Below are 129,492 nucleotides of genomic sequence, written 5' to 3' on the forward strand. Positions count from 1 at the left end.
CAAATGTTCTCTCTCGTACCACAGGCCCAGCTAGGCACACGAAGGCAGCCATGCGTCTGTGGTACGCACAGGAGTCCTCATGCATGTACCTAACAAGAGTCCCGTGTGTGAGTATGTGTGCTTTAATGTACATTTCTGTATGTGCATATATATATATATATATATATATATATATATATATATATATGTGTGTGTGTGTATATGCATATGTATGTATATGCATGTGTGCCTCTGACGCAGCCCCCTTACTCGCTGCCCTCACCTGCACCTGCTCCCATGTGTGTACACCTGGACGGAGGCCTCCAATTACAAGGCAAAATAGGTTAAAGGTATCCTATTCAGAAGCACTGAAGGGGCCTAATTATAGGTGACTGTAAAAATCTAATTAGATGAGGACTCATTAGCTGCCAAACAAGGGAGGAGAACGCAGACCTGAAAAGACCTGAATGACAAATGCAGCCTCCCTGACAGGAGAGAGGGGCTTAAATACCCTTTGAGAAAACCAGGATAGGGTAGACAAGAAGGAGAGCAAGGCCCATAATCAGAGGAGGGGAATCCTGCAGACAAGTCTTCCCCTGCTTGTTCCTCCAGCACCTGCCCGGAGGCCATTCCACTTGCCTTCTAGTGCTGGTGCCTGAAGTAAGAGGAACTTGTGACTTGCATCCGCTCTCTCCTTCCTGCTGTCTGAGCTGCCTCTGGGCTCCCTCAGGAATCCCGGGTCCTTGGTCCCCTCCCACCTGTCTAAATCCATTCTGCGGGCTGCAAGCGTGCCTCGTGAAGATGGCTCACGTTCTAATCCTGACTCAGCCACTCCCTAGCTGTGTGACCTTTGTGAGCCACTTACACTAAATGAACCTGTTTCCTCCATTGCAAAATGGACTGATAACATCTATCTTCCAGAGTTGTGAACAAGCACAGAATTGTAAATGAGAAAGTGCTACGTAAACTGCAAGTTGCTACGTAATTATTAGCTACTATGGACCATATCGACTGGACCAGATTGGACGTTCCTGAAGGACAAGAATCATGTCTGAGTCATCTTTGCGTTCAGACTCCAGCTATGGGTATCTGATTGAATGGAATTGAGGAGTCATTATCAATGTGGGTTCATTAGCAGACCAGAACAAATACGTCCTCTCTGCCCTGGTGTGGACAAATGGACAGAACCACTGGCAATGGGATGGAGCTGTGGTGACTGCACTTGAATTCCAATATTTATTGAGCATTTATTGTGTAGCAGGCATCATCTTAAGAAGTTTACATGTATTTATTTATTTGATCCTCGCAATGTCCTTAAGAGGAAGCACCTTATCAGCATCATCCCCATTTTAAAGATGAAGAAATGGACTCTCAGATTTGGGAACTTACCCAAAGCTACGCAGCTGGTAATTAGGGGAGCAGGTCTTGAACCAAGGCAGTCTGGCTCCTCAGCCCACGCTCCTGAACAATGTAGAGTTTAGGTACCAGCTAGCATGGGAATTACATTTGGGCTTTGTGACCTTTTTGATGCCCTTGGATTATAGGTAACATTTCCTGAGTAATTATAATACACCAGGTACCATGTTAAGACTTTTAGATCTTATCTCCTTTAATCCTTCCAACAACCCTATAAGTGCTACTGTTTATTTTCTCGATTTTACAGGTGAAGAAACTGAGGCCCAGAGAGGTGAAACGAATTGCCCAAGATCACAGTAAGAGATGAAGGTACAGGTGTACCTCATTTTATTGCAATTGCAGCTGGTGTTTTTCTTTCTTTCTTTTTTTTTTTACAAACTGAAGGTTTGTGGCATCCCTGTGTCAAGCAAGTTTAACAGTGCCATTTTTCCAACAGCGTTTGCTCACTTTGTGTCTCTGTGTCACATTTTGGTAATTCTTGCAATATTTCAGACTTTTCCATTATTTATTTATTTATTTGGCTGCACCACACAGCTTGTGGGATCTTAGTTCCCCAACCAGGGATCGAACCTGTGGACTGTCAGGGAAGTCCTGAAACTTTTTCATTATTATTATATTTATTACGGTGATCCGTGATGAGTAATCTTTGAGGTTACTATTGCAAAAAGATTACGACTCACTGAAGACTCAGATGATGGTTAGCATTTAATAGCAATAACACATTTTTAAATTGAGGTACATACAGTGTTTTTTTAGATATAATGCTATTGCACACTTAATAGACTACAGTATGGTGTAAACATAACTTTTTAAAAAATTGAAGTATAGTTGATTTACAATATTGTATTAGTTCCAGGGGTACAGCATAGTGATTCAGTTATTTTTTTTCTGATTATATTCCATTATATGGTATTACAAGATATTGAATATTATTCCCTGTGTTATACAGTAAATCCATGTTGCTTATCCATTTTATGTATAGTGGCTTGTATCTGTTAATCCCATACTCCTAATTTGTCCCTCCCCCATCCCCTTTGGTAACCTTTGTTTTCTATGTCTGTGAGTCTGTTTTTGTTTTGTACATAGATTCATTTGTATTATTTTTTAGATTCCACATATAAGTGATATAATATAGTATTTGTCTGACTTACTTCACGAACTATAATATTCTGTAGGTATATCCATGATGCTGCAAGTGGCATTATTTCATTCTTCTTTATGGCTGAGTAATACTCCATTGTATAACTATGCCACATCTTTTTTATCCATTCATCTGTCGATGGACATTTAGATTGCTTCCATGTCATGGCTGTTGTAAATAGTGCTACTATGAACATTGGGGTGCATGTATGTTTTTGAATTAGAATTTTTGTTTTTTCTGGATGTATACCAAGGAGTGGGGTATACATATGGTATTGCTGGGTCATATGGTAGCTCTATTTTTAGTTTTTTCAGGAACCGCCATACGGTTTGTCATAATGGCTGCACCAATTTACATTCCCACCAACAATGTAGGAGGGTTCCCTTTTCTCCACATCCTCTCCAACATTTATTATTTGTAGACTTTTTGGTGATGGCTATTCTGACCAGTGTGAGGTGATACCTCATTGTAGTTTTGATTTGCATTTCTCTAATAATTAGTGGTGTTGAGCATCTTTTCATGTTCCTGTTGGCAATCTGTATCTTTGGAGAAATGTCTGTTTAGGTCCTCTGCCAATTTTTTTGATTGAGTTGTGTTTTTTCTGGATATTGTTTTATTAGCTTTTTGGATATTAACCCCTTGTTGGTCACATCACTTGCAAATATTTTCTCCCATTCTGTAGGTTGTCTTTTTGTTTTGTTGATAGTTTCCTTTCCTGTGCAAAAGCTTTCGGTTAGGTCCCATTTGTTTATTTTTGCTTTTATTTCTTTTGCCTTGAGAGACTGATTAAGAAAATATTGTTATGATTTGTCTGAGAATGTTTTGCCTATGTTCTCTTCTAGGAGTTTTATGGTGTCACGTCTTATATTTATTTATTTATTTTAAAAATAAATTTATTTATTTTATTTTATTATTTATTTTTGGCTGAGTTGGGTTTTCATTGCTGCACGCAGGTTTTCTCTAGTTGCGGTGAGTGGGGGCTACTCTATTGTGGTGAGTGGGCTTCTCATTGCGGTGGCTTCTCTTGTTGTGGAGCACGGGCTCTAGGTGCACGGGCTTCAGTAGTTGTGGCACACGGGCTCTAGAGCGCAGGCTCAGTAGTTGTGGCGCATGGACTCAGTTGCTCCACAGCATGTGGGATCTTCCCGGACCAGGGCTTGAACCCATGTCCCCTGCATTGGCAGGCGGATTCTTAACCACTGCACCACCAGGGAAGCCCTCATGTCTTATATTTAGATCTTTGAAACATTTTGAGTTTATTTTTGTAGATGGTGTGAGGGAATGTTCTAATTTCATTGATTTACATGTAGCTCTCCAGCTTTCCCAACACCACTTGGAGAGACTGTCTTTCCTCCATTGTACATTCTTGCCTCCTTTATCATAAACTGATTGATGATAGGTGCATGGGTTTGTTTCTGGGCTCTCTATTCTGTTCCATTGATCAATATGTCTGTTTTTGTGCAGGTACCATGCTGTTTCTTTGGTTTTATTTATTTATTTATTTATTCTTTAAAGAATCTTTTATTTATTTATTTATTTATTTATTTATTTATTTATTTATTTATTTATGGCTGTGTTGCGTCTTCGTTTCTGTGCGAGGGCTTTCTCTAGTTGTGGCAAGCGGAGGCCACTCTTCATCGCGGCGCGCGGGCCTCTCACTATCGCGGCCTCCCTTGTTGCGGAGGACAGGCTCCAGACGCGCAGGCTCAGTAGTTGTGGCTCACGGGCCTAGTTGCTCCGTGGCATGTGGGATCTTCCCAGACCAGGGCTCGAACCTGTGTCCCCTGCATTAGCAGGCAGATTCTCAACCACTTCGCCACCAGGGACGGCCCACCATGCTGATTTGATTACTGTAGCTTTGTAGTATAGTCTGAAGTCTGGAAGGGTTATACCTCCAGCTTTGTTCTTTTTTCCTCAGGATTGCTTTGACAATTCTAGGTCTTCTGTGGTTTTTTAAATCCCGTATAAATTTTAGTATTCTTTCTTCTAGTTCTGTGAAAAGGGTCATGGGTATTTTGATAGGGATTGCATTAAATCTGTAGATTGCTTTGGGTAGTATGGCCATTTTAACAGTATTAATTATTCCAATCCAAGAGCATAGGATATCTTTCCATTTCTTGGAATCATCTTCAATTTCTTTTATCAGTGTTTTACAGTTTTCATCATATAGGTCTTTCACCTCTTTGGTTAATAAACATAAGTTTTATATGTACTGGGAAACAAAAAATTCATGTGACTCACTTTATTGCAGTATTCTCTTTATTGCAGTGGTCTGGAACCAAACTCGCAATAGCTGAGGTGTGCCTGTAGAGTTAAAGTTGGAACTTTGTTAGTCAGACTCAGAGCCCACATCCTGAACCCCATGATATTTTGCAGTTACTTTGCAAAAACAGCCACCTCCTTTGTTGAAGCTGTAAGAGTGATTCTATGTGGTCTTGTTCTAAGAGGAGAGACGTCTGGTGGGGGAGGGGAGGACCATTATGGATGTAGAGAAGAGACTGAGCAGGTCATGGTGCATGAGGGCAGAAGGAGGGAGAGGGAAAAAGAAAGCTGGTGACAGTGACAGTGTGTCTTCTAAAAGCAAGATATCTTGTTAGTCTCTTTGGGGTGAAAAGATGATATAGGCCTCCAGAGTATTTGTGGCCTGGAGGTGGCACAAAACTAACTCTCAGATGATTAGGCTATAAAGCTTACATGTTGAAGAGAGGTGCTTTGGAGGTTCTTCATGAAGAGATATGCATATGGTGGAAGGAATCAGAAAGGATAAGGAGGTATTTGACCTGGGTCTTTTTTTTTGGTTGCGTGGCATGTGGGATCTTAGCTCCCCAATCAGGGATTGAACCCATGCCCCCTGCAGTGGAAGCGCAGAGTCTTAACCACTGGACTGCCAGGGAAGTCCCCTTGACCTGGGTCTTGAAGGGAGGAGAGGATATCAGTGAATGAAGAGAGCTGAGAGGGCCTTTCCAGAAACTACAGTTGTGATGCCTAAACTTTCCTTTTTGCAATGGTCCCACATTTGAAAGACTGTGCTATCAAAGTACAATAGATTTATTAAGTAATACGTTTTCCTATTTATAATTAAAGCAATAAAGCTGTTGATTAAAGCTCCTGATCATCACTTATTAGCCAACATTTATTCAACAAAACAGGTATTTAGCACCTTCTATGTGTATAGTGCTGTGCCTGGTACTTGAAATACATTGATAGATAAGAGACTGCCCTCCTTCAAGGGACTTTCTGAGATTTCTAGTTGAAACCAAAGAAACTAGACATCTCTGTCCCATACTATCTTGGGTACATCTGTTATTAGGCCTTTTGAAGTATTTGAAAAGAAAAATGATTACCATTTACTGAGAGACAGCAACCTGCCAGACACGCATTGGGCACTTTATATGTGTTTTTATTCATTTGTGTCTCCCCTCCACCTACACTCGAACGCAAGCTTCATGTTTTGTTCATTGCTGTGTCTCCAGTCTGACCGTGATGCCTGCCACATACTAAGTGCTCAACAAAAACTAGTCAAAGTGACCACATGAATTAACTCGAATCTCTCAACAATCCTGCAAGGTAGTGGTGATTTGTTTTCTTTCACTGCTGAGGAATCTAGGACTCAGAGAGACTGAATAAGTTGCTCAAGTTCACGCAACTCTCAGTGACAGGGCGGGGGCTTAAATCTTAGATCTGTCTGACTTTAAAAGTGCTCCTCTCATTCTATTCTTCTGCCAGCGAGGCCTGAAGACAGGGACACTAGGTTGGAAAACCCTGAGGTGAGAAACAAATATGCAAAAGAGGGTTGGAGCAGGGGGCGTGGCCTGGGCGCAGGGTCAGAAGAGGAGTGGAGATGAGGCTGCCTCACGTGTTGGGGTGGAAGGCCAGTGCGCTGGGCAGAGGACTTTGCCTGGATTGGGAAGGCACCGTCTAACGCAAATTCCCACTTGCTTGGAATTATGTTTTAGAAAGGTTAGCAGCAATGCATGGGGTGGTTTGGCTTTTAGAGAGATGGGAGATGAACAGGGTCATTAATTCACCCATTGAGGGAGAGGTAATCAGTAATTGAATGGAGGTGGTGGCAATAGGAATGGGAAGGAAGGATGATGTCAGGGCAGACTCAAATGCCCCAGTGAGGGCTCCAAGATAAAGCTCAGAGATGGATTTGCAGTGACAAGTGGGCGAGGCAGCTGGTATGAATGGTCTTCTCCCTCTTCCTAGAGTAACCTCCAGGTGGGCGGCAGCCTCTGTTTTAGGGCCACAGCTTTAAACAGTCATCTCGGCAGAGCCTATGGCTAGCCATTTCCTTCGCAAGTATTTATGGAGCTCTTAGCATGATCTGTTCACAGCCTCAGCATCAGCACTTTTTCGCACTTTGGGCTTAGGTCAATAACATGCATTAAGGCTGTACTACGGTAGAGTTTGGAGATACAATGAGAGCAGACATGTGGGACTCCATCAGGCTTCCTAGTTCAATCAGTACATAACATCTCCTTTCACTTTCTTCAACTGTAAAGTAGGGATAATAATTGCTCCCATCTTACAGGAGTGCTGTGAAGATTCAATGAGCTAACACAGGTTAAGCAAATAGAACGGTGCCTGACATGTACAGTAGTAAGTGATTAGTATTTGCTAATATGATGTGTAAGACAAAGTCCCTCCCCTCAAGGCCATCATCGTGTAACTGTATTCATCCAGTCCAGCAACATGCTGCAATAACAGATATATATACAAGGGACAGAAAGAGTTCTAAAGGGGAGTGATTTTTTTAAAAAAATTTTTATTTAAGTATAGTTGATTTACAATGTTGTGTTAGTTTCAGGTGTACAGCAAAGTGATTCAGTTATACCTACATATCTATTTTTTTCAGATTCTTTTCCCTTATAGCTTATTACAAAATATTGAGTATAGTTCCCTGTGCTATATAGTAGGTCCTTGTTGATTATCTATTTTATATATAGTAGTGTATATATGTTAACCCCAAACTTCTAATTTATCTCTCCCCCGCTTTCCCCTTTGGTTTTCTATGTCTGTGGGTCTATTTCTGTTTTGTACATAAGTTCATTTGTATCTTTTTTTTTAAGATTCCACATATAAGTGATATCATATGATATTTGTCTTTATCTGGCTTATTTCACTTAGTATGATAATCTCTAGGTTCATCCATTTTGCTGCAAGTGGAATTATTTCATCCTTTTTTATGGTTGAATAGTATTCCAGTGTGTGTGTGTGTGTGTGTGTGTGTGTGTGTGTATACCACATCTTTTTCTTTTTTTATTTTAAAGAAGGGAAGGAAACTACAGCTTTATTAAGATATAATTCGCATACCCTTTTTCTTTTTGGCTGTGCCGCGGGGCATGCGAGATCTTAATTCCCTGACCAGGGATTGAACCCGTGCCCCCTACAGTGGAAGTGAGGAGTTTTAACCACTGGACTGCTAGGGAAGTCCCCCACATCTTCTTTATCTAGTCATCTGTCGACGGACATTTAGGTTCCTTCCATGTCTTGGCTATTGTAAATAGTGCTGCAATGAATATTGGAGTGCATGTATCTTTTCGAATTATGGTTTTCTTTTTTTTTTTAATTACTATTATTATTATTTTTTTAAATTTTATTTATTTATTTATGGCTGTGTTGGGTCTTCGTTTCTGTGTGAGGGCTCTCTCTAGTTGTGGCAAGTGGGGGCCACTCTTCATCACAGTACGCGGGCCTCTCACCATCGCGGCCTCTCTTGTTGCAGAGCACAGGCTCCAGATGCGCAGGCTCAGCAATTGTGGCTCACGGGCCTAGTTGCTCCGCAGCATGTGGGATCTTCCCAGACCAGGGCTCGAACCTGTGTCCCCTGCATTGGCAGGCAGATTCTCAACCACTGCGCCACCAGGGAAGCCCTGAATTATGGTTTTCTCTGGATATATGCCCAGGAGTGGCATTGCAGGATCAAATGGTAACTCTATTTTTAGTTTTTTAAGGACTCTGCATACTGTTCTCCATAGTGGCTGTATCAATTTACATTCCCACCAACAGTGTAGGAGGGTTCCCCTTTCTCCACACCCCCTCCAGCGTTTATTATTTGTAGACTTTTTGATGATGGCCATTCTGACTGATGAGGTGATAACCTCATTCCAGTTTTGATTTGCATTTCTCTAATAATTAGCAATGTTGAGCATCTTTTCATGTGCTTTTTGACCATCTGTATGTCTTCTTTGGAGAAATGTCTATTTAAATCTTCTGCCCATTTTTGAATTGCGTTGTTTGGTTTTTTTTTGATATTGAACTGCATGAGCTGTTTGTATATTTTTTAAAATATTTATTTGTTTATTTTGGCTGTTAGTTGCAGCATGCAGGATCTTTTTTTTCTTAATTAATTAATTTATTTTTGGCTATGTTGGGTCTTCGTTGCTGCGCGCAGTCTTTCTTCAGTTGCATTGAGCCGGGGCTACTCTTCGTTGCGGTGCACGGGCTTCTCCTTGCGGTGGCTTCTCTTGTTGCGGAGCATGTGCTCTAGGCGCGCGGGCTTCAGTAGTTGTGGCACGCGGGCTCTAGAGCGCAGGCTCAGTAGTTGTGGCGCACGGGCCTAGTTGCTCTGCAGCATGTGGTATCTTCCCGGACCAGGGCTCTAAACCATGTCTCCTGCATTGGCAGGCAGATTCTTAACCACTGCACCACCAGGGAAGCCCTGTTCGTATATTTTTGAGATTAATTAAAGGAGAGTGATTCTTATGGATGCCTGTCTGTTGTTCAACCTCATCCCAACCACTGAAAGCCAAGCTCTCTTTATATCTCCCCAGACTCCTCAGCAATAAAATGATTATAACTCTTTCCAAGCTTCCATGACCCTAGGACTTCTCACAAATGTTCAGGAGTCAGAGCCCCCCATACAGTTTTGGAGTTGATCTTTATCCCCCTCCAGCTCAGCAGATCTGCAGATATTAAGTCCCGGGACAAATGAGATTGTGTTCCCTTTGGAGAGAAAAAAAGACAATCTTCACCTCTCCCTGGACACAGATATTCATTTGCCCGATCACCTGCAAAGCAGATGAGCCTCTGAGATGCCCTTTTTCTTGTTCACTTAGGGGTGAAAAATTACCAGCAAAAAACCAATTAGTATCTTCTACGAGCAAGTCCCAAGCCTTCTGGAGCCAATTCTTTTACTCCATCCTCTGCACATAAGCAGCATCTGCTTTGGGATCTGGTCCTAATTGAGTCCAACCTGTGCCGTTATCATGTGTTAATTGTAGCCCCAAGAGAGAAGAGGGAGGGAGGGAGGGTGGAAGGGAAGGGGCTCTCTCCTTCCTTTGTCTTCAGACTAGAAGAAGGCAATCAAGAAAGAGGGTGATTGGCCAGAGGGGCAGAGGTCAGAGATGGAAGAACTACCTAGACGCCTGAGTGGCTGATTTACATGTGATGAAAAAGAATAAAAACGATTCTTTTTTGAGCACTTATTATGCACCAGGCATTATTATTATTATTATTATTATTATTTGGCTTGCGGGATCTTAGTTCCCTGACCAGGGATCGAACCTGGGCCCCGGCAGTGAAAGCACTGAATCCTAACCACTGGACCGCCAGGGAATTCCCACCAAGCCGTATTCTAAATGCTATATATGGATTAACAGATTAACAGATTACCACAACAAGTCTCCAAGTTAGGTATTGTTATTAGTTCTCGTTTAAAAAAATGAGGAAAATGGGGGCACTAAAAAGTTAAGTATTTTCCCAAGGCCACGCCACTGAAATGAAGGGAAGCCAAGATTTGGGCCTTGACATTCCTGCCGCTGCCTCTGTGCTTGTACCCACTGTGCTGCACTGCTTCTCCCCTCCGCTGCCCCTTGGCTGCACTTGGAGAGCTGAGTCAGCGGCAACATCGGGGCAAAGACTCAAGTGCAGGTGCTGCCGCTGAGAATCACCAAGCCTGGGTCTCCGAAGTCTCCCAGTTATCTGCTGAGAGAGCCTGGATGAGCGTCAGGCAGCGGGTGGCCCCTGGATGTAGAGCTCTGACCTGGCTGCAGAGGGGAGGTACAGAGGAAAGAGACGCAGTGTGTGGGGACACCCGGTCTATTGGGGAAACAGGATATGCAACGGATTGAGATAAGCAAAGGCAAGTGAATACCTGCCATTTGGGCCACGGCCTGAAACCTAAAGCCCAGACTCCCTAGTAAAGCATGAGCGGTCCCTCGCCCTGTGGCCTCTGTCAACCTCCCAGCCTCAGGTGTTTGCCTTGGATGAAGACTGAGAAGAGGAAACCCCTCTCTCCTGTCACAGCTTCTTCTCATTTCCACCCTACTGGCAAAGCCCAGCATCCCCCTGACTGCAATAGAATTGCTTGGGTTCAAATCCAGATGCCAGGCTCCAATCCTATTTCTTAGAGCACAGGGCTGCATGTTCAAATGTCCTCGGGAAATAAGGGAGGTATAATCCAATAGTGAGTGAGTGGTGCTGCCCGCCTTAACCTGAAGAGCATGCATTTTGCATAATGGCTTTCAGGATAAAAACATTTAAAAAACACTGCTGAGTAGTGCAAGGCTCTTTGCTCCCCAGGAAGAGGAGTGATGCAAGTAGACCTAGAATTTCTCCTTTCCTGTGAATTCCTAATAGTAAGGAAGCAACACACTGTAAAGGCATGGATGGACTCCGCAGGCGGGTTACGTGATTTTGATCCCAGCTCTGCTATTTAGTGCCTCTGTGACCTTGGACAAGTTATATGCCTCCCTCTGCCTCAGTGTCTTCATCTGTAAGATGGGGAGAATGGTAGGACTCACCCACTTCATGAGAGCCGTTGTAGGAGTTAAATGAGTTACATGTAAAGTGCTTAGAACAGTGTCCCACACGCATTTAGAGCCATGTAAGTATTAACAATTATTATTTCTATAGTGCACATTTCACAAGTTCTGGATGCTGTGGACATGTAATGACAACCTACAGTTCTGTATGCAGCCTGACAGCAAGAAGGTAATCAAGAGTTACATTTGTCATGATATCTCTAACTTCGCAGGTTCCCTGGAGTTCACCATTATCTCACTACTTATTATTTTATGATTATTAATAATAAGTAATTAGTAATAGTATTATTTATTATACAATACAATGTTTAATAATAATAAAAGTAATTAAAAGTAATAATAGTAACAGATTACACATAGAGAGAGCTTTCTGTAAGTTGGGCACCATCCTATATGTGTTCTATATGTCATCTCAGTCTTCACATTAATTCTCTGTGACAAGGACTATTATTATCTCCATTTTACAGATAAGGTCCCTGAGGTTTAGAGAAGTTAACTAATTAATTCACTTTTAAAAAGCATAAAAAATGTGCTGCCTAGATTTAATATAATCCTATGTCAATATCTGTGAATATTATGGACAAGAAATTCTGGGGATAAGAACTATTCTTTTTTTTATTTGGCCTCACTGCGCGGCTTGCAGGATCTTAGCTCCCCAACCAGAGATTGAACCCAGGCCTAACCACTGGACTGCCAGGGAATTCCCAGAACTATTCCTTAAAAGGGAACCCTTCTAGTGCTTATTTCCAGGATTTCCAGGTAATGACCTGTTAGGCTGGGAGGAGACTGCAGGGAGTAAAAGGAAGCAGAGAAACTCAAGACTGAAGATGTACATCTTAAACTGTGCAAATGTGAAAGTGGGAAAATGTGCATAGCACTTGGCATTTTATTAAGTGCTTTCTGGTTGCACCGGATCCTTTTTGAAACAAGGCATTGTGTAGCTAAATAAATAGTGATGTCACATTCTTTTTCTTGAAGAGTCCCCTGCAACAACTGTGAGATCCTTATTTTATAAATGGGGAAACTGAGACTAGGAGGGGTTAGGTGACTTGCCTAAGTTCGGTGCAGAGCCAGGATTCAAACCTATGTCTTACAGATTTCCATCTAGCAGCCTTTCCTTACACTGTGCTGCCTAAGAGTTCGCAACACTGCTGGTGCAATCAAGCCACCATATTCATGACACTGTACTAAGTGCCATGGAGGAATCAGAGAGCATCTGGACTAGCCACTCCTTATGCTTCAAATGCAGAGGCAAGACACACGGGGAACTGAGTTAGTGGTAGAAGAAATGTCCCAAAGCAGTGTAATCGGAAATAAAGGGAAAGCAGTTCTCAGATGTCAAGGAAGAAGTCAGATTCTGTGCCTATAAAAGAGATTTGTGCACAAAGTATATGGAACATGCTGACCGACTAGAGGAAGCCAAAAGGGAGAGTGCCTGTGGCCCTGGTCAGCCCTCAACCCTGTCATCCAGCACCCAGCTGAACCCTCACGCACAGAATCCTTTATGGCCACAAAATGGCTCTTTTCCTTTCGAGTTGCGAGCGTGTTTCATCGTGGTTTTGATTGAGGACTGGAGAATTTACGCCCTGCAGCCCTTCTCCCCAGCATTCTCGTCACTTTAATTGGTTGAGCTGCCTAATTACCTAAATACTTCTGGCCGAGAAGCAGGATGGGGATGTTGAGGCTGGTGTGCCTCTCCCCTCCTCCTCCTCCCCCAGCTGGGCCATCCCCATCTCAATTCCAAAGGCCCAGCAGTTTCCATTGGAGTGTAGCAGCTCCATTTCCCTCCAGTATTAATAATTATGACATTAGAAGGGTGATCTGCTGCAATTCAGCCTTTCTGTTTGCAGGCTGGTGGCTGCATATCAATGGCATGATTAGGCAAATGAAATCAGATTGACGCTGTCGTGAAATATTCACATGGCCAGAATGCATATGCTTCAATCTCATTGTTCCCATTATTAAAGCCATTTTATAATCTCATAACATTTAGACTCACACTTTGCATTTCTAATTAACTTGAGGAGTGACTTCGCTGGGAATTAATTGCAACTTGTGCATTCTTATACACACAAACTCGCGGAGCAACAAACTCCGGTTGGCAATCATGCAGTTCACCCGCAGGATGGACCCTAGGCTGACTTCTGTTCTAAACCATCCTCTCTGTCAGTTGGGAAAAGTGGCTGGGGACATTGGTTTTCATTAAAATTTGGCTACAGATTGCATGCAGGAACAGTCTGATTGCCAGAGTCCCATTACCCTTTGGGGGGACTTGTGTCCACCTGAATAGCCTTTCACAAAGAAGAGGTTTGATGTGAGGCAGCGGTTTTCAGCCTTTTGGATTTCATGGATCAGTAATATCTTTATAGCAATAATAATAATAATGAAGGATTTGGGATATCTAAAAAGCTGTCATATCGAGCTATTATATTGCCTTTATTGAAAATTACTTCGGAATGAAGAATGTGGTGTATCTCTCACACTTTAGTTGGTTAGTTAGCATTTGAAAATCTCGAATCAAAAGTCCATACCCTTGAAGTGGCCGCTACAAGTGCTTTAATGATCTCTATCTCCTATTAACATCAGAGCTTTGTTAATGCGCACAATTGGTGTCAGAAATGGTTTTTTTTTTTTTACTGGTGAAATGAATGATGTTCAAGACATGTGGATTGGTTAGAAATATTGACGAGGCATTTTTCATGAATGAACTGCGTAGCCCGGTAGCCTACGCCCTTCAGAACAGTGCCTAGGCCCAGTATTTTGCCTGGTCTTATTTTGAGAAACTTATACAGGATCTGGCTGCCTGGCATTGATTAAAAAGTGATCTGGAAAAAAAAAAAATGGTTCTGAAGAACCTAGGGGCAGGACAGGAATAAAGACGTAGACTTAGAGAATGGACTTGAGGACACGGGAAGGGGGAAGGGTAAGCTGGGACGAAGTGAGAGAGTGGCATGGACATATATACACTACCACATGTAAAACAGATAGCAAGTGGGAAGCCGCCGCATAACACAGGGAGATCAGCTCGGTGCTTTGTGACCACCTAGAGGGGTGGGATAGGGAGGGTGGGAGGGAGACGCAAGAGGGAGGGGATATGGGGATATATGTATACGTATAGCTGATTCACTTTGTTATACAGCAGCAACTAACACAACAATGTAAAGCAATTATACTCCAATAAAGATGTTTTAAAAAAAAAAGTGATTTGAGTCTACTGTGAGTGAACCTTGCTTGCAAGATGCTTGATGGAGTGACTGATTCTCAGCTGGGGACAATTTTGCACCTCCTGCCCCCGACCAGGGCCTTTACAATGTCTGGAGATACTTTTGCTTGTCACAGTTGTGTGTGTGTTTTGTGGGGAGCCATTGGCATCTTGTGGGCATAGGCCAGAGGTGCTGCTAAACATCCTGCAGTGCACAGGACAGTCCCCGTCCCCAACAGGGAATGACCCGCCCCCAAACGGCAACAGTGCCCAGAAACCCTGGAAAGGGATAGAGCTTCAACTTCATTGAGCCCACAGAGCTGGCTGTAGGACTGTTTTTGTAGCTAATTGCTAACGTTTGCATGTGTGGCAGAATTTAGTCTGTGCCTCTCTTTCACTGTAATTTAGGACCTGCTGGTGAAGTTGGAGGGAAGTTACCAATGTCTGTCAAAAAGAACCTAATAGGGACTTCCCTGGTGGCGCAGTGGCTGGGAATCCGCCTGCCAGTGCAGGGGACACGGGTTCAAGCCCTGGTCCAGGAAGATCCCACATGCCGTGGAGCAACTGAGCCCGTGCGTCACAAATACTGAGCCTGTGCTCTAGAGCCCGCGAGCCACAACTACCGAGCACGCGTACCACAACTACTGAAGCCCGGGCACCTAGAGCCCGTGCTCCGCAACAAGAGAAGCCACCGCAATGAGAAGTCCGCGCACTGCAACGAAGAGTAGCCCCTGCTCGCCGCAACTAGAGAAGCCTGCTCACAGCAACGAAGACCCAACACAGCCAAAAATAAATAAATAAATTTATGAAAAAAAAAAAAAGAACCTAAAAATTGTGCAAGACCAAGCTGTCTTAGGTCAGTTTGACACAACAATGCAGAGTCTCGGGGTTTTTTTTTTTACTTTGGAAACTTTAAATTTTGTTAATTCCTGCCTTTAAAAAGAAACAACTACCATCCACTATCACCATCACATAGTAACTGAATAAAAATCTTTAATACCAAAGACATTTCTTCCCCCCCCCACCTTTTTTTTTTTTGGCTGCATTGGGTCTTCGTTGCTGTGCGCAGGCTTTCTCTAGTTGTGGTGAGCGGGGGCTACTCTTCGTTGCGGTGCGCGGGCTTCTCATTGCGGTGGCTTCTCTTATTGCCGAGCATGGGCTCTAGGCGCGTGGGCTTCAGTAGTTGCAGCACGCGGGCTCAGTAGTTGCGGTGTGCATGCTCTAGGGCATGTGGGCTTCAGTCGTTGTGGCATGCAGGCTCTAGAGCACAGGCTCAGTAGTTGTGGCGCATGGGCTTAGTTGCTCCATAGCATGTGGGATCTTCCCGGACCAGGGATTAAACTCGTGTCCCCTGCATTGGCAGGTGGATTCTTAACCACTGTACCACCAGGGAACACCCTTTAATACCAAAAACATTTAATAAGAATGATCCTTTAAGTAAAATATGTTCAGCTTTTTAAAAAACTAATTTTTTTCCCTCAACTCATTGCATTAGGATTTGCTCCAGTTTCCCCTCATACTGGCAAGAATGTGCCCAATTTAGAAGCAAATGTTGCTCTTTTTCTCTTTAAAGGGTATCTTGGATTCAAGGAGCAGCCTAGAAAAGGGAACATCTTTCCCAGAGAAGATTGAGAAAATCTTCAGGCAGCCAGGCCACTGGGACATCCTTCCTTCACAGGGCTGAAAATCCACAAATGGTACACCCCTCCCCCAAACAAAACAAAACAAAAACCAAGTAGCATGACTCCCATTCTACGGAGGAGAAAACACGCTTCAGCGACTTGTCCGAAGTCATGTGGCTAATATGTTCTCCAGTATCTGAGCCCAGATCTCCCTGCCTCTAAGATCTCAGAGAGGAAACATCTCTGCCAGGATGTGGCCTAAGGACTGTGAGTGTGTTTCCACTCAGCGTCTGATGGATCATAGGATTCAATGTTCTCTGGTGGATCACCTGGTCCAGAGATTCCCAATCTTAAACATGATAGATCCATGAACCTTTTAATTACATACTTTGATTTTTTCCAAGGAAAAATATTTAAAAAAAAAAAAACCCAAACCTGACACTACTAATACCATTTCAGCAAAGAAAGGATATTTTAATGCTAGGAGAATAGAAAGGAAATAATTCATTCCTTCATTCATTCAACAAATATTTATCAAGTGCCCATTACATACAGGTATTCTGGGTGTTGGTGAAAAAACAGAGAATGAGAATATCAAAGTCCTTGTCCTTTTGGATCTGACGTTGCAATAACAATCTCCGTTCTTTAAGTGAAATAAATTTAACTCTATGAAAGATTCTTCCAGTGTTCTTATTGTTCTCTTTTCATCTCAATTAGTAAAATCCTTGTGTGGCAGCACTGGTCCACAAACCAGCATTTGGGAATTCTGCATCGAATGCATTTGTCTGTTTCCAGGGATAGAGCCCTGAAGTTACCTCATATGGAAGAAAATCAGATCAAAATTTAGATGCTGTCTGGATTCTCACAGGGCTCAAATGGGAAATGGGGCATGGCCTTGTACACCACTGGGTGGCATGAGCCAGGTTTCCGTGAGTGCAACTTCTGACGCTTTGGTTTTATCGGTAAAGTGGCAATGTCCACCTCACTTTGCCTGCTTTTTCTACACCTTCACAGATAACTCTGGAAACCCTCCAAAGCATTCCAAGCACCTTTCCATCTCCCAGTTCATTGAAGCTCATTAACAGCCCTGGGAGGTTAAGTTCATTTCCCAAACAGGGAAATTGAGCCCCAGGAAGAGGTCACCTGGCAAGGCAGAGATGGCTTTAGGACCAATCCCGGCTCTTCCGCTTTTCATCCATGGATCTACTCATGGGACAAGTCAGAGTTATCTCTGTTCAGAATAGAAAAGGCCAGAAGCATCTCCAGGCCTCTGTACCAACAGCCTTGTTTGTTTCTTTCCCTCGATTGTTTGGGTTCTACCTCTTCCAAATCACCCTTCCCACTTTGCCTGAAGCAGTGACCTAGGAGTTCAGGGTAACGGGTTTGCATGGCTAGTATCTCTTACTTGCTGAGCTATCCAGCAGGCTTGGAAATGGCAATAAAATTACTCAAATACTGGGACAACCCTGGTGGCGCAGAGGATAAGACTCCACGCTCCCAATGCAGGGGGCCTGGGTTCAATCCCTGGTCAGGGAACTAGATCCCACATGCATGCCACAACTAAGGAGCTGGTGAGCCGCAACTAAGGAGCCCTCCTGCCGCAACTAAGACTCAGCGCAACCAAATAAACTTTTTTGTTTGTTTTTTGTGTTTTTTAAAAAAATATTTATTCATTTATTTGGCTGCATCGGGTCTTAGTTATGGCATGAGGGCTCTTTCATTGCAGCATGGGCTCTCTAGTTGTGGTGCACAGGCTCAGTAGTTGCAGCGCATGGGCTCCAGAACATGTGGGCTCTCTAGTTGTGGCGCGCAGGCTCTAGAGTGCACGGGCTTAGTTACCCCATGGCGAGTGGGATCTCAGTTCCCCAACCAGGGATTGAACCCGTGTCCCCTGCATTGGAAGGCAGATTCTTAATCACTGGACCACCAGGGAAGTCCCAGTAAATAAATATTAAAAAAAAACAACAGACTCAAACACTGAAAAAGTGTCCCTGAGAGAGGGCACAGTGAAGAGGTAGGAGCAAAGGGGGAGAAGCAGGCCTGAAAGTCTGAGGCTGGAAGGCTGTTCAAGGAGCTCCCCAGGCCACCAAAATCCTCAAGGTGGAAATGAGAAGGCCGGGATCCTTGCCAAGCTTGACAGTTGGAAAAAAAACACGGAGCTTCCCCTACTCTGTGTGAGCTTGGTTAGGTTTGCTTTAGAGAAAGGAAAGTCTGGCTGGGATCTTTAAGCAACATCCTGTCTCTCCTCTGGTCTCCAGGCAGGCCTGCGTTTGCACCAGTCCTGGTGAGTGCCATTGGACTGCACTCCCCTCCCTCCAGCCAGGGCTGTGCAAGCCCTCAGCCCTCCATCCAAACTCCTGCTCTTCCCAGCCACCTTCCACAGAAGCTTCCTTGGCTGATGAGAGTGTGGGCCTTCACAGGTCTAACCTTGTTAATGCTCATTCTACTTTCTTCTTTAACTATGGAATTCATTCTCAGTCACTGGTGCTATTGCCATGGAGAAGGGTGACTGGGTGACCGTACAAAACAGTGCCTGATACCAAGATCTTTCTGTTTGGTGCTGAGAAGTGTGAAGGAATTTTCTGAGGGAGATGCATCTCTTTTTATTTTGTTCTTTAGGCAAAGGCTAAAAATGAATTCGTGGTTCCTGAGCCCGTAACAACTGCAAACAAAATGAAGAATACCAGGAAGCATGGTTGGGATGGGAGCAACCTCCTTGGAATGAATGCTTGGCCATGGATGATCTTCAACATGCACGACCAAGAGGTGATTTTTTTTTGTAGAATATTTTATTATTTTTAATTGAAATATAACTGACATGTAACATTATATTAGTTCAGGTGTACAACATAATGATTCCATATTTGTATATATTGCAAAATGATCATCACAAGAGGTCTAGTTAACATCCATTAGCACACATAGTAACAAATTGTTTTTCTTGTGATGAGAACTTTTAAGATCTACTCTCTTAGCAACTTTCAAATATACAAAACAATGTTATTATCTATAGACACCATGCCGAAGAGGTCACCTTTTATATATAGCATTTATTATGCTATTTAATATATATGTCCAAACATGTGATGAGCTTAGTTTCTGCTGTCAATAAGTGTTGGATCAATTAGTTAATCAATGAGTGAATACAATATGTATTTCTATCCAGCATTATTCAGACCACATGTGGAATATTATGTTCAATTCAAGGCAGGCTCTGTTTTAAAGTTCAGAGGTCCATAGTGGTGAGAGGGCTAAAAAATGATGTGTTACAAGGAGCAGTGCAGGTTCTGGGAAAGAGAATACTCAGAGAAAACAGTAGAGCTTTGGAATTTTTGTTTGTTTGTTTAATATTGGAAAGGCTTCTCTGTAGCAGTGAGTTTTCTTCTATGTGATTCTGGTGGTCAGAACAGGGACCAGTAGTACAGGTGACATGGAAGTAAATTGAGTCTTCATAAGAGGGAGTCATCGAACTGTCTTGGATCTTCTAGGTGGGAGGCCTACTTTGGGTAGAGGTTGGACAAAATATCTGGTAATGCCCTTTCGTGTTATAAAATTATACTACATATATATATATATATGTGTGTGTAGCATATGGGTCTCCTCCTGTACCCAGACATAGGTTTTTGTTTGTTTATTTTTATGAACGGGTAAATGTAGGTAAGACCATTTATTCTCTGAAAGTACACTATTTAAAGGAATGTGAATATGGTCATACGTAGATATGCATGTAAAGACTCAGAAGCACATAACAGTGTTTCCTAATTTTTATTAAACACCACGTGCTGGACTCACTAACCACTTTCCACGCACTGTCTCATTTAAAGCTCCCAACCATCCTGTGAGGAGGTGGGACCATTTATTTATGTCCCCATTTTACAGATGGGACGAAGACTCTGAGAGGTCCCAGAAAACATAACCAAGGACACACAGCCAGGTAGACCTGGGTTGAACATCCAGGAGTGTCTGATGATCAGCCTCATAAAAGAGGATCTGTGATCTGTATTTAAACACAGACACACATTCTGAGACTGTGCATTTATTACAGAGACCACATACATACCTGCTGTTGTCCGATTTAGTCATTGGCTCATGGGACAGTGGGACTGCAGAGTGGGTGGTGTAGCTTCTCTTCTGAGTGATGGGCTCTCCCCGCCTCCTTCAGGATCTGCTTACCTCAACTTCAAGGAGCCCAAAGGCCCATGGCCGGGCTGGCCAGGCTGGGCCATGATGATGGTCTGGGGTTTCCCTGCCATGGCCCATTACAGAATAGAAATAACCTCAGGTTTCTTTAGTTGAAGCAAATGAAGCTTTCTGTGCCTTATTTCATTTTGGTTTTTGTGCGTTTTGTGTGCATATGTGCATATACACGTGGGTTCTTGTTTTTATTTTCCTAATGGACGAAGTTGGCATGGGAGAAGCTGAGCTCTCTGCAGCAGGCAGAAGCCTCCCAATGAATGAGGATGGTTAAATGAAAGGAGATGCTTTTCATAATTTGTCTCAAACAATCACTTAATGGGCGCAGGAAATTTCTGCGAAATGGGTGAATAGCATAGGTCCATTTTATCAGCCCCTTAATGAAGTAAAGCCCGCTGGCTTTTAAGACCCAGGCAGCAAACAAAAAGTGGTCTTTATCCTCACACACCAAATCTGTGCGTCAGTAAAGTGCAGGCCCTGACAGGAATTTCAATTATTTAATCAAAAAGAAAATGAAAGAGGTCTTAAGTGTTGTGATTCGAAGACAGCCTTTTCATAGACCAATCTAGTGTGTGCTCACATTGAATATGAAGCAAAATGGGAAGGAAATTAAGGCAGCTTCGGCTTAAATCATGTGATTGCAAATAGTAAATTAGTTTCTCGATGTTTTCATTTAAGTGTTTAAGTGGAAGGTTTTATTCCTAATGTAGTGTAGTGACACAGAAGAGAACCCTCGCCGACTCCAGCTTCGCCGTCCTCGTTTGGTGATGCATTTACGCTGGAGCGGGAGAGGGGGGAAGGGAGGCTAAGATGGAGAGGGAAGGGGAAGGGGGCCTCAGTCACGCTGAGATGCTTTTGTTTCAAATTGCTACCGAAGTAGCTTTCACAGCAAACTCATTAATCGAGCAGATGAGTAACGTCTGTTGAAAATGTACTAAGCGAAATGCATTTAATTTGGAAGGGAAATCAGGAACTGCATTAGTCAGAGCATTTAAATGGCAACATTATCCATTCGCCTGTTGTTTTGTTTGATGCGGGCTCGCTGAGTTTGTTCTCAAGGGACAAGGGTTGGTAAAACTGGTCGGCATTGAACTTCAGAGAAAACATGCCCCTCTGGCTTTCAAAGGCTTCTGGGTGGTTTTGCTGGGGCTCAAACGAGAGCCTGCTGTTGGGATGGGTGAGGATGTCACAGGAATCTCTCGGGGAACGTACTAATTGGGTTGGACTGAGTTGACCTCTGGCTGATGCAACAAGTAGCTGGAGGTCATCTCTTTGCAAATGAGCATCCCTTTGTGTTTGTAATTAGCTTTGATTATTTGGCTGGGGGCTTTCGGCGGTGCGGGAGATCAGGCTCTGGGTTCACTCCAGAGAACAACAGTGAGTGGACTTTTAATATCAAATTAGGCACTAGGGCTTGGCATCTCTGAGGGTTAGACTCGCCAGCGTCCCTCCTGCAGCCCACAGTGAGAGGAGTATGACAGTGAATGTGTCTTTAACTGGCACTGTCTTGGCTCTGCTAGGATTACTGACCCTCGTGTATGTTTCAGTTTCATTCATCCAAAGTCCCACCTCCTCCATGCAGTATTCCTTGCCTACCTCAGGCCAAGAGATCTTTTTTTTCTCTAGACTCCTAGAAAGCTTTTGGTCTATGTTTCTGTGATGCTTTCTGGACACTTGATACTGAGCATACACTAACTTACCATTGCCCAACTTTCTTTTTATGGTTGAATGGTATTTTTGCTCTTTCTTTTTATTATGGAAATTTTCAACAAATAGAAAAACAAAGAAAATAGTATAAGTAACTTCCATGTACTGATCACTAAATTTTAACAATTATTAACCTCTTGTCATATTTACTTCATCCCCCCCTGACCCAGCCCCTGCGATTTACTTACATTTCTCCATTATTCTAAAAGTATTTTTTATGATTGGTGCGTTCAAAGCAGGATCTAATCAAGGACCACACATAATGTTTGATTTTGTGTCTTAAGTCTCCAGTCCTCACTTTATTTTTATTTTCCTTGTGGCATTGCCTTTTTGAATGAAATGGGCAATTGTCCCATGGAATGCTGGATCTTCTGGATTTCTCTCACTGCTTCTATGCAGTATAGTTTAGCTTGCTTTTGTATCCTTCGTATTTTCTGTAACTTAAAGTTGGATCCAAGCCTGATTGGATCCAGGTTAAACATTTGGCAGGAATACTTTACAGGCGATGATGTGTGCTTCATGTAGCGTCACAACAAGGGCACGTGTAATGTCTGGTTGTCCCACCATTAGGGGTGCTAAGATCGATCACTGGGTTGAAATGTTGACGCCTGATGGCACTATATAAAGTTACATTTCCTTGTTCGTAAACAGCAAGTAATCTGAAGGGTATTACTTTGGTGCCATTAACAAAACCCAGTTTCCCTATTTCACAGCAAGTGAGAGCCAAGGATGTGCATTAGAGTTTCCTGTTTTCTGCACCACCTCGTAGGAAGAGATGTAGTAATATTAAAAAATACTGGTTGAAGGTATGAATGAACGAATGGATGGACACATGAGGTTCTGAGTGAATAAAGTGAAAAACTTAACATAACGAGAAATTCTGCAAACCCACCTGTGACTGATACGTTAGTTAAAGGGTTCAACACCTTTGGGGGTCACGAAACACTAACACTTCACTGGATGTGGAGAGCCTCAGGTTTTCTAGCCTCAGCTCTGCCAACAATTTGCTGTGTGACTTTGGGCAAATCACTTACCTTCTCTGGAATTTATTTGTACAACAAGGAATACAAAAAGGAAAAATCTCTTAAGGTTCTACCAGCCTTAGAATTCTAGGACTCTCAAAAACACAAAGAACTATTTGGACCAGGTGGTTGGAGGCTGCAGATCTGAACCCACTTGAATCTGCAAACCCCCATCCGCTTCCTGTGCTATAGGTTTGTGGTATTTAATAAGCAACCACCTTCCCCATAGCTTGTTATCTCATAACCAGCCATTCCAATTCCACTGCCACATAGGATCTCTGCCCCATTTGATATTGAATTGGAAAAGTGACCAGGGATTGACTGACTTTCATGCCATTTTGTAACCAATGGAAAACACTTGCTTCTTTCCTGAGCAAAGTAAAATCTTCCAGGCTTGATCGTCTGAGTGGCTATTTCACCTATGCACTTATTTATTTATTCACTTGTTCAGTCAGTCAATATTTGAGGCCTTACCATGTGCCAGACATTGAACTAGATAGATGCCTAGGGTATAACTGGTCCTCCTTACTGTAGAGTTTACAGTTGAGAGAGGGATACAAATGATTAAAGAGGAAGTTGCAATGTAGTGAGAAAACTATGATGATGTCAGAAGTGTGTGGTAGCACACGGGCAGGGCACTTAATACCCCTGGGGGCATTAGGGAAGGCTTCCGGCAGGAAGTGATTTGTTTTAGCTGAAAACTGTATAGGAGTAAAAGCCAGCGCTGGAGTGAGAGATGGCAAGGGCAGTAAATGTTCCTGGCAGAGAGGGTAGCATAACATACTGCCAAAGGCTTTTAAGCATGGAATAACAATCAGATTTGTACTTTTGAATCATCACATTGGCTAGTGAAGAAAAGATTGGAGGGAGTGACAAAAGAGGGACACAGAGACCATTAGCATTTAAGATCATGCCGTTACCATGAGGTTTGAAAGTCTTAAAAGCAGATCATGTTGTATTTATATTTGTAACTTCTAAGCTACTACTATCATGCCTGACATCCATAGAAAGTGACTAATAAATATTTGTTGAATGAATGTTAACTGAATGGCTGAATGGACTTACATCTGGAAACACCGATAACTTACCTTCTGGACTTTCTAGTATCTTTCTTCTAATTCTTCACGCATAGGGATTTGAGATAAAAATTTCCTAAAATGTTATCATTCACAGTTAGAGCTCTGCTCAGAAAACCTTCATTGGCCCCTACCCTCACCCCACTGGGCTCCAAATTGAGAACAAAGTCTTCTATCTTGCAAAGCACTCATTAATAAGCCCCTAACCACATTTCCAAATACTACTCAGAGTCTCTACTCTAGTTATGCTAATCACAGTATCCTGCAAATACGCTCTGTGCTATCCCACCTGTGAGTGCTTGTACGTGCCCTTCTCCTTTGCTGGAACAGTTTCATCATCTCCACGCCACCTGACCAATCCTGGATGGTCCAGCTCCAGTCCTGTGTCTTGCATGAAGCCTTCACTCATGCATTATATTTGATAGATGATTTAAATAACATTTTATAGAAATTACAGCAATAATAGTGGTTGATTTATTTAAATTATAAGTCAAAATGAGGTTTAGTGGAAACAGCCCAGTCTTTGAACCCGTGCAAGCCTGGGTTTGAATACCTCTTCTGCCATTTACCAGACGCCTGGTCTTGTAAGTCCTCTCTCTGAGCTTCAGTTTCTTGAAATATAAAACTAAGCTAATTATCTTTACTTTGCTGTATAAATTGGAGAGAATATATTAAAGCATGTAATACAATGCCAATCACAGAGTAAATGCTAGAAGCTATTATCCTTAATAATAATCAACATTTTCATCCTGCTTGACAGTTTTGAAAGATCTTTTGCATATTTTCCTCATAAAATAGTCCTACAATAGTCCTCTGAGGTAGGTAACATTATCTCCACTTTGCAGATAGAGTAACTAAGGCTTTCAAGGGTTAAGTGACCTAGTAAACACAAGAGTATTATCCTTAGATCAGTTGCATGAGAATCACCTGGGGCTCTCTGATGTGCTACAGAAAAAAGTATAGACTGATACTATCTTTATGGGGTACAATTTGGCAAAGCCAGTGAGAATTACAAACTTGATCCAGCAATTTATCATCTAAGAATTCCTATAGACATACTTGCCTATGTGCAAAATAATATATGTGTATGGTTATTTATTGCAGCATTGTTTGTAATAGCAAAAGATTGGAAACATCCTAAATATCTTATTATCATCGAAGGGGACTAGTTAAATAAAATCATGGTCGTCCATAAATGTTATAATGTGCAACCAAAAAAAAAGTTAAGTAGAAAAACCAAAATGCAAAAGAATTTGTATAAAAAGAGAAAGGATGTGTGTATGTGAGAGGAAAAAAATATATATATTACATGATATTTATATTTCACTTATACATTTATTTATTTATTCACAATATATATTATGTATTGGGTGGCTGGAAGAGTGGGATGGGAAAATTTTTCACTTTGTAACTTTTATGATTTTTCACTTTGCATTATTTGAATATATTTCCAATAGAAAAAAATGATACGTAATCTAGTTGGAAAAACAGAACCTGACCATAAAAAGAGATAAAACATATCAATGTAGTATTTAGCCTATTCCAAAAGCTCAGTGAGTAGAATATCTGCTAATTCCATGATGATTAAATACTGTGGACAGGAGTGGGTTTTCTGAGGGAAAAGGGTATGAACTGGATCTAGATTTGGAAAGAAATTATCTACGTAGATGGGAGGTGATAAGGATGATCCTTCCCTAAAGAAGACAGATGAAAGCAATTTTTAATAATCAAGTTTTGTGAGGCTAAGACCTCAGAGTGCAAAGTGGAGGCTCTGTTTTAGTTTAGTTTTGAAGAGATTTCCCTACATTTGCCAGTCCATATTTCTTCCCCCCCCAAAAATCACATGGTATTTTTTAAAAAAGCACATGGTATTACAACACCATCTTGAGGGGCTGCCCACATTCCAGCCAATAAGGAGGGCTCTGGTAACCTGCACTAAATTGTTCTCTTACCTGGTAACTGTCAAATAATACTGCAGTCAATTATAGAAATATTTTCGTGTCAATTTGGGGGGATTCCAATACTGGAAAATATTAAAGACACAGAAGATAAAATTAAATCCGTGGCCTAAAAGTGGAGGCAAGATATATACGTATGAGAAAAAGCCTTCAAATGCACACTCACATTTTTATAAGGTACATGTTCAGTAAATGTTTGCAGATGTAAACTGAATAAATCACAGAGCTCTTGGCTTCACTGTCTCCCAATATAATTTTCTCCCCTAGTTACAATTGAGCCTGCATCATCTCAGTGATGAAAATATTTTGCTAATTAAGTAAAATGCACAGAGAATCTCTTGGTTGGTTGTTTGTTTTGCATGTTTTTAGTTTCATGTGTTGAGGTGTGTGTGTATTTCAAGAGGAAATAAGGCTTACACTTCTCTGAAATTTCTTTGTTCCCTGCACTTCTCTACCCTATCTCTCCAAACCACCTCACAGGGAGCCTAGCCAAGGTAAGGTACCTGGTAGACACTCAGTAAGTAGTCTTTGTATGATTGGTTCTCCCCACCCTCCACCAGAGGAAAATAGACCTGATGTGGATATCATTTTCTAATTTAATGTTTCGAACCCTGTCTGGGGGAAAGTAGGAACATGAATAGCGCAGCCATCCAATAAGAAGGTGTCATCTTTCTTAAAATCATCTTCAAGGTATCTTCTAGAGCTAAATAGCTATTCCCCATTTGTATCCAGGAGACCACTCCCTCATAGCTCGTAGTCATCACCACCTTCCCAATACATTCTCTTTTTTTTCTTGACAAGAAACTCTTTCTAGGATTATATAAGCCTGCTTTTGTGTAGCGACACGGTGTTGGATTCATTATTCACATGTCCGTGGTAGCCCTAGGGTTCCAGTATTGATCATTTGGCCTTGCTTTTATCACCACCAGCATCACCACTACCACCATCTCCATCACCACCTCCATCAGCACTACCGTCACCATAACCACCACCACTTCCACTATCACCACCATCGTCACCAGTAGCAGGGCCACTTATTAAGCATTAGCTGTGTGCCAGGCACTGAGCAAAATGCATTACCTTTTAAAAATTGAGGTACAGGAATTCCCTGGCAGTCCTGTGGTTAGGACTTGGCGTTTTCACTGCTAGGGCCCCAGTTCCATCCCTGGTCGGTGAACTAAAATCCCACAAGCCACACGCAGCAGCGCAGCCTAAATAAATAAATAAATAAAATTGAGACATAATTGACATGTATCCATTACCTTAAATTCTCTCCAAAACTACCCTATGAGATGCAAATATTGTCCCCATTTTACAATTGAGGACAATAGAGCTTAGAGGGATTAAACAAAATTTCCACGGCCATACAGCTAGTATGCAGCAGTGATGGAGCCAGATTTCTAATCTCAGTCTGTTTGACTCTAAACCCTGTTCTATTTTCAACTGGTTATGTATACTGCCCTCATCATCTTGAAGTGTATATATATGTGTGTGTGTGTGTGTGTGTGTGTGTGTGTGTGTGTTCATATTCCAAAGTTAAAACTTTAAAACATCCTTTCTGGTTCTAGTTATTACAGATCATGGTATGAATTTATAAATCCTCCAATGAGAAGAATTGGGGAGATTGTTCTCTTAAATCAAGGGCGATAGTTTCAAGTTCCATTCCAGATGAGAAATAAGCAGCATCTATTATTGCTTTAGTTGTCTATTTTTCAAAGATAATGTGGTTGGAATGAACAGAGTATGGACACTGGGGTCAGATAAACCTGAGTTCAAATCCTAGCGTACAAAGCTGAATGATCTTGAGCTCCTGACTCTACCTAAGTGATCTTCTGTTTCTTTGTATGTAATAAGGAAGAGTTGTGATACTCAAGTGAGAAGGCAGAGCAACATATATGATGTATAATATAAATGCAAGAAATTCACCTCATTATCCATAGTGCCATCATTGAAATTGTTAAAAAACATTCTTCAAAGACATTCCTTAAGTGATTAAATCGATATTATTCTTAATTTATGGATGAGAGTGAGGTGTGTGATCAACTTTGAAATCACGTATAGTTTATATGAAAATAAAGACTTGCAGAACTTTTACTAAGGAATAAAAGTTTCATGTCCCTTATAGGCAAATATCAATTAAAAACAACTATGTACTAATTTGGGTCCAGTAACTTATGGAGAAAAGCTAAAATCATAATAAAAATAATGTAGTGAATTTTGATTTGAACATTTTGGGGTTGAAGTAAAATAATTCTTTTTTCTTTTATATTTTAATTTTAAAATGACTTTTGAATAAATATTATATTCATATGATTCTTACTCAAAAGATACAAAAGGGCATTTAGGGAAAAACCTGCTTCCCGTCAAGTCCCCAGGACTTCAGTCCCTAAAGGCAACTAATGCTATGAGTTTCTTTTGTATCTTTCCAGAGGTATATATAGAATATGTAATCAAATTTGTGTAGTTTCCCCTATCCTTCCCCCTTTAAAACAAATGTTAGCATACTTTGCTCTTTTCACTTAAAAATACATCCTAGAGTTCCTTTTGTTCTGGGTTTGTGTAATTTAGCCATGATGTGCAAATCATATCTGTTGGATAAATTACGATGTGCATTTGTAATTTTGATATATAGTACCAAATTGTTCTCAATAGAGATTGTACAAATTTGCATTCTTTGCATCAATATATGAGAGTGATTCTTTCCCCCACAGCTTTGCCAACAGAGTGGGCAATTAGATTTAAAAACTGTTTTATTTGACCGGTTAATGATGTCTCAGTGTAATCTTTTATTAGTCTTATTTTTAGTATTATTGTTAGCATCTTTTAAAATGGTTAACAGACATTTATTTATATTTTCTTTTTGGTGAACTCTTTCAATCCTTTGCCCATTTTTAAATTGTACTCCTGATTTTTTTTTTATTGATTTGTAGGAACTTTTAAAATTTATTTATTTATGTTTGACTGTGTTGGGTCTTCGTTTCTGTGCAAGGGCTTTCTCTAGTTGAGGCAAGCAGGGGCCACTCTTCATCGCGGTGCGCGGGCCTCTCACTATTGCGGCCTCTCTTGTTGCGGAGCACAGGCTCCAGACGTGCAGGCTCAGTAGTTGTGGCGCACCTGCTTAGTTGCTCCGCGGCATGTGGGATCTTCCCGGACCAGGGCTCGAACCCGTGTGCCCTGCATTGGCAGGCGAATTCTCAACCACTGCGCCACCAGGGAAGCCTGGAACTTTTTATATATAAGTAATTATCCTTGTGTCTGGGATATGAGTTGCAAATACTTTCTCCCAGTTTATTGTTTGTCTTTTTCCTTTGCTTATGATAACTTTTGCCATGCAGAATTTTTAAAAATTAGTTAATTTTTTAATCAATGTTTTCTTCTCTGACTTCCAGGTTTTTATGTTATACACAGATTATCTACCATCTTGGTCACTGTAAGACAAATTCAATATTATTCTCTTATAGTGACAACATTTGTACCTCCCATTTTTTTGGTCCACTAACTTGATTGCATTACCAATGAGAGTTTACAAATAAATATCAATCTGTTTCATGAACAGTATTCTCAAACAAAATATAAACGGTCCAGCATTTTAACAAAACATACCAAATATTTAGTTCCATGTACATAGTCCTTTTGGGAAATGTTTACAAATTTCTATACCCAATAATAGAGTTTGAAAGGGTCTTACAATCTCTAACATTAGAAATTCACATTGTATTATGGTAGCAACTCATGAACCTTTATTTTTAAAACTATGCATTACTAATTTTGTATTGTTTAAAGTACATTGTGCTAGTAGGTGCTAAATTTAAAATCTGACATAGAATTTGAATGGTTTGGAATGGGAGAAAAGAATACTTAAAAGGCATTTTGTTAGCTTATTGGGTTTTTTCCTCTGGTAATATACTTGGCTACTCTTCTGGGGACTCAGTGAGGAAATGGTGGAATACTAATAAGAAACCTATTCAAACCTCATTCTTATTCTACTATATGCCTCTTAGAGTATTAAGAAATGATGGGTAATCTCTCGTATTTCAAACCTTTAATTTCAGGGGGTTTTTTTCTGTCACTTTTTGAAGCATGTTTTGAATTGAGATGCCAAAGGCAGCATAGAAAACTTCAAGAAAGAAATAAAATGAAAGTTTTAAACTCTTCAGACTGACCTTGTCCTGAATGAGCAAACTGGATAGAGTTAGTCTTCCTTATGTTAGGAATACTGTGATTTGAATACCCTGTCCTTGAATGTGTTCTCATAGAATTCACATCCTAATTTTCAGTGTGAAAGCATTATTTGAAGATGCATTTGCGGGAAGCATTCAGTGACTCCTGTTCTTTTTCTAGGCATGTCATCCACTTTGGTAGTGCTTAAAATAAAGTACTCAGATAGAAGGTAAGTTGAAACAGACAACAAGCAATATAATACAAAATGTTATGAGTAAAGTGTGTTACTCAGATCCTTCTAAAATACATTTCTCCCTTTATTTTGAAGGCCACGGTATAGGCACCTTGGCTAATGGAATCAGTCTCTTCCTTTGATCATCAATAGGGTTATCTTTTCGGGAAACTAAGTCCCAGCTCAGATGACAGTTTTAGATGAGGCTGACGTGAAAGAGAGAAGGACTGTTTAATTATCAGCTCCCTGAAAAACATGTATTTTCTCTCTTTAAATTAATAATTCTTCATCTGAAACCATAAATAGGAGCTCGATCAGGTCTTGTGGGTTGGGTGGTGGAAAATTTATTTGATCCTTAACTTTTGCTCAGAGCAGTGAACGGGATCTGATTTTACGCGTCTGCCTGGCATACGGTTATAGCCTGCTGGCTCCGGGTGATCAATTTCAGTCAAATGAGAATGAAAAATAAATGTAATGTGAGTACATTTATTTAATCTCCTAAGGCTTGGAGAAAGCTTGCGAAGACGGGTAGTGAGTACCCTGGAAGATAGTAGATGCTCAGTGAATGTTCACAATAATAGAATATAGTGGGTAGATGAAGGGCAAGTATTGAGAATGTGCTAGGCTGGCTTCAGCAACTGCTTTCCATTTTTAAAAAATTTACTTATTTATTTTTGGCTGCGTTGGGTCTTCTTGCTGCACGTGGGCTTTCTCTAGTTGCGGTGAGCGGGGGCTACTCTTCATTGCAGTGTGCATGCTTCTCATTGCGGTGGCTTCTCTTGTTGCGGAGCACGGGCTCTAGGTGTGTGGGCTCAGTAGTTGTGGCTCGTGGGCTCTAGGCGCGGGGGCTCAGTAGTTGTGGCTCACGGGCTCTAGAGCGCAGGCTGAGCAGTTGTGGCACATGGGCTTAGTTGCTCCGCAGCATGTGGGATCTTCCCGGACCAGGGCTCAAACCCGTGTCCCCTGCATTGGCAGTTGGATTCTTAACCACTGTGCCACCAGGAAAGTCCCTGCTTTCCATTTTCTATGTGTGTCTACCTACATTGGAAAAGGGTAAAAGGAATTATGGCAATTTACTAGACACGTGCTGTCCAATAGGTAACCATTTGCCATATGTGGTTATTGAGTGCTTGAAATGTGGCTAGTCAGAACTCCTGAACTGAGATGTGCAGTAAGTGTAAAATACACAGTGGATTTTGAAGATTTAGTATAAAAACAGGAATGCAAAAAAAAACCTCAATGATACTTATATTGATTATATGTTGAATAATAATATTTTTGATATATTGGGGTTAAGTGAAATACATTACTATTTCACCTGTTTCTTCCTACTTTTTAAATGTGACTAGTAGAAAAATTTAAATAACTTATGTGGCTCGCTTTATATTTTTATTAGACATCGTTGGTCTAGACTTTAGAGATAATCTAGGCAATGAAATATTTCTGCTTTTAAGTGGCAAACTGTTTGCAAGCTATATAAAAATATGACATTTACTCCTTACCTGGGCTGGCGGGAGTGGAGGGAACAGGGAGGCCTGTTGGCTCTGGAATGCCTCTTCCTTTTACCCTAAGACTTACCCGAATTGAATCTCAAGACGGGGCTGGGCACCTTGGGGGCCTCCTTCACCCCACCGGGGAAGAAGGATGGGCCAGGCCAGAGCGCCAGCATCATAGAGAAACTTGCCAGCTTTCTTCACCTCGCGATTTCCCCGAGGGTCTGGGCCGTAAGTCTTAGAGGAATGTGAGGCCGGGACCCGAAAGGAACTTCTCCAGGACAAGCCCCGCGTGCACAGCCTGCCCCTTGCGCTGTGCTCAGGCCCCATAGCCCCCTTGGCGAGCCCAGCTGGGATTATCTGAGTGCGCTGGGATAAGGGGGTCTCCTTAATGGACAAGGGTGGCGACCGAGGAATCCCTGTCCCTGCGCCACTTCCGATTCCCCTGTTCCTGCCTCCGCGCCCCCAGGGGCCTGCATTGGTGCGGACGGCGGGTCGTACTCTCTCAGCCACGGAGCTTGGTTTCCCAGCATCGCTGAAAGCGGAGAGGGAAGGAAAACTCCCGCAGTCCTGGAAGTCCTTCCACTTCCCAGAGCTGTCCAGTTTCTCCCTCCGTCGCTCACTTCCTAGGTTCCCACTGGGGCGGAGGCGGAGGCTGGAGAGCCGGACTCCCAAGGGAAAGTCTCCCTCGGCAGCGCTGGGCTCTTGGGCAGGCGGGTCCCGGCATGAGCAGAAGTAGAGAAAGGGGAGCGTGGGCAGTCGGCCCCTCCTCCCGCGCGTCTTGGCCAGCGAGCAGGGCCTGGGGAGATAGCCTTAGCTTTGGGGGACAGCGGTGAATGTGAAATAAAAGTACATGAAATAAGGGGGAGGGTAAGGACTGAGCAGGCTGTCTACCCCGCCCCTTCCCTTCCCTCCTCGGATCCCTCGAACACTCCGGGAGACGTGTAAGAATGAATTCTGAGAAAGGGTTTGCAGTGCCTTGGCTCCAAGGTAACTGCTACCCAAAGGCATTTTTTACTGCCCCTGGTCCCAAGGGACATTCAGTAATCTTGTCATTTCTGTTTCTGAGGCAGAAGTTAGTCCCTGCCCCCAGAGTGAAGCTAAAATCCCACCCCCAAGGCTGGGTGCAAATCTGTGCTCGGTCTGCGTAGGGATGCAGTGTAAGCGCGCGCCGGCTCGGGAAGGCTCTTTACAGAGGTTACTTCTGGTTGTAAACCCGCCACGCCCTCAACAGCCTCTAATCCTTTAGGGTCTTAGGAGACGGGATGCCTCGGTTTCCACTCACAGGAAAGAGTAAGCGCTCTCTGGCAGCAGGGTGGATGTGGGTTAAGTGTGGACAGTCCCCTCTTCACGAGTCTCCTTGGTCTTCCTTTGGTCCTGCGGGAGATGACTGGACCAGGGCTAAGGACCAAGCAACGACTCCTGGAAGTCTATGTTCCCTCTCCGTGGCCACCTGCTCTCCGGTCTTCAGTTCTTACAATTATAAACTTTAAAAAGATCACATTTCACACTCCAGGACAAAGAGTTCTGACTTCGTTTAGAGGCTTACTTGCCAAGAGCTTATTTTAAAGTTATTTCCCCCTTCTTCCTCCTTCTTCTCACTCCCCTCGTCCGTTTACCGTTTACCAGTTCATCCGGATGGAATACGACGCTCCCACTTCTTGGAGCTCTGTAGTTTGGGGCCTAATTGATTCTGGTAATTAATTTGTTCTACCTGCTAGATCAGATGGAAATCCTACCCGTGCGCCCAAGGATTAGCACTTGGCTTCCTAACACCTCCTCTAATTATCTAATAGCATGGGTTGTGAGGACTCAGTCTCTATTAAAACACTTTTACTATTAGCAGTGGTGATTGGAATTGTGATGATGACTAGATTTCAACAAATTAGAGCTTAAAAATGGGGAGATGGAAGAGAAGTGGCTTCTTTTAATTTCCCTGAGTTTAACATCAATAATTAGAGCAATTTTCAGAGATGCGAGCTGAAATTACCCCTGCTGTGCTGTAGATGATCACCTTAATTTTAGCAAATTGGCTCCAGGGAAATAAATGTGACAGATTTAAAAAAAGACAAACATTAAAAAACAGAAGATTGGGAGGGAGGAAAATGAAAAGAAAGGCTGCAAAAGGGAATGGGAAACAGAAACACAGTACAATTATTTGGGGGGGGGCGCTAGGGCTGAAAGGGATAGTATAGCAGAAATAGCAGCCCATGTGAGCGGAATGAGGAGAAAGTAATGGAAATTTGACAGGAGGTGGAGGCTGGCATTTAAGAGGTAGTTCTGGACATATTTACACAGATCGAATTACTTGACTAATGTAGGTATAACTTTCCTCACACCACCCTCTAAAACTGAGGTAAAGAATGTTACGATCATCATCAACATTTTATTTATCTACCTCGACAATCCAGTCATCCCTCAGTCATCAACTTCAGTTGGGTCTAGCAGATATGGACTCTCTCCTCACTTCTCCTCTTCCCCCTCTGCTGTCATTTCTCTAAAGTTTTAAAGCCCAGGCCCCAGTGCTGAAATAAGTGCTTTATTCCTGTTGCTTCGGGGCCCTTTAAATGCCTCCTGCTCTCTAAAGAGGAGTTTGTCTGAGGGTAGAGACTTTATCTCTTTCGTTTTCTTTAAAAACGGCCGGGAGCTGGGCAGCTCCTGCCGTGGCGGGCAGAAACTGAGGTCGAGAAACCTGGTAGGAGCAAGAACCAGGCCCTCTCGGCTCCACTCTCCCCGGGCCTGGCCGGTCGTATTCAGCACCGCGGACAGCTCCCCGCCCCGCCCCGCGCCCACCGCACCCTCCCCTCTGCCTCTGGCAGCCTTGCCATTGGCTCTCCCGGCTCCCCTCTCCAAGCTGCCAATTCTCCTACACATAGACCCAACCTACCCAAGAGCTTATCTTCTCGCCTCTCCAGCGCCGGGGGTAGCCCAGGCCGAGGAGAGAGCATCAGGGATCCGAGCCTCGAGGGTGGCTGGCTCTCGACCAGGCGTGCTGAGACGCTGCCTGCTTCCTACTCGTCGTCCCCGGCCCTAGCCCTGTGGCAGGCGCTCGGTTCAAGATGAATCTCAACTTCACCTCCCCTCTACACCCGGCGTCATCTCAGAGGCCCACGTCCTTCTTCATCGAGGACATCCTGCTACACAAGCCCAAGCCGCTAAGGGAGGTGGCCTCTGACCACTTCACCAGCTCTCTGGCCTCCCGGGTGCCTCTGCTAGACTATGGCTACCCCCTCATGCCCACACCCACCCTCCTGGCTCCTCACCCCCATCACCCTCTACATAAGGGAGACCACCACCACCCTTATTTCCTCACCACCTCGGGTAAGTAGCAGGGGTCTCAAGGTATGGGGAAAGAGAGAGAGCACGTCTTCCAGCATAGACCCTAAGCCTGTGACGGAGGATAGGAAAGGCCAGAGCTGGCTGGGCCTGGCTTGGCTGGGCCTCCTTCCCTAAGTGACAGTGGAAGGTTGGGGATATGGCTGAGAACACAGGGAGCTCCCTTGAGGCATGCCAATCCAGGGTAGTAACTCGTGGTCACTCCTCACTTTTTATAATGGAGGAAACGTGCCGAGCCAAGAAGTAGCTGTAGATTTTGGCGATATTCTTGATGGGCAGTGTTCAGTTTCCTTTCTCTTGGTCTTCCTGGCCACTTTGGTCCATCTCTCAGTCCCCATCCCTACCTCTCCCACTCTGAGGGAGACCCCTGACTATCCCACCCCACGGAAAGGAACTCAACTTTCCAGCCCAGAAGCTCAAAAGGCTCCAGTGGGGCCAGCTCTCTCCTCCCAGGCGCTGAGCATTTGCAGATAGACACTGCAGGGGTTTGGAAGTGAAGGAGGGTTTTGGGATATTCTGAGGACTGAAGGTTTGGGCTGGCCCGAATAAGGGAGAAAAGGTAAGAAAAAAAGAGGGAGAAGACGCGACTGCTCATTACCCCTCTTTACTCCCAACATCTAGCATTTAATTCACAATCTTGGGCTGGGCTGCCCTCCTTGGCCCCTGTTGCTGATATCTCTGGAGCCCAGAGCCAAAGTATTTTGATTTCCCAGACATGGCAAAGAGCGGGGACCAGCAAAGTCTGGTTGGGACCGGGAGATGCGGGGAAATACCCAGGTTTTTCTTGTGCCTCTCTCTGAAAGGCCACATTCACGCTTTCTTTTCCGGCATCTTCATTACAGACAGAATAGAATAATTCGTTGAGTCCAGATGCAGAGCGCAGTCGGAAAAACAACCCTAGTCGGGGTGGGGGCTGGACAGACGTGAGCCAGTTTGTGAAATGTGGGCGCTGGAATCCACGACAAATGCTAAAGCGTTTGTGAAGCGGTAAAACCCAGACTTCGGGGCACTGGGTTGGAGGGGCAATTGTAAAGCCTGCGTCCAAGTCCGCCTCTCTGCTTTGGCTTCACCGCCGGCCAGAGACAATCTCTTCTGCGCTGCACCCATGTCCCCGGCAAATAGTAGTGGCCAAAGCCAGAGATACCGGAACTACTAGTTTTCTGTTTTTGCTGTTCCCCCCCTGGGATCAGCCGATATTGATGTATGCGGCGGTTGGTCCGCTTGGTGCGTCTCAGACATGGTAAAGCTTGCGAAGGTCAGGAAAGACACGAGAAGTCTCCCGCGGCCCGGGAAAAGCGCTCCAATCCTTCTGCGTGGGGTTGGAGGGAAAGAATGAGAGCTAGATTAGAGAGCGGGGTCCCCAGCGCGACCCCGAGACTGATAGGAAACGTGCGAGGCGGCAATTACCCTTCCGTTCTCGCTCAGGAGCTTCGCCGCACGTGGGAGTGTTGGCCTGTTCCCTTCGGCCGCAGGCGGGAGAATGGAGGCGGCTCAGGGAGGAGAACGGTGTTTTTTAGTGAGGTTGGGAAGCAGGATCACATTCACACTTCTGTCAGCCCCAGGACATCGCTGATGGTCGTCAGGGGTCTGGAAGATTGGGGGGAGGGGGGATGGTGGGGAGGAAGATAGCTGCTGGACCCTCCGACGTTTGCAAGAAAACTTCGGGAGGCGCGGCCGAGGATTCTCCGGAAGTTTCTCCAAGAAGACAGTATTTAAGGCCTCCGGATCTATTTTATAATTTTCTTTTCCGTTTTATTTACTGTTTATTGTTTGTGTGTGTGTAGATGGCCTTTCTGATAAAGATCTCCAAGCGCTATTCTTGTGATTTATTCCCCCTGCCCTGCGATTCCTGGGAGAAGCCCTGGAGAAGCTGTGGGGCGAGGCGGGGGCCGGCGGGGGCACGAGGTGGTGCGGGTGCCGGGGACGAGGGTGGGGAGTGGAGCGGGGGTCGCCCGGGGAGGTCGGGCTCTGCCCACTTGACCGCTCTTCTCTCCGCAGGGGTGCCTGTCCCGGCGCTGTTCCCGCACTCCCAGCACCCAGAGCTGCCGGGGAAGCACTGCCGCCGCCGCAAAGCTCGCACGGTTTTCTCGGACTCGCAGCTCTCCGGCCTGGAGAAGAGATTCGAGATCCAGCGCTACCTGTCTACGCCCGAGCGGGTGGAGCTGGCCACGGCCCTCAGCCTGTCCGAGACGCAGGTGGGCCGGAGGAGGGGGAGGCCCCATCTCCGCTCGCTCCTCTCCCCCCCGACTCCTAACGCCTCTGGACCGGCCGCGGAGTTCTTGAGTTCAACGACCCCGCTGCCCTTTTTTCTAGGCTGCTCCGAAGACCCGTAGTAAAAGTACCGACACCTCCCATCTCTTGTCGGCTCACCGAAGCAAAATCTCTCGAGCGGGTTCTGGACACGGAGGAAAAACCCCTCGAGTGATTCTGATGATCACTCCCCGCTCGAGAACTATCATTTGTGTGCCTCCCCACCCATTTCTGAGCAGGGCAGTAACCCGGGTCAGACGTAAATCGGTAAGAGATAAGAGGGTTCTTGACCCGAGAGAAGCCCACACAAGGTTTTTTTTTTTCTTCTTTAACCTCTCTCACAGCCGCGAGTCTTCATAGCCACCCCTCCCCAGCACACACACACGCACACGCACACACACACGCACACACACGCACACACACACACTAATATAAGCCTCCTTTCTATTGCCCTGTCCTGAGTGGAAGAACTGTTTTCATCTTCTTCCAAATGCTATTCACCTGCAACCTCAAAATACCTCGCTCCACTCCCTTTCCTATTCTCTGTACCTGGAAACCCAACTTGCTGTGAAATCATAGCCGTGCCAGGCCCCAGTGATTTTCTCTCTGATGAGAAGCAGCAAGTCTGCTTCTCATCTTGCTGTCCAGCAGTCTTGCTGGACCAGGTGTTTAGATGTCACAGTCAGAGGAACGTATTCTGAACGGAAAGGAAACTTATCCATGCAACACTTACTATTAGATATTCTAATTAATAGCAGGATTAGTAGTATTTACTAAACACACCATTTTGAGCCTCATCGTTATTGCAGGACAAGTACTTCTGAGAGCTAGGATGCTTGATTCTCATTCAAGCTAAGACAGTAACTTGTGAGCCGCTCAGGTGTGACTTAACCCAAGGTTGGGGCTGTCACAACTTCTGGATAATTCGTCAGTGGATTGCGGTCTATTTTCTTAAACTCCAGCAATCGCTTTTGTCTTAGCTCAGTAACCATGGGTCTGAAGGAATGACGTGATTTTCTTTGTTTCTCCCCGCAATCAGGTGAAAACGTGGTTTCAGAACCGGCGGATGAAGCATAAAAAGCAGCTGAGGAAAAGTCAAGACGAGCCCAAAGCACCTGATGGGCCCGAGAGCCCTGAGGGCAGCCCCCATGGCCCCAAGGCCGCACCCGCCGAGGCTCGGCTGGGCCTGCCCACGGGTCCCTTCGTGCTGACCGAGCCGGAGGACGAGGTGGACATTGGGGACGAGGGGGAGCTGGGCTCAGGGCCGCACGTGCTCTGAGCCGCCGGGCTGGGGAAGGCGGGGAGGACGCAGCGGGGCGGGCCAGGCACATCGGCTCCGGGAAGACAAACACGACACACCTGTTAACCCTCCAACCCCTGCGGGGCCTGCGCGGCGCGGCCTCCCGACCCCCTCCTCCGCCCGACCGCCAGCTCGCAGCGCCAGTGTGGGGGCGAGTGTGCGCCTGCTTGGCTCGTCCTCTCGCCCCGCGTCTTCGGCAGCGCAAAGGAGAGCACGGGCTCCTGGCTCCCTAATTCGGTGGGGGACCTCTTCCCCGCCACGACTGCAGACCCCTCGGCCCTCGCCCCTCAGCCACCTGTCCCCGCTGCGTTGGCCAGGCTCTCCACCGGACCCCTTGCCCTTCCTTGGGCAGACCGATGGGCTGCAGGTAAGGGACCGGGTGTCTGGGCCCTCCGCTCTGCGGGGATCCGGATCCGGACCTGATCCTTAACACATTCATTCCCGGACAGACTCGCGCGCTGCTCGCCACTAACCTCCCACTCGCCCCGCCCCGCCCCCCCATCTCTAACTAATACTAAGGCGACTCCCTCCTTCTCAGGGCGGCGCTTCCATCCTCTAGCGTCACAGTTCCCCTCAAGAGCTCGCGGTTCTGCACCCAGGAACCCTTTTTGAGCTTGTGGTCCCCCAGGCACCCGCGCTCTTTACTCTGGTTCCCTCTCCCGCCGCCCCCGTTCTGAGCGGCGCTCACGCGAGTCGAGACACTTGGGTAGAGCAAACCCACCGAGCAATTTTGCTTCCCGACCTTGTTGCGCGCCTGTCCAGCAACTCTTCCATGTCCCACCGGTTACTGGTATTTTAAAAGCGAATGTTCCTCGGGTTGTGTGTGGAAATGCTCATTCTCATTGCATCTTAGGGAACTCGGAGTTTTAGCAAAATGAAACCTAAAGGGGAATACGCATCCCCTTACAGGCGTGCACCTGTTTGGGGACCCTTGAGGTGGGGCAGGAGTCCTATGGGCCCTGCGCGTTGCCCCCTCCCTTTCCCCTGGGAGGTCTCCTATTCTTTTCCCGGGTTTGCACTCTCTTTAGATAATAAAGGGCTCGCCGGGCAAAACTGGGAACAGCCACGAGTTTCCGGGAATCATTTGTTACCGCGACCTCCTACGCGCACGCTCCCTCCCCTCCGCCCTGGGCAGTTTCCTGTCCCCCGCAGGAATGAGCAGGGCTAATAACTTTTCCTTAACAGATTCCCGTCTCCCAGTGGCCGATTTTTCTGTTTTTAATCGTTTAATAGTCTAGAGTTCCACCTACGTGAAAAAGGTCTCTGCAAATAGTATTTTTTGACTCTGAAGTGCTGAAAGGACGGAGATCTCTTGATATTAGGAGTGTGAAATTATGGTAATGAATTGTGTGACATACCCAGTACACTTATCAAAAATAGCAGCCGTGCCAGAGGCGACCTCAGTTTCCCATCTTCCTTTCGCTCTGGTTGTGTATTTAGGTAAAAGAGCCCAGGAAGGCTGGAAAAGTGTGTGTGGCTAGATAGAGCACTGACTCTTGCGTTCTAATGACTAATAGCAATTATGAAAATTACAGAGGTGTGAGCTTGGGTTACATTTAATTACACTTTTCGGTTCCTTATTTCTCTAATAAGAGGATGAATCCTAAAGATCCTTCTGGGTCTAAGTTCTATGATTCTATGAATGTAGCAGCAGATTTTTTTTTTCCAGTAGGCTTGTTTGGGGAAACATTAACTTAAGCAAAGATAAGCGTCAGAGTGAGACCTTTATCCAATCTGCACCATTTAGGAGGCAAAGCTATTGCTTTAAAAACACAAGCATTGTATATACTATTTGGGTTTTCCAAAGTGCTGTCAATCAACAATCTGTGAGTCATGGCAAGGATTATTTTTCTCTTCATAGATAAAGAAATAGAGGCTTGGCGAGATGGAAGGATTTACCCATGAAATCAGGACTAGCTAAGAGCCAAAGCAGGACAGAAAATATTTCTTCTGACTCCTTGATCACTTCTTTGCCCGAAACACTTTGCTTTCTTCTGGTAACATGGTTGCCATTTTGCTTCTAACACTTTGTAAGGACACCTCTCGTATTTATTTAGATTGTGTAGATGTGCTACAAAAGCAAGTCTAGGTTCAGATTTCTCCTCTCTCTCCCTGTTCAGATAATGACAGTACTGTTTTAAAGCAGGAGTTTTTGGCAAATGCTTTGTGAAAGACTTGGTTATAGAAAGAAAGCAATTTGTGAATAAGAATGTTCCTAGTAACCTGGGAGAGAAAGTGGATACTGTTACGCAAGGGGAACATCTCAAATACTTCTAATCCCAGGAAGAACAACTGCTAAAAGGGATTTTGGGGGAGAATCTTTGAAGTGAGTAGAAATACTATGTTTTGGGAGAAATAAAAACAATTAAATTAGATGGTTAACACAAACCCCAAAGCACCAAGCATTTCTTTCTTTCTTCTCTTGTCTTCACAAGAAGATGTTAGGGCTTATTCTGGGTCTCAGAGTAGCGGATTAGCTACATTTTAAGACTCTCTGTCTTGAAAAGGCAGGTAAAGAAGAAACACTGTTAGCATAGGCACAGCTCTGCTTGATCAGAGGCAGGATGAATCCTGGGGCTCAGGGAATGGCTGTGTCTTTCATTCATGAGCATCAAACACAAAAAGATGCTCATTCTGCCTCATCCTTGTCTCCCTCTGTGGCTATTCCTGAATAGATTAGTTGGGAAGGGAAGAGCTCAGACGTTCAGCACTAGCCACACTGACGGTGGCACGTTTTCTCATTAGACAGTATCCCCTGAAATTGACGGCAAACAATTCAATAGCAAAGTTCTCCTAGTTTTTCTTTTCTTTTCCCTTTCTTTCTTCCTTTCTTTCTTTCTTCCTTCCTTCCTTTCTTCCTTTCTTTCTTTCTTTCTTGCTTTCTTGCTTTCTTTCTTTCTTTTCTTTCTTTCTTTTTTAATACACAAGGAGTTAGTGATGATAGTAGAGGATAGACAAAATTTAGTCTCAATTTAATGTAACATGATAGCACTTTTTGGTTTTGGCCTTCAATACTGATCAAAGCCTCCATAGGCTGAAAAGATATTTTGTCTGAATTACCCAGGCTTTTGCCTCAACTCAGTTTCAATTGGTGGTGAAGATCTGACAAAACCACGTTCATTATGATGTATTAAAGTAAAGAAAGACATACATAGGTCTGATTCTGAAGGGGCAAAACCATCTTAAAATAGCCAAGGTGGACAAGTCATCCTACATGTAATCCCAAATGTAGTAAATAACTTGTTCAGTATTTGTTCTCAATGCTGTTTCTGATGGACTTCATTTCATAGCTTCTCAGAGAGGGACTCGATAATATTTCTACTCACATGACATAAGAACACAAGAAATCGACAACACGTCATTCAGCCCAATATTAGCTGATAGTGGCACTAAGAAATGATTAATTGGAATCCATGACACCACTTCAAAAGACAGAGGACTGGCTTTTTTCGATGGATTTGATAACTAGAGATAAAGAGGTGTGAAGGCACAGAGCAAGCAGAATGCTTTCTTCTGCTAAGAGAATCATGCAATAAACATACTTAGTTGAAGCAGTGACTCCCTGGTCTTCTTGAATTGGGCTCAGTGTTTGTGCAAAAATAGTGAAATATTTTATATTTATGTTATATTCTTGGCAGCACATTTTAAAGAGGATATTGACAAACTAAAATTCATCCAGGAATGAATACAGGAACCTAGATAGTAAAAGGTATAGGAAACAGAGGAGTGTGAGCTTTTTAGCTTGGAGAAGCAAGGCTTTAGAGAGGGTTGGGAGAGGAGATTGGCTGTGTTTCTTGTATTTCAATGGCTACAGAGCAATTACGTATTGGGAGGGTATGTCTAGTCTGTCCTGCTAGAGAGAGCAGAACCAGAACCAGTGGATGGTTCCAGGCAAGCAGATTTTGGAACAATATTTGAGCAATTTCTATAGGCCAGGTACTGTGTTGTCCATCAATAGGACAGGCTAAGTCCACAAAACACTAAGCACTTTTCACTAGCAAAGTTTGATCAGAAGCTGGAAGGCAAAACATTTAAAATTATTTGTCATCTTACTAAGAATAAGATTTTACTTCATACATTCGAATTTAAATAAATAGACCAGGACTTCCCTGGTGGCGCACTGGTTAAGGATCCGCCTGCCAATGCAGGAAAAATGGGTTTGATCCCTGGTCTGGGAAGAACCCACATGCCGCAGAGCAACTAAGCCTGTGCGCCACAACTACTGAGCCTGTGCTCTAGAGCCCGCGAGCCACAACTACTGAAGCCCACGTGCCACAACTACTGAAGCCCGCGTGCCTAGAGCCTGTGCTCCACACAAGAGTAGCCACTGAAGTGAGAAGCCTGCGCACCACAACGAAGAGTAGCCCCCGCTCACTGCAACTGGAGAAAGCCTGCGTGCAGCAATGAAGACCCAACGCAGCCAAAAATAAAATAAATAAATAAGATCCCACATGCCGCGTGGCCCGGCCAAAAAAAAAAAAAAATACCTAGAAATCAACAAAAATAAATTTAAATAAATAAATAAATAGACCTATCACAATTAGAAGAGTTAACAGAAACAAGAAAAAGAAGAAAAGGATATTACTTTATTCATTAAAGAAGTCCCAAAACCTCATTCTAGAAAGTAAATGAAAACAAGGTGATATCCCACTGAGTTAAGGACAAAGTTATAGTCAGGAAGGAATTGTAAGTGTTAGAAGAGACATTTGACAAAAATCTAAGCCCTTCATTTTATAAACGAAGACATTAAGATCTAGATATAATGAATGTCTGGCCAATGTCAAATAGACAGTGGCAGAATTAAGACTAGAAGCCAATTTTAATTATCATAGCTTACCACTAATTCATATTGTGATAAAGGTGGCGTTGGGGCTATTGTCATTGTATTATGTGGAGGAGAGGATTTTGCATAGCAATTTTGGATGTAAAATTTTTTTAAATTAGCTGGAAATTATCTAGCAAATTCTTAGATCAATTTATGGAAAACCTTCTAAATAAGAGCAATCTGAAACTTAAATTGACATTCCTAGGAGGCACTGAATCCCTTAGCCCTGTTTTCATCCAAGCCACAGTTGAATAACCACTTGCTGGGATGTTTTCTTTTTTTTAATTGAAAATAATGTTTTATTTGAATAAGGCATACAATAAATTTATACTATTATAATTTATGCCAATCCCTATATTATGCTTACTTTTTTTTTTCTTAACTACAAACTTTTACTATGTTAATATATGTTGTGAATGATCATAGGATACATTTAACATATAGCGCTGGGATGTTTTAGAAGAGGTTCATGTATCCTCTTGTAGGATGAGCTAGATGATACCTAAGCTACTTCAAATCCCCCCACTTTTCTATTCTAAAATTTTTGGCCTAATCTCCTTTAATTACAGACAAAGCAACTGAGAGTCAGAGACTGACTTGCGCAATGTCATACAGGCTATTAATTTGGTGTTACAGAATTAATACATGCAGAGGTCAGAGATAATTCTGATAAATATTCAGAAGTGAGATGAGAATTTGAAATGACCCTCATGTTTTCTCTTCAGTCAGATTCTCTCTGTTGTATTTTCTGATTTTAATCCCACTTCCTAAAGACACGTTTCTCCTTCCCTCTCGGAATTCCTGGCGTGTACACTAGATAACCGTCCCTCCATGATTTCATTTATAATAATTCTGTGAGCTCTCTCTTATTACTCTCTTTAGAATATTGTGGAACCACATCTGCTTTGGCCTCATTGCCACTGGCTAGATGGCTTAGAGACTTCAATTCCAATCTTACTTTAGCTAATGATTACATGATTTCTCTTACTTGGCCTCCAAAATATGAGGAGAGTACCCTATAAATCAGTTAAGAATGGGGAGGGGATGTGAGATAACAGTTATAAAAGTATATCTTGGATATACTGTGATATCTTGGATGAAAAGTGCTAGAGAAAGGTGACGAATTACAATATACATCTGAACATATCAGTTTGTTCATTGATACCAAACTTCAGAGGACATCAACTGTAGCAATATGGTTACCTAAAAGATGAGTATTAGTCTTGTGTGCCTTCACTATCATTACAAAGGGGATATTATATCTCTTTCCAAGGAATTTTATTTTTTTTATAACTTCATCTTAATTTCTCTTTGTCACTGACCTCCTGTGTGGCCTGAGAGGACAAGACAGCCCTGGATGAAATAGGAGTTAGAAAGTGTCATTGAGGATGCTTTATCTGGAAAGCTCCTTTTCCTCCCCCTTACCTGTCCCAGCCCCATTCTGCCCCAGGTTTCTGTTATCCCATTTGGTGATGGACATGATGTTATATAAGGAGTCAATTTAGAAAGAATTGCCTATGATTCCAATACAGAATGTACGAGGGAAATCCAGGATTTAAGCTTCCTTCTGAAGCCTTTAAGAAATTTTTTTTAGTTTAAAAAAGGCACACCTTTTGCATATATCTCTGTAACAAGAATACGTAAAAGAGTTGTTTCAAAATATTAACTAATATAATCCCTGGGAATTATCTGAACATTTCTAACATCTGTGCTCTCCCTAGCCTCCAGGGCTACAGATAATGGAATAATCATGTGTGCTTGCCAATATTCTAGCCAGAAGTTAAAGAATGGCCAAATAGGGAATTCCCTGGCCATCCAGTAGTTGGGACTCCGCGCTTTCACCCGCCAAGGGCGTGCGTTCCATCTCTGGTTGGGGAAACTAAGATCCCTCAAGCCGCAGGGCAGCAATCAATACCTACGTACATACATACATACATATACCAAATAATCTTTATTCCTCCTCAGTGCTTCACTTGGGAAGGGAAACAAACTATAGAAAGCAATGGGAATAAAGATAGGAGATGGCTCTTTATCCCGAGTTTAAGTTGGGAATAATTTACAAGCTAAAAACAAAAAAATGAATACTTTATGCTTGCTCTGCTCTTTTCCCATCTGTTTTTTTTCTCCAGTTCCTAAGTTCTCTAATTTTAAATTTAAAGATTTGAGCTTTATCATTTACCTGTGCACAGTGTTTAAAAAGTCAAATAGTTCTACAAGGATTATTTAAAAAGGAAGCAGTCCCCTCCCTGTCCCCTTCCCTATTTTCTTCACTACAGAGGCAACCAGTTTCTGTTTTGGGCTGATTGTTTTGGTATCTTATCTACCTTCATGTTTCTAAATGACTTCACTGAATTGCTGCTTTTTGGTGTTTCTATTTCAGGAATTATCTAGTACTTCATGCTATAAAAGATGAAGATGTAGTTCTCTTTCTCCCCTGTTCCCACCACATATGTGCACCCTCTCTATCTCTCCTCTCAAAACTGTAATTTTGCTTAGAGCATTATTATGATGTGCATGTGTAATTCTCAGCTAAGCCAGGTGATCAGCTGCGATTACTTTACTTTTTCTGCAAGGCTTTTTGTTTTTCTTGGAATTAAGGCTCATTTTATTATTCTTAATTTTTAGTGTACTTGTGACTAATTTAACTCCAATTCTTCACCATTTGTCTCTACCTCCCTCCCAAATGTTCATGTAGTTTAAAAAAATTTTTACTGGAGTAGAGTTGCTTTACAGTATTGTGTTAGTTTATACTGTACAGCAAAGTGAATCAGCTATACATATACACACATCCCCTCTTTTTTTGGATTTCCTTCTCATTTAGGTCACCAGAGAGCATTGAGTAGAGTTCCCTGTCCTATACAGTAGGTTCTCATTAGTTATCTATTTTATGCATAGTATCAATAGTGTATATATGTCAGTCCCAATCTCCCAATTCATCCCACTGCCCCCTTCTCCCTTGGTATCCATACGTTTGTTCTCTACGTCTGTGTCTCTATTTCTGCTTTGTATATAAGATCGTCTATACCATTTTTTTTCAGATTCCACATATATGCGTTAATATATATTTGTTTTTCTCTTTCTGACTTACTTCCCTCTGTATGACAGTCTCTAGGTCCATCCATGTCTCTACAAATGACCCAATTTTGTCCCTTTTTATGGCTGAGTAATATTCCATTGTATATGTGTACCACATCTTTATCCATTCCTCTGTTGATGGACATTTAGGTTGCTTCCCTGTCCTGGCTATTATAAACAGTGCTGCAATGAACATTGGCGTGCATGTGTCTTTTTGAATTATGGTTTTCTCTGGGTATATGCCCAGGAGTGGGATTGCTGGGTGATATGGTAGTTCTATTTTTAGTTTTTTAAGGAATCGCCATTCTGTTCTCCATAGTGGCTGTACCAATTTACATTCTCACCAACAGTGTAGGAGGGTGCCCTTTTCTCCACACCCTCTCCAGCATCTATTGTTTGTAGATTTTGTGATGATGGCCATTCTGACTGGTGTGAGGTGATACCTCATTGTAGTTTTGATTTGCATTTCTCTAATAATTAGTGATGATGAGCATTTTTTCATGTGTTTGTTGACCATCTGTATGTCTTCTTTGGTGAAATGTCTATTTAGGTCTTCTGCCCATTTTTGGATTGGGTTTTTTGTTTTTTTTTGATATTGAGCTGCATGAGCTGCTTGTATATTTTGTTAATCCTTTGTCAGTTGCTTCATTTGTAAATATTTTCTCGCATTCTGAGGGTTGTCTTTTCGTCTTGTTTATGGTTTCCTTTGCTGTGCATGTATTCTTAACATTTTGATTTCCTGAACAAATTTCTCCCAGAGCCCCCTGGTCTGCTCCCCTATGGATTCTGGGTCAATGCATCTTCCTTCCTCTTCATCTCGGGCATTCCTTTCATTTTACTCTTGTTTCCTCTATCTTCCTTTTTCTTGGTTTACTCTCTCATATTGGTGGAGCACACGGTTCTGTGGTTTCCTGATTGTTGTATGAAAAGTCAATGTTTTGAGATCATTCTTGTATAGAAACATCTTTATTCTAGTTTGATGCTTTATTAGTATTTTGGCTAAGTATAGAATTCTCAATTGGAAATCATTTTGAATACTTTCGAATAATTTTGAAGGCATCATTCAATCGCTTTTCAGCTTCCAATTGCTGCTGTGAAGTCTAACGCCATTTTGATTCTTGATTCTTTATATATCCTGTTTTATTAATTCATTTGTTTTCCTTTTTGGAAGCTTGTAGGGTACTCTCTTTGGAGCCAGTGTACTGAAATTTTGCAGTGATACGCCTGAGTTGGAGGTCTGTTTTCACCCACTCTTTTGGATACTCAATAGGCCCTTTCAGTCTGAAAACTCATTTTTTTCAGTTATGGGAAAATTTCTTGAATTAATTCTTTGATGATTTCTGTTCCTTTTTTTCTATGTTCTTTATGGAACTCCTATTATTTTGATTTTTTTCAGCTTCCTGAATTTATCCTCTAAATTTATTCCTTTCTCTCCTATTGTCTATATTTTTGCCTTTTTGCTCTGCTTTCTGAAAAAATTCTGAATGTTATTTTATAACCTTTGAATTTTTTATTTCAGCTATCATGTTTCTAATTCCAAAGATCTCTTTAATTTCCTACTCCTCCTTTTTAATGGTATCCCATATAATATCCTCAGATGTTTGGAAATCCTTGATTGTCTGCTCATATTTAAGTAGGAGAAATAAAAAGCTAATAGGAAGCTCTGAATACCCAGTGCGACCTGCTGACTGTGAACTTTCCTGTAGGATAACATGGTTGAGTTCTTCAGTTGGAGAACCTCTGAAATCAGAATTTTTAGCTCTTTTCTTTTAGGCTGGCCAGATTCCCCAGAGAAGAATTTTCCAAATTCCTGCTTATAGGATGAAGGCCCAACATTCTGGGAACCACATGTCAGAGGAGGACCAGAGGTCTCTGTATTTAGAACCCCTGTGCTCACTGTTGTCTCTGTTCTCAGGATGGTGCCTCCTAACAGCCAGTTGTTTCTCACTCCTGAGACTCTGTAGAGGGTCGAGCAGCCTTTTACCAGGGTGGTGGAGGGGAGTCATCCTTCATTTAACCTCCTCACCCCCTTCCCCCCTCTGCTTCCAGCAGTAATTGACACCATCAGTTCCTGAGCATTTTGGGCATTCTGTAGTGTATATCAGATTGATTCTTGGATTTCCCCATGGCCTGGTTACGATTTAGTATTTTTGGAGGCTTCCAATTATTATTATTATTATTATTTTTTTGCAATTTATTCATCTGCTTTCCAGTTTTTAAAAAGTTGCTACTGGTATCCCTCTTCCTGTTCTCCCTGTTCTTTTTTTTTTTTTAATTTTTATTTTTGGCTGCCTTGGGTCTTTGTTGCTGCGCGTGGGCTCTTCTCTAGTTGTGGCGAGCGGAGGCTACTCTTCGTTACAGTTAGTGGGCTTCTCATTGGGTGGCTTCTCTTGTTGCAGAGCATGGGCTCTAGGCGTGCAGGCTTCAGTAGTTGTGGCACTCGGGCTCAGTAGTTGTGGCGCACGGGCTTAGTTGCTCCGCGGCATGTGGGATCTTCCCGGACCAGGGCTTGAACCTGTGTCCCCTGCACTGGCAGGCGAATTCTTAACCACTGCACCACCAGGGAAGTCCCCTCCCTGTTCTTATATGTTTATGCCTTTAAAAAACCCGTTACTGTGATTTTAGTGGGGGCTTGCCAAGGGAGTGAAACAGATGTGTGCGTGCGTGTGCATGCGTGTGTGGGTGCTCAATCTACCATATTTATCCAGATGTCTCATAATTTGAATCTAAGATTATTTCATTCTGGCTTTTACAATGAGTGATGGAGGTATTGATCTTTTACCTTGATGTTTCTTTTATGTAACTGAATTTGTTAAGTTCAAGAGAGTTGCATTATCATTAGAACATATTAAAAGGCTGACTTCATTGCCAAAGCACAGGATAGCCCTTCTTACCTCATATTCAGTGATGTACTACCAATGGCTTGGGATCTATCCATTTGAAAGCATTGGAGGTTAGTTAGTCCTTAAGAATCTTTGTCTGTGAAAGGTCCTGAATAGTTTTGCAGGATATTCGTAGAAATTTCAAGGTGAGGGAATTTATGTTATTTCATTTTCCTTGGTCTCAGATTGATTTAAAACCTGGGTCCTTAATTCTCTGAGTAGAGAATCAGAAAAGATAAACAGAGAAAGCAAAACAGAGCCACACAGAAATACACACATACACACACACATGCACGCGTGCGCTTATAAAGAGAATGATGCAGACAGGACAAGGAGAATTGGAAGGTGATCAGTTAAGACATTAAGTGTTTTGTGACGCACGGACGCGTCTGCATTTTGCCCTGATAACAGGCCATCAGCTCGTTTTCAGAGGGCTGCTGCCTTCTTCAGCTCAATCCGCAGATCAAAGCAAAACTGTCTGCTTGCATTTTGCAGTCAGAATGGAGATGCTAATTTATACTCCTTAATGTGTGAGGGTAAGAGACTCCTTCAATTAACTGAATTCTATAGCTGGCAAAATAAAAGGTATACAAAGAGGCGCAGGCTGGAAGAGCCGAAATTCTCATTAAATCAAAAGGTCCAGTATTCATTACCTCGTGCATCTGAAGCTAAACACTAAATATGGGGATCATCAAAGGAGGTTTAATGGGTTAAATTGAGAATATAATCTAATTAAAACATTAGACACTGCAAATAGTTCTTTGATATTCATCTAAAGGTTTCATTAAAAATGGGTACTTGAGGTTTGTATGATAGATTATCAATTTTAAGTAGAGACAGCATCCTTGGTACTGATTCAAAGTGTCACCATTGTGTGGAAGCAGGGGAAATGGGAAAAGACATCACTGCCAGGTGACAGGTTAGAGATACAAGGTAAGGCCAACCAGGATTCATGATAATGATTTTGATCACTCTCCGGATGACAAAAAAGAAAGCATAAGGATTAATTTAGGAGACAAATTTGCCACAGAGGAAAGATTCCACTTGGGGCCCAAATTGTTTGGTGTAGAGATCTACAGTGGTTTTTTTCACTGGACATTCATTCTGTTCTCTACTTCCTTCTCCTGTATAGACAGCTTCCCAAAGGATAACTGATTATACTTCGTGGGTTTTAAATTTCTGAAGGTTATTTCTCCCAGTGTCAAATTTGCACCATAAGGATATCTACTATTTAAGCATCTCTTGCAAAAGCTTGGGACTCTAGCAACAAGAGGTACTCTGAAAAGCCAGTCTAGCAGCCCCGGTATCAGGTCTGGTCTCTATGAGCTGTCAACTCAGTAAAGAAAATTTGTGAAATCTTATCAGATATTTCCAGGGTTTCACTAAATTTATTTGCCTGAAATGCTCATATCATTGTAATCCTCTCGACCTGTTAGAGCTGTTTAATAGCGGAAGACCATTTATTCAGCTTATTGAAAATTAATTACTTATATTGCCCAGGTTTGCAAGGGGACAATGAAAAGGCAGTGGAGAGGCAGCAAGGGAGATAAACCTTGCCCGCCAAATTCTTTTTTCTTCTCTTCATTTTACCCAAAGAGGCCCTATATTGAGTGGTAGAGAGAGCTGAAAAATCTGTTCATTTTGCATCTTATTGCATCTCGCACTGTGATGTTTTCATAACCTTTTGGGAAAGCCCCAACTTTTCAGTTATTCCACTGAACCAAAATTAAGTAACCAAACATGAAGAATGGGAATCTTTAAGATGAGAGAATAAAATGAATGAACGAATGAATGAATGAGTGAATGAATGAAAGAAAAACCTGCCATCCAAAACCTTTTGCTTTCCATTGAATGGATGTTTGCTTAGGAAATTGAGATATTTTGTATTTTCCCAGTACCTCTGTGAGAAAGATGTGTGGCTTTGCTTAATGAAGTTGAGAGGGGGAGTAGAAACAAATACTGTACTTAGTCTGGAGGCAGTGAGTTGCGGGGACAATTCTGAATATCAGATTTTTAGCTATTCTGAGATCCTACTTCAGTATATTTTAAAAAGTGGAATAAATATCTAAATAAAATTTTATTAGAATACATAATTCTCCTTTTTTGCCTTTCTAATATAGAAATTTTGTCTGGCAATATAGACCATTTCTTATAATGAGGGATACAGAGGGAGTGAGATACTGGATAAACAAAATCCACAATAATGAAAAACTGACTTTGTGCTGCTGTTTAAATCCTGTCTCACTGGGAAAACAACTAAAGAGGCAATGCAGCATTCATGTGTCCTTTTGTCTTTCTGTTTTTACGCATTAGGAATAAAAGTTATGAAAACTCACTTAGCATTAGGGAGAAGTCCTATAGTCATCCTGTAGAATACTTGAGTGTTAGAGGAAATGTGTATTATTCAAGATTTATTCTTACTCTGATAGGAAAAGATGATCTTTAAAAAGGCATATTTAGGGAAGCAACCTTAATTTTTCCTTAAGAACTTTATATTTTCAAGTGCAACTTCTAATATAATGGTAATATATGTTTTGAAGCACATGTTAGAGTTAGTTAAACTTGTCCTGGTATGTGCAGACTATCACCCAAATTCAATTCATTTTATGCAATTTTTAAATAAGTAATTAAAAAAGAATCCCTCCTGAGTTTATCCAGTCTGATATTGTAGACCATTTGCTATCAATTCAAAGTTCTCAATTAGCTCCAGTGTTGTTCTAATTACTGGATGTGTTTTCAAGCAACTGCCAGCTAATAACTGTTGGGATGAAGAGTCATTTTCTCGCTATAGACTAGACTGTGCATGCTCATGCTTACTGTGATGTTTTGACAATGATTCATTAACCAATACTAAGGCCCCAATTGGAACAATTAGACATCGATGCCTTTGCTAGGCTGACCTTTTATTTTGTTCCTCAATATTGTCTTTTCTTGAGTTGGTTTCTAGATAACTCCCAAGAGACTCCTTACTCTACAAAGCAATATCATGAAGACAGCTGTCATTAAATTCAGCTACTTGTACAAAAGCTCCCTCTAGGAGGATGCTCTTGTTGGAAACTCAAGATGGAAAAACATCATAAAAGGAGTCTATGATAAGAGAGAATACATGATTTAAAGGTCCTTTATACCAGTTCATAGAGATTAGGGAGTTAGGCACTATGTCTTTCAATGGCTTGTATAACACCTGGTCAAATCCAGGCCCTCCATCGTTACGTCACTCAAGTTTATGGTTCCTTGTCTTCTAATAGGCAGATTATTTTTATTTTCTAAATATCTGAAACAGAAATATGATAAAAATTGATCACTGATCCACTCAGGTCTATAAAAGATCAATATTATTGTTAATAGTACAATTGCCTTTAATGGAGGAGCCAAACAAGTGTTTGTCATTTGCTGCTTTTGCAGAATCTCTACCGTGTCTTAGTATCATGGTACCTTAGTGACATTCTGCTGGATCTTACCATTGTGGGATGACTTGGGGCCAGATGAAGCCTATTTTGATCTATTCTTTGATTTCAACCCCAAGCTTTCAGCAAGTATGTTCTATTTCTTTAGTCAAACTCATTTTAGATGCTACCTGTCACTTTCAGTGTTTGTATACAAAGAATTTTGATTGCTCTAGGGCCATATATACTGGATGGTAAAGCTTTGCCTTGAGTGTAAAGTTCCTGTGAAATGTTGTTTGATATCAACTGGATCATTGATCCTGCTTCAGCTGGGTGTGGATTCTTAATAGTAGGTGTGAAAGTGCCTGAAGGATTTAATGCTTAGGCTGAGAGAAACAGTTAGGGAGAGGTATTTAAATGTTCTGAAAAAAAAATTGAAATAGTGTCTCTTTTATTGGTCAACATTTGAGTTGCATTGTAGACGTCTCTTACAACTTCATCAATGTAGTAATGAAGTTGCCAGACTGTACATGTTAAAAATGCAAGGTAGATAGTAATGCATATTTCTAAAAATGGAACTTAAAAGATGGAAGTTCATGTCCCAAATTGAAATATATAATTACATCCTCCTTGCCCACACAGAAAAACAAGAACTCTCTTCCCACAAACAGATAATCAAATAGTGCTGTCCTTGCTGTTGAAAGATTGGAGTTTAGACCTGGCTAGTCTCCCATTGTAGGACTGAAGGACTTCAGAGTCACTTATCCTTTCTTGATCTCCATTTCCTCTTCTGAAAAATTGGCACTTGAACAAGATAAACCCCTTCCAAGCTCTAAATTCCTTTAAGATAATTTAGTAGAAATGGAATGTTTAAAAAATTTACCCTGTCCCTTTAAAAATGAAATATGGAAATGTCTCTTATGCATTATTTTTAGCTTCCAGAGCAAGTTTTAAAATATAGGGAAGTTTAAAAATATAGGGAAAAAAAAATCATTCTATCTCATGTTTCTAGAAAAGTCTTTAAACATGTACCTTGAAGGGTCCTCTTCTTTTACAGATACATTTTAGGAGCAGCTTGGGCTGTGATTTTCCTGAACTAACTCCTCATATGTACTATGATTTTCCAAATACTACTGAAACATGATTCTCCAGTTTACTGTTTATCTTCAGATACTTGTTATCTTTTCAGACTTTCAATGCTGTTTCCAGTATTAAGAAAAAGTTTTGTACAGGCAGCTTTTCTACCACATTGTGGTATATGTAAAATGTGTACAATATAGGAATAAATCTCCAAAGCCAGTCCTTATGCCACCTGTATAGAGAAACAGATTTTCCCTAAATTATTGTTAAATGTGTCTATTTCTGGATGTAGCCATCTAAGAATGCAATGCCCATCTAGTGCAAGCAAATAAGTAAAATTTAAATCCTAATTTAATAGGATTTAAAATAGTCCCAGGGACTATTTTAAGAGCTGGGAATTTCACAATGTTTATGCAGTTTCAAAAGATTCTTTAAAAGGGAAAAAATATTTATTAATATTGACATTCAGTAGTAAACTAAGGGATGTTTTTGTCTTACCTAATGTTTTTGTGTGGAAGCACACATTTGATGATATTTTAAGATATTTTTAATGGCAAGATGTTCAGCATATTTATACACTTGGAGTCAGCAGCGTTGAGAAACTGTCTCTCTCAGAGGTGCCCGAGTTGAGTGCTTTTGGACTTGGTGGATTTCTAATTAACATCTTGATGCTCTGTTAGAACAACGTTGAGATTTGTTTTACTTGAGTAGCACATCTAGAAGCACTTTCATTTTTAAAATTTTACATATAAACCCTTGGCTAAATTTAGAGATTTTTGAAATATTTTGGAAATGATATCGCAAAATTTACCGGTGTTCAGTCCAAGTTGAGTTCTTTTCAATAGAAACTGAAGTGTTTATAGTTTGTTTTTAATCAGAAAAATGAGAAAGAAACACAAGGAGATACATTTATTTCTGGGTAACTTTAAGAGTTTCATTATGCTAAGAAAGGGTAGCGATCATTTAAGAAATTAGAAGAGCCAATATAAAACCAAAAAGAAATCAAAGGATCCAGTATAAAACCAAAAGGCTTTATTCCCTAGTTCTTATTCAGCCCCAATATTAACTGATTTGAAAATAAATAATTAAAATAGTTTTTCTTCCTGGAAAGTAAAATATGGCGCCGTAATGTAATAGGGCCCCATATTTTAAATCCTGTATGAAGCAAACATGGACTGCAGTTAGATGATGCTAGGTCATCACTCTCAGTGCAGAGCAGTGGGTTGGAGCTTCTCTTCTCCAAATCCATTCCCTGGGCATCTCTGGTCATATCTTGTCTATACAATGTGAAGGGCTTTAAAAGCAGCCACAGCCTGTTTTTCCCTTTCATGTCTGTTCTGCAGTACTTCCAGCAGTGAGATTTCAGGTAAAATGTCTTCTTTTCCAGCATGGGTTGGATTTTTCTTTTCCTTTGAGGCTTGATCACTCAGATTTGAAGGTTTGGGTTTGGGGATGGTCTTAGCATATTCCAAAGCCTAAAAGCAAAAAGATAAAATTTTATTTGAGATGGGAAGTGAACCCTGGATTCCTTAAATTAAATCTAGTCTTAGGAAAGGTTTATTGATAATATAATTGGAGACTATTGCTACAATAATGTACTAAGGAATGGATGGAAATGGAGACCAAATGGAAAATACAAATATTGCAATATAACGCACAGCTTAAACAAAATAAATTAGCCATGTGACAAAATGCTGTGGAAAAAAAGAGAGTTGAAGAATGATATGTACAGTTGTGACTCTGGATGTTTTCTTTATAAAACTGAGTTTTATTCAAGTGCTTGAAAATAGATTTCTTATGTGTTTGATCTATTTAGCTTCTGGCAGTCTTATTAAAACCAAACCTCTATTAAGGAGATATTAACTGACCTTTCCATCCAAAGAGGACTTGTTACAGGTTGAGACCAAAGACATCACTGTAGTTGAGATAAAACTGAGTCTCCAGTATTACACCAACTATTCTTGTTTCTGGGTTCTTACAACTCTGGCAATTATTTATTAGAGGTTGAAAATTTTTTTTTCCTTTTCTTTAGCGTATCTATAGACACCTGGATACTAAAAAAAAGGCAGTCTTTTTTTCAGTGATGTCAGTTCTGACAGGCATTACAATAAAAATGAGATTACTGAATATGATTTCTAAATCTGCCTTTATATGTTTTACTTTTTTAAAATTAACCATTTTTTAAAATTGAAGTATAATTTACAATGTTGTATTAGTTTCATGTGTACAGCAAAGTGATTCAGTTATATATATATATATATATACATGTATATATACACATATATATGTGTGTATGTGTATATATATATATATGTGTGTGTGTATATATATATATATATATATATATACTTTTTCAGATTCTTTTCCATTATAGGTTATTACAAGATATTGGATATAGTTTCCTGTACTATACAGTAGGTCCTTGTTGTTTATCTATTTCATATATAGTTGTGTTATATGTTAATCCCAAACTCCTAATTTATCTCTCCCCACCCCCAGTTTTACAGTTTAATAAGAGTTTCTTGAGGGCTAAAATGGGAATGGATAGTATATGTAGGTCCTAGAAGGGGAAAAATCTCCAAAACAGAAAAACTCCAGACTTTTCAGTGTGTGTAGGTGACTTCTATTGGAATTTCTAATTATAGACTTGTTGCCTTGAATCTCTTCATGATCAAATAATGGACTGGAGAAAAAAAGAAAAAGTGGCATCATGGAAACTCAATCAAGTGGATTGAGGTCTTCAAGGTCTGAGGAAGAAAGGCAATAGATAGAAAATATGAGAGTCTGTGAAAGAGAACATGAAGTACAAATTCCTAAAAGCACCAAAGGGTCACTTGTCCCTCATGCAAAGGGTCCCATGTCCTTACTGGGACTGAGGCAGAGACTTGTACTGCAAACCTCGGTGTCTCCATAGAACGTATTTCATTCACATCACAACTTAGAGTTGGATGACTTCTGAGAGGGAGAACATCCTGTATTTATCATTTTTATTGAGTAGAGAAACCTATATAGTACCATCCCTTAGGAAAAATATAGAGAATGAACTTGAGAGAAACAGTGAAGGACTTTTCTCTGACATAAGCACCCAGAGATGGCAAGAAGATGCTAATTTCTTAAAACTTATTTAATGGTAGAGAAGGAAATTGATGGTTAATCAGGATTATTAGTTTTTTTCTACGAAACCACCTAACCATTGCATTTTTGTGTGAGAAACTCAAAATACTATACTTGGAGGAAAACATGTGGAAGACTAAAGATAACAGTGAACTTCAGGGAGAAAAAGAGGCTAACTTTCCAGCATCATATGTGTGTATATCATTTTTACATCAGTATCTGTGAATGATGGGGAGCCGCAGGAACAGTAGTAGCTAAATCATCCTGTGTGTTCAAAAAACGTGGGGAATTTATTGTCATGAGGTCACAGAGGTTTCCCTTTAATTCTAATTAAAAAGACAATTGCCTTGGTGAGAACTTCTTACCTTCTGCCGAGGGACAGCACATTTATTTTCAGTCTTTGCTATTTGTGGCTTTGACGGGATGGATAGTGCCTTCAAGTTGTATTCCTTTACTTGTTTTGCATATTCCTTTTGCTGTATTAATTTCTGCATCTGTTCAGAGAAACAAAGTGAGGGTGACTCACAGGTCCTGCTAGGTCGCTCTGTTCTCTATTTAAATTGACACTAATTTTAGTGAGCTGGGCATACAGTATCAGCCGCACGGGGGAAATGGGATCACCGCGTGTAAGGTGACAGCAGTGAAATGGTTAAGTTAATGTTTCTCCTACAAATAGTTTCTCTTGAGGGGGGGAATGTCACTGCAGTAGCACACCCAGTGTTCACTTAACAGTGGCTAAATCACATTCAGCCTCTTCTTTGTTGCGTTTACCCAATTTATTTTCATTTTTGCTTCCAACTTTGAACTCTACTCTCTTTTTATGCCTTGAGTGCAACTGCAGTTAAAACACATTAAATGAAGATCTCCTTTCACTAGAGGAAAGAGAATAAAGTGGATGCACTTTTCGTGGCTTGGGAAACTCTTACCCTGAGTGTCTTCTCTGTAGCCACTCTTCAGTATTATCAAGATAACTCTACTGGGAAAGACCAACGACCATATAACACACATCTCTTTTCATGTGCACGTGCCCCACTTTTCTGTTTGGGCCTTCAAAACTAACTAAAAGGTGGATACATAAAACAACATTGGCTGAGTAATTTTATTTTATGGTAGAAGGAGTGCCCGGGGCTTATTACCAATGCTATTTCAGAAGGGTCTCTATTCAGAGGGAGACACTTGAATTAGGACTTGGTTCTGGGGATATCTTTATCCAGTTTTGCTGGAAGACAAAGGGCAAATCCAATCCTGGAAATGCTATATGTACATCACACTCACTTTGTCTCTGATGGACTCAAGGTCAGGTCCGAGGCCTCCAAGCTTCACGTCTCTGTTCTGATAACCTTTCAGCTTGGAACTCTAAAAATACAATCAAAGAGACAGTTTCTTTTAAAGACTTGTATGTCCCCCACCCTCAAGTTGTCATAGCCACATAAGAAAGGGAAGAAGCAAAATGAAGAATGGCAGCCTGTGTGGGCCGTGGGACAGTGGGTGTGTTTCCCAACAATTCTTCCATTTTAATGGTCGTCATTGATAATCGTTTCCTTGGTAATTTGTAGCTGGTGAGCTAACATGTTTGGACTTTTCCACTTCTGCAATAAAAAACATTGAAATTCTGAAAATTATAAATAAAAAATTTCAAGTGAGTAAAATACTGCTTTGTTATTAACATTTTTAACATAACGGATACATTACTAATTTGCTGCTGCTGCTATGAGTAGTATGTCTAGTTTTGTACTGTTCACTGAACCAACTGATTTCCCTGGAAGAGACGATCTAAACGAATCAGGTAAGCACACTGCTTCGAAGAGAGGGCACCCTGTCTAATGTCATAATACTCAAAAGAAAGGAAACATTTAAGGGTTAAGAGTCTAAGCAAGACCCACTGAGAAACTCATTTTATTCAGTGTGATTTTGGATATTTTGAAAGGTACAAATAATTTTATATGATAATGCTTATTACTATTGCATATTTCAAGGGACAGAGTAACAGACCGAGGCTATTTAATTATTAAATTATGTCAGTTGAGCACAGTAACAGGCAGGAAAAATACTAACGCACTCCTGACTGTAGGACAGGTTAAGATATTCCCCAAACTCCCACTTTTGACGTGAAGTCTGACTTGCTACTTGCAGCAGATACCCAGTCTGAAGCAGCTTAGCTTTAATCATTCCACCAACTCACAAAAGATGTAATGTAAAGCATGAATAATTGCTTATTGCATCCCTGTTGAAGTTCTCACTATCACCTCGAATGAACATCGTGGCTGTCACAGAAAAACAGAACTGAGGGTCTAGCACTGCAGACTGACACAAAGGAAAGAGTGTGGCCCGAAGGGGTCATCTCCAAACGCCACTGACTCCTTGACAGGCTGAGCAGCTTCCAGTGAAGAGATGATTCTCAAGGGAGAGTGATGGCTCCTAACAGAGTTTGTTCTGGGTGACTGGCAATGAAAAATCCTGGATTTACTTGTTGGCTTCAAGTAATCTTGATTGGTTCTCAGTGCTGTAATTTTGTTTGATCTCTTTCCATCAAAAATCTTTTTAACAGCTTTATTGAGATAAAATTCACACACCACCAGATTCACCCATTTGAAGTTGTACAGTTCAGTGGTTTTTAGTATAGTCATCAAGTTGTGCGAAAGTCACCACAATCCAATTTTAGAACATTTTCATTGTCCTAAAAAGAAACCCCATACCCATTAGCAGTCCCTTCCCTCCCACCACCTCCAGCCCTAGGCAACCACTAAGCTACTTTCTGTCTCTTCAAAAGGCTTTCATAGTCAAATAATCCCTAGAATTTACTTTGATTTACCTCTCTTTGGCTGTTACAAGACCAAAAGGTCACAATGGCACCATGCCCCCCCCCAATTTTTTAAAATTAAATCAACAATAATAGTCTCATTAGGTCTCCAAACACAGGGGGAAAATAAAAGCATGTTTTCAAAAAATCCCCGGTGGGGTTTGCTGCTAGTCTTTGCATGAGATGCACACAGGGTGACATCAGCCAACTCTGGCTCTAGCTGACGGCTGACCAGACCAGATCTACCCCTTGGAACTGGTGTCCACTGGTCGTGGCTTTGGCAGAGTCTGGCATAGGATCTCCTGGTGGAAGGTTTCTGCCCGCCATCAATCACACGTCTTCTCAAGCCAGAAGAGTGACTTTTATTGTAAACGTGGGGCAAAAGGTGCCTGACTTGAAAATGACATTGACTGTCCCGGGAGGACTTGTTTCAACTCTGAGAGGTCATGCCCCGCTGTGGGGGACACTGCGGGGCTTTCCTCCAGAACATTCCTCAGATGTGTAAGGGTGAGAAAGTTACTCAGAGACGGGACGGAAAACAATGCCTCAAATACTGGGGAACAGCAAGTGAAGGAAGTTTGCTCTGCGGTTGCTGAACTTAATCCAAATAAACCTCGTCTTAGAAGCAGTCAAGCAGCAATACCCTGATTGTCTGTGACAACAAACACACGAGTTAATTACTGCAGCTCAGCTCAACACAGCTGTCAGAGAACTCCTTAAGCAGTTATTTTGTGGCAGGTTGCGGTAGATATTTTTATTACTGTTTGTCATCACTTGTGCCGTGTTAATCTCTCACTGCCTGATGTCTGGATTCAGTGGCATGGACAATGCTGAATGTTCATAAATTGGTCACAACAGAACTGCCAGAAGAGGAACGGTGCTTGGGCCTATTATCTTGACAAATCCTCGAATTTTTAATGTGATTCAAGTCGATTCCCTTGGAAACCACGAGATTTGCTTTGACTAGGAAATAGGCATGACCTGGGTAATGAGTCCCTCTGCCTGGGGCCCCGGCTACCTGCTGTCCTATACAAATAGCTCGGTTCTAAATCATTTTAGCTTCTGGAATGGCTTCCCGGACAAAGAGTGCTTCTGTGTCTTTGTCGGATGTAGGCTGAAAGTCTTGGATGGAGGAAATGGAAACGTGTGGATTGCAACATCTCTGAGAGCAGGAAGGCAGGGATTTCCCAAGTTGGAAAGAGGGCTTGGGAAGTGGGAAGTGGAAGTTCTCTTTCTTCCTCTTCCCTCCCCTCCCCGATCTTATATGTCTCATGATACACACCATCACTGGGTACTGTCCTCTGCCTTCCCTCGGTAAAACACAGATTCAAACTACCAAGAGGAGAAGGAAGGGAAAGGAAACTAACATTTAGTTGATGTCTATTCTTTGCTAGGCACTAAGCTAAGGTTTTAATACATTATTTCACTTAACTGTCAAACCAAATCTATAAAAAGAACAATTCTGATTGTGTGTATGAGGAAATAGGGGCTCAGGTGAATTAATAGCTTGTCTGAGTCACAGAGAGATTAGGTGATGAAAAATTAGAAATGGCTGAGTGCGTGACTTCCACTAAACCCTGCTCATTAGGAATTGTTAAAAGCTTGCATTTTCAACAATAATCCACAGTTGGCAAGAACCCTAACCCAGAAGGTTCTCTTCCGAGGTAGTGAGTTTGAGCTCTTTTTTAGGCCCTGGTAACTCGTAAATTCCAGAGTGACAGGACGCCCTCACCTTGAGAATGTGTTGGTTCCTAAGCTCTGAATACATTTCCCTATAGAAATAATAATACACACAGTGTCTGGCTTCCTAGTCCAGTCTACAAACCCTATTCTATTTATGAAGTACTTGAAAACAGTACTAATCGTACCTCAGATTAGGTACGATTAACTGTCAAGTAATGATGTTTTGGTGGAAAAATAAGTTACTTATGAACCCAGGAACACATTTCTTCTTATTTACTGTGAAACTGGGGATCATCCCAGCTCTAAACAACCAGTAGTGGTTTCCACAGCCTGGGCAAGAATTAGGTACCCCGGCAGGACGGAGGATGTGAGGGAGGGTCAGATGAGGAGCTTAAAGGAGCCCTCAGGTCGGCGTGTGGGAAGGGGCGGAGGGAAGGACCCCGGGGTTGTGAGCGAGCTGGAGGCCTAGGCTCTCAGGTGGCGGCAGTGGGCTGGGGCGTTTCATGAGCATCAACCTCTGAGGTTCTATCTCAGGAGGATACACCAAGCTGGTCCTCCTTTTCTTCTCTGCAATATGACCCACTGTCATTCTAGTCCAGCTTTCCCTTCTTCTCTTCAAGGCCACCCTTTCTTTTTTTTCTGAGGCTCCCATGTGGGTGTCCACTGACTTCACGATCCCCTATTCCTGGAGTGCCCTGCATCTGCCCTGCACACCACAGCCAGAGCAGTCTTTCTAAAACATTAATCTAACTGTGGTTAAAATTCTTCCATGCCCCCCGCCAACCCCCTTGCCTCCCCACCAGCTGAGGGATTAGAGCCCTCCTTCTTCCAATGACGAGCAAGATCCTCGAAGACCCGGTCCCCGACTGACTTCTCCACTGTCACCTCTCGACACTCAGCGCCTCCCACTTTGAGTGACAGCAGCCCTGAAATGCATCAGTTCCCAGCACGCTTTGTGTTCTCTCAAGCTTCAGAACATTCGCTCACACTGGTCCCTCTGCCTGAAATGCTTTCAGTCTTCCTTCTTTTGCTAACTCTCAATCATCCTCTAAGGTGCCTCACGATCACCTCCTGAAGCTCTGCTTGACCCGCAGGTGGGGATGTGTCCTCCTCTGTGTTCACTGTGCATCTCTCTCTCTTATTTCAACATGATACTGCTGGGGACAGGGCGTGGCTCGTTTGCTATACATCCCAGCACCTGACACAGTTCCTGGTAGGAATTCAACACATATATGTTGAGTTGAACTAAGGATGGCTCCGTAAATCTGCCTTATAGTGGACGCCCCACTGGTGTCCACTGGTCCCCCAGCTGCTGGGAGTGTTGTCTGCTATGGCTCACAGTCGAGTCCCTCCCTAAGAACTGCCCTCAGCCAGATGGAGCGGCTGTGCCCAAAGTTACAACCCTCCCCCAGAGACAGTCAATAGCCAATGGCTGATCCATGTGGGGGAACATCTGGGTTCCTTGCCTCTGAAGGGCCATCCCAACTTCAGAACCCTCATGGGCTTGGCTGAGGCATCCTTTGCACCAGCCTCAAAGCCGCCCCTTCTCCCTCACCCGGCCCTGCTCCCTCCCTCCCCGACAGGGGTGGTTCCCCGGTAACTCTCTTGCTCACAAATCTCCATTTCAGAGTCTGTTCCTGGCAGGGCCAATCCACGACAGGACTATTGCTTCTAGCCAGTAAACTGGGCAACTATTTCCCTGTTGCCCAGTAAAGCAGAATGCATTTTCCAGCCTTTTCCTTACTATTTGACACTAGAAACAAGTGATCTTTCCTGAGGGGTTTTTATTGTTTGTAACAGTAGAGAAACACAAAGGACATAAAAAGGCTCCTTCAACGCTCCTTCATTTCTTCCTGGAAACCTTCCTCTTTGCCTCCCACCCCCATTTCCCTTATTTAACAAAGCAGACCTGATGGGAAAGACCTAAGCGCCCAAGGGTGCTGGTCATGGTGAATCTTAGGTAAACACAGAACTCAGTAAAGCAAACATTTCAGAAGAAAGCTCAGTCATTGGCTGGCTGGCCTGGGTGTTTTACTGCAGGAGCTGAGGTGGGATGAAGGCTGAGAAGGGGTGGGGACTAGAGAGGAGGAAGGAGGGGGGAGGAGGGAGGAGCACCAGCAGCATCCCTATTCCAGGCCCGTGATAAGGAGAATGAAAATCCAGGTCCCTGTGTATTAGCAAAATAAAAGGTTAAGTAAGTAAGATGCTTTTATTACCTTAATGCTGCTGCTTTTCCTATGCTTCTTCCCCTTTTCCAGTTGAAACAGAGAGCCTTCAGAATTGCTACGGCTAATTTTCACTTGGTTTCTTTGGCTTCTCTCTGAACTGAGTTGGGATTCACTTTCCACCCTTGACGGTATGGGTGGAAGCGTGACGCCGGGTAAGGCCCCTTCGTGGGGATGCGCCTCAGTCAGATGCATTAGGGCTTGCTGGTGCTGCTGCATCGTCCGGGTGAGCCGTGAGTCTGGGGAAGCACTACCAGGTTGGCTCTCAGAGGAAGAATGGAACTTCCTTGAAGGAAAAAAAAAAAAAAGCACAAAGCTGTTAATGAAACCTAGATACATAAGACTTGTAGCATAAAAGTCTTCATGAACCGTTAATTTGATGTCTTTATCACTCCCCCAGTCAAATTAATGTTCTTTAGCTTAATCTTTTCATAAACACATTAACTTCTTAATATCCTCTATTTTGTCTTTAGGATACTCTAGCTCTTGCTTAGGACTTTCGTTTAGTGCATTCAGAATAGAAAAAAACATCATTCTGAAAAATCAAAGGCATTCCCACCGCAAAACACCTGGACAGGTTGGATTCAATTAAACAAATGCCCTTTTAATTAGATAGTTGGATTTGTAAGAGAGACAGGGCATCTTCAGAGACCACAAACTAAACAGAAACTAAAACTAAAGCAGATTTAGATAAGATGAAGCTATGGCTTTCTTTGAGGGAGTTTGGACCTAAGTGCTTGAGTTTCACCATTCAACACTGGTATGGGATATGTGAGATCTTAGCTCTGTGTCAGGCAGAGAATCAGAACTGAGATGCCTGCGTGAAGGCTGTAACCCTTGAAGAGCTACACCCTCGATAAAATGGCAGATTAGTGAAAAACTCATTCACCAGCCTTGGGCAACAATAAAGCAAGCCTATCTGTCTTAATGTAGGCTCTGAGGTGGGAAAAAAAATTCCCTGTAAATAGCTATGGGACAATATTTGGGGTTCAAATTTACCTTCCCCACATAATCATGGAAATCCAACACCAAGAAATTAACATAAAGTGATCCTAGAGGAAGGATACCTCTGTAGTATCTGGCAGAAGCAAGTTCTCTGGAAGGATACATTCCCACCCAAGCCTGCCTAGGTGTCTACAGATAAGATGGATAAGTTCACAATCCAAAATCCTAGAACATGTGAGTAAATAACCTACGAAGTATGAGAATCAGCAGATACACATGCACACACACACACAAAGCAGTAGTAGATTTCTAAGAACTTAAGGTAATTGAATATTAGATAGCATTCATAAGGAAGCATGTTTATAATGATTAAAGACATGAAAGAAGAAATCAAAACCCTGAGAAATATATTCTGAAAAAATAACAGGAAGGTTTTAATCAGAACCATATAGAACTCCTAGACATGAAAAACACCATTACTGAAATTTACAACTCAGTGGATACACTAAAGAGCATATTGGAGCTGAAGAGACTTAGAAACTTAGAGGAAATTTCTCAGAAAGAAGCATAGAGGGATAAGAGATGGAAATAAGAAACAGTGAAAAAGACACAGAGTCTAGAATAAGAGAATCAAATATACATCTACTTGGTGTTCCTGAAGGAAAATTGGAGCAAATTTGGGAGACATAATATTCAAAGGAAAAATGGGTGATAATTTTCCAGAATTTATGAAAGAAATGAACCCTCAGATTTAGGAATCCCAGAAAAAATCACAAGCAGGATTACAAATTTCAAACCTAGATACATCACAGTGAAGCTTCAGAACACCAAAAACAGAACTCAAAACCAAGAAGAGAAAAAAAGACAAAGACAAAAAGAATGATAATTACATTGATAAAAGACTTTTCAAAGAAATAGAGAAGCCAGGAAATAGAAAAACAGTGTTTTCAGAGAGGTTAATTCTTTATCAAGTTAAACATAATTTAAGATAGAGAGGAAAGTAAAGGAATTTCCGGTAAATTTACCAGTGAAATGTACTTGCTGAAAGAACTTCTAAAGGATCTACTTCAGGAAGAAAGAGTAAAATGGAAAAAAGAATGGGAGGCAAAGACAATAATAAACAACTGGTTAAATCTAGAACAGCACTGACTCTATACAACAATAATAAAACAACGATTAGTTTTAGAGATATAAGATGCTGGATAAAAATAATATGTATGGGGCTTCCCTGGTGGCGCAGTGGTTGAGAATCTGCCTGCCAATGCAGGGGACACGGGTTCGAGCCCTGGTCTGGGAAGATCCCACATGCTGCGGAGCAACCAGGCCCGTGAGCCACAACTACTGAGCCTGCGCGACTGGAGCCTGTGCTCTGCAACAAGAGAGGCCGCGATAGTGAGAGGCCCGCGCACCGCAATGAAGAGTGGCCCCCACTTGCCACAACTAGAGAAAGCCCTCGCACAGAAACGAAGACCCAACACAGCCAAAAATAAATTAAATTAATTAATTATTAAAAAAAAATAATATGTATGACACAAAGGGTGACTGGATTAGAACAATCCGATGATTTTGAATATGTCTGCAGAAGAATAGAAATTTTAACACTAGACTAGTTAATAATGTAAGTTAAAAAAAAAAAGAGAATAGAAAGAGAATATGCATTTCCAAACCAGTAGAGGGAAAAAGTAGCAGAAAGTTCTATCAGTTCAACAGACAATATTAAAAAAATAAAGACAATACGTATTGGAAAAAGTAGGGTGGCTAGGACAAATTAAGATAGTAGAAATTAATCGAAATACATGAGTATCACAAAAAAATGTAAGTAGTTTAAAGTTTAATATCTGCCCACAAATAACAACAAAAGAAAAGCCAAACAAAAAAACACATGAGAACTAAATAGTTTTACTGGAAAATTCTATGAAATCTTCAAGAAGCAGTTCCAATTGTACATGAAGTCTCCCGGAGGATATAAAACGGGGGAATTATTTTAAGGCTGGTATAATCTTGATAACACATCCAGACGGGGCCAATGACAGATTGGAGAATTTTAAGCCAGTCTCACTTCCTGCATGTGAATGTTAAATCCTAAACAGTGTTAACAAATCAAATCAAGCAATATATTAAAATAGTATGACAAGTTGGGTTAGTCCTAGGAATAAAAGGATGATGGAATGTTAGAAAATCTGTTAACACATTTAGCCACATAAAGGATTCAAGGAGAAAAATTTTCAATTGATGCAGAGAATTTGATAACATTAAACATCTATTTATGATAGAAGTTCTTTGCAGGAAATAAATAGGAATAGGAGGTCATTTCCTATTTATCTCCCTAACTACTAAAAGTTAAATATTTTTAATGGCAAAAATGTTAGACTCACTCCCTCTAAAGTCAGGAAAAAAAGACGAGAATGCCTGCTATCTATCTATCACTATCTCTTCTAGGAAGCGAATTCCGAATCTTATTAATTGTACATTCCATACCTCCTAGTGGAACACTTAAATGTCTTCTGATTAATTCATGTGTGTCAAATTGTCTCCCTACTTTGAAAATAAGCTCCTTGAAGGTTTCCATGCATCATACTACTTTTGTATCTTTTATAGCATTTTAGTCCTATATTCAGCCATATCAGGTATGTAATAAACACATTTGACTGAATGATATCGAGAAATACCCCGATTTTAAAAATAATTTTCTTTCTTCTAATTATAGAAGTAATGCATCTACGTTGTAGGGAACTTGGACAACTCAGAAAATATAAAGAAGAAATTAAAAATAATCCCAATCTCTCTTGCCAGAAATAACCACTATTGACATTTTGGTGTGTTTTTCATCTTCTCTGCACATTTTGACATAGTAGGTAGAGCTCATACTCCTTAAGTGTAATTTTTGCACTGTACTATTTTCTCTTTATAGAAGCATTTCTTCATAAACATGGTTTTTAATGGTTACATGATATTAAATATTATAATTAAACATTTCCTTTTTCAATTATTGTTGTCATTTCTGTAAATGATATATATATATATATTTTATTGAAGTGTAGCTGATGTACAATGCTGTGACAATCTCTGCTGTACAGCAAAGTGACTCAGTTATACACATATAGACATTTTTTTTTGTATTCTTTTCCGTTGTGGTTTATCACAGGATACTGAATACAGTTCCCTGTGCTATACAGTAGGACCTGTTGTTTATCCATCCTAAATGTAATAGTTTGCATCTACTAACCCCGAATTCCTGGTCCATCCCTCTCCCTCCCCTCCTCTCCCTTGGTAACCACAAGTCTGTTCTCTATGTCCGTGATTCTGTTTCTGTTTTGTAGATAGGGTCATTTGTGCCATATTTTAGATTCCACATATAAGTGATATCATATGGTTGTAAATGATATTTTTACACCCACGTGTTTTTTTTTCTGTATTTTAGATTATTTTATTAGGATAGACCATTACAGAGTTGGAGAGAATTTGTTCCCTCTGAACATTATTGCGACCCTTAAAATATACTGATCTTTTTTGACTGGGTCCCTCTGCCCTTCTCCCTCCAACCTCTGGTTTAACGACAGTAGAAAAAGTAAAGGAGACAGGGAAGAAGAAAAGAAATACATCAGAAGTGGACTATTTTCTGCAGAAATCAGAGGCAAGGACATCGTTAGGAGAATTTTTCCTCTTGCCTGACCATCGCCATGAACGCCCCCCGCCCCTCCACCCCATCCTCCCCCTCCTATCTTTCTCTAGCAGCCTCTCATTACTCTAGAAAACCACTTGAGAACAAGGAATTCTTACCATAATATTTCTAAGTTCTTATACTTTGTTTCTGTATAAGTCCCTTTGGGTTGCTTCTTATTTTCAGTTGATCCATTATCATTTATGTTAGAAACAGACTGAGAGCCTTTCTGGCTAAGGGATGCATGCTTCTTAGTAAGTTCATGAAGATAGTTCAAGTCCATATTGGAAAGAGTGTCAATGTGTAGCTGCTGATATGAAAATCTTTTCTCTTCTTGGTCTTTGTGTCCTCTTTCTGTATTAACATTCATCATTGAGTGATACCTGGTAGAATTTTTATATAATACCTTGTCAGAAGCCTGGTGTGGTGGAGCAAATTTATTGGAGGTTACTTTGGGTTCCTGGCTTCTCGGTATACCTGAGTATTGTAAATCATTGTTCGGGGCATTCATCATCACGACTGTTTCCTGTTTCACTGCAGTATCTATAGGCTTATTTGGGGTTTGCTGCTGTCTGGAAGAGTTATTCTGGTTTCCTTGACTGACAACCAGCTCTTCAGTCACCAAAGACTTTGGGCCATGCCGGTGCTTATGCTGTTTTCGAATCTTGTGCTTGCCTGGTCTTCTGGAAGGTTGCTGGCCATTGGTTGTTTCTGAAGATTGACCTCTGGGTCCACTGCTTGATTTTGCATTTTCAAATTGAGACCAGTGTTCCTGGTAATCCTAAAAAGATATTTTTAGTTAATATAAAGTTAAAAGATTGGCACTCTTCACAAATTTTAGTGTTTCTCAAACTGGGAGTTAAGACTTCTACGAAGGTGACCACAGAATTGAAAAGAGATAAAGAAGGAGAACAGAGGGTCCTTTCCTCATTTCGGGCAATGAGAGGGTGATTAGCTGAGTGGTTCCTCCTGGCAGTTTCAGATTATGAATTTTCTAGAAAGAAATAGCTTAGAATGGGCATTATATTAAGGGCAAGTCTTTGACTTAAGATGTTGTAAAATGAAGTATTACCAAATGGGGGGGAAAAAGCAGCTTTACCTCTAAAGAGCTGCATACAACGGAAGTGCAAATCAACATCAAAACATGCAAGTTTATCTTAACTAAGATGAATATTTAAAAAAATATTATCCAGAAAGAACATCAACAATTTGCTTTACCCACCAAGTACAAGTTTAATATGAAATACAATTCAGATTATCAGATCTTCTTACTCATATAGGTCAGAAGCTAGAAATGATCTCTTCACCAGATGAAACAAATTAGATTTTATTCAGAGAATTATAAAAGAGTCTGTGCGGTGATAGGACATCTGTGAAACCACAAGGGTTGTTTTGCTTCTGTTCCTTAATATAGCCTGTACTTAGGCAATCAAACATCTGGGGGAAATATTTCAATTTCAGAGCCGTCTTTATGCTTTCCAAAGTCTTGTAACAACAAAATGTACTCCTGGTATAATAGATACACTATGTAACTATATTGTGCTAAGCCATTTAGACATATTTCCAAGGAATAAAGCGCTCATTACTTTGTGAAAAACTAGCTGAGTTAAGAGGCCTTTGGAAAGAATGATTAAATGCTTACTGAAAACAGTCAGAGGACCATATGCCTCAGTGTGTTATATAACTGCAACATAATTCTTCCTTGCTGAACACACATGTAAAAAGCCTCTGTGGCCTGTATCTATGCAACGTTAATCGAAAAATGCAAGTTACCCAGATCATTTGAGAAAAAAACTTGAATAAATCATGTTTTTGCTCTAATTGTTTTAAGGATAAGTTCAACTTTTATTTCACTTTTCTGATATAATTGCTAAGGCTCATCCTACTCCTGTATAATATCATTTAATGGTATTCTATTTCTCATGAAATCTCATTATAATGATAAGGTTGAGATTATTCAATTTAAAACAGTAATATACAATATGACTTCTTATATCAGATTTTCAAGTAAGAATGACTTATAATTCAAAATTTAGAGTAAGTTTTTAGAATTTGAACTTTCTGGAGGATTGGCCAGGTTCTTAGTAGCTCCTCTAAACTTTAAATTTTTACCTGCGGTGCTCCAAAAAAGAAAAAACTTCCTTTTCTATCTGTATTTCAATTAAGAAGGGTCCTTCCTTTCATGCAGTATATTGAGCTGCATGGGGGAAATGTGGGCAAGGAGGCTCTGCCAACAGACAGCCCAAGAGCATCCTTCCTTGTAGTGGATCCAGAAGAACATTGTTATTTACACTCTTGTAGGTGTGTTCATGAAACACAGCGGCTCTTTTCATGGCTGTCATCACTGTTCTTGAAGCTCAAAAAAGATCCCTCTTTGCTATTACCTAGAGATATTTATTAATGCTGATAATGTCATTCTTTTCAATATTTGTTCAGCCTTCTTTTAAATTGAAGGATAGTTGATTTACAATGTTGTGTTAATTTCTGTGGTACAGCCAAGTGACTCAGTTTTACACATATATACATCTATTTTTATATTCTTTTCCGTTATGGTGTATCACAGGATCTTGAATATAGCTCCCTGTGTTATACAGTAGGACCTTGTTATTTGTCCATTCTATCTATAATGGTTTGCATCTGCTAATCCCAAACTCCCAGTTCATCCCTCCCCCACTTCTCCTTCCCGTTGGCAACCACAAGTCTGTTCTCTATGTCTTTGGGTCTGTTTCTCTTTCGTGCATAAGTTCACTTGTGTTATATTTTAGATTCCACATGTAAGTGATATCATATGGTGTCTGTCTTTCTCTTTCTGACTTATTTCACTTAGTATGATAATCTCTAAGTCCAACCATGCTTGTTCAGCCTTTAAATTGCTAGAAAAATAAGTGACCAGGAACTCTTTTTCTGCTGCCATCTGACTGTACTTGTCTAGCTCTCTCTCTCTCTCTCATTTCCACCAAAAAAACCTATCAAGAATTTTTTTTCCTGGGGTACCAGACCCCAAATCTTGGGTTACCACTTGGTCTTAATCATGTTATACCTTTTGCAGCTGACAATTCAGATGACAATAGTGCTCTTCACAGGGTGCTTTGTCAACAAGGCCAAGGACTCATCATTTCAGGAGAAACTTCAATTGCCTCGAGTGTTAAATCCACCATTCATGTAAATGTAAGTGCCCAGAGACGGCATTTCAGTCTCCAGAAAGAAAGACGTTTATGGGCTTGGTGTGATTTCTCTCACCTTCCGAGCAGCCTACTTGAGATCTGAGGTTTACTAAAGATTTATTACCTACAATTGAGGCATCAGGTGTCACTCTTTAGGTGGCAAGACCCTAGTTCCCTGAAGTTAATATACAAAGCCATTCTCAGGCTATTTAATCTCCATCAGCACCGAAATCCTCTATTTCATCCCCCTCTCACTGGGGTTCTTTTGTTACCAACACTCACCATCAGTCCGGACTACATGCACTCAGAATAACTGCTTAATGGCAGTAGGTTTTCCCAGCACACACAAAGCAGAGTCCTTTGGCTGGAGCGTTAACACCGGGGTCTCCTGATGCCTAATGCTGGGATGATAATTTCTCAGTAAGATCTGTGCTCAGTTATTAATGCTCCTTCCTACTGTGCCATCCAAAGGAAGTCTGCCCCCAACCCTGAGAAAGGCAGCATCTGGCTATTTCTCTTTCACGACTTTTCCCGTTTACATGACATAAGCAGAGGGGAGAATGCATGCTTTGATGTCAGCCAAAATGTTAATCTGCTTTAAAACAAAAGCCGTTCTTGTTCTTAGTCACCCTGATCGACCCTGGAGTCCTGAGGGTTGTGCCTGGGCTCCAAGATTAGCTCTGAAGTTTCTTTTGTGTTTCCTAACAACAAAACACACATTCTTTGAGTCTGGGTTATACATTCCATTCGATAATATTAATAAAATTTAGAGAACACAGTAGCTCTAATTTTCAGTGCTAGTATAGAAGGACTCTATGCTCAGGTGAATAAAAGCGGCATAGCTCTGTTGATAGTGCTGGAGGAAAACCAAATGAATAGCTCTTTGGAAAGGTGGGAAGATCACTTAGGATGTGGTCACAGGGATGTTGACATAAATAAGTCAAAGATGCGACATATCTTTCATGCTATCATTTCTTTTCCTTGTCTAGAGAGGCAAGTTATTTTATTTAGAGGCAAGAAAGGAAACATCCTGTTTCATCCTTTTGAAGACTCACGTATTTGGGGAACTTTCTTCTTTCCCACTGACAGCATGCTCCTTTCCTGGGAAGGATCTTCTGCTGGTGGGAGTGTACCCTCTTGCACTGGCCAGCAAGGGTCTGACCCTTAGCTCAGTACTGTGTCTGGTTCTGAGCACACAGTGGAAATGGGATTTGGAAAATCTGTGAAGATTCACAGGAGAGCACAAAACGATTCAGGGCAACAAGACCTATGTGGACAGGTAAAGTGACGACGGATTGCTTGGCTTGAAGTAAGGATCTTAGGCATGTGTAGGGCACTTACATAGAAAATGATGAGGATGACCATCAATTCTCAGTAATTTTTTAAAATAGATCTTCATTGGAGTATAATTACTTCACAATACCGTGTTAGTTTCTGTTGTACAACAAAGCGAATCAGCCATATGCATGCACATGTCCCCATATCCCCTCCCTCTTGAGTCTCCCTCCCATCCTCCCAATCCCACCCCTCTAGGTCATTGCAAAGCACTGAGCCAATCTCCCTGTGCTATGCTGCTGCTTCCCACCAGCCAACTATTTTACATTTGGTGTAGTGTATGTATGTCGATGCTACTCTCACTTTGCCCCAGCTTTGCCCTCCCATCCCACATCATCAAGTCCATTTTCTATGTCTGTCTCTTTATTCCTGCCCTGCAACTAGGTTCATCAGTGCCATTTTCTTTTTTCAGATTCCATATATATGTGTTAGCATACGGTATTTGTTTTTCTCTTTCTGACTGACTTCACTCTGTATGACAGACTCTAGGTCCATCTACCTCACTACAAATAACTCAATTTCGTTTCTCTTTATGGCTGAGTAATATTCCATTGTATATATGTGCCACATCTTCTTTATCCATTCATCTGTTGATGGACATTTAGGTTGGTTGCATGTCCTGGCTATTGTAAATAGTGCTGCAATGAACACTGTGGTGCATGTTTCTTTTTGAATTATGGTTTTCTCAGGGTATATGCCCAGTAGTGGGATTGCTGGGTCATCTGGTAGTTCTATTTTTAGTATTTTAAGGAACCTCCATTCTGTTTTCCATAGTGGTTGTATCAATTTACATTCCCACCAACACTGCAGGAGGGTTCCCTTTTCACCACACCCTTTCCAGCATTTATTGTTTCTAGATTTTTTGATAATGGTCATTCTGACTGGCGTGCCATTCTGACCAGCATGAGGTGACACGTCATTGTAGTTTTGATTTACATTTCTCTAATAATTAGTGATGTTGAGCATCTTTTCATGTGCCTCTTGGCCATCTGTATGTCTTCCTTGGTGAAATGTCTATTTAGGTCTTCCGCCCAATTTTTAACTGGATTGTTTGTTTTTTTAATATTGAGCTCCATGAGCTGTTTGTATTTTTTGGAGATTAATCCTTTGTCTGTTGTTTCATTTGCAAATATTTTCTCCCATTCTGAGGGTTGTCTTTTTGTCTCGTTTATGGTTTCCTTTGCTGTGCAAAAGCTTTTAAGTTTAATTAAGTCCCATTTGTTTATTTTTGTTTTTATTTCCGTTACCCTACGAGGTGGGTCAAAAAATATCTTGCTGTGGTTTATGTAAGAGTGTTTTTCCTATGTTTTCCTCCATTTGTAGTTTATTTTTGTGTATGGTGTTAGGTAGTGTTCTAATTTCATTCTTTTACATGTAGCTGTCCAGTTTTCCCAGCACCGCTTATTGAAGAGGCTGTCTTTTCTCCATTGTATGTTCTTGCCTCCTTTGTCGTAAATTAGCTGACCATATGTATGTCGGTTTATCTCTGGGCTTTCTACCCTGTTCCATTGATCTATATTTCTGTTTTTGTGCCAGTACCATACTGTCTTGATTACTGTAGCTTTGTGGTATAGTTTGAAGTCGGGGAGCCTGACTCCTCCAGCTCCGTTTTTCTTTCTCAAGATTGCTCTGGCAGCCCTTGGGTACTGATATTCAGGGGGGAAGAAGAAACACCCATGTGTTAAAAAAAAAAAAAAAAGATTGCTTTGGCTATTCGGGGTCCTTTGTGTTTCCATACGAGTTGTAAAATATTTTGTTCTAATTCTGTGAAGAATGCCACTGGTAGTTTGTTAGGGATTGCGTTGAATCTATAGATTGCTTTGGGTAGTACAGTCATCTTCACGATATTGATTCTTGCAATCCAAGAACATGGTATATTTCTCCACCTGTTTATGTCGTCTTTGATTTCCTTCATCAGTGTTTTATAGTTTTCTGAGTACAACAAGTCTTTCACCTCCTTAGGCAGGTTTATTCCTAGGTATTTTATTCTTTTTGTTGCAATGGTAAATGGGAGTGTTTCCTTAATTTCTCTTTCTGATTTTTTTCTTGTTGGTGTATAGGAATGCCAGAGATTTCTGTGCATTAATTTTGTTTCCTGCAACCTTACCAAATTCATTGATTAGTTCTAGTAGTTTTCTGGTGGCATCTTTAAGATTTTCTATGTATAGTATCATGTCATCGGTAAACAGTGACAGTTTTACTTCTTCTTTTCCAATTTGTATTCCTTTTATTTATTTTTCTTCTCTGATTGCCGTGGCTAGGACTTCCAAAACTATGTTGAATAAGAGTGGTGAGAGTGGACATCCTTGTCTTGTTCCTGATCTTAGTGGAAATGCTTTCAGTTTTTCACCATTGAGTATGATGCTTGCTGTGGGTTTGTCATATATGGCCTTTATTATGTTGAGGTAGGTTCCCTCTATGCCCATTTTCTGTAGTTTTTTTTTTTTTTTATCATAAATGGGTATTGAATTTTGTTGAAAGCTTTTTCTGCATCTATTGAGATGATCATATGGTTTTTATTCCTTAATTTGTTAATGTGGTGTATCACATTGATTGATTTGCATATATTGAAGAATCCTTGCATCCCTGGGATAAATCCCACTTGATCATGGTGTATGATCCTTTTAATGTGCTGTTGGATTCTGTTTGCTAGTATTTTGTTCAGGATTTTTGCATCTATGTTCATCAGTGATATTGGTCTGTAATTTTCTTTTTTTGTGATACCTTTTTCTGGTTTTGGTATCAGGGTGATGGTGGCTGCGTAGAATGAATTTGGGAGTGTTTCTCCCTCTGCAATTTTTTGGAAGAGTTTGAGAAGGATCGATCTTAACTCTTCTCTAAATGTTTGATAGAATTCACCTGTGAAGCCATCTGGTCCTGGACTTCTGTTTGTTGGAAGATTTTTAATAACAGTTTCAATTTCATCACTTGTGATAGGTCGGTTTATATTTTCTAATTCTTCCTAGTTCAGTCTTGGAAAATTGTACCCTTCCAAGAATTTTTCCATTTCTTCGTGGTTCTCCATTTTATTGGCATATAGTTGTTTGTAGTAGTCTCTTATAATCCTTTGTATTTCTGCAGTGTCAGTTGTGATTTCTCCTTTTTCATTTCTAATTGTACTGATTTGTGTCCTCTCCCTTTTTTTCTTGATGAGTCTGGCTAAGGGTTTATCAATTTTGTTTATCTTCTCAAAGAACCAGTTTTTCTGTTTTTAAGAGATTAGAAGTGGTCCCTGATCAGATTCAGGGCCAGTTGCTTCTCGGAATGTTTGGTGATATTCTTTTTTTTTTTTTTTTTTTAAAGTTTAATTTTTATTTATTTATTTATTTATGGCTGTGTTGGGTCTTCGTTTCTGTGCGAGGGCTTTCTCTAGTTGTGGCAAGTGGGGGCCACTCTTCATTGCCGTGCACGGGCCTCTCATTATCGCGGCCTCTCTTGTTGCGGAGCACAGGCTCCAGACGCGCAGGCTCAGTAATTGTGGCTCACGGGCCTAGTTGCTCCGCGGCATGTGGGATCTTCCCAGACCAGGGCTCGAACCCATGTCCCCTGCATTGGCAGGCAGATTCTCAACCACTGCGCCACCAGGGAAGACCAGAGAACCAGTTTTTAGTTTTATTGATCTTTGCTATTGTTTTCTTTGTTTCTATTTCACTTACTTCTGCTCTGATCTTTATGATTTCTTTCCTTCTACTGACTTTGAGTTTTCTTTGTTCTTCTTTCTCTAGTTGTTTTAAGTGTAGGGTTAGATTGTTTATTTGAGATTTTTCTTGTTTCTTGAGGTGAGATTGTATTGCTATAAATTTCCCTCTTAGAACTGCTTTTGCTGCGTCCCATAGGTTTTGGGTCGTCGTGTTTTCATTGTCATTTGTTTCTATGTATTTTTAAATTTCTTCTTTGATTTCTTCAGTGATCTCTTGGTTATTTAGTAGCACACTGTTTAGCCTCCATGTATTTGTGTTTTTTACAGTTTTTTTTCCGGTAATTGATTTCCAGTCTCATAGCGTTGTGGTCAGAAAAGATGCTTGATACAATTTCAATTTTCTTAAATTTTCTGAGGCTTGATTTGTGACCCAAGATGTGATCTATCCTGGAGAATGTTCCATGTGCACTTGAGAAGAAAGTGTATTCTGCCACTTTTGGGTGGAATGTTCTATAAATATCAATTAGATCTGGTCTATTGTGTCATTTAAAGCTTGTGCTTCCTTATTTATTTTCTGTTTGGGTGGTCTGTCCATTGGTGTAAGTGGGGTGTTAAAGTCCCCTACTATTATTGTGTTATTGTCGATTTCTCCTTTCATGGTTGTTAGCATTTGCCTTATGTATTGAGGTGCTCCTATGTTGGGTGCATAAACATTTATAATTGTTATATCTTCTTGGATTGACCCTTTGATCACTATGTAGTGTCCCTCCTTATCTCTTGTAACAGTCTTTATTTTAAAGTCTATTTTATCTGACATGAGTATTGCTTCTCCAGCTTTCTTTTGATTTCCATTTGCATGGAATATCTTTTTCCATCCCTTCACTTTCAGTCTGTATGTGTCCCTAGGTCTGAAGTGGGTCTCTTGAAGCAGCATAATATGGGTCTTGTTTTTGTATCCATTCAGCCAGTCTGTGTCTTTTGGTTGGGGCATTTAATCCATTTACATTCAAGGTTATTATCGATATGTATGTTCCTATTACCATTTTCTTAATTGTTTTGGGTTTGTGTTTGTGGGTCTTTTTCTTCTCTTGTGTTTCCCGCTTAGAGAAGTTTCTTTAGCATTTGTTGTAAAGCTGGTTTTGTGGTGCTGAATTCTCTTAGCTTTTGCTTTGTCTGACTTCTCCATTGAATCTGAATGAGATCCTTGCTTGGTAGAGTAATTTTGGTTGTAGGTTTTTTTCTTTCATCGCTTTAAGTATATCCTGCCACTCCCTTCTGGCCTGCACAGTTTCCACTGAAAAATCAGCTGATAACCTTATGGGGATTCCTTTGTATGTTATTTTTTGTTTTTCCCTTGCTGCTTTTAATATTTTTTTCTTTGAATTTAATTTTTGTTAGTTTGATTAATATGTGTCTTGGTGTGTTTTTCCTAGGGTTTATCCTATATGGGACTCTCTATGCTTCCTAGACTTGGGTGACTATTTCCTTTCCCATGTTAGGGAAGTATTCAACTATAATCTTTTCAAATATTTTCTCAGACCCTTTCTTTTTCTCTTCTTCTTCTGGGACCCCTGTAATTTGAATGTTGGTGCATTTAGTGTTGTCCCAGAGGTCTCTGAGATTGTCTTCAGTTCTTTTCATTCTTTTTTCTTTATTTTGCTCCTCGGCAGTTATTTCCACCATTTTGTCTTCCAGCTCACTTATTTGTTCTTCTGCCTCAGTTATTCTGTTATTGATTCCTTCTAGTGTATTTTTCATTTCAGTTATTATGTTGTTCATCTCTGTTTGTTTGTTCTTTAATTCTTCTAGATCTTTGTTAAACATTTCTGGTATGTTCTCAATCTGTGCCTCCATTCTATTTCCGAGATTCTGGATCATCTTTACTATCATTACTCTGAATTCTTTTTCAGGTAGATTGCCCATTTCCTCTTCATTTATTTGGTTTTGTAGATTACCTTGCTCCTTCATCTGTGACATATTTTTTTGCCATCTCATTTTTTTTTTTATATGAGTGTGATTGTGTTCCTGTCTTACTGGTTGTTTGGCTTGAGGCTTCCAACACTGGGGTTTGTAGGCTATTGGGTAGAGCTGAGTCTTGGTGCTGAGATGAGGAACTCCCTGAGACCTCACTCTGATGAATATTCCCTGGGGTCTGAGGTTCTCTGTTAGTTCAGTGGTTCATAAGAGGGAGGCCGGGGAGATCAGGAGAGGCAGGTGGGAGGGGCCCTCCAGGAGGAGCTGAGCTGGAGAGAAGAAGAGGGCAATTGCCTCGCCCACTCGGGCCCAGGGAGCCTGCTGAGCTCCCAGGCCGATCCCCTGCCCTCCAAAGCCCTCTCCAGGCTGCATAGCTCCTTGGGGGCATAGGAGGGAGGACAGGGAGGTCAGGAGAGGCAGGCAGGAGGGGCCCTCCCAGACGGAGGAGCAGGAGAGGAGAGGAGGGCGTTTGCCCTGCCCACTCAAGCCCAGGAAGCCTGCTGGGCTCCCAGGTGAGGCCCCCCGCCCTCTGAGACCAGGGATGAGGAGCAACCTGGGCCCCTTCTGTTCCTTGAGCATAAGCCCCATCCCCCACAGCCCCCAGGGCCTTTTTCAGCCCTGTGGGTCCTAAGCATTGGCCCCGCCCACTGCCCAAAACTCACCCTCTCTTAGGCCCTGCCCTCCATAGCCAAGGCCTTCCCCCCCACCCTTTTCTTTTTTCCTCTTCTTCTTTTTTACTATTGTGGTATTGTTGTACCTTCCGGTTGTTGATTCATCTTTATTTTTATTTTTATATTCTTCCTGACATAGGTTAGTTTCCTAGTCTAATTTTATTTTTTACTTTGTTATTTATTTTATTTTATTTTTTTTGGCTGCCCCAGGTGGCTCGTGGGATCTTGGTCCATGAACCCAGGGTCGGGCCGAAGCTTCTGCAATGGGAGCTCTGAATTCTCAGTATTTTTAAAGTGAAAACACACAGGCTTAAATGGTCCAGGGACCTTGTTTCCAGCATATCACCCTCTCTTCTCTTGTCCTCTATCTCCAGTTTCTGATCCTTTCAGCATATAAATGTGTTTAAACCTCTTCTTTTAAAAAAAAAAAAATTAAACAATCCCTTACTTGATCTCATTCTCTGGTTAAACCTCATCTCTTAATCCACAGCCGGGCATCTTAAAATGTAGGCTGGTCTTCATTCCCCCAGCTCTCATCCTGACCTCTGTACCCTGCAGGAGAGCCCTTATTCTCACTGAAACTGCTTTGCTCAGGCCACCAATGACCTTTTAGTGCTAAATCCTATGGTACCATTTTCTTTAACTTTCTATTTTTTCAAACTTACACAATTATTTCAAACTTACAGAAAAATGGCAAGAATAGCACAGAGAACCCCCAAATATCCTCACTGATTCACCACTTTTTAACATTTAGCCACATTTCTTCATTCTCTCTCTTTCTGTAGATCTCCCACTCTCCATTTGTAGACAAACAAATCTACATTCTATCATTTATAGTATTATTGTTTGTATCATCATTACTTAGTTTGTCTGAATCATTTGAAACTTGCATATATGAGTTGCATACATCACTCCCTTTTCATGGCACCTTTTTACTTGTCTTCTCTGCAGAGTTGAACCCTGTTCACTGATTTCCCTTCCTTGAAGTCTTCATGTCTCAGGTTCCGTGACACTGTTTTATCCTGGTCAGCTTTCTGCCTCTCTGGCAATCCCTTTGTAATCTTTTACCTTCTCTACCTCTGCTCTCCCTTAAAATATTCTTACCAATTTCTCCAGAGCCCTGTTTTTGACCTTCCTTTCTTCTCCCACTACCTACAATTCCTGGGGCAGCTCAGCAATTCCCATGGCTGCAACCCACCAGGGAATTCTTATGATGCAAATGCACATAGGCTAACTCAGATGTCTCTCCTGAGTTCTAGGTCCTCCTCCCTACAGGCACCTCCAAACTCAACGTCAGGCCCACTGCTGGCCTCACACACCCCCCTTTCATTCCCAGCACCAAAGCCCTCCTTTTCTTCCTCAGTGGTGTTGGTGCCACTAATCAGACACTCAGAAACTATTTTCTTTCTCTCTCCCACGTTCACCTTGTATTTAAGCAATTGCTAAGTTTGTTCATTCCACTTCCTGACCACCTCAAGGCAGGGGCTGAGGGGGATCAGATGCTGTCCTAACCTGCCAGGAGTTCAATCCAGCCAGTGGAAGAGGATATACCCACCGTCCTGCAAAGTGAACTGATGACATGTGGAGTGTGGGGCAAACAGAGCAAATGCTGCCACCTTTCCAGTTCTCCCATCATCTCTTGCAGAAATTACAAGAGAAGTAATTCTTCTCTTGCAGAAGTCGCCTGACTGGTTTCGCTGTCTCTGCAATCTTATTATTCTCTTCCAATCTATTCTTCAGACCTTCCCAGTTTGTTAACATGCAAGCCCGATGATGTCATTAACCTGCTTACAATTTGCCAGTGGCTTCCTGCTCTCCGTAGGATAAAACTGAAAATCTTTTGATCGGCATGAAAAGCCTTTCATGGCCCCTAGCTGACCTGCCCAGCCCTGTGTCCCTCATACTTTGCCCTTTAGCTATTGAACTCCAGGTAATACTCAGGACAGACTAGATTGCCCTGCATTTTTACACCTCTGCTCCCATTTGTCTGTTTGGCATATTTTGACTCATCCTTCTAGGGTCAGCTCAGGTGCTATCTCTTTTCAGGAAGCTTTTCCTGTCTTTTTAGGGCAGAATTAGGTGCTCTTTTAGTTACACTAAAAGAAAGAATTAAATTATACCTACTTTTATATCACTGCATTATAATGATTACATAACTGTCTTCCCACTACCAAAAGTTTTAAGCTCCTTGAGGGTAGGAATCATTTTTTTTTTTTAAAAAAGGATCTTTTGTCAAGTTTTATTTACTTTTCTGAAGAGTTTTTTTTTAAAAAAAAAACATGTCTTTTGGGCTAGTCACCTAAAAGCTAGTGGTTGGAATATAGTAGGTACTCAATAAATATTTGTTGTCTGAATTATTTTGATTTCACATAAAGGTATCTCTTAGTAGTGAGTTACTCATTGTTAGAGTAAGTTTACTGAGGGATATGCAGATTCTTTGAAAATCATCTCTCAAGAAAAAGATTTCAAATGAGGCCCATTTTCAGTTGAGATTCACTAAATGACCTTTAAATGGTTTTTTAATCAACCATTAAATATTGAGATCAGCTTTGGGTAAAGCAATGTGCTAGGAGGTGGAGAGGAATACAATGCTAAGGTTCAAGGAGCTTATCGTATAGTTGGTACAAAAGAAACAGAGGCAACAGCTAACGAGACAATGGCCGAATAGGATTAAACCCTGGAGGAGTGGTCCCAGCCACAGGCACAACAGGACAGGGGTGGGAGAGGCAGGAGGGGGACCACAGAGAAGCCATCGGAGGAGGGTAGTTGAAGAGGAGAAAAAAAGTCAGCCTGGAGGTTTGTTTGCTGACTGCCCCGCCAGCATGCAGGATGCAGGGAACACCTAACAAATCCTTTCTGAATAAAGAAAGGGAAACATTCCTTGGGCCGCTCTGTCTTGCTGTCATTTTAGATGCAACAATCTTAAGATGTTTTGCTCCTTATTGTCTTTATTCAGGAGTGGGTTAGAAACAAATGAGTCTTGTACCCTCAGAGATGAAACAGTATCCTTTTTGCTTTCTTCTGATTTTCTTCTGTACTTCTTAAGTTTTTTACTGTCTCTGCCTAGGGCCATGCCATGCATTAAGCACCGTGATTTTACCTTGATTATTTTATCACTGGCCGAGACTCCTACGATTTTCCATAGTGACAAGTGTGAAAGCTAGAGTTTGCAAGAATCTTACATGCTTCAACTGTGTTTCCTATAGTAATTTAAGTAACTAGAGATAAAGGATCATAGATTTATAGCATTTTGCAGCTGGGATGGACCTTGCAGTTCATTTCGGCCAATGCTTTGTTTAAGAAAAAAGAAACTTAAGGCTTGGGGGGAAGCTGAGATTTGCCCAAGTCATGCATCAAGTAAATGGCAGGTCAGGGCCCAGAACTCCCTGTCTTCTGACCCAGTCCTTTACCCACAACACATAACAAGCCTTAAGGCGTTTCCTTTGTCCCCTCGATCCTGTTGGCCGAGCTGCCTAGGCTCTCCATCAGGTCTGGTAGGAGACCCTGTCCTCTAGGTCCACTTCTAGGAGACATTTGTCCCCATCCTCCCAACTTCTGGGTGTGGCCTCCCTGGCATCAGCTTTCAGGAAGCTTCAGGTGAATGGCTGTTTTCATTTCTTTCTTTCTTTTTTTTTTTTTTTTTTTTTTTTGGCAACTCTAAGAGTAGCCTGGAGGCTACTGCAGAGGCAAAAAGGTGATTTGAGCCGTCCCCCTTTTCTAACTTTTCTGAAACTGGAATGAATTTTATTCTTCTTCTTATTACTTTTCCACTGTACATAGTTTTAACTAATGATGTCAACAGGCTCTACAGGCTGGGTGATTTCAAAGGGCTTTATCCCTTCTGAAGCAGGTATAAAACCCGGTCCAAGAGCAACTGCCCCACGTAACACTATACACTGGATTAAGGAGACATCAGCTGCTAGAGCTTTTCTTGATTCTTCTAGAAAAACAATCAGTGGGGACGGTTTCATAAAAATCTTCCCTGAAACCGCATTGTGATTTCAAAGTAGTAAACCCATGGCCAAAAAAGGGATGTCATCACGCTAAATTACTAGGTAGTAGGCGTTTATGTTCTGCAAACGAGGGCTCAGTGAGGCCCTGAGGATTCCCACCCATTTTTTGGGACCATATCCCCCATCACCTAGGGGTACTATATGACTGATAACTCCAAAAGGAAACAGACTTGGGAGCAGCACAGTATTGGACAATATTTTGGAACTGTGATTTTTTTTCCTGCCTGTACTTTCTTCATGCCATTCCTCTGAATGTTTGAGGAGTGATATGATAATTTTTCTCTAGGAAATAGAACATTGGGAAAGTGCGTAGGGTTGGCTAGCTGAGCAAGTAATGACCCATCTGGGCAGAGGGCAGTCTTACCCATCAGAAGGTGGGTAACTATTCTCAGGCATAAGAATAAACCCTTAAGTGATAAGATGTCAGTCACAAACATCACTTAGATCCAGCAGTAACCCTTGAAACACACTTAAAATTCAATCTAGCAGGTGACCTTTAGGTGTTGGGCTCTTTGATGCCATTTGTCTTCAGGGTCGATAGCGACATTTCCAATCTCTCTGGTGTTCTGAATAGACGGCTTGTCAGTTACTCTGATGGGGTAGGAGATCTAAGGGGGTAAAACATATACAGCACGTTAACTGGATTCATTTTAGTCTTATGGCCATGGGGCTCGAGTCTGTACTCTAGAAAGAGGTCCTGCAGGGTTACATTTTATTTATAGTTCATTTCAAGGATTCATCTCAGTCCTTAGGCATCTGGATTATTCCCAAGGAAAATGGGAATAAACAATGTTTTCTCTTGCAGGGATGACGTGAGAATTGGTGTTTTGAGGTCAAAGTACTAATTATTGGGTTGGCCAAAAAATTCGTTCCGTAAGATTATGGAAGAAAACCTGAATGCTCAATACATACTCAGGGGACCTGATTTTAGAACAGTTATCTGAGCCAGACGCTGCAACTAATGTTTAAGTATGCCAAACAAATAATGAAATAACACTATACTCCAAGATGATGATAAGAACAATAAAAATAACTAATATACATTGAATGCTCATGATAGCTGTCCTAAGCACTTCATATATGTTAGTTAATTCTCACAACAATCTTACCAGGTATGTACCTTTTATTATCCCCTTTTTGCAAATGAGATAACTGAGGAACAGAGAGGTTAAGTAACTTGCCCAGAATCAACAGCTAGTAAGCAGAGGAGCCAGGCAGTCTAACTCCAGAGACTGTACATTTAGTGATTTTGCTAAATTAACTCACTTATTAGAAATATCATCTTTGACTTGCAGACTTTGTAGTTTTGACACCCCATAAATTGGAATGATGTAGGTTACTGGTGCTCAACTTTAGACAGATATTAGGATAACCTAGGAAGCTTTTAAAAATTAATGTTCTGGTCCCATCCCAGATCAATTAAATCAGAAGCTCTGGGGGTGGCCCCAGATATGAGTCTCGTACTTTAAAAGCTCCCCAGGTGGGTCTAACCTGAAGACAGGTTTGGGAGCCAGTGATGAAGGCAGCGACGTGGGATTTAGGTCCCCAAATTATTGATGGATTTAGGTTCCCAAATTATGGAGGCTCTCATTAGCTACCTGTTTTAAGTCAAGGAATTAGATTGTCTTCTGTGCTATACGGAATTCTAGCCACCAGGTAGCATTTCAGAAAGCAAACTTAAAGTTCTGCGATAGTAACGTTGGCAAAGATTCTGGCGGTAATTATCCAGTACACTCTCTAGTGCTTCTGTACCATCCCTGGTAGACGTTCCTCCCCTCACTGCCTAATCACTTGCCCCTTCTCCAGGCAGGAGTTACCTGCTTGTCACTATTCGTATAGGTTTAAAGATCTTGACGGAGAAAGAAGGAACACGGTGGCTTGTGAACAGTTCCTTTCTGTGGGAGACCTGGTCCTTTCAAACACTCCCTGGAGGAAAATGTTAGACCTTTGAATCTCTGTTTTATCAATGATGAACATCATTTTCCATCCTCGAGAAACCTAAATGCTATAAAGTTCTTCCTTATAAGAGCAGTGATAGGTCTGTCTGTAATTTCTATCCCTCTGCCCTTTGAAATAACGTAGCATAAGTCAATCCCTCTTTCGGAAAACAGCCCTAAACTGGTAGAATCTAAGATGCCTTCCCCAAGCCTTCTCTTATATAGAGGACTTCTCAAGATGTCTTTGTCATTCCTCCTGGGAAAGATTATTCATATGGGGTCCTGTGGCCACCCTGCTTTGTCACCTGCAAGATGCTGGTCTCCCCATTTCTAAACTGATGTCCTTAATTTAGAAATTTAGATTCAGGATTTGATACTTGTTTTGTTAAATTTCCCCTGGTGGGCTGTGCGGTGTGAGAAGCAGCAAGGTGGAACGCTGGAAAGAGCGTGGGGTTTAGAATCTGTCATGGCTGCGTTTAAATTCTCCCTCTGCTGCTGACTTTTACTTCATACTTATGCAGACTAGTATTTAATGCAGAAAGAGGCAAAAATACTTGTTAAATATTAACTAGTAAGCAGGCATTTGACAGTGAAGATAACCTCATTCCTTACCACTCAAGGTGGCTTCTCTGGCACAAGAAAGACAATTTGTTCCTCTTGTTTTGGGTGTAACCCCCTCTCTACCTGAATGCCTCCCTATCACAATTGCCCTACTAATATATACAAATAAGGGAAATAGTGTGAAAGTTTCAGTACTTAAAGGTTGATCTGAAAATGGGAAAAAATGAAAATATAACTTTTTCCTTGTTTGAATTCTCACCGCTAATACAAGGAACAAAATGTACTATTGGATCATGGCAATTTTTAAATTACAAATGGAAGTAATCAACAGGTTTTGAGTGATTACCTACTCTGCAAATGGAAAACTTCACAATACCATGGAACAGTTTAACTTGTGCTGAGATGGAAAGTTTGGAGTTATAAATGCTATAAATGCTCAAGGTCAGGAACCACTTCTCATGTTTCCATCTCTCAGTCCCTCACTGGTTCCAGAAACATGGGATGACAATAAAAGTATTAGATTTTACAGCTTCTGTCATCATTTTCTCAAAGGCTTCAGTCCCTTACTGCCATGACGTTAAACAGATACACAACTCATTTAAAAGAAAAATCAACTCCATCCTGGAGGAGAAATGAAGGTCGTGGCAGGAAAAAAAAAATCTAAATAGGCTGCCTAAGCAGGCGAGGAAATAATCCTTTTTTAAACCTCAAACACGCAATGTCTTGGACAAGCTGGAGCCTTGGAGAAGTTGGGTTTATTCCTAGATCTGCCACTAGGGGGTTTGATTCCTGGCTTTTGTAAAAGGGACTTAGTTAATTTGGTTTTTCACTGGTGATATTAATTGTTTGATTAACAACGATGGGATCCCTTATGGAGCTCTGATAAAAAGTTTACAAATGAAAAATACATTGTCCTACGCTTCCTTCCCCAGAGAATATAGGATGTATAATATTTCCATCCACAGGCTGTTTTGATAGAACTTGGTGTCTGAATCACTCCACTGAGTCTCTGGGTGAGTAAAACATACTTCTACATTATCTCTTTGAAAGTGGAATGGGACACAACCTCTGCTAGCTATTTCTTTTTTTTCCTTGGTGAACCATTCTATTAATACCAATCAAATCGAGAAAATGATCAAATGAAATTGCATTTTGAGCATCATAAGCTGTGTAATGTCTATTCTGTTAAATTGGGGCCATAATTGCTTCTCCACTGAAAAGATACAACAAAGACAGCAATCATGGCATGTCATTATCCCAGACTAGAAAACCGGCCTTTGCTGGGAGGACTTCAAAGGCTTGTGGTTCTCGAATTGCATTTGGCTGCTATTGTTGGAGCGCAGGCAATCTTGATTAGGTGTTTACACTGAGGTAAGGCGCAGAGCAGAGCGCCTGAGTGCCTGGGTCTAGAGCCATTAAAAAACTGTACATTATGTTCCTGGCTTTGAAGTGAGGGTTTATATGTAGGAGAGCAACTCAGATTGAGTACAGCTGAGCTAGATTGGGCTGCTACTTCTCTCTCAAAGAAACTCATCAGGTTGTTAGAGAATCAGCACCACAAAAAAAGTTGATGCTTTTCCAAGAGCTGTATGTGAATCACTGTGTATCCGCAGAGACACACACTGAAACATGTTTAAATAGAATATCACCGTGTGGTCCTGCAGTCTCGGGAGGTTCGGGTCCTTTTTTCCTCTTTCTATTGTTTTCTGTTAATAACCTTGTGTTTAGATGTCGTGGGGAGTCTCGCATTAATTTATTAGGTTCCTTGTTATTCTCATTCCTTGATGGTGTTAACAACGAGCATATATCCCAGTTAAAATAGACCAGAGAGTCCTGTTTTTCTAAATGTGGTATTTGCTTGCCATCATTCCAACATAGGTGTTATTGAATCCCTCTCTTTGGGGCATAATCAGTGGACTCAGTTGATGTTTCTTTGTTAACTTGGCTAATGAGTGATCTGCAGTTTTAACTCTGTCCTATTTCTAATACACTTTGCTCTGTGTCGCTTTGCACCTGCTAAGATCAATGCTACTGCCCCCTGTATTGACACACGGCCAGCAGAAGAGGTGGAGGCATAGCAACACGGAGAGCCCGCCGCGGTCAGGCTCCAACACGGGGATTTAGTACAGCTGTTTGAATTATCTGGGGATTTGTATTAATTATTCAGCTATTTAGAGACAAAACACCTGAAACCTGAAATGTTTTGGCTCTGCCTGGCCACTTTCTCCATCCTGTAGAACACTTCGTAATGTATCAGTATTTAGCACGTACGTGCTCAGGAAGAAATTGATGACACTGACACCTCTGGGTATATTATTTTTACATTCATTTTCCAGATAAGATACTTGAGCTTTTTTTTTTTTTTTTTAAAGACAGAGGGTTGATTTTTTTTTTTTTAATTAATTAATTTATTTATGGCTGTGTTGGGTCTTCGTCTCTGCGCGAGGGCCTTCTCTAGCTGCGGCGAGCGGAGGCCACTCTTCATCGCGGTGCGCGGGCCTCTCACCGTCGCGGCCTCTCTTGTTGCGGAGCACAGGCTCCAGACGCGCAGGCTCAGCAATTGTGGCTCACGGGCCCGGCTGCTCCGCGGCATGTGGGATCTTCCCAGACCAGGGCTCGAACCCGCGTCCCCTGCATTGGCAGGCAGACTCTCAACCGCTGCGCCACCAGGGAAGCCCCAGTACTTGAGCTTTTAACAACCCCAAGCTAATTATGCCAGTCACCTACTTTAAAATCCTTCGATGCTGTTCCATCGCCCTTACCTTTAAAGGTTTATAAGGCCCTCCCTCCTCTACTCTTCAGCCTCCCCTCCCTGCTCTCTTTAGACTGTACTTTTTCAGGTCTGCTCCTGGGCCACATGCTCTGGGTCCACGCACGGGGCCATTCTTTGCCTGGAAACTCCCATTTACCTCACTTATTCTGACCAATCCCATTCACTGTTCTAGCCTTGGCTGAAATATAGTTAGCCTTCCCTGATGCCCTGGAGGAGGTTATACCAGATGCACCTGAGCTCACAGCCTTAGTGCCCTGTCCTTTCCCCTGTGTGACGAGTTTCACCCTGGTCATTATGTTTGTCTCGCCTCTAGATGTTAAGTCCCATGAGGGCAGGAAAAGTAGGGACTCCGTGCCGGACTGTTCAGCTCCAGAGGCGCTACTCCCATGAGCTGCGTGGTGGTTCTGGATGTGCCTGGCGCATATGTGCTCAATAAATATTACTGAGTGAGAAGATCAATCTACATTGCTCACTGGACGCTCCGTTTACATCAGAACGCATCTAATGTACCATTTATCTGGCTAGATCTGTGGTTTATATTAAAGCCTGGAGGCTGTCAGCAAAACAAGGTGGAAGCTAGGATCCCATCTCTGTTCTTTCCCTCGTTGGTTCGGCCCCAGGCCCAATGGCCCTTCAGCACTTCAGCCCTTGGCATTTGCTGTTCCCTTTTCCAAGGATGCCCTTTCCTCAAATATTTGCATGGCGCTCTCTCCCACCTCCTTTGTGATCTATTTACAGTTGTAACCCCACTCCCAGCATCCCCTCTCCCTCTGCTCTGCTTCATTTCTCTCCTCACCATTACATCACCTACTAATACGCTGATTATCTGTTTTGTCTGTTGTCTGTCTCCTCCTAATAGAAAGTTAGCCCCACGAAGCCTGGGATTTTTGTCTGCTTTGTTCACGGATGTATTCCAAGTACTTAGGACAATGCCTGACACATAATAAGCTCTTTTTTTTTTTTAATTATTTATTTATTTTTGGCCGTGTTGGGTCTTCGTTTCTGTGCGAGGGCTTTCTCTAGTTGCGGCAAGCGGGGGCCACTCTTCATCGCGGTGCGCGGGCCTCTCACTATCGCGGCCTCTCTTGTTGCGGAGCACAGGCTCCAGATGCGCAGGCTCAGTAATCGTGGCTCACGGGCCTAGTTGCTCCGCGGCACGTGGGATCGTCCCAGACCAGGGCTTGTATAATAAGCTCTTAATAATTATATGCAAATGAACGAAGCAATCAACCATTTTCAAGAACGCGAAAGAGAGTTTTAGGAATGTGTCGTGAGACGTCTGTGAAGGTTGATTAGCTAGCGACCTGAACTCCCCATAACACAACTCAGAATATTGTAAGTGTGACCTCTGGATGGTCACAGGATTCAAACTGCTCCATTACTAAAATCCTTCAATGATTCCATGTCATGTAGAGGAAAGGCCTAACTCTCTAGCACAGTAGTTCTAAGACTTGAGTGTGTATCAGAATCAGTTAGAGGGCTTGTTGAAACACAGAGGTGAAGGCCTCACCCCAGAGTTTCTGACTCAGGAGATCTGGGCTGGGGCCTGAGAATTTGCATTTCTAATGAGTTGCCAGGCGATTCTGATGCTGCTGGTCTGGGGACCACATCCCGAGAGCCCCCACTTTAAAATGACACACAGGGGCCTACATGAAAGGCCCATGCCCATTTCTCTAGCCTAAATACGCACACTCCCATCCTCATGATCTAGTCATGCACAACACGAAGTTCTCCTTAACTAACTCGCTAGGTTAAGTAACACTCTCCAGTCCTTTCTTAAGACAGTGGGCCGAATGCTCATGGCTGGTCGGCTACTCTGTGGTATGCCTTGGTACGTCTATTTCCACTAGTTGAGTTATATATTTACCAAGAGTCTTTTACGTGTGTTCTCAAAGCTGTCTATTCCTATTGTACGTGTTGTTAAAATTATGAACTTTCTTTTTAAAGGTTAGATCATCTGGAGAAATCTGAGTGCGAATAGACAGTTGTTGTTTCCATGAAAAAATAAGTTAAATAATTTAGAATGACCCAATAAAGCAAATGCAAAAATAACAACTGGGGAGGGGGCGGTCTGTAAAAGATTAGGGGAACAGTCACAAAAATCTAGAAAGATTATGATCTTAGATCGTTTCTAAACACTTTTTAAGTTTTTATGTTGCTTTCAAGAAATCGGAAGTGGACACCATAGATCTTTCAAACTGACGTGAGAAAGACAATACAAAACTGTCGTCCATAGAATATACACTGACAGGAAGCCCTGGCCCCTCAGTAAAAGGTTGGTGAATTAATGTGTATTTATATACTTCAAGTGAAAGTAAAGTACTTAAGGTCATCGTTTGTCATATCTGCTTTAACCACTTTACTTGATTAACTGACCAACTGCCAGTTCATGACCAGCACCAAAGTGGTTCCTCCTGTACCCACAGGTCTCTACTTAAACGGTGTCCTTTCTTGCCCTCATGCCACCCCATACGCTCTCTCTGCCTGTGGTAACTTTGCTGTCCACCTCCACCTGTTACTTTCTACTTCTCCCTAAAGAATCAGTTCAATGACTGCCTCTTCCGTGAAGCCCTCTCTGACTTCTCCCGACAGACTTGGGTACTTCTTCTTCTGGGTTCCTTTGGGACCAGACATGTCTCCAGGACAGCAGTTATCACTTGGTCCTGACTGTTTACATGTCTGCTTCCCACTTGGCCAGAAGCTCCTGAAGAGCATATACACTGACAGCAGTGTATAAAATGACCACAGAATCGTAGCATTTGGGGGCATTCGGTAAAGAGGCAAAGGATGGTTCCCATCACCATAGCTCTCGACTTTACTGCACAACAGTGCACTATAGCCTGGGTAGGAGAGCACAGAATTATCAGGTTCTCCAGGCACATTTTTGACAGCTATCCTTAGACATGATTAATTCTGTTAAACTTCTGGTTTTCGAAAGGGCGTGCTTCAGTTATGGGGAAAGTTTTCTTTCCATGGATCCCTCCTCAGTAATGTCGAATTAATGAAGTGTCACTCTACAGATCGGATAAATAAGTGCTGAATAGTGCATACAAGAAAGATGCCTTAAGAAACTTCTTGTATTGAAAAACCATAAAGTTCAATTTAAATTATGCTGTCGTAAGTAAGTGCTCTTGTTGTGGTTGCACAGGGCAAAACAAAACAAAAAAAGATCAATCAATGAACATACACAGAGTACCTACTCTGTAGAAGAATATTTTTAATGAGTATAATATGAGACATGGGACTCAAAAACACCACCAAACTGGAAGAATTCTATAAAAAATAATTCTGTGTTTCTAACCAAACATAATTAGAAAAAGATGATCATAATTTAAATAAAGCTAAAGTTTAATTTTATAGACACCCAAAAGTTTCACAAACCATGAAATTTAAAACCATGGAAAAGGAGAGTGTTATATCACTTAGATATTAATCTTATCCAATAGGAGGCTAAATTCAAATCAAATGTTCAATAATAAATATAACATATTTATACAGGGCTATATGATTATGCAAAGTGTTCACATACAGCATCTTATTTGGTCATCTAAATAATCCTGGGTCTGTAGAAGAAGGCAAACATTTGTAACCTCACTCTGATGGGGAAAAACAAAGCTCAGCAAGATTTTTTTTATTTACCAAAGGGAATAATTGGCTCTAATAATAATGGGGCTCAAATCTGGTCTTTCAAGGCCAAATTCCATTATTTAAGTCAAGAGCACAAGCTCGTTAGTCTTTTTTATTTTTTCATTTTGAAAGTGGTAAAATTCTGAACCCCCCTGCCAAAACTATTTAAAAATCACATTCCTTCATAAAAGATGTAGAAAGTGCTTACTGTATGCCAGGCTCTTGGAGTTCAGAGATGAGCCAGCCCAGGCCTTTAGGAGCTCAGAGTCATGTAAAGACATACAGACACATACACTACATAGTGCAGTGTGGTGTTATGGATTCTAAGGTGGATGTTCAAGGATGAGGGAGGAACTCAGAGAGTCTTCATAAAGGTAGGGGACTTTGAGCTGAATCTCAAAAGCAGGCTGAGATTTTCCCAAGCAAACAAGACAGGGAAAAGTAATCCATCAGCCTGGACAGAGGCCCAGGGGAAACGCTGGGTTCTGGGAGCTGTGAGTTCCCAGAGTATGACTGGAGCATAGGATGCAAGGGAGGAGTGACAAAGGATGAGGCTGAAATGGCAGGAAGGAGCCAGGTCACAAAGGGCCTCGAGTACCACTCTGAGAGTTAGAATTTTATCTTGAAATCAACAGGGACTCTCATTAAGCAGGAGATTGATATGATCAGATTTGTATCTAAGAAGAACACTTGTGAAGGCAGTGGAGAAGATAGATTTGAAAGAGTTGTGATATGAAATTGTACTTCAAAACCGAAGTGTCAAATATTCATATGTTCCTTATCACCAAGTGTAAATATTTGAAATGTAACTGAGACCAAAGGCAACTATTAAAGAAATATTGCCAACAAGTTGGGTACAAGACTGTAGGGTCCTGTAATCCATGGGGCAGTGTTTGATTGACTGGGGACCCTCAGGAGACAGCATGGAGAGTGTGAGGTGTGCCCACTCCCGTTGTGTGCAGTCTTTTGGGAGTCACATCATAGAATGGGCTGCTAGAGCCTACAGATGTTATTCTATTGACAACACTTTGTTCTTATTCTACCTGCATTCACGTCCCTTTCATTTTGAGACACTGTAGCCTGAAAAAAAAAAAAAGCTGTTTAGGAGAACCTATTCCCGGGGTGGATTCCTTTCTCGTGGCTTAAGGAATGACCAGTGGTAATAACAGCTTCCCTTTACTGAGTGTCTGCCATGTGTCAGGAGCTTTGTATAAACTCTTCCAATAGCCCTCCAAGGCAGAATTGGACCCCATACAATAGACGAAGAAGATAAGGTTTGAAGAGTCACTTGCTCAAATATCTCGTTAGTGGTACCACCTAGTACACGGAAAAGCCAGCATTTGACCCATGATAGTCTGACTCCCAAACCAGTGTTCTGTTTCAGTTTCATCTCTTCTCCCACTATATTGTGTTGCCCCCTAGGAGAGAATGCTGCTTCCAAGGCTGGGGCCCCAGAGCTTACATAGTCTTTTCTTTCTCATCCATTCACGTCTCAACTCGAATGGTATCTCCTCAGAGAGCCCTTCCCCAAGTACCTCGCTAAATATCCCAGTTACACCCTGCTCGTTACTTTATTAAAGGAAGTTGATTCAGTGTCCTTTGAGATGTTTATCCCTACTTGAAGTTATTTTGTTACATGTTTCCTGTCACCTGACTGGATGTAAGTCCCTTGAAGGCCAGGCTCTGCATGTCTTATTTTCTGTTACATTCCTAGCACTAACAAGAGTACCTAGCACACACTGTTGCTCAATAAATGCTTGTTGGCTGAGTTACCTGCTGCCTCAGCAACAGTCTCAAAGACGTGTTGATGCTCAGCATGGGTAGTGGAGTCTATATAGGACTTTATATTGTTTTGAAGGCCAGAGGTAATTGAATAACCTTTCTATAATGCACATTGCAAAGTATCTGTAATTTCTTTAAGAAATTTCACGGAAAAAACAGAATAACATGTATAAAGCACTTACTGCTCCTTCCTGAGCCCCTACTAAATTTCGCCTTCATCAGCCTTCAAAGTCACATTAGAATCAAGATAGAAAGGTAGCTCAGGACTTCCCTGGTGGTGCAGTGGATAAGAATCTGCCTGCCAATGCAGGGGACGCAGGTTCGAGCCCTGGTCCGGGAAGATCCCATATGCAGCGGAGCAACTAAGCCCATGTGCCACAGCTACTGAGCCTGTGCTCTAGAGCCCGTGAGCCACAACTACTGAGACCACGTGCCGCAACTACTGAAGCCCACACGCCTAGAGCCCGTGCTCCGCTACAAAAGAAGCCACCTCAATGAGAAGCCCGCACACCACAACGAAGAGTAGCCCCCGCTCACCACAACTAGAGAAAGCCCGCACGCAGCAACGAAGACCCAAACGCAGCCAAAAAAAAAAAAAAAAAGGTAGCTCATTGTTCAAGAGACAATTTCCTTTAATGGTAGATCATAAATTGACTCAAATTCTAGTGAGTTTCAGACAAATACTTATGGTTATGAAACAAATCATAAATAAAAGTAAGTACTGAATATTCACCAGCAAAGTTATTGGCCGACTGTGATACTTAGGTGCCTTCTAGTGTGTGTTGGTTTTTACATCAGTTCCTTGCCTCACACATCATGTGACTAAGATCTTGCAATGTATTCAAAGGTGATTTTTCCAGTGCATTTTAATGTGAGGTTAACAGATCTATGAAAAATGGTGAAATGATTGTGGAGAAATTGAATTTAAAAATTAGTGGTTCTACTCGGAGCCATTATTTTCAAGCAAAAGTACAATTTAGGTGACCCTGAGCAATCAGGGGGGTGTAAAGTTACCAGGGTTCCTATAAAACACTGTATATTGTAAACACATAGGCATGGTTCAAAAATAAGAGATATGGAAAGGTATAAAGTGAAAAGTTTTGCTCCCACCCTACTCCCCCTCCACCCTCTACAATTAACCACCTATGTATCTTTTCTCACTTTTTTAAAGCATACCAAGAAAATATGATATGTATATTTTTATTCCTCCCCACTTTTTTGTACTGTATACACTTCTATACAACTTTAGCTTCTCTCTTAGTAATAATAAATCCTGATAGGTTGTCCATCCATAATGGTTCATGAGGAACATCTCATTTTTTTTTTTAATAGCTACAGTGTACTCTGTTATATGAATGTACTATAATTTATTACACATTCCCCAAATGATAGACATCTGGGTACTTTCTAATCTTTTGCTATTAGAAATGAGGATGAAATGAATGATTTTGTTCAAGGGTTATTTCAAAACTGCACACATATAACTAGGATACACTCCTGGGAGTGGAGGATGTTGGGTCCATTTAAAAAATAATAATTACTAACATGTATATAGTGCTCGCTATAAGCCAGGCATTGATTTAAGCACTCTCCATATATTAACTCATTTAATCTTCTTAATAATCCTTTGAGGAAGGTACTAGTATCATGTCCATTTTAAAGGTGAGGTTACTGAGGCACAGAGAGGTTAAGCAACCTGCCCAAGGTCAGATGGCCAGCAGGTGTCAGTGTCAACCAACCTGGCTCGAAAACCTATACTCTTGGCCATTATGCTTTGCTTTCTCAAGGAGTGTATGTAGTATTTGTATTTTAAGTAGATATTAACAAATTGTCCCCCATACTGGTTAATCCAATTTATTCTCTCACCAGCTTGACTATACTTTTTTGCCCAGAGGTAAACTGGGCAAAAACTGGGAATTCTGTTGGTTTAATTATAGATGAAAAATGGAATCTCAATGTAGTATTAATTTGGATTTCTCTTATAATGACCAAAGTTGGATATCTTTTTGTATGTTTAATAGCCATATGTATTAACTTTTCTGTGAATTATCTATTCATATCTTTTGTGAATTTTTATATTGGGATATTGGTCTTTTTCTTATTGATTTCTAGGAGCTCTTTATATATTAGAGCTATTAGTGTTTTGGCTGTGATATAAATTAGAAATATTTTTTCTAGTTCTTTATATTTTGGCTTTCTTATGCCTTTTTTCTTGCAGAAGCTTTTTTTTTTTAAATTTATTTATTTATTTTTGGCTGTGTTGGGTCTTCATTTCTGTGCGAGGGCTTTCCCCAGTTGCGGCAAGCGGGGGCCACTCTTCATCGCGGTGCACGGGCCTCTCACCATCGTGGCCTCTCTTGTTGCGGAGCACAGGCTCCAGACGCGCAGGCTCAGTAGTTGTGGCTCATGGGCCCAGTTGCTCTGTGGCATGTGGGATCTTCCCAGACCAGGGCTCGAACCCGTGTCCCCTGCACTGGCAGGCAGATTCTCAACCACTGCGCCACCAGGGAAGCCCCAGAAGCTTTTGATATTTATGTACAGTTGACCCTCAAACAAAGTGGGGGTTAGAGGCACTGACCCTCCACACAGTTGAAAATCTATGTATAACTTTACAGTCAGCCCTCCATATCTGTAGTTCTGTATCTGTGAATTCAACCAGCTAAAGATCGTGTAGTACTGTAGTATGTATTTTTTAAATAATCCACAAATAAGTGGACCTGTACAGATCAAACCCATGTTGTCCAAGGGTCAACTGTAGCCAAATCTATCAGTCTTTTGTAGATTTTGGACCTCAAATTGGGTCCTGCCTTTATCAAATCATAATATCAGATCATATATTCTCACACTAATTTGGTTCTATTTCTAGACTTTCTATTCTGTTCTTCTATTTTTCTGTCTGTATATGCATTAAATATTACCCTACTATTTAATTATTGAGGCTTACAATATACTCTGTTATCTAGTGGGGCTAGATTCTCTTATGACTCTTAATTTGCAGAGCTTGCTTTATCATTATTTTTTTTTAAATTTATTTTATTTTATTTATTTTTGGCTGCATTGGGTCTTCATTGCTGCATGCGGGCTTTCTCTAGTTGCGGTGAGCGGGGGTTACTCTTCCTTGTGGTGTGCGGGTTTCTCATTGCAGTGGCTTCTCTTGTTGTGGAGCACGGGCTCTAGGCAAGCGGGCTTCAGTAGTTGTGGCACGTGGGCTCACTAGTTGTGGCATGTGGGCTCAGTAGTTGTGGCTCGCAGGCTCTAGAGCACAGGCTCAGTAGTTGTGGCACACGGGCTTAGTTGCTCCGCGGCATGTGGGATCTTCCCGGACCAGGGCTCGAACCCGTGTCCCCTGCATTGGCAGGCAGATTCTTAACCACTGCGCCACCAGGGAAATCCCTGCTTTATTATTCTTGCCTGTTTTTTTTAATGTGAACTTTTCAAGTTTTATTTTTTTTAAAAAAAAAGGTTCACATTTTTTACTGGGATGTTGTGAACTTCTTAGACTTACTTCCAAATCTTCCCAAATACAATACACTGCTTAAGACCCTGTCTGATTCAACTGGGCATGGAGGCTTGCAACAAAATGATGTATTAAAAGCTGGGTTTTCTTGGCCGTGTAATGGTAATTGACATTTACTCATTCATTGAACAACAGAGGTCATTTATCCTTTCAATATTTCTAGTTTTAAGATATTTGTCATCTCTTTCAAGGAAATGAGTAGGGGAAAACAGACTTTCAAATATGAAAACCTTCCAGATGGATGCTGCTGAATATAAAAGAGCCACCAAACCCGCCACTCCAGCTTCTTACCTCCCACCCCCAAATCAACAAAATAATCCCATCAGCCATTGCAAACATCAAGGGTCAATGGGTACTGACTTGCACAATTGTTACTGTAGGTTTCTGAAAAACCTTTTATGTTCTTTCTGTGTGGTCCAAGCACCAACAGCCTTGCCATCACCTGGGAGCTTGATAGAAATGCAGACTGTTGAGTCTCACCCCAGATTTACTGGATCAAAATCTGTATTTTAACGAGATCCTCAGGGCGTTCATAAGTATCTTAAAGTTTGAGGGAAAAAAGGATCAGTGGTTCTTAAAGTGTTGGCCTGGTAGCAGAAGTGGCGTTCCCCTGGAACCATGTAGAAAATTCAAATCCCTGGGCCCTACCCTACCCCTACTGAATCAGAAATCCTTGGGTTAGGTCCAGAAACAAGCTCTCCAGATGATTCTGATGCATCTAATGTTTGAGAATCACTGCTCTAGATCAGTCTTTTTTTTTTTAAAAGTCATGTTCCTTGCTTTTTTTTTTAAAATTAATTAATTAATTTATTTTTGGCTGTGTTGGGTCTTCGTTTCTGTGCGAGGGCTTTCTCCAGTTGCGGCAAGCGGGGGCCACTCTTCATCGCGGTGCGCGGGCCTCTCACTGTCGTGGCCTCTCCTGTTGCGGAGCACAGGCTCCAGACGCGCAGGCTCAGTAGTTGTGGCTCACGGGCCTAGTTGCTCCGCGGCATGTGGGATCTTCCCAGACCAGGGCTCGAACCCGTGTCCCTGCATTGGCAGGCAGATTCTCAACCACTGCGCCACCAGGGAAGCCCTCTAGATCAGTTTTAATGAAACACTAGGAACACCTGGGGAGCTCTGAAAGCTCCCCATGCTTACAGTGTACCCCAGATGACTTAAATTAGAGTTTCAGGGCTGCAGGCCAAGGAACCAGTATTCTCTTCATTTTCCAGGTGATTCCAATGTGAAGCCAAGGACAAAAGCCACTGCTCTAGTCTGGAACAATGCTTCTCAAACCTGGCTTCATATTAGAACCACGTGAGGATCTTTAAAAAAAAAATACTGATGCTCGGGCTCTCACCCAGATATGTAAACTGGTCTGGGTGGGGCTGAGAATCACTCTGGGTTTTTTTCTCAGACGGATCTAATATCCAGCCAGAACTTCAAACCACTGCTCTAGAAATACCGTTTCTCCCACATAAACTTGAAATCACAGTAAAGAGAAGGAGGTGGCGAATAGTTTGGAGGTGATGGAAGACAGACACGTTTCATTTCCCATATACTTACTGAGCCCTTACAATGTGTTAGGCTAATTACCATGAAGGTTAAAAATAAATGCAAAGCATAGTTCCTGCCCATCAGGGGACATATAATCTGCACTGGTAGAAAAACCTGCACATACTGCATATATAAATAATGATTTGAAAGGAACACACTCCGTGCTACTGACTATAATTCAATAAACAAGTTACACCTATCATTCTATCATCGTGAGGTCAAACTGATTTGTATCCGTTTTTAAAAGAATAGGAGTAAAATGAAGGAAATATAGGTTGGAAAATGGTGAAGCAACAATTTTGAATATAATTAGCAATCAGCCCTTAAACATTTGAACCTGGAGAAAGTGGGGGACAAAGTCAATGGCCACTTCAAAGAATAATTCACAAGCTTACAGACTGGGCAAGCCTAAAATGCTTTAAAGTTTCCTCCTTGGCATAATGAGAAGAAAATTATGCTATGGAATCACTGGGAACACACCATGATATTGTTTGCAAACTTAAGTTATAACTATTAAGAAAAATTAGCAATTACAAAATCAATTAAACAGTTTATAATAAATCTTTTTTCACTTTTATTATTAGAAATATAAGTAATTTTTTTGGCCTCACTATTTGCCTCTTCTCTTTTGAGAATACATTTAAAAACAAAGGAAAAATATTGTCCTAGTCTAGGAGAAATTATTGGCTATAAACATTTTTCACAGAATTTATATTTTAAAATGAGCAACCAAGCAAAATTCAAAATTTCACATAAGTTTTATGGAAAAGTACATTAACAACTAAAACTGAGTCAAAAATGTTAAAAATTCTGTTTGAAGTCAGCTAAGTATTCATTCTGATAATCAACTAAATATACACACCCATTCCTTTGTTTTATTATTAGTTACAAAGGCAAGGATGTGACATAATCATTTAAGACCGTATAAGGAGTTTCTCAATTAAGAAGAAAAAAATCACAAATATTCACCCACCTCATCCCTCTTGTTCTATCAGGAAATACTTACAGGTTAGAACAGGTGAGAGTACTCTACATAATACCTGTTTGAATTTGGGAGAGGTCTAAGGGCATGCCTATTTAATGTAATAACCTCTCCTTCATATTTGAAAATGATCCCACATTAGTGGGTGATGAATTTCAAGTTGTCTCCTCAATAAGGGTGGTGGATGCATTGATCCAGCCACTGTTTTCCATGTTCACAAACATATCAACTAGGAAGTGGGCTGATGGGATCTTTAGGTACACCCATGAAATAGGACTAAGTTTACTGGCTCCAACAGGCTTTTTTTTTTTTTCTATTTTTTGGCCGTGCCGCACAGCATGCGGGATCTTGGTTCCCCGACCAGGGATCGAACCTGTGCCCCCTGCAGTGGAAGCGTGGTGTCTTAACCACTGGACCACCAGGGAAGTCCTCCAACAGGTTTTGAATCCATCATCTGGGATAGAATTTACCCTCAAAACGATCAGATGAGAAAGGGACGGCACTTATTATTATTCCAGTTTTATAGATGGGGAGACTAAAGTTCAAAATGGTATCACATCACTTGCACAGGATAAAAGACAGTACAGTGATTATCAATGGCAGTTGGAAAGATAATAGAAAGATAATAGCATCGACTAGATAATTTAAAAAAATACTCATGTTGTATCCTGTCCTCCTTGCACTACCACCCAATATGTATACAGAATCTAAGTTGAGAATCACTTCTGTAAGTGAGCTGCTGTTATTGATATGAGTGTGTCATTGCACCTCCAATGTACTGGAGGAATTTAATAGGGTTGAAAACCAGTGCCTTAGTGGGAACAAAGGCAACCAACATAGGGAATCAAACTCTCGGCCCTGTATTTTATCTAATGGAGCATACAGTTAAAAAAAAAAATCTACGGTTCCTTGAATAGAAACATTTTGAATATAATAATTGAATTACAGCACTGTAAGCCACTGATGGCTTTTATTTTGCTCTCAAGAATTTGTGGAATAATTCCCCTGATTCTTCAAAGAGGGGCAAGGTACATGGAGTTCATTTTACTCAGCCATGTGGTTACAATGATGTCACCATCTCAAAGGAAGTGATACCTAGCCATTTCAAACAAAGGCAAATTCCAGTCTAGTGCTCAGAAGGGATTTTTAAGTAGCTGCTACATACCTGTTCTGGGTGAGTTTCCCGCCTTTTTTTATTGTGAAGTTGAAGATAAGAGTCCGTTTTCGGAGTGGGTAATCCCAAAGTCAGCTTGTTTTTTTCCACAAAATATTGTTTGGACTTCCTTCGCCGAGGTCCGCGTGATCCTGGCAGGAATACCTCACTATGTGAACTTGAACTCTTCAAGTACTGAGAGAGGTTGCTGGATTTCTCCTCCAGGTCACTGCTGCTCAGTGCTGAAAACGGCCCGCTGCAATGGGCACCATGCTCGTAGTTTGGGCTTAAAAACTCACTCCCAAGTAAGGTGGCTGTGCTCTGTGGGCTCTTCTTCTGTTCACCTTTCCCCCCTGAGAGTTCCATCGAAGTCTCCTTGGAAGGGTAAAGTGGATTCAAAGTCAGATTTTCTGCAGAGCTGTTCACAGACTCTGGCAATGCTTCCACGGCCAACAACTTCCCCTCCTCTTTTTTCCTCTTCCAATTTGGGTCATATCGCAGGTCTGAGTATTTGTCTTCTATGGGTTGTTGACTGCCCAAAGCAGAAAAGAAATGTCAAGTCCTTTATCCAAACAGATTTACTCGTTCTCTTTAGCTGATCATCTTATTCGAAATCAATCTCCATCTTTCTCCTACAATTTTCCTTTTACTGTCTACATGGGAAAGACACATCCCAGGCTCAGATTAGACCTACACACTACACATAAGGGCAAAAAGTCATAATTATCTAAGTTCATTGAAATATGGAATAAAAATGGGGGATGGGGACTTCCCTGGTGGCGCAGTGGTTATGAATCTGCCTGCCAATGCAGGGGACACGGGTTCGAGTTCTGGTCCGGGAAGATCCCACATGCTGCGGAGCAACTAAGCCCGTGCGCCACAACTACTGAGCCTGCGCTCTAGAGCCCGCGAGCCGTGACTACTGAGCCCGCATGCCTAAAGCCCGTGCTCCGCAATAAGAGAAGCCACCGCAATGAGAAGCCCGCGCACCCCAGTGAAGAGTAACCCCCACTGGCTGCATCTAGACAAAGCCTGTGCACAGCAACGAAGATCCAACACAGCCAAAAATAAATAAATATATTTTAAAATTTTTTTAAAAATAAAGTGTACAATTCAGTGATTTAAAAAAAAATGGGGGGGGGCTTCCCTGGTGGCGCAGTGGTTGAGAATCTGCCTGCCAATGCAGGGGACACGGGTTCGAGCCCTGGTCTGGGAAGATCCCACATGCCGCGGAGCGACTAAGCCCGTGAGCCACAATTACTGAGCCTGCGCATCTGGAGCCTGTGCTCCGCAACAAGAGAGGCCGCGATAGTGAGAGGCCCGTGCACCGCGATGAAGAGTGGCCCCCACTTGCCGCAACTAGAGAAAGCCCTCGCACAGAAACGAAGACCCAACACAGCCATAAATAAATAAATAAATAAATATTAAAAAAAAAAATGGGGGATGGTTAATTTCTATATGCTGGAAAACAAATGTCTATAATGTTAAACCAGTAAATGGCCTTGATGCAAGGAATGCTATTACTTAAGACACACCGTAAGTTGAATAAGTAACAAGCTGCTGAAGATAAGATGGATTTCACACTTAGCTAGTGAGCTACACATTTAGCTGTTTATCTGGGAAGGGAAATTCGACTGTTGCCTGAACAACGACTCAGTCTGAGCCTTTCGTGGGAGGAAAGCAAGACTTATCCCAACTGAATACCTACATAGGTTCATCCTCCTGTATCAGTGATTTTTACTTGTGACTTCATTCCGTCTTTGTAGATTTTATCAAATGTGCTATAGAAAGATCCCTAACTTTTGGAATCAAATGGTGCCTCTGAAAGCTCTCAGTTTGTACTCTCTTGGTCACGTCTATGTACACAAAATCAGTAGACAGGTCAGTGTGAGCTTTAAGCTGTAGACAGCCCTATCTGAATAAAAGGTTAAGCACAGGGTCCAGCCCGAGGGGAGTGAACTGGTCTGTAATCAGTACATACGACCCCAAATAAAGTCCTCCCTTTTCTCCATGACGATCTCAATTTGTAAAGTACCTCCTAGTCTTAACCAAAAAAGAAAAAAAATGCTGGTAATATGCCATATTTAATGGCTGCTTTGATCTTCAAAAGCTAAATGGGAGAGATTTTCTTTCCTTGGTACAGTAGATGCAATCCTCTAATCAAAAAGAAAATGTAAATCATCTGGGCTTTTTATGCTATTTGATATTCCCGTTTATAGAGGACATAATTTTATGCTCGGTAAACAAACTAATGGTGCCCCTAATGTTAATTTAGTCTTCTTAATGTGGACCTAGAGTTCTTTGATTTGATGTCAAGCAAAAACTAGAGCAGAAAGCCCCAACTCCTAAGTCTTGCTTAATTGTCACTTTGAATTTTTAGTGTCTTTTTTTTTTTTTTTGGGCTGCGGTGCGAGGCTTGCGGGATGGGATCTTAGTTCCCCGACCGGGGATAGAACCCGGGCCACGGCAGTGAAAGTGCTGAGTCCTAACCGCTGGACTGCCAGGGAATTCCCCTTGTCACTTTGAATTTTTAGTTTGCATATTAAGATGGAAAACTTCTTGGGATAGGCTGCTCTTCCTTTTCCACCAAGGGAAGAAAAATGATATTCTCCTCCAGCAAAGTGCCTGAATGGAGATGGTCCATATTTGTCAGGAAATCGACATCAAACCGTGCAACTCGCCACTCCCGAAACTCCACAGGGCTACCTGCCTCTGAGGCTTTGAGAAGGCTTCTCCATGTGATGTCCCCTCACGTGAACTTACAGGAGTTTTTGGCCCTGCCTTTCACTTTGCTCCAAGGGTCACTGGGCATGAAGTGTCCCAGGGGCAGGGAGGGGGCCAGCAGGGCATCATCTAGATTTGGGACTGGACAGACCTGGGCTTAAGTTCTGGGTTTGCCACTACCTATCTGTGCATCAGCTGGCAAATCATGTCACCTCCGAGCCGGTTTCTCTCATCTGTAAGTAGGGATCAATTATATTTATTGTTTATTTCTCAAGGTTGCATAAAATCAAAATGAGACAATATAGCTTATTTCATGTTCTGTATCTGTGCTTATTTCACTTTTCACTATGGCAACTGTATCTCCTCACCTGGTTAAGGTCCTGGGCAGCAGGGACAGAGGGTTATCCTTCCTTCCCTAACCTCTACCCTGTGCTCTGGGCAGAAGAGGCAACAAGTGATGCTTCAGTCAATTACTGAGCATTAGATATTTATTTGAAAAAAACCCAACAGCAGTAAATTAGAATCTAAACATGCAGGAAAACGTCCTGCATTGGACCAAATCAGTGAATGATTTTAAGGCTTATCTTGTGCTGCATTAAGTATAAGGTTCAGCAGTGGTTGTTTAGATGGGGAAGCAAAGATGAAAGTACATCTTCAAGTAAATAAAGATATAAAGATTTTTTGAAATGAAGAAACATGCCATTTCCCGTATCTATGATATATTGAAAGGAAAAAGTGAGTCTAACTCTCCTCGTTCATTCATTCACTTGATTCGACAGAATTTAACTTTCCTCATGCATTTGCTCGTTCACTGATTCTATATTTATTGAGCACATACTAAGTTAGGGGGATACAGTGTTGAGCCCACAGCCTAGTGGGGGATACAGACCAGGAAATGAGCTATTTGTGATCAGAGTGATGAGTGCCCTGATGAGGAGCATGGGGCCATCAGGACTCAGGAGGGACACCCAATCCCATCTTGGGAGAAAGGGAAGCTTTCTGAAGGAAGTGATGGCTTAGCTGAGACCGAAGGCTAAGAAGGGCAGCAAGTGTAAGCCAGGCTGAGGAAACAACACGTAAAAAGGAATGGAGGGGAGAGAGAACATGGGGCTTTCAAAGAACAAATTCTACGTGGATAAAATGGAGGGTGGGAGGATTAGAACTCAGGCTTAAGCAGAGGTGAAATCTTGAAGGGCTTTGTAAACTCTGTGAAGGGTTTGGCTTAACTACATTAACTTGAGAGTTTGGATTTATTTAATTAAGCAAAAATCATTTAATTAGAGAGCAAAGATGTTATAGTAAGACAAATACTTCTGGATAGGCAAAATGATGAGTTTTTGGAAAGGATTATGTACAGAGGCCATATGGTTTCTTGGGGCAAAGTTTTAGAACAGGTAGCCCTGTCCTCTGCACTCTTTAGAGCAGGGGTTGGCAACCTTTAAAAGTAACACACGTTATTGGAGCCCACTGTCTTGCTGCTTTTCTGGGTGAGTTGTAGAGTGCTGGCTTTGGGAAGATAGCACACACTACCACGTGCTGATCTAGGGAAAGCTTACAGTGAATCTCTAGTTTTCTCCTTATGGCAACCCTATGGGGAGGTGCTATTATTATGCCCATTTAATAGATGAAGAAACAAGCTTGGAGTGTCACTTTTCCAAGGTCTCAGAGCTAATACGTGGTGGAGCCGGGATATAGACCCTGGCAGTTGGCCCTGGGATCTGGCTCCTGTCCAGTAACTCACCCTGTATCACACAGCCAATCCCAGAGGTGGTGGTAAAGCAGGTGTTGTTGCAGGGCCTGCCTTAGGGGAGTTAGTGAATCGGTCGGTCAGTCAGTTGGCCAGTCAACAAATATGTACTGAGTGGCTCCCCACGTACTAGGCACTGGAGGTGAGCGGTGAGTGAAACAGAAACAGGCGGATGGAACTGGCTGCTGAGTGAGGAAGACAGGCAGACGGATCTTATGCACCAACAGTAATAATCAAGTAATAAACTAGATGCAGAAAGAAGTACAGAATGTTATGGGCATTTAAACTAGGAGGACAGACCTTGTTTATCAATGAAAATATGTTGACCTCTTATTTCCAGATCCAATTGCTAGATGATATCTCAAAGTCCATTCCAACTCTCTTGTTCTGTGATCCTATGATGAACTCACAAGAGTCAATAAGCGAGGAATGCCCACTCTTTTTAACAAATAGGTAGTCTTTGATGATTGAAGGAAATGGAGTCCCTGACTTCCATCTCTGCAGTTATACTAAGAAAACTGGCACTCAGACCGGTCACCAGACTTAACTAGCATTAGCTGATGATGGCATGATGTCCATAGTCAGGGCTATAGACACCCCTCAGTCTCATGGAATAAATGGTATGGAGTATTTTGGTTCTGAGAAATGGTACCGTAGAAAGTCAAAGGACAAGGGTCCTAGAATCGGACTGCCTGCGCTCAATCCCTGGTGCCACTAGTTACCGTGGGAGTGTGGGCAAGTTATTATACTTCTCTGTGCTTCAGCTTCCTCATCAATAAAATGAGGATAATAATAGTACCTACCTAAAAAAAAAATAAATAATAGTACCTACCTCATAGTCGTTGAGAGTATTAAGCACATTTATATACGTATATATGCTTAGAACTATGTTCTTGGCATGGAGTAAGGAAGGTCCCAGGAAGGGCCGGTTATAAAAGCACATGCCAACAAGCTCCATCACTGATCTTTGCTTGCTGTGTGTTGTGTTCTGTCACCATGACACAACATTGGTGTGTACTATGGCTTCCTCCTGATGGATCTCATGGGATTCTTCTCTCCCTAGGGCTTAAGTTATTTCCAGGACACGAAGTTGGCTCATGATGCACTAAGTGGCACCTTAGTGGCCTGAAAGAATGAACACTTATCTTTAAAAATCCAATTTTTTTTTTACCACGACCTAGGCAGCACGGAGAATCTGTTTGAACTGTAATTTAGGAAATGGGATTAAGAAATGTCAGTGTTTCCACATGATGAGATATTTTAAGAACTGCTGAAAGATGATGAGGAAGATAAAACTGGGAGAATTCAATTACTTTAGACCTTCAGAAAGAGCTGTAATTTCTAGCCTCAACAAATTGCCATTCTTAGATGCCCACGGAAGCAATCTCACATGCCCTGAAAAAGACTGATATTTTAAGTGAAACCTAGAAAATACAGAAGGGTTTGAAACAAATCAAACATAATGAGTTGCTCTGGCTGCGAAAGATGTTTTTGAACCAATCGTTTGAAGAGACACTCTAATAATGTGTATTTACAAGATGAGAATCGGAAAATGTGGCTCTTCTAAGAGCTTTAATTACACTGTACCGTGTACACCTGCAATGATTATCTTAAAACATGCCCCTTTCTTCCCCTTTTGATGGAAACCATATGTTGAGACAAATGGGAGTTTATGTTTTGCAAACTATCGAGCATGGAAAGCTGTAATACTTCACAGAAACAAATCTAGTGGTTGAAATAGAACATGATACTAAAGAACCCCATTGTTCTGAGCTTGTGTGCGGAGAAGCTCAATTGTGTTGTGTGGTCCAGGTCAACACACTGGGACAAAATGAGTGTGAAGTGCTCCTTCATCAGTAATCGTGTGCACACAAAACACCTCATTCCCTCCCCATTTGATAGGAAGGTTACACAGACGATGAGTACACAATGCTTTTGTTGCTGTTCAGACAACAGATGCCAGGTCTGCCCTTCAGATGCCCAGGTTAGAAACGGATGCAGAGAGGAAGGGGAGGGTGGTCTCATATGCATATGCCATCCTATCTGCTGGCTCTAATGGACCATATTTGAACATGACTGTGACAACTTCAGTCCAAATAAAATCAAATCTCCATTTGACGAAGAGCCTCATATTCAGTTTAGTATTCAATCAAAAAATTACTAAAATTAGAGCATGTTTCTAGTACAATGAACATCCTTTGCACTCATAGTAAAATATTCAATAACTGGTCATTTTGCCTGTCGAGGAGGTGAATAAAAGCATTGCTGTTAATCATTTAGCAGTTATTTATTTGCCACTTTATTTTAAGTAGGCAGTTAAATTGAAACTGCACATGTTATTATTGATTTAGGTTTAATTTAATCCTTTTAAACAGAACAATTATTCCCAATTTATATGCCATTAAATCTTTTATGCACATGAACAGCAAATTCAATTTCTGTTTAAGTGTAAAGTTTTTAATGCTTCTTTAAGGAGCTATAAAACTGACAATTGTTTCCAAGGATTTCTGAGTTCTGTGCTCATCTTAATCTTTTTATCAACAGCTTTTAAGTAAATAAAATGAAATAAATCCAAAGGATTAAAAAATCACTTTTGCAAGTATGAAATAAAATGGTTCCACAAGTACACTGAAATGCTTTGGGGAGGCTATTTACAACCCAGAAAATTTCATTTAATGCAGGCATTTATTCTGCTAAAAATATTAAACATCTTAATAGAAGAAAGGTAGTTTAATGAACCAAAGGCCAAAGACTGTCTTTAGAAACACACTCAAGTGAAGGGACTGGATTGTTATCTAGTGAATTTTATTTACTGCAATTATAGTTTAGATAATTCCAGCTGAAGTCCCTTTCTTTTTCTTTTTGACAACAGGTTTATGGCTGCAAAATAACCAGATATTTGCCCCAAGTTCTTATTAGTACCAGTCTTGATTCAAGGACAATCTGAGTGTTAAATGAAAATAAATTATCTTAAGAGGGCGTGTTAGTAATTGCAATGTAAAATTCTCGTACCTCATTTCTAATTAAGATTATCTTATGTGAAACAAAGGCTGCATCTTCACAAGGGAAATGCTGTATGACACAGAACATATTTAGAAGTATAATTCCTCTCATTCAGTGAGAGTTTACAGTGCTCAATCAAGCCAGACATTTTCTGTGGAAGGCTTGGATATTCTTTTCATTCTCCAGAAACAATGGCTAAAAGCCAGGGACCCAGATTTACAACATTTCCAGGTGCATACACTTTCTTTAGATAGAGTCTCTTGTATTTTAAATGCCAGATATTTACAGCAACAGAATTGCCAGGTAGCTGTGACTTCATGGGAAAAAGCACTAGACAGGTCTTGACACCTGGGTCCTGGTCCAGATTTTGCCACTGAGCAGCTGTGTGAACTTGGGTGAATTTGTTATGCACTCCAGGCCTCAGGTTTCTCCTTTTACAGTAAGGAATAGACTGACCTTTAAGAGTCCTAACAGCTCTCAGAATTCACTAATTTTTAAATTGAATTGGGCCTATCATGCGAAACTCAGCGATGTATATAAGTATTGGGAAAAAAAACATTTATTTTAAATTCAATCCATTGGTTACAACCTTCCTAATCCTCTTGATAAACTTGCAAGATTGCAGGTGATGTAAATTTAAATTACACTTTGGGAGGTTTCAAACTCACTATTTATTTACTTATTTTAACACAGTAATGCATCCGCATTTGCAAATAAGCTAGAAAGGAACTCGTGGTCGTCTCCAAGGGCAATAAAATCCCAGGAGTCACAGTGGCTTTAGCATTTCTGGCGGGGACTGTGCCTCTGATAGACACAATTCATGCCCAGGCACACGCCTTACTCCCTCCTCTGCTTGTCTGTCACGATGGCACCGTGCCTGCTCTGAGGAGCGCATCAGGGTTTGACTGCTGCATAGTTTGTGAGCAAGTGAGCATAAAACAGCAATGATGGGACTTCCCTGGTGGCGCAGTGGTTAAGAATCTGCCTGCCAATGCAGGGGACAAGAGTTCGAGCCCTGGTCTGGGAAGATCCCACATGCTGCGGAGCAACTAAGCCTGTGCGCCACAACTACTGAGCCTGTGCTCTAGAGCCCGCAAGCCACAACTACTGAAGCCTGTGTGCCACAACTACTGAAGCCTGTGTGCCACAACTACTGAGCCTGCGCACCTAGAGCCCATGCCACAGCTACCGAGCCTGCGTGCCACAACTACTGATCCCGTGTGCCACAACTACTGAAGCCACCGCAGTGAGAAGCCTGAGCACCGCAACGAAGAGTAGCCCCCGCTCGCCGCAACTAGAGAAAGCCCGCGTGCAGCAATGAAGACCCAATGCAGCCAAAAATAAATAAATAAATAAATTTATATTTAAAAAACAGCAATGATAATGCCTACGACAAGTCACTTCTCTGCTATGACTATACCCATGTGATCAGAAATAAATAACCAAAACGCTAGTAGCTATCCCCAAATACTGTGTGAAACCCCTAGAATTCGGTATATAGTAGAATGTATTTGAAAGAGGTTGGCCAGCCAATGGCCTTAAATTGAAAATCTACCTAATCAAGATAATATAAATCAACATGGATGAATGCTGCTAGAAACTAACAGGAATGAGAGTCGACTCCTGGAAGCTCTCAGAATGTTCTTGGTTATACTAGAATATTAGATCTAGCCTCAAGTGTCACATTTACTCTCCCAACCAGAGCAAAAAAAAAAAAAAAAAACCGAAAAAACAAAACTCTACAACACTTATAAGAGGAAGTAATCTCCCCTCAGCTTAAATATATCCAATGTGTCCTACAAAACAGTCTGGGAAATTGGAGGGGGAAATTAAAATACTGAGTTTTAGTTTTTACTAAGTCTCCCTTTACCCACTTTCTGTTTTGCTTATCCCATACTGCTACTGAAGTCCTAGAAATCATCATTCAATATTTCACTTGATTCTTGCATTATTAATCGGAAACAACATACAGTGGTCCCTTGGTATCTGCGAGCAATTGGGTCCTGGACACGCAGGGGATACCAAATTCCACAGATGCTCAAGTCCCAGAGCTGGCCCTCTGTATCCACGGTTCCACATCCGCTAATTCAACCATTTGTGGATTTTGTACTACTGCAGTACTATTTATTGAAAAAAATCCTTATATGAGTGAACCCGCTCAGTTCAAATCCATTTTGTTCAAGAGTCAACTATATATGAAAGTGTTTGAGAGGAAAAATTATATACCACCATAAAAATGCAGATAATTATTCCTGAGTCCTTTTCTTACCTTCAGACAGTTCTGAAATTCAGTTCAACTGAGAATACCTTACTGTGCCTATCTCCCACCCAGTAATTTCTGGCACACGGTGGTTTATGAGACAGAACGTGGGATCTTTTGTGAAGGCTACACTTCCCAGGTGATGAGAGAGAGCTCAATGAATGAAAACATTCCGTTTCCCAGGAGAGCTGCTGAGGAATATAGGCTCTATGACCTTACTGCCCAAGGTAAAATGGCATTAATATTTATAGTATTCTGAGGGCACAGGATCCTTTATAAATTTGTATTACTTTACTAAAATTTATAATTTTACATGCATATTTAATCTGGCCTCAGTTTACTCCATATTGAAGTTGTTATACCTTTAATTTTTGTTAGAGAGCAAAACTGAATCCTTTACCAGATCAGCCCTTGATCACCTATCTAGATACTTATAATTAGAGGCTCAGACTTTGATGTTAAAAGAGAGTTCATTCAGTTAAATTTCTGGCTCTGCCACTTAGTAGCTACGTACACCTACACAACTTTCAGAGCCTTGGTTCCTTATCTGCAAAACGGGGATAATAATGCCGATATCTAAGAGTCTCTTGTAAGGATAAATGAGATAGTATATATATCAAGCAAATAGTCCTACAAATGGTAGCTAATTATATTGAAGTATTTTTGTAAATAAGACCTTATCAAACACATATACTGGTTACTGTACTGCTGCTTTCTGATTTTTTTTTTAACATATGAGGTTTCAGAAGGCCCCAGAGCTGAAGAGGTTATTTCTAATGCTCTAGGAATTACATTGATCTCTTTCTTCTGAGTGCCGAGTGTCATGGGGCTAGTTCTGGAGTGGGGTTTAAGGATTATCATATGAAGATCCTCTTTCCACTCTTGATTCATTCACTGCAGTCAATGCTGCTCCAATTTCCATTAAGTAAAAGGTTTTCTCTAATCCATATCCATCGAACTGTGGCTTGACTTTGCTGAGGAACAAGGGAGTAATTGCTTTGAGGGGGTTCTAGTAACATCAAAACACCAGAGTAGGGTTCAAGTGATTTTGTCAGGCAGCTTTTAAAACGGTTGCCCATAAAAGCAAGAAGAAAGAGATTTTCTTCCGTTTTAAGGCAAGGCTTTGACTCATTATTTTGAACTACAATTCCCAGAATGCCATCTACCTGACAGAAATGAAAGTCTTCTTGAATTTCATACTGAGAGCCTGAGATCAATTTGTCTATTTCATGGCTAGTAAACTACTCAGATCCAAGTAACAATACACCTAAGAAAGGTTTCCAAGACTAAAGTGAGGCAGAGAAAGGGGCCAGTAACAAAACACTCACCTGAAGGGTATTTTTGAGGCATTACTTGGCTAAATGCTTCAGTTCAGCTTTCCTTTGTAGTACAGAACTGGTCCTGTAAATGTTCAATGTATGAAGCAGTGTACAGCCAAACAATTACTAGGGCTGTAACCCATTCTAACCCTGGGGATTATAGTCTATCATTAAGGATTTCCAAGGCAAATCCGTCCAAGGAAAATACCATTATTTAAGGATCTCTGGGTCAGAAGACCAAGGCCCTAACGATGCTTTTGACTTTGTAAGTATGGTTTTTTATTTTGAAATATATTGAGTGGTATTTACATTGTCCTTGGGTAAAAAGCAAGGTTAAAGTCAGGTCTCTGAGCCCCACTCAAAGAGGAAAAACTCAACATTGGGGAAATGAGGTCACATAATGGATCCCTGCCTTGGTTTCTTCATCGTAAAAGTACAGACAAGAATACCTGTGCACCACAAAAGATATTTCTTTTCCGATGCCCCTCCCACCCCCGTAGTAAATAAAAGTACCATTTATTACCTAGGAGACTATGACTCTCTTAGATTAGAGCTACAATACAAACATGGTTTAAAGGTCCCCAGCCTTTTTGGCACCAGGGACCGCTTTTGTGGAAGACAATTTTTCCATGGACAGGGGTAGGGGTTGGGGAGGGGGGGATGGTTCGGGTGGTAACGCGAGTGATGGGGAGCGATGGGGGGCAGCAGATGAAGCTTCATTCGCTGGCCCGCCGCTCACCTCCTGCTGTGCGGCCCGGGGGTTGGGGACCCCTGGTTTAAAGCATAGAGTCAGACTGCAGGAGTTTTCTGTTCCACCACTCACCCGGTGGAATAAATGGGTATAACATAACTGGTTTCTTTAAGCCTCATTTGCAATCTTCAAGATGGGATCATTATAGTGTCCCCCTGTGGAGGCTGCCATAAGGATTCAATGAGATGATAACATGAAAAGCGTTTGGCACAGGGATGGGCTCGGGACAAGCATTCTATAAATGCTATTGTTGTTAGAACCTTAAAGTAGTCTGTGCCTTTTCTTGTTGCTTCCAACCCCAGTTCTAAACTGTCACCAAGTCCTATCAATTCTTTATAAACATATGTCTCCACTAATGATAAATTACCTATGAAGGAAATGAATAAAAGATTGCTATGAAGGATATACACTCATATAAGAGTATGTGTAGGTTGGGACTTCCCTGGTGGTCCAGTGGTTAAGACTCTGTGCTTCCACTGCAGAGGGCGAGGGTTTGATATCCCTGGTCAGGGAACTAAGATCCCCCATAACGTATGGCGCAGCCAAAAAAAAAAAGAGTAGTATGTATTGATGTATGTATTGATGCGTTGGTTATCTCTGAGAGGAAGACGGGGACGGATTTGAGAAGGGGAACCAGGAAACTATCTGTAGCATTTTATGTTTTAAAAAATATATCTGAAACAAACATGGCAATAAGGGTGAGATGGTATTTTTCTCTGTACTTTTCTGTAGGTTAGAATTTTTTCTTGATTAAAATACTCAGGGAATTTCCTGGCGGTCCAGTGCTTAGGACTTGGCGCTTTCATGCTTTCACTGCTGTGGCTCGGGTTCAATCCCTGGTCGGGGAACTAAGATCCTGCAAGCCGCACGGCGCAGCCAAAATACATAAATAAAATAAATAAAGTATTTAAAAAAACACCTCAACATCAATAACAAAGCACTCTGATGTTGGGTGGCTTCATCTCTGCCAGCTTCATCTTCCTAATCTGTAAAATGGGAATAGCAGCACTTTCCTGCAGGATTACAATGAAGAATTGAGTGAAATTCTTCAAAAGAGATGGCCTTTCAAAAGAGACGTCATTACTGTTATTGTTGTCATTGTAATTATTACCATCTGGTAGTCTCTTGGTCCACTGTGTTTTTACCCTCTAATTCATAATGCACCAGCTTGCAGAATAATCTTCCTTGAACACTGCTTCATCTCACTGCCCTCCTCAAGAACCTGTAGTTTCTCCTCCGGGTGTGCCCAACCCAGTCCAGTCAGGGGCGGCTGGCTGGTTAAAGCCTTCCTAAGCCCCTCTTTCGCCCCCCAGCTCTATGGCTGCACCTCAGTTACAGCATTTATCACTTGTACAGTGGACATACGAAGAGCAAGTTCGTAAGTCCAATTTGTTCGTAAGTCCAACAAAGTTAGCCTAGGTGCCCAACTAACACAATCGGCTGTAGAGTACTGTACTGTAATAGGGTTATAATACATTCGCATCCTTGAAAGTTTGCAACTTGAAGGTTCGTAGGTCGGGGACTTACTGTACTGTACTGTGAGATCCCCTAAGAAGCAAATGAGCTCGATTCAACTTGACATTTCCAGTGAAAGAGAGAAAGAGGGAAAGACGAAAGGAAGAAAAAGACTCAGGGCTGGGCTCTCATTCTGGCTCCCGCACGAGTCTTCGCTGTGACTGCATTCTTGGGACACGTCATTTGAGTTCTCTGTTCCACGTCCTACCCGCGGCGTGGGCTGGGGGCACTCCACGACAGTCCCTGTCAGCAGGCCCCTCCTCTGTCTACTTTCCCTACACTCAGAACAGATCCTCTGCCATCAAGTGGGGCTCGACGTGCCACACACATTCATTCTAATTCTATTCTTTTTTCCCCAAATCTTACCTAGTCTCCAAAACCCTGCCTGCCCAAGTTCTAGGCCTTCCAATAAACTTTCCTCAATTTACTTTAACCCTAATTAAAAAAAATCTAACACATACAGAACTTATAGTTACTGTTCGAAGCACTTTTTTTATATATATACATAGACTTATTTTAGCCTCACGGTAACTCTGTGAGGTAACTATTATTACGGTCCCATTTTTACTGAGGAGGAACTGAGGCAGAGAGGGTTCAATCGGGCTCGGCCAAGGTCACACAGCTGGTCAGTGGCACAGTCTGAACCCACATGGTCTGCTTCAGATGCTCTGTACTTTACCACCATCCCAAGACCCCTGTCTAATCAATAGCTTTTAACTTCAGTACTCTAGCATATCATTTATATTTTCATTAAAACTGAGTAATAGTGTACTCATTTAAATCCTCTTAGATGTTTTGGTGACTTGTAGCCTAAACTTAATACCCCATAAGTACTGATTATTAGAAATTAAATCTTTATGTGATTATATATGCCCGGGAAGGTAGACCTCTCCTAGCTCAGGTAGGCTTCTACCCCCAGAACGTCCTTTACAGACAGTGATGGCAGTCCTGTGAGAGAAGCAGGCTGGCTCATTTGACAGATGAGAGAGTGAGCCTCAAAAGACTGAAGGGACTTATTTCAAATTATACACTAAACGGCAGTGCCTGGACCAACTCAAGACCACCTGGCTCCAAGTCATGGCATTCTGCTAGACCAGGCTTTCTGGGATTTCTGCAAGGTGAGGTCATAGCAGTGGAGACACTTGGAATATGGATAGGAAATAAGGAGCATAAGAAATGCAAATGCCCTTATTATTAGTAACTATTCTCTTCTTGTGCTTTTTTTTTTAAAAATTTATTTATTGATTTATTTTTGGCTGTGTTGGATCTTTGTTGCTGTGCGTGGGCTTTCTCTAGTTGCGGCGAGCCCGGCTACTCTTCGTTGTAGTGGCAGGCTTCTCATTGTGGTGGCTTCTCTTGTTGCGGAGCACGGGCTCTAGGCACGTGGGCTTCAGTAGTTGTGGTGCACGGGCTTAGTTGCTCCGTGGCATGTGGGATCTTCCCAGACCAGGGCTTGAGCCCGTGTCTCCTGCATTGGCAGGCGGATTCTTAACCACTGCACCACCAGGGAAGTCCATGCTTGTTTTTTTGTTTTTTTTTTTAATGTGGGATCTTCCCGGACCAGGGCTCGAACCCGTGTCCCCTGCATTAGCAGGTGGACTCTTAACCACTGCGCCACCAGGGAAGCCCCATGCTTGTTTTTAAAAAATAGAAATGAATGTGACAAAAATCTTGGCTCCAAGCTGTCCTTAGCTGCTTGGAGACCTGTCTCACACACACTACAAAGGTGCTCATTACAACAGCCTGTCCAGAAACAGACTCACAGACTTAGAAAATAAACTTATGGTTATCAAAGGGGAAAGGTTGGGGAGAGGGATAAATTAGGAGTTTGGGATTAACATGTACACAGTACTATGTATAAAACAGATAATCAACAAGGACCTACTGTACAGGGAACGCTACTCAATATTCTGTAATAACCTATATGAGAAAAGAATCTGAAAAAGAACAGATATATGTATATGTATAACTGAATCACTTTGTTGTACACCTGAAACTAACACAACATTGTAAATCAACTATACTTCAATATAAAATAAAAATTAAAAACAAAAAACAAAAAAGCGAAAACCAAGAGCCTGTCCTTACTTTCACTTGGGACAGTACCAGTAATTATGTAACAATGCATTTCGGAACCCACTGTTTTCTTACACAAGCCAATTCCTTACCTGTTATTCGCACCAGCATCTTGGGTATGGAGGTTTGTCTGAGCTGCTTTTCTGCTTGCTTCCTCTTCCGTCTCGCTCAAGTTCTCCTCCTCTAAGCTGTCAGGGTCCATGTCGTTGTCCTGAATTCGGTCTTCAGGTTTAGACTGGGACTTGGTCTCTTGAGTGAGGCTTTCTGAATCAGATTCCAAAGAGTCTTTTGAAATCAAATGTAAGTCTTCTTTCTTAAAAGGTGGCTCTGTGGACTGGACCTTGAAGTTGGTGTGATGAACAGGAGACTGAATAGAGAGCTTGGGAATTAATTTACTATGAATCATCTTGAGAAAATACAAAAATGAACAGGGATACTCTTGTGGATGGCAGCAGCTGGCTGAATATTTAAAGTCGTGGCTCACAAAAGAATTTGCCTAAAAAAATTACATTTATGTTACTCTGTGACTACTGAAATCTCTTTAATTCCAATGTTAATCAAAAAATTAAATAAGAGAGACTTGTTATTACCTGCAGGCTTTTGTATGCCCCCTTCTGTGTGTATGAGAAAGGTCTATTGGAAAAACTATTATGTTTTTCTCTCTACAGAAACACATCTGATGTAGAGCTCATAAACAGTCTGAGTAATCAAATGCAGCTTTATGGAGAAAATTAAATGACTGGATTCCTTTTTTGAGCTTCCAAGGGCCTGTTACAGATAAGCCCGGACAAAGCGAAATGGCTAATTATGGACAGTACTTCAATGCCTTATTTCCAAGACCCAGGGCACTGATATAAATATGCCATGTTCAGTAGTATTTATGGACAGAGTAAAAACAGGTTCAGGGTCTGCCTTTTGGAAAATAAAGGAGGGGGAGAGAAGTAGAGTATGGTTTCCACAGTTGGAACTGCAAAGCTGATGGAAGCTGTTTTGCTCCTAGACCTGTATTGGCTGACTCTATCGTTTGGAAGACTTTTTGATATCCAGATTGCTGTTAGGTAGGAATGTGTAATTTAGGTGGACATTACATGGAGATCAACCTCAGCTCAGAGGAAAAAAAAAAAAAACACCCATGATAATGATTAAAACTGTTCAACAAAAGATTTGGTGGCCTTGTGAATTCTGCCATTCAGTGATTCATAGCAGAGGCTGGGTGTCCACCCACCTTAACGGAATGCTGTTCTGGGGAATGTTGGGTGGGCGGAAGATTGACCTGAATAACAGCTCGGGTCCCTTGTAACTAGCTTAAGAGTATGATTCCAAGTGAGCCCTCCCTGTCTCAAAGGGCTGTCATAAAGACTCACGAGATGGTTTACGGAAAGGATGCTTTGAGTTCAGATAGGATTGAAAGGAAATGGTGTTTTTGGATGTGCTTCCTTTCATCTCTACCTGGCATTTCTATTTGCTCTGTCTTCCATCTCACTGCCTTTGTGCTGTTTTTTTTTTTGTTTTTTTTGTTTTTTCTGTAGGTCAGGTAACAGAAACAACCTTTCTCATCAGAGATTACTGTAAAATTTGTTTTAATGGCTTGCTCTTGTTCTTTGGGCAAATCCTCTCTTTAATTAAATAACACGACCTTCTTCCTAGTCCTAGTTGACCTTGTTGCTAATGTTTCCAAGGAACATCCTCAACTCCTTGGAGGAAAGCACCTTAACAAACAAAACAGACCAAAGGTAACATTCGTACTTCAATACATCTGATATTTAAATATCTATGGTTTTCTTTTTAATTCAAAGTTCCCCCTTGTTGGTAGACTAACATATTATTGTCAAACTGCACAGACCAGTTTGCTGTGTTAATTCTCTTACTTTAAAAATACGAATTTCATTCTACCATATTATTTTAATTTTGATAAGCAGATCAACTGTTGCTTTTAGGATATTTTTAGAAAGTGGCAAATCCCTCAAATACTAACACATTTTAACTGAAACAGTTTGTAATAAACACCAGTCTTACTTTAAGAGTTCAAGTCACTGTACTTGGGATCTTAAAGAAAAAAGCTTAAAATAATCATTATATTTCAATTTGGAATTGCTTCTTCATGAAATAATTCAGTCCCTTCAATTTCTCTTTTAAATGACATAGACTAGGATTTCTTGGAGTTAATCAGTTAAAAATGTCCATAGAAGAAGATATAAGTTTTGTCATTAATGAAGTTTGGGAGATTATGAAGAGAGCAAAGGCAGATACCATCCAAGTTGGGTCTTCTGTGGAAGGTGTGATTTCATAAAAGCATGGGATTAAAGTAGCAAAAGCTGGTAGCTGAAATAAATTAAAAGTGGGCCTTTTAAATGTAGTGAATGTTGCTGCCTAGTGGCACAAAGTTTTTCACTGGAATTTCTGACCAAGAGGGGCTGACACATCTCCTAAGTAAACAAGACAGACAGGGATAAACCGGTGGCACTAAGAAACGGCTAATTCCCTAGGGGTCCCTTCAAGACCTTGGGCCTAGCCCATTAGTACTGGGAGAAACACATTTCCTTCTGCAGGTGAAAAGGAGCCCTGCTTTAAGGACTCACCTACCAAGATGAGTGGTAGAGGAAAAGTTGCCCTGTTTTGGAACAAGCCCGAAGCTGCCCAAAGGGGAGCTGGGTTTATTTTCTCCCCCCCCACCCCCCGCCTTTTCTCCGATGGACAAGACTGGGCAACCAGGAGCATTTTAAGGCCCAGGAAGTGATGGGCCCGGTGGGTCTGATGCCCTGGACCGGTCTAATCAACCCACGCTAGGGCTGTTCTGGGAGTCTGGGCGCTAAAGTCTTTCCAGATCCCGGCCACCAGCCCCTGGGCCCCGTCCCTGCCTCGGCCACCGTCTGCCCGTCCCGCCTGGGTCCCAAGTGCTCCCCGGCGCGGGCACCTCTGAGTTCTCCCCGTCCAGATCCAGTTTCCTCGAGAGGTTTCCTGCCGTCCCCACTCTCAGTCCCACCCCTCCCGATCCCCTCCTCTGGCGCACCGCCCACCCCGCCTGTCACCTGCCCGGCGCTCCTGGCTGCCGCGACCCCGGCGGGCCCTCATCCTCAGCGCCTCCGCAGCCCGGCTGCCTCCCGGTCCCGCCCCGCGTCGCCCAGCGCTGCCCTGGAGACCGGGGCCAACAGGGCCCGCCCCGCGCGACTCGGCCGGCACGGCCGTGGGTGGGGCCGCACCGGGAGGGCGGGGCCGGTGCGGTCCAGGCCCCAGCATCCCAATAGCTCCGTGCCCTGTCTTGTCCTGGTGGAGAGGGTGGGAACCGTTGTGATGACGGTGGCCACGGGAGAGCTCCCAGTTCCCCGGGAGCTCTCGAAGAAGCCGCTCGCAGGTCACACTGGCTTTTCCAAAGTCGTAATGCAAGGAAAGACAGGGCACCGAGTGGGAGGAGATATTTGCAACACATACTGCTAGGAAACGTGAAGAACTCCTACAAGTTAAGAAGGCAAAGAATCCAATTAAAGAATGGGCAAATGACTTGAACAGGAATTTCACAAAAGAAACCCAATGGCCAATAACTGTCTGTTGTTGATTGAAAAGGTGCTTAATTCGTTAATAATCAGAAGCGGATAAATTAAGACCACCGTGGTCTTATATATAGCTCCATACTCACCAGTTGGGCACGCGTTAAAATATCTGACAGCGCCCAGGGTTAGGGAGGAGGTAGAGCAAAGACCCCCTCATATACTGCAGATGGGAGTGTGAGGTGGTGCAAACACTTTGGAAAATGGCTTGACATTAGCTAGAACGTGTACACCCTATGATTCAGCAATTTCACCTTTAGGTATTTACCCCACAACTGTGTGTGCTTCTGGGCACCCAAACTGGAAATAACTGAAATGTCCATCAACAATAGAATAGTTAATTAAATTGTACTATTCCGTATACTGACATACTATACAATAGGGAAAATGAATGAAACACAGCTGTGTGCAATGACACAGGCATCTTAAAAATATATTGATAACATTGAGTTTTAAAAAAACCCAAATAATTTTGTATATAAATATTTATAAAGGCAAAATTAAACTGTATTATGTTTATGGATGCATACTTAGTAAAGAAAACTATGAAAACAAAACCAATGTAGTGATTCTCATAAAGTTAGGATTGTGGTCAGTTCTGATGGGCAGGGCAGGGTGGGGATTTTTAGGGAAGAGTGCCTTTGAGATTGTATTTCCTGACTTTTAATGCTGTTTACATAGATATTCATTTTATAACAATTCATTAAGCTATACATTTATGTACGTGTAGAATATTACACTATTAAAAAAATCTTCAAAGAAGAGTGAAGAAAGGAAGGGTTGAGAATTATATTCATATTAACACAGCATTAAAACCACAAATAGATTTGAATAACTGACTTCAAAGAGGCAGGAATTCGTCAATATCAGTTGCCTCATTAATGATCGGAAACACAGAGAACTGGAAAAATCTTGAGTACTCAATTTTACCATTTTTTATTCTGCTTTTTATTAGAGTTAGATTTTTTTTTTGACAAGGGAATTAAAACCTTTATTATGGTAAAATAATTGAACCCTACAACATTGCTTGATTTATTTGATTTGATTATGACTCAGGGATGCATGACTGATTAAAGCTACATCCTAGTTTTGTTTCATATGCTTGTGGTTGATGCTATTATTTTAAAAAATGTCTATTTGCTGTCACCTTTGACTTTTAGTTCAACAATGATTTATTAATTTACTGGTCAAATTTCATTACAAAAACTTAAAGTAATTTTCTTCCACCTTCCCTTATTTTATTGAAATAAATATAGTTGGAATTGACTAAGAGGCCTCTGACTGATTTGGAAATAACTTTTTTTATTAGTGGCATCTTTTCTTTAATTAATTAATTTTTAAATTGAAGTATCGTTGATTTACAATGTTGTGTTAGTTTCAGGCATACAGCAAAGTGATTCAGTTGTGTATATATATGTACCTACATATATATGTATATATATATGTATTCTTTCCCAGATTTTTTTCCCATATAGGTTATTATCAAATATTGAGTATAGTTTCCTGTGCTACACAGTAGGTCCTTGTTGATTATTTTATATATAGTAGTGTGTATATGTTACTCCCAAACTCCTAATTTATCCCTTCCCACCACCATTCCCCTTTGGTAACCATAAGTTTGTTTTCTTTTTTCTTTTTTCTTTTTTTTTTGGCCACACCACATGGCTTGCGGGATCTTAGTTCCCCGATCAGGGATCAAACCCCGGCCCCAGCAGTGAAAACACCGAGTCCTAACCACTGGACCCCCAGGGAATTCCCCATAAGTTTGTTTTCTAAGTCTGTGAGTCTATTTCTGTTTTGTAAATCAGTTCATTTGTATCATTTTTTTAGATTCCATGTATAAGTGATATCATATGATATGTCTTTCTCTGTCTGACTTACTTCACTTAGTGTGATAATCTCTAGGCCCATCCATGTTGCTGCAAATGGCATTAATTCATTCTCTTTTGTGGTTGAGTAATGTTCCATTGTATATATGTACCACATCTTCTTTATCCATTCCTCTGTGATGGACATTTCGGTTGCTTCCATGTCTTGGCTATTGTAAATAGCCTTTGAGATCGTATTTCCTGACTTTTAATGCTGGTTACATAGATATTCATTTTATTAAAATTCATTAAGCTATACATTTATGTATGTGTAGAATATTACACTATTAAAAAGTCTTCAAAGAAGAGTAAAGGAAGGAAGGGTTGGGAATTATGTTCATATTAACACAGCATTAAAACCACAAATAGATTTGAATAGCTGTATTCAAAAAGGCAAGAATTCTTCAATACCAGGTGTCTCATTAATGATAGGAAACATAGAGCATTGGAAAATATCTTTAGTACTCAGTTTTACCATTTTTAAAAAAATGAATAACAGGTTTTTGTTTGTTTGTTTGTTTTGGCTGCATTGGATCTTCGTTTCTGCGGTGCGTGGGCTTCTGACTGCGGTGGCTTCTCTTGTTGCAGAGCACAGGCTCTAGGCGTGCGGGCTTCAGCAGTTGTGGCACGTGGGCTCAGTAGTTGTGGCGCACGGGCTTAGTTGCTCTGTGGCATGTGGGATCTTCCCTGACCAGGGCTCAAACCCGTGTCCCCTGCATCGGCAGGCAGATTCTTAACCACTGCGCCACCAGGGAAGTCCAATTTTACCATTTTTTATTCTGCTTTTTATTAGAGTTAGATTTTTAAAAAAACTTTTTGACAGCAGGGACCTTGTGAGTATACAACAGGACCTAAATGTTACTTGAAGAAATGAAAGCAAGGTTGCTGAAAGCATTGATGTTATTCTGTCCAGCATATTATACAGTTAACGTTAGAGCAACTGCAAACATGCAAACAAACTCCAAGCAGAAGAATTTATTCCTCATAGCAGCTAACAGGATATGTTATATAATCAGAGCTAAGTCATTCACACTTTTTGACTGTCTCATCTACTGGTCTGTGGAAATTGATGCTATGGTTCTTCAGACTCTTCAAGCGTTTTCTGCATTATCCAGAAAAGAGTTTATTCTGCTTGTCTGAAAATAAGTGGTTCCTATGAGTCAGGAATCCACCAATCCAGCAGCTACTTGCAGAGACTAGTCACGCACAGAGGATGGAATACCCTGAACTTGATTTTCCTCCTTCCTCCTCTGGAATGGCTGTCCTGATTATTCTTACTCAGAGTCACTAAAGGCTGGAATAATAAGCACAGGTGGCAGTCAGACAGGAGACAGAAGCCACAGCAGTTATTTTAATGGAAATAATTTAATATGAAGATTTATTAACTGAAAAGTAGCAAAGGGAGCCCAGGTATCCTGGGAGTAGTAGCTACAGGAAACAACTACCCCCCCCCCCCCATTTCTGGGAGAACACAGGGAAGAATTTGTAACGATCAGCATTTAGAAGCTGGAAGAAAGAGGCCAGTGCTGGGACGAGGAGGAAATTCCAAGCTGATGAGTGCTGGTGTCTTTAAGAGGTGTGATGAAGCTGGTTCTGGGAGCACTGGGAAAACTGGCACCCACTGCTGCTGCTGAAACAGGCTGAGCTGCGGGGGTGAAGAAGTATGTCAGGATGACTCTTGAGAGGAAGAAGAAGCAGGGGAGGAACTGTCCCTTTTCCTTTGCAAGCTGTGTAGTGTCCCTCTGCCGCCCCCTACTGGCAGAGCCTAACAAGGAGTGACTGGCCGAGGAGAAATGAGGTTTGCAGAAGTTGCCCCCATGTGACAGCAGAGTGCATGAGTGTGTTTGAAGCTGAGAGACAGTGGTTTAATAAGCAGGACAGTGATACACTGTTCTTCAGAATTCTTAAGGGTTATAGGGTGCATGCATATGAACAAAATAAAGCTGTAAAGTGCATTATTATTATGGTAATAATGATAATTTACATATGATTAACAACTTCCCAGGGTTTGCAAAGTGCTTTTGCATATGTCATCTGTTCAGAATCAAACTGGCAATCTGATGCTGAACTAACTAAAACACAAAGAAGAATGCGAAAAATAAGTCAAAAAATGATCAAAATAGATAGTAATAGGGTAGTTCTCAACCCAGGGTGGTTCTGTCCACCAGAGAACATTTGGCAATGTCTGGAGACATTTTCTATTGTCATGACTTAGGGGAGTGCTACTGGCATCTAGTGGGTAAAGGCCAGGGATGCTGTTAAACATCCCACAGTACACAGGACTGCCTCCACAACAAAAAATCATCCAGTTCGAAATGTCAGTAGTGCTGAGGTTGACAAACCCTGCGCTAGACTAACAGCCCTTGGTCTGTGGCCACAAGGTACGCAAGTACATGATTCTGTCTTTGTACCGACACATGCATGGCACTGACTTATAATTAGCTGTTAATGGTTCTGTCACCTCCTCACTATACTATAAGCTCTGAGAGACCAAGGACTAGTTGTGCCCATGACACCTAATAGATGCTCAGTATACATTGAGGAAAAGCCACAATGCCTTCACTTCAGCACTTGAATGGAGAGTAGATAAGTGTAGCCCATCAGGCCTTTTTCTAGAGATATGCTCATATGTGGCACATAACTAGGATGATTAAATAACTTATTATTAAAACCCAGAATACATTCAAGAATTTTAAAAAAAGATACTATTAATAAATAATATAAGACAATAGGTATGGCCTGAAATTTTCTTGGATAGCTGGAAAGTGTGGTTACTCTCTATAACTCTAACAAGTTTAAATGTCTGGTTCCTTCACTTATATGTTAAATTAGGAGCAGTAAATTAGGAATGAGGAGAGAAGGGCACTCTGAGGACAGAAAGAAGGGACAGTACCAGCAAGTAAAGGAACAGAAATAACATAAGAGATGTTCAAAAAGACCCAGAGCCACCTGGGGTCCTTTGGTGTAGGCAACAAGCAACCACATAGCTGAAAACCCTGTGTGAGAATCACGGTATTACAGCAAGCATGATTAATTTTCATAATGATTAATTTAAAAAAAACTCATATAAAATAGATCAGTTTAATAAACACTAGAAAGGTAAAAATCAGGTAATATATTTTACAAAGATTTTTATCCAAAATATTAAAATGTTTAAAATTTCAAGGGATAAGCTCTCCATCATCCGGAAAAATGTACTTATTTAGCATAACCAGTCTTGAGAATTTTAGAGGACTGAAGCTGTGATAAATATATGTAAACGCAGTTCAACAGGGAGATGTGCAGGGAACACTAACACTGTTCTAGGAGAACCAGTCGAGTGCTGGGCGAGCCTGGAGGGAGGGAGGGGAGTTGTGGCTGCTGGGATCAGAAACTTTAGGAACAAGATGATCCCATACGATAGCTCTTATGAATACAAATTAACAAATAATCAACGATTGCCTTTCTTCTTCTGTTTTGATTCCTTGGTTTTCTTTTCTAAAAATAATTTTAAAACGTTTGTATTATGGCAATTTAAGAACATACAACAGTAGAGAGAAAGGTAGCCCTCGTCCAGCTTCAGAAAAGATCAATCTGTGAGCAATCTTGTTTCTACACGTACTGTTCTCTACTCCGACCAAATTATTTAAAAGTAAATCCCAGGAGTTATGAGGTTTCATCTGTAAGCATGTAAGGATGTATCTTTTATTTTTTTTAATATTTATTTATTTATTTATTTTGGCTGCGCCCGGTCTCAGTTGCAGCACGCAGGATCTTTGTTGCGGCATACGGGCTTCTTAGTTGCGGCACGCGGACTCCTTAGTTGGGGCATGCATGTGGGATCTAGTTCCCTGACCAGGGATCTAACCCGGGGCCGCTGCATTGGGAGCGTGGAGTCTTACCCACTGGACCACCAGGGAAGTCCCCTAAGAGACAATTTTTAAATAATTGCAATAGCATTGTCACATCTGAAATAAAATTAACAACGACTCCTTAATATCATTTAATACTGAGTCAGTGTTCAGACTTCCCAGGCTGTCTTCTATGTGTCTTTTTATAATTGGTGGGTTTGAATCAGGATCCAAACAAATTCTACAGTGATTTTTTAAAATAACAGCTTTATTGAGATACAATTCACATACCACACAATTCACCCCTTTAAAGCGCACAATTCAGTAGTTTTTAGTATATTTATAGAGCTGTGCAATCATCACAACTAATTCCAGAACATCTCTCCCAAAGCGGTCACTCCTCATTCCCTGCCATTTTCTCAGCCCTTTGCAACCACTTTCTGTCTCTATGGATTTGCCTCTTCTGGACATTGCATGTAAATGGAACCATACAATATGTGTTTGTGTGTGTGTCTGGCTTTTTCCACATGGCATAATGTTTTCAAGGTTCATCCATGTTGTAGCATGTGTCAGTACTTCATTCCCTTTTTTTTGCTAAATAATATTTCACTGTATGAATATACTATATTTTATTTACCCATTCAACCACTGATAGCCATTTGTGTTATTTCCACCTTTTCACTGTTATGAATAATGCTGCTATGAACATTTATGTACAGTTTTTAGGTGGACAGTTCTTCCTTTTTATCCTATTCCCTTAGGCAGTTTTTTTTTCCTTCCAGCTTTATTGAGCTATAACGGACATACAGCAGTGTATGAGTTTAAGGTGTACAGCTTAATGATTTGACTTACATATATCATGAAATGATTACCACAATAAGTTTAGTGAATATCTATCATCTCATATAAAGTTAAGGAAACAGAAAATAATTTTATTTCCTTGTGATGAGAACTCTTAGGACTTAATTTATTAACAACTTTCATAGAGTAGTGTTAATTTTATTTATCATATTGTATATTACATCCCTAGTACTTATTTATCTTATTACTGGAAGTTTGTACCTTTTGACCACCTTCATCTAATCCTCCCTCCCTCCACCCCCTGCCTCTGATAACCACGAATCTGATCTCTTTTTCCATGAGTTTGTGTATTTGTTTTTGAAGTATAACTGACCTACAACACTGTTAGTTCCTGTTACACAACATAGTGATTTAATATTTCCATACATTTCAAAGTGATCACCATGATAAGTCTAGTTACCATTGTGGAAGTTTGTTTTCAGTTCTCTTGGGTATATACCTAGGAGTGGCATTGCTGGAGCATATGGAAACTCTCTGTTGAACTTTTGAGGAACTTCCAGACTGTTTTCCAAAGTGACTGAAACATTTTACATTCCTACCAGTAATCTATGGGGGTTCCCATTTCTCTGTGTCCTTTCCAAAATTTATTATTGTCTGTCTTTTTTTATGAAAGCCATCCTTGTGGGTGTGAAGTTCTATCTCATTGTGGGTTTGATTTGCATTTTCCTGATGACTAATGATGTTGAGCATCTTTTCACGCACTTATGGTTATTCTTGTTACACGGTGATTTTTCAAAGTACTGCAAGTGTATTTTAAATTTCAGATTAAAGAGTTGGTAGCTGAACAGTCTCCAAAACTGATTTGCCTTTGATATATTCCTTGCTTTCTGGTATAAAGTGTCTCAGGCCCATCTTATACGTTTCTTGCCCCAACCTGGATTTAGCCATTTCTTCAAGGAGCTTTGGGTAGTTTTAGTTAAATGTTATTTAGAGACCACAATCTGGGCACTGAGAATGCTTATTGCTACTGAAATGGTAATTGTCTCCAGGTCATTTCAGTGGGAAAAGCTAGAAAATACTTTTTTATTTCTTTTTCCAAGAGAAAAATACATTATAAGTGCATGCTTTTGTTTTCAATTCAAATTTAAGAATACAGGGTTTTAACTTATTTGATTTTACATTTATATCTCTCTTGTGATGAAAATCGTGGTTCCAATGATATTAACATAATTAATTATGCACTTTATCCTACACAATATATATTATACTTTCAAAGTGGCTGTCCCGGTGTGGTAACTAACAATATGACTACGGAAACCAGTTTAAGATTTGTTTGCAGTTCTTTTTGTCGTTAGGATATATCCTGTTGGTGTACACAGTCAAATGTATATTTTAAGGTAAGCTGAACTAATTCTTCTCTGTGTGGCATTTTTTAAAAAAGAAATTAATTTTTACTTTTGATTTAATTTTTAAGTGATTTTGTAAGTCATTTACATGGTTCCAAAGTCAAAACTATAAAGTCAGGTACATTTCGAGAAGTCTAACTTCTAACTGCATCCCCTCCACTCAGTTCCCTCTCAGCTCATATAAGCAATGATTTTTATTAGTTTTAGCTTAGCCTTCCTTTAAAAAAAAAGATCATATTTATTTATTTATTTGTAACCCCCCCCCCCCTTTTCTCAGATTAAAGGAATCTATGTACTCTCTTCTTTGCTTTTTTTTTTTCCACTCAATAACATAACCTGGAGATCACCCTACAGACATATGTAATGAGCTTTCTCATCATTCCTTTTCATTGTTGTATAATACCCCACCATGTGCCCAACCAGCCCCTTATTGATAGATACTTGAATTGTTATAGATGTGCTGCAATGAATAGCTGTGACATTGTGATAAGAAATATGTATATGTATGGTCTTCATTCTGGTTCCTGGCACAGAACTCCTAAAACCCTTGTAATTTCCTAAGTAATAAGGGTGATAGGAGCAGCATTTATTATAATATTTGGTTTTTGTCCTGGGTTCCTGACACAAGAGCTTATAAATCCCTTTTATAGTTTCTTGAGTGACAGGAGTCGGGAGCCTCTTCTGTTGTTCATTATAAGCCTCTTTCAATCATCCTTGAGTTTATGCTAACGAGGTGACTCTTGGTTGGGCCCTTAGATAGCTTCGGGATATGAGGGCTGGTTACCAGAGGCACCATCCCTGTGATCAGAGGGTTGGCACTTTCAGCCCAACCCCCAGCCTCAGGAGAGGGTAGAGGAGCTGGGTATTGAGCTAATCACCAACACTCAATGATTTAATCAATCATGCCTCCATAATGGAACTTCTGTAAAATCCCCTAAATGATGGCGTTCACGGAGCTTCCGGGTTGGTGAACACAGCCATGTGCCAGGAGGGTGGCACAGCCCAACTCCATGGGGACTGAAGCTTCTGTGCTTGGGGCTCTTCCAGACCTTGCCCTATGTGCCTCTCTATCTGGCTGTTCCTTTGCATCATTTATAACATCCTTTATAATAAACCAGTAATAGTAAAGTGTTTCCCTGAGTTCTGTGAGCCACTCTAGCAAATTAATTGAACCTCAGGAGGGGGTCATGGGAACCTCCAATTTGCAGTTAAACCAGACACAAGTTGTGGGTAACCTAGGGGCCTACTACCTGTGATTGGCATCTGAAGTGGGGGCAGTCTTGTGGGACTGAGCCCTTAACCTGTGGAATCTATGCTAAGACCAGGTAGTTAGTGTCAGAAGTGAATTGCATTCCAGGACACCCAGTTGGTGTCTAGAGAGTTGGAGAATTGGTTGGTGTGGGCAAAAAACTCCACACATTTGTTGTCAGAAGTATTGTGAGTAAA

At 41.4% G+C, this 129,492-nt stretch overlaps 2 protein-coding genes across 4 annotated transcripts; one reads left to right on the top strand and one right to left on the bottom strand.

Annotated features, from left to right (window-relative positions):
• Positions 1–35,030: 35,030 nt before the first annotated feature.
• BSX (brain specific homeobox) lies at positions 35,031–38,836 on the top strand. The gene is made up of 3 exons (XM_068556702.1): positions 35,031–35,292; positions 37,306–37,502; positions 38,597–38,836. Exons 1-3 carry the CDS (start codon positions 35,031–35,033, stop codon positions 38,834–38,836), a joined length of 699 nt encoding a protein of 232 aa, XP_068412803.1.
• A 16,546-nt stretch (positions 38,837–55,382) lies between these two features.
• On the bottom strand, positions 55,383–117,002 carry JHY (junctional cadherin complex regulator). 3 transcript variants are annotated; one of them, XM_068556368.1, is made up of 8 exons: positions 116,689–117,002; positions 101,214–101,733; positions 83,825–83,938; positions 68,653–69,314; positions 63,919–64,213; positions 58,495–58,575; positions 57,585–57,713; positions 55,383–55,580 (listed from the first exon to the last, which is right to left on the bottom strand). In XM_068556368.1, exons 1-8 carry the CDS (start codon positions 117,000–117,002, stop codon positions 55,383–55,385), a joined length of 2,313 nt encoding a protein of 770 aa, XP_068412469.1. The 3 variants fall into 3 exon arrangements, with proteins under 3 accessions (XP_068412469.1, XP_068412471.1, XP_068412470.1); XM_068556370.1 differs by lacking the exon at positions 83,825–83,938; XM_068556369.1 differs by lacking the exon at positions 58,495–58,575.
• Positions 117,003–129,492: the final 12,490 nt, after the last annotated feature.

Source organism: Eschrichtius robustus, chromosome 11, assembly GCF_028021215.1.
Source record: "Eschrichtius robustus isolate mEscRob2 chromosome 11, mEscRob2.pri, whole genome shotgun sequence".
In the NCBI taxonomy this organism is placed as follows: domain Eukaryota; kingdom Metazoa; phylum Chordata; class Mammalia; order Artiodactyla; family Eschrichtiidae; genus Eschrichtius; species Eschrichtius robustus.

Coding starts and splice junctions, on each gene's coding strand:
- JHY (XM_068556368.1), bottom strand. CDS start 117,002: ATGATTCATAGTAAATTAATTCCCAAGCTCTCTATTCAGTCTCCTGTT. Junction 101,734..116,688: donor GATGCTGGTGCGAATAACAG/GTAAGGAATTGG, acceptor TGCTTTGGGCAG/TCAACAACCCATAGAAGACA. Junction 58,576..63,918: donor GGAAAAGCAGCAGCATTAAG/GTAATAAAAGCA, acceptor TTGTATTTTTAG/AGTTCCAAGCTGAAAGGTTA.
- BSX (XM_068556702.1), top strand. CDS start 35,031: ATGAATCTCAACTTCACCTCCCCTCTACACCCGGCGTCATCTCAGAGG. Junction 35,293..37,305: donor TTATTTCCTCACCACCTCGG/GTAAGTAGCAGG, acceptor TTCTCTCCGCAG/GGGTGCCTGTCCCGGCGCTG. Junction 37,503..38,596: donor TCAGCCTGTCCGAGACGCAG/GTGGGCCGGAGG, acceptor CCCCGCAATCAG/GTGAAAACGTGGTTTCAGAA.